The sequence below is a fragment of the Rana temporaria genome, chromosome 2 (assembly GCF_905171775.1).
Source record: "Rana temporaria chromosome 2, aRanTem1.1, whole genome shotgun sequence".
Taxonomy (NCBI): domain Eukaryota; kingdom Metazoa; phylum Chordata; class Amphibia; order Anura; family Ranidae; genus Rana; species Rana temporaria.
In genome coordinates this window covers 131352628-131496806 of record NC_053490.1, presented here as the reverse complement: position 1 = coordinate 131496806, position 144179 = coordinate 131352628, and the positions used below count along the sequence as shown (strand labels likewise).

The following is a 144179-nucleotide window of genomic DNA, read 5'->3' as shown; positions in this document are numbered from 1 at the left end:
GGGGGCCACACCTCATCCAAAAGAACCAACGGGTAGGGGGTACCGAGGATCCCTACGGTTCAGAGGCGATGTACTGGCCTAGGCAAGGGGAGGGAAGGGGGAGTTGGGGGGGTGGGTTTGGAGGGGGAGAGAACACTCCCCCCTCCAAAAGAGGGAGGGAAAAGGGAATTTGGCTCCCAAGGGATCTCTTAGAAAGTCCAGCATGTATAAGGAAACGATCAAGCAATAGGAAATGACAGAAGTTAAATTTTTATCCTATAACGTAAAGGGTTTAAATTCAGCGGTCAAAAGACTAAAAGTTCTGGTCGAGATTGAACAACTTAGATTGAATGTGGTATTTATTCAAGAATCCCATTTGACCATAGACGCAAATATCAAGCTATATTCCCCGGCGTACCCCACTTGGTATTACGGCGACTCTATCTCAAAACGAGCAAGAGGTGTGGCTATCGGGTTTACAAGAGGTCTAGGATTTACGCTTGAGGCGAGGTTAACAGACCCAGAGGGGAGATTCCTATTTCTCAAAATAAAGCTAGATAACATTACATACACGCTAGCAAATATATACGCTCCAAACATACACCCAATCCAATACTTAGGCAAAATTTTGGGAAAACTGAATAATTTCGCCGAAGGACATATAATCCTGATGGGGGATCTAAACTTTGTTCTCAATCCCACAGAAGACAGTACGTTGTGGGAAGGTGACAAAAATAGAGCAACTACAGAGAATCAAACATAAGTTACATGATCGTCAACTAGTAGACGTTTGGCGGATTTTCCATCCAAACGAACACGATTATACATTTTTCTCCCCCCCCCCCACGGAACGTACTCTAGAATAGACTACATCTTAGTGGATCATGGGTTGCTTGACTCTATCACAGACACAGAAATTGGAATCATGACGGTGTCAGACCACGCTCCAATAACAATGAAAATCATATTATCCACACAAAAGAAACAGCGGCCGTTGTGGCGACTAGACGATAGCCTGATCCGAGATGAAGAAGGGGCAAGAAGGGTGGAGGCCGAACTGGAAAAATTCTTTCTCATTAATGATACAGTAGGGATTTCCAGTGCAATCTTGTGGGAGACGCATAAAGCATACATAAGGGGAATACTAATCGCGGAGGGGGCGAAAAAAAAAGCAGAAAGGAAAAGTAAAACCATTGCCCTTGGGAAAGAGATAGAGACCCTCGAACGCAAACACAAAGAGCAAAGACTAAAGGAGACCTACCAGAATTTAACCCTGAAAAGAGATGCACTTAAGGAAATTATGGAACAGGAAGTGAGGTATAAACTAAACTGCATCTCCAAGGAGAGGTACATATGGGGAAATAAACCAAGTAAGCTTCTAGCCAAAATGGCCCAAAAAAAGAAAACTAGGAACTACATTGAAAAAATTAAAGGGAAAAACGGGAATTTGGTGTACGCAACCGGTGAAATTGCGGATAGCTTTAAAAAATATTATGAGGACCTATACACAATAAAACAGTCTGGCTGGCAGAAAGGGGAAAGGGAGGAAGAGACCAGAGACTTTCTTGTTAAGGCGGGTATCCCCAGATTGGACGAGACGGAAAGTCTGAACATGGATCGCCCCATAACGGAGGCAGAAATTAAAACAGCCCTAAACTCTATCTCGGGTGGTAAGAGCCCGGGCCCGGACGGGTTCTCTACCATGTATTATAAGAAATTTAGTAATATATTGATTCCAAGGCTGTGCAAATACTTTAACGGGTTAGGATCGGAATTCGAAACCAGCAGAGAAGCTACAGCGGCCGTGATTACGATAATTTTAAAAGAGGGGAAAGACAGCTCTCTCTGTTCAGGGTACAGACCCATTTCTCTGTTAAATACAGACATCAAGCTGTTTGCCAAAATTTTGGCGGGACGCCTGAAGGGGGCTATGCACTCTCTGGTGCACCCTGACCAAGTGGGTTTTGTCCCCAACAGAGAGGGCAAAGATAATAGCCTTAGGGCAATCCTTTTGCTACAGACCATTAGGCAAAATGAGACCCCCGGTCTGCTCCTGTCAGTTGACGCTGAAAAAGCCTTTGACAGGGTAGATTGGGGGCTCATGACGGAGACCCTCACTGCCATGGGGATAGGAGGCAGGATGTCCCGGTGGATTAAAACACTTTACATCCACCCCACCGCAAAAATTTAAATAAACGGTACACTCTCGGAATCATTCGAGATGAAAAATGGGACTAGGCAGGGGTGTCCCCTGTCCCCTCTTCTTTTCATTTTATCATTGGAGCCATTATTGGCTACTATCCGTAAGGATTCTGATATCAACGGAGTAAGAGTAGACGGGGAGGAACATAAATTATCGGCCTTTGCCGATGATATATTATTTTATGTAACCAATCCGGTCAAATCCATCCCAAAGCTCTCAAAAGTATTGAAACATTACGGTGCCATCTCTAACTTTAAAATCAACGTTACCAAATCAGAAATTTTGAACATCAATCTAAATAAAAGAGAGATAGGATCAGTAAAGGAAGTCTGCGCATATCCTTGGACTAAAGAACTAAAGTACTTAGGTATTAAACTTGCAAATACAGCACAGAAGATGTATAAAATAAACTACGTCCCCTTACTAAACGAGATCAAGAACGAATTAAAAAAAACAGTAAATAAACCAATTTCATGGATAGGTCGCATCAATATGTTGAAGATGGTGGTAGTCCCTAAAATTCTTTATAAATTTCTATTGGTTCCAATCGCCCTCCCACAGCAGTTTCTGAGCATTCTTAACACCCTGCTACTAAACTATGTATGGAAAAACAGGAAGCATAGAATATCCCTTTCCATATTAAAACAGGGAAAGATGCAGGGCGGGCTGGCGGCTCCGGATATCAAAAGCTATTATAAAGCGGCGGTTCTGTCCCGGGCGGTTGAATGGGCCCGGAACAGACCAGATAAAAGATGGGTACAAATTGAGAAAGCGTCAACCAGCAAATACTTGAACAATATCATATGGATCCCTGCACAATATAGAGCATTAGAGCACAAAACACAGGACATTACACGACTCACTTTAAGAATGTGGGATAGAACCCAGGCACAATTAGAGGGGAAATTCAAATTCCCCCTAATGAATTTAAAAGAAAATCCGTTTTTTGCACCGGGGAAAACAAAATTGGAGGGAATTGGATTAGGGAAGACACTGTGCACTTAGGAGATATTATTAAAAATGGTGACATAATGACCTACGGAGATTTGAAAGCCAAAACGGACTATTGGAATCTTGATAGGTGGCATTATTCCCAATTACACCACTTTGTGCAGCACCTCCCCCGCCCATTACGGACGGAGGCGGAGCTGACCCCACTGGAGAGGATTTGTAAATCGAAGAATTCAAAGGGCACAATCACTAAACTTTATGGGATATTGGTTAAGATAGGGTCTCGGGGAGAAGCACCTTTTATAGAGAAATGGGAAAGACAGTTAGGAAGCACTAGAGGGACAAATACTTTTCAGAGGATCATTCAACTAACCCACTTTTCCGCAATAGATGTTCGCACGGCCGAAGTAAATTATAAGTGCCTATCAGGGTGGTACATAACCCCAGACAAAGCCAATAAATTTAAAGTAAACCAGTCCGCTGAGTGCTGGAGGGGCTGTTCAGAAATGGGCACGATGGCCCATTTATGGTGGCTATGCCCAAAAATTCAAAACTATTGGGATACAATACTGAGCCAAATCAAGGTTATAACGGGGGAGGAGATAAAGAAAGACCCCTGGGCCGTGCTCTTTCACGGCAGTCCGGAAGGGGTAAAAAAATATAAGCAGTCGTTACTTCCCCATCTTTTAAACGCAGCCAAGAAACTTATTCCTAAAAAGTGGCAGGAGAAGGAATGCCCACACGTCTGGAACTGGATAGACGAAGTGGAGGAAACGTACAGGTTAGAAGAACTAAAGGACAGCTACCTGGAAAGGAACAGTGAATATAGGGAGAAATGGGCAAAATGGAAGGAATACAAAAAAACATGGAGTTACGCGGAGAGAGTCAGGGTTCGTTAGGAACTAGAAACGTAAAAGTGGGCGTCAATCCACTAGCACCTCCTCGTTTGCACCTTTCCGAGGTTTTATTCGGATCTCTTTTAGAGCGTTGCGAAAATATAGCTTCCTTTGCTGAACCGGCTAGGAGACATTTTAAAGGGGAACAGGATGAGATCCCTGGGAGCCATTAGGGGAGGGGGGGGGGTAAAAACAATTTCAAGAAGCTTGGTTAATTTGTATTGGGTTCGACCAGCCTTAACGGGGGTTGTTGGGGAGGTAATTACGGTCAAGGCAAGTAGTGCATACAGCTGTAATACAAAACACACCCAGCATATAAACATTAGCTACCAACCACCATGTATATCCTATGTGTAACAATATTATTTGTGAACTATTTGTTTCCTTTTAAATAGAAATTCAGGGTTTAAATTCAGTTAGTTAATAAACACACCACAGTACTACTCACCTTGGATACGCTCCCCTCTCTCCTCATCTCCAAAACATTGGGGAGGTATTCTGTATTTCAAAGAGAGAGCTAGGGCAACAGTAACTGAAACCCCTCCTAGGGTGAGAGCACTCATCGTACTGTATTTATCAGCTTTTTTTTAGCCTAGGGTAGGGCTACAGAACACGTCCTCCTCTCATCTATATAACAATGGTGGTGGGGTTCTATAGTCCGCAGAGAGAACTGGGAACAACGGTAACCTGTAACAGTCAACAGAGACAGAGAGCACAGGGAGTTACCAACTTAGGATTTCTGGCAGGATTGAACAGGTATTTTTTTTGCACTCATAGAAAAGCTATAACAAAGTGTTTATAATAATATATTTAACAGACCAAAAGGCAACAGATTATAAAAGTTCATAGTTAGGTTTAAGGTTTAAGTGACAATTACGGTTGCCATTGACTTTTTGACCATGCCATGTGATGTTACCAGTGACCTCCCACTCTTAGAGCCGGTTCACACAGGGGCAACACGACTTTGTGCGCAACTTTGCAAGGCGACCTCAGTGTGACTTGAACGTGAACCACGGCGCGACTTGGAGCGACTTGAAGTCGCCTCCAGGACAGGGGACTTTGCCAGTGGCCAATCAAATGCCGCGTACAGACGGTCGTTTTATGCGATGTAAAAAAACGACGTTTTCTGTGAAGTAAAAAACTACGTTTTTGAAACTTCAATTTTCAAAAACGATGTTGCCTACACACCATCGTTTTTTCACAGTGCTCTAGCAAAGCGAGGTTACGTTCACCACGTTTTTCCATTGAAGCTCGCTTCATAACTAGCTTCTGGGCATTCGCGGGTGTACAAACGTTGTTTGAAACGTCTTTTTTTGCTAGACACTGTCATTTTCGGTGAAGTAAAAAACGACGTTTTGAAAAACGACACATAAAATTGAAGCATGCTTCAATTTTTTTTGGTCGTTTTTCAGAAGACATAAAACAACGTTTTCCCACACACACGGTCAATTAAATTGACGTTTTTAAAAACGTTGTTTTTTAACATCGCATAAAACGACCGTCTGTACGTGGCAAAAGAGTAATCAGCTCTGTGGGAGGGAGGGGTTTACCGAGAAAACTATTTTTACTTCCTGGAAAGTTTCTTCAGTTAAGACAGGGGATCCGACTTGGAGGCGACTTCAATAGGAGTCGCCTAGAATTGGATTGAAGTAGTACAGGAACCTTTTCTGAAGTTGGAGCGACTTTAGTAGTGTACATTAAGACGGCTCTCATTCACATCAATGTAATTTGACATGTCGCGCGACTTGGGGCGACTTCAAGTCGGATCCCAAGTCGCCTCTGTGTGAACCGGCTCTGACTCATATGTATATAAACAGCACAATGCATTGAGTGAGTTATCACTGCACCTGTTCTCTTTAATAAGGATGCTGTAATCAACTTTAAAATAAGTGAAAATCCATGCAAAGCTGGCAATGTTTAGATATAACAATGATGGACACCCACCAGTGTCCATCAGTGCCACCTATCAGTGCTTATCCGTGCCCATCTGTGCCCATCTATCAGTTCCCGTCCATGCCACCTATCAGTGCCACCCATAAGTACCCATCAGTGCCAGCTATGAGTGCCCATCAGTGCCAGCTATGAGTGCCCATCAGTGCCGCCTATGAATGCCTATAAGTGACAACTATGAGTGCCTATCAGTGCCGCATACCAGTGCCACCTATCAGTGCCCATAAGTGCCGCCTATCCATGCCCATCATCAGTGCCGCCTTATCGTTGCTCGTCAGTGCCACCTTATCAGTGCCCGTCAGTGCCGCCTTATCAGTGCCCGTCAGTGCAGCCATATCAATGCCCATCATTGAAGAAGAAAAGGTACTTATTTACAAAATAAATTAACAGAAACAAAGAAAAACTCATTTTTTTTCAAAATTGTCGCTCTTTTTTTATTCGTTGTGCAAAAAATAAAAATCGCAGAGGTGATCAAATACCACCCAAAGAAAGCTCTATTTGTGGGAACAAAATGATAAAAAATTGGTTTGGGTACAGGGTAGCATGACTGCGCAATTGTCATTCAAATTGTGACAGCGCTGAAGGCTGAAAATTGGCTTGTGCAGGAAGGTGTATAAGTGCCTGGTATGGAAATGGTTAAAGAGAATGCTAACCTCTCTTAATCATATTATAGAGCATTATGTTCTTTGCAATTTGCATCTTTTGTATTTCTCCTTTATCCTTTTATTAGTCAGCAGCAATATTACTTGTGACATATTATAAATGCACAGTGAACATTTGGTGTTTGTGTCTGTGCTTAGAGCAGATAAATCTACCCCAGACTGTTTACTAATATGAATCATTCATCAGAATAATCTTTCATTGGGAACACAAATGAAGGAAAACAAAGTGCTGTCCTATTTTACTAAATTAAGAATATAGGGCCTAATCCACAAAAACCCGGCGCAACCTAACTTTTGCCATTTAAGTTACACCGCCGCAAAATCTCTACCTAAGTGCCCGATCCACAAAGCACTTACCTAGACATTTTGAGCGGTGTAACTTAAATCCGTCCGGCGCAAGGCGTTCCTAATCTAATGGGGCGAGTCCCATTTAAATTAGGCGCGCTCCCGCGCCAGACGTACTGCGCATGCTCCCGACGCGATTTTCCCGACGTGCTTTGCGCGGTTTTACGTTACGTCGAGTTTTGTGAATCGCGCCGGGTAAAAAAAGTTGCGTCGGGAAAAAAAAAAGATGCGGCGGGAAAAAAAAAAATGTAAAAAGAAATTTGACAGCGTCGCGGGAAAGAAGGGTCTACTTTTACATGGTGTACTAACTTTACACTTTGTAAAAGCAGCCCTAATTTTGCGACGGCAAACTAATACTTACGGAGAAAAAAACGAAGCGTAAAAGCTTTGTGGGTCTCTGTAAGTGCTAATTTGCATACGCCGGCGTATCCCTTTTGTGGATTAGGCCCATACTGTGTATGTGTATATATGCAGAGGTGATCAAATACCACCAAAAGAAAGATCTATTTGTGGGAAAAAAGGACACCAATTTTATTTGGGTACAGCGTTGCACAACTGCGCAATTGTCAGGTAACGCAACGCAGTGGCGTATCACAAAAAATGGCCTGGTCAGGAAGGGGGTAAAACCTCGGAGCTAAAGTGGGTTTAGTTCCACTTTATGATTTTCTGCTGTTCATGGGCTCTGGGCTTCAGCAAAATGGCAGCTTCCAGCAAAAAGAAACAGGTGCCATGCTGGAGGCAATTAACAGCACACACTCATTTTGGTGGCATAATTATTAAAGAGGAAGTAAACCCTGATGGATTTTACTTCCTCTTTATTACCCTGCAAAGGGAAAGCATAATGGGCTACTATGCATCGCACAATAGCCCATTATGTGTCACTTACCTTAAAAACAAAGCCTGCAAAGTCACCACTGTCGGAAGCATCCATCTTCAGCCCTCTTCCGTCTGGGGGCCGCAAACTCTGGCATGCGTGCGAGAGCCACCAGTCATAGCATCACCCCTTTAGAAAGGATACATTGGTGCATGGGCATATTGGAAATATCTCCTAAACCGTGCAGGTTTAGGAGATATTTCCAGCACCTACAGGTAAGCCTTAAAGCGGGGTTCCAACCACACAGACAAGTATGTGTTTTTATGATGCGTTATAGTGTTATAACTATCTTCACTTATTATTTGTAAATCCTGCGCTGCTCCGCAGAGTTTTTGTCAAAAAATACTTTTTAAAAATCCTTTTCGAAGGTTCTCACTTTGCTTGTGGGCATTGTGAAGCCCACAAGCACTTACTTCCTATTGATAATGGACCGCCCGTTCCGCCCCATTCTCGCGCATGCGCATTGTAATAGCAGCGCCGTGCCATCAAGCACTCGGGTTGCCATCACAACGGGCGTTGGAAGTGCACACCGTTGTGATGGCAACGAAGAAGCTAGTAAGGGCTCTTTCACACGGGGCGGATTTTTAAGGGTAAAAGTTTGACGCCATGCCACGAGCGGGCGCAATTTTTAAGCGTGACATGTTGGGTATCATTTTACTCTGCGTAACATTATCTTTCACAATATATAAAAAAATTGGGCCAAATTTATTGTTGTCTTATTTTTTAATTCAAAAAAGTGATTTTTTCCAAAAAAAAGTGCGCTTGTAAGACCGCTGCGCAAATACGGTGTGACAAAAAGTATTGGAATGACCACTATTTTATTCTCTAGGGTGTTAGAAAAAAATATATATAATGTTTGGGGGTTTTAAGTAATTTTCTAGCAGAAAAAACTGTTTTAGTCTTGCAAACACCAAATCTGAAAAACACCTAAGGTCTGGAAGTGGTTAAAAGTCACTGAGACTTTAAGTCGCACGTATTTGAATAGTTGTCATTGAAAAACATGGGTGCGGCTTGTAATGTGACTTTAGTGACCAAAGTCGCATGACAAGTTGCACAAGTGTATATGGAGCCTAATTATTTTTCCAATGTATTAGCAAATCTGTGAATGTAACAAATTCTGTATCAATCACTATTTTCTGCAATAATGCAAAACAACAACAGTGGGTTTCTTTTTTGTATTTTTTGTTTTAGGGCTCTTTCACACGGAGCGGATCCGTATTGATCCGCTCCGTTAGCCCGTTTGGCTCAGCGGGGATTCCTCCGTTAATCCCCGCTGAGCTGTCGGCGGACAGGGCGGTCCCCGCACACTGTGCAGAGACCGTCCTGTCTCTCCTCCGCTCTCCCCTATGGGCAATCGGATGAATACGGACCGTGTGTCCGTATTCATCCGATCCGTTCCGCTAACGTCTGCAATCCCATAGGGATACATTACAAGTCCGTAAACGGAATTGTAATAAACGGACCGTTTGTCCATACGTGTGAAAGGGCCCTTAAAGCGGTGGTTCACCCTGCAGAACAACATTTTAGCATACAATTCGGCATAGTAGCGCAAGCTACAGTATGCCGGTCTTAATTTTTTTATCGCCGTACTCACAGTGTAATCGTACATAGTAGATTCTGACTGCCCGCGGGGAATGGGCGTTCCTTTCAAGAGGGAGGGTGATTGACGGCCGGCTCTGGCACGTCACGCTCCCCGAAGACAGCCGGAGTAGGTCTCGGCTCTTCACGGCGCCTGCGCACAGACTATGCGCAGGCGCCGTGAAGAGCCAAGCCTATTTCGGCTATTTCCGGAGAAGCGTGACGCGCCAGAGCCGGCCGTCAATCACCTTCCGTCTGGATTGGAACGCCCATTCCCCGTGGGCAGTCGGAATCTACTATGTACGATTACACTGTGAGTACGGCGATAAAAAAATTAAGACCGGCATACTGTAGCTCGCGCTACAATGCCGAATTTTAGGCTAGAAGAAAAATTTTTTTTTTTATTTTATAGGGTGAACCCCCGCTTTAAGGTTGCAACACTTGAAGATGGTAAAAACTAAAAAAAAAAAAAAAACACGTCCTTCAAAACTCAATCTGACAGGTTACAAAGCACAGACCATACAGGTGTAAGTTTTTTTCCACCAAGGTAAGTTCTAAATATTAATGGAGCTCAGCACAAGGTGTGGGAAATCTCCACCCCATGCATAATTAAAGTGCAATAAACAATACTTTCCGGAGCCCAACTGCCATCAGGGAATATCTTGTTTATTTATTCATCAGGTAATAATGGACCACAACCCGTTTGTTATGTTTGAGTATGTTGTACTCAATCTGTATAAAATAATTGGAATAGTCCCTGAAGGGTAAGGAGGTCTGGAAAGCACTAAGGCACCCTATTGTCACCGCACAGTGACATGATGGAAGAAATATTAGAATGAATGAGGGAATTATGTATGCTGCTATTGCTGACCTACTTCTAATGCCGCGTACACACGATCGGACCGTTTTCATCAGACGAACCGATCGTGTGTGGGCCCCATCAGTTTTTTTCCCATCGGTGAAAAAACTTAGAACCTGTTTTAAAATGATCTGATGGTTAAAAAAAACGATAGAAAAAAAACGATCGTCTGTGGGGAAATACATCCCTTTAAAATCTGTGACAGCTCACTCCTGTGATGGTGCGGCTGAGCAGTGATGACTAGGCCTCACTTAGCAACATCCTGGGAGTATTCCAATCAGGCTTCATAAGGTATGTAAATGGCCTACGCCTATATCATGGGCATGTTTCATCTTTAGTCACAGCTGCACAGTTTGTTTTGATCCACAGATGCCCCTTATCTGCACCCCTTTAACCACTTCCTGCCCGGCCTATAGCACAATGATGGCCGCAAAGTCTTTTCAGTTATCCTGACTGGGCGTCATATGACGTCCAGCAGGATAAGCTGCGATCGCGCGCCCGAGTGGGGGCGTGCAGCGTGGTGGTCGGTGGTGTGTCAGTCTGACACACCGCATCTCTGATCTAGGTAAAAAGCCTCTGACGGAGGCTCTTTACACGTGATCAGCTGTGTCCAATGAAGCTGATCACAGTGTAAACAGGAAAAGCCATGTATTAGCCATGTATCGGACAGACGCGAGTAGAGGAGTCAGACGCGAGTAGAGGAGAGCCGATTGGCTGCTCTCCTGACAGGGAGGGTCTGCACTGATTAATTATCAGTGCAGCTGCCGCGAAGATGCCCACCCAGGACCACCAGGGATGCCCATCCATGGCCACCAGGGATGTCCACCCATGACCTCCAGGTGAGCCCAACAGGGATGGCAATCATTGCACATTAGGGATGGCACTCTGTGCCCATCAGTGATGCCTGCCAGTGCCTCTGATCAGTGCCCTCTATATGTGCCCCCATGCCATTTATCAGTGCCACCAGGGCCGCCATCAGGAATTATGGGGCCCCTTACACAGCTTCAGGCATGGGCCCCCTGGAGCAGAGAACCAGAGTACTGGGGGGGGGGGGGCACTAAAGAAAAATATATATAAGAAAAGGGGTGTAGCCATCCGCCTTTAATAAAAAGAAAAAAAGAAATAAAAAATATATATATATATTTTTTTTTTTAAAAGGGGGTTGCCATCTGGGGCCCTGGGGACCTCTGGGCCCTTTAATATTTATTTTTTTATAAAAAGAAATTACAAAAAAGGGGGGTTGTCATCCGGGACCTCTGGGCCCTTTAATAAAAAAAAAGAAACCTCTGGGCCCTTTAATAAAAAAAAAGAAACCTCTGGGCCCTTTAATAAAAAATGAAATAAATCTTTTTTTTTTTTTAAATAAACATTTATAAAAAAAAAGGGGGGGGTTGCCATCCAGGGCCCTGGGGACATCTGGGCCCTTTAATAAAATAAATACATAAAAAAAATATATAAACAAAAATAAAAAAATAAACATTTATAAAAAAATAAAAAAGGGTGTTTGCCACATGGGGCCTTAAAATATATATATATATATATATATATATATATATATATATATATATATATATATATATAGAAATAAAAAGAAAAAAAAAGAAATACAATAATATAAAAAAAAAATTTATAAAAAAAAGGGGGGTTGCCATCCGGGGCCCTGGGACCTCTGGGTCCTTTAATAATAATAATAATAATAATAATAATAATAATAATAACATTTATATTATATTATATTATATATATATATATAAAAAATAAAAGAAAGGGGGGTTGTCATCCGGGGCCCTGGGGACCTCCAGACCTCTAAAAAAAAAAAAAAAAAAATGGCTCTTTAATAAAAGATAAAATAAAAATATATTAAAAAGAAATATATTTTTTTAATTTAAAAAATAAATAAAAAAAAGGGGGGTTGCCATCTGGGGCCCTGGGGGCCTCCGGGACCCTGGGGACATCCGGGCCCCTTACAGGTGTACTGCCTGTACCCCCCTGATGGCAGCCCTGAGTGCCACCTATGAGTGCCCATCAGTTCCATCTATCAGTTCCCATCAGTGTCACCTATCAGTGGCTATCAGTGCTGCATATAAATGCCACCTCATCAGTGCCAAACAGTACTGCTTCATCAGTGCCCGTGAGTGCAGCCTCATCAGTGCCCATCAGTGAAGGAGAAAACTTATTTACAACGTACAGAAACAAAATAACAGGTTTTTTTTTCAACATTTTCGGCATGCACAGCCCCACTGCACTAAAAGACTTTGCCGGAGCTCTTCTTTAAGCCAGTGCATTTGCCTTGCTGCAAGAAAATATAGCTCATCTGAAGGAGTATACTCATCTCAAAGGCTGTCCATTGCCGTAGGTAAGTATCTCCTGTACTGCCAAAGAGTTTCAGATGACATAAGTGAATGCTGTCACAACAGATTAGACAGAAGACAGGTATACGTCAATTAAAGTCTCTGTGTGATTGGTGGCTATGGGATTTAGCTTATATTTATGCTATAGTATTCTTTGCTTTGTAGCCCGAAATACGTCCATTAATATGTATATGAGTTGACATTTAAATGGTTGCCAGGCAGTCTAGTGCTTTCTGTGGTATTAATGGGTTTTAGATTCAGGAGCACAAGTAAGCAGTAAGCTAATCTACAGGCATTTCTAACAGAATTATTAAAGGGAAGCCTGAGAACAATATGTAGCCATCAATGTTACAGTAAAACTAAAGGCAAAACCTTTTTATTAATTTCCACATTCTATTTCAGTTATTTCTTACCTACTCCTATTAAAGTGGTAGTATACTCTGTACTACCACTTTTACCTACAGATAAGCCTATAATAAGGCTTACCTGTAGGTAAAAAGACTGCAGTGGCACATGCACAGGGGTGTTCCTCGGCTAAAGGCCCGGCAGCCGCCGGACCTTGCCAGAAAGAAGTCTCCCGCATGCGCGAGAGTGACTACATCGCCGCTCCAGCCACTCACAGAGCTGGAACGACGATATCCGGAAGACACACCGAGGCAAGATGACATCTCCCTCGGTGTGGACCAGGTAATTTCCCCACGCCTCGTTCCAAGGTAAGTATTTTATAATGAGCTAGTATGCGGTGCATACTAGGTCATTATGCCTTTTGCATCTCAGGTATGTAAGAAAAAAAAAAAGGCTGCTGTGGGTTTACTACCGCTTTAAGCACTCTGGAAGATTTTTACCCCCTTCATGACCAGGCCATTTTTTTCTATTCAGCACTGTGCTACTTTAACCACTTAAGGACCAGATGATTTTCCCCCTTAATGACCAGGCTATTTTTTGAGATACGGCACTGCATCTCTTTAACTGACATTTGCGCAGTCGTGCGATGCTGTACCCAAACAAAATTGACATCTTTTTTTTCCCACAAATAGAGCTTTCTTTTGGTGGTATTTGATCACCTCTGCGGTTTTTATTTAAAAAAAAAAAAAACAATTTTGAAAAAAAGAAAACAATATCTTTAACTTTTTGCTATAATACATATCCCCCCCCCCCCCAAAAAAAAAATCTTCATCAGTTTAGGCCAATATATATTCTTCTACATATTTTTGGTAAAAAAAATAAAAAAAAAATCGCAATAAGCATATATTGATTGGTTTGCACAAAAGTTATAGCGTCTACAAAATAGGGGCTAGGTTTATGGATTTTTATTTTATTTTTTTACTAGTAATAGCGGTGATCAGCGATTTTTAGTGGGACTGTGACATTGCGGTGGACAGATCAGTTACTTTTGACACTTTTTTTGGGACCACTGACATTTATACAGCGATCAGCGCTCTAAAAAGGTGCTGATTACTGTATAAATGACACTGGCAGGGAAGGGGTTAACACTAGTGGTGATCAAGGGGTTAAATGTGTTCCCTGGGAGGCATTTCTAACTGTGGGGGGAGTGTACTGACTGGAGGAGGAGAGAGATCGCTGTTCCTGATCACTAGGTACAGACGATCACGCTCTATTCCCCTGTCATAACAGGGATCTGTTTGTTTACAGATCGTGGAGCGATCGTGCGTGGCCGGCGGAAATGTCGGCCGCCGGCCACGTGCATCGATTCCCCTGCTATGCAGCGCGTCTGCTATAGCTCTTAAAAGACCCCACCTACAGCTACGGCGATTTACGGGAACGAGCCGACCTGCCGCTGTATAATCACGGCAGCTGGTCGGCAAGTGGTTAATTGGCAATTGCGCGGTCATACAAAACTGTACCCAAATTAAACTTATATAATTTCTTCCCCCACAAATAGAGCTTTCTTTTGGTGCTATTTAAAAATATATATAACCTGCGCTATCTCAGCAAATAAAAAAAATTATACTTTTACATGTGACTTATGGTTGGATTCTGTGATATGGTCACAATATATTTAGATCATATTAACCAAACAATATTAGTGCAACTAAAAAACAATTATATAGTTGTGCTCAAAAGTTTGCATACCCTGGGCGAAATTGTGACATTTTGGCATTAATATTGAAAATATGACTTATCATGCCAAAAAACTCTTTTATTCAAGGATAACAATCACATGAAGCCATTTATTATCACATCGTTTTTTGGATCCTTTTTAACCACTTAAGGACCGCCTCCTGCACATATACGTCGGCAGAATGGCACGGCTGGGCACAAGCACGTACAGGTACGTCCTCTTTAAGTGCCCAGCCGTGGGTCGTGGCGCGCGCCGAAACTCCGTGACCGCGGGACCCGCGGCCCCGTTTGCCGCTGGAGTCCCGCGATCGGTCCCCGGAGCTGGAGAACGGGGAGAGCTGTGTGTGAACACAGCTTCCCCGTTCTTCACTGTGGCGCCGTCATCGATCGTGTGATCCCTTTTATAGGGATACACAATCGATGACGTCACACCTACAGCCACACCCCCCTACAGTTAGAAACACAGATTAGGTCATACATAACCCCTTTGGTTAACTCCCAAACTGCAATTGTCATTTTCACAGTAAACAATGCATTTTAAATGCATTGTTTGCTGTGAAAATGACAATGGTCCCAAAAATGTGTCAAAATTGTCCGAAGTGTCCGCCATAATGTCGCAGTCACGAAAAAAATCGCTGATCGCCGCCATTGGTAGTAAAAAAAAAAAAAATAATAAAAATGCAATAAAACTATCCCCTATTTTGTAAATGCTATAAATTTTGCGCAAACCAACCGATAAATGCTTATTGCGTTTTTTTTTACCAAAAAAAGGTAGAACAATACGTACCGGCCTAAACTGAGGAAAAAAAAATTATATTTCCTGACTGGCTCCATGGCAGCATACGTGTGGGTTAGCCCCGCCTCCATAACTACCCAATAGGACCCCTCCCCTATAAATCTTAGCTGTGGGCTCTCAGCCTTGTTCCTTTTTTGTCCTCCTCCGTAGGACCATGTGTTTGGTTCTTCTACCCAAAAAAAAAAAAAAAAAAAAATATATATATACACAACTCATCCCTTGATCAAGCTCGGCCAAGAATTCTCCAATAAGCCTTGTCTGTTAAGCAGGGTATGGAATGCATGGAATAGCGCTGAAGTTATGGAGTCTATTGCGCAAGATTGGTATGCCTAGCGGTGCAGGTAGCCTTCTTTTATCTAAAGACCGGTGTGTGTCCCTGGCCGAACGGATCATGGTGGTGATGGTGAGCAGTATCGTTTCTTTTTTTCATGGCAGCAGTGTTTATGTTTGTGGTTTGTTTTTTCCTTGTTTGTTAAGTCTTACTTGCCCTGTGAGCGTCTGGTTCCCTTGCGTTCCAGCCGCCGCTCCCTCTGACTTCCGGGTTCTGTCTGCGTTCTACACAGACAGACCAGGACTGAAAGCGAGGCCTGGCTCACACGCGAGCGAGGCCTGGCTAGCGCATGCGCGAGACTCGACTCGCGCATGCGCACTGGGTACGGCTGACGCGGCCATGGCGTCATACGCCCAGCCTTTAAAACAGAGCGAGAGACATGTGTACACCGGGGGCGTGCGTTCGTACGGCGGTTCCCGGTGTACTGTCCTGTCCACATCTAGGTAAGTGTTCTGGTGCGGTTTGGGCTAAAAACCTTCCTCATGTTTCTACTTGACAGCTTGTCACTTTCCTGTTACAGTGTCTATCCAAGGCTACATGGACATCTCTTTGCCTCTCAGTGGCCAGCCCTCCCTCAACAGGTATGGCTAAGGGGAAAACTATGTTTTCTGCACCTGCTGGGGGGGAAGAGAGTGGAGTATAGGGACATAGTGTGACTATTTGTGTTTCTTCTTCTCTTTATCTCAGCCCTTCTAGGTCTGACCAGCAGCATAATGAGTCCCACGGTCACAGCAGGTCTTCTAGGTCACATCACCGGCACTCATCCTCCAGACACCATAGTTCATCCAGAACTGGTCATGCTAGTAGAAGTACTCCTCATCTCTCCCCCCATGATGAAAGATTGGAAAATTCTTGCTGGGGGTGCAAGGCTTCGTTATCTATTAACAAATCCCTTTGTGATCATTGTTTCTCTAAAGTAGCCAATGAAAGGGGAGGTGTAGATAAACACCTGGAAGCCCTTGTCAAAAGGGTCGTGGATAAATCCCTGCAGGAGAGAGATACTATAATACAGCAGGACTCTCCTATAGACCCAATGATTCCCTTATTGGATCAGGGACATTTACATGAGGTCTTCGCAGCCACTCAGGCTGCTTCTCCTTCAGAAAGTGGTTCAGAATTGGAGGATACAGTAATAGGCTTTGATTATGCCTTAGTCCCTGCCTTAGTGAAAGCTATTAAGGAAACCCTGAATTTGGAGGATCCAGCTACTTCCCCCCCTAAACAGAGAAAACTCTTTAAACAGCTCAACAAGGAGCGACATTATTTCCCGTTTATTACGGAGATAGGCGCCATTATTTCCAACGAGTGGAGTAAACCTGATAAAAAAGGCTCTATGCAGTCGAAGATAACAAAATTATATCCCTTCAAACAAGAAGACGTGACCCATCTTGAAGCTGCCCCGTCAGTGGACGCAGCGTTGATGCGTTTGGTGAAGTATGTGACCCTTCCCTTGGAAGATACAGTTTCTTTTAAAGATCCTTTGGAAAGACGGATCGATTCGGACCTAAAGAGAATCTACTTGACAGCAGGGTCCGCTTGTAAACCCATTCTGGCTATAGCAGCTGCCTCAAAAGCCTTAGAAGCCTGGTCTGACAGTGTTAATGATTCCTTGAGAAGCATTTCTGAGGACACAGCTAAGAATTCTCCTATCCAGGAAATTAGGCTAGCGTCCGCTTTCTTGGGGGAGGCCTCTATTGATATTACTCGCCTAGTGGCCAGGGTGATGTTGTCGGCAGTCACTGCCCGCCGTGCTTTGTGGCTCCGTCCATGGTCTGCGGATGCAGCCTCAAAGCAGGCTTGGTGCCGTATTCCCTTTGAGGGCGGGTCCCTCTTTGGCAATAAACTCGATAGTGCCATCTCTCGGGCCACGGGAGGTAAGTCAGGGTTTCTCCCTCAAGACAGGCGTTTACAGAATCAAAAACGCACCTTCTTCAGACCACAGAATACAGATCGCTGGAGGGATGCACGCAACTATAGACCCGGTCGTGAATTCTCTAGACCATGGAGGTCCAGACAACCTCCCTTTAAGAAGCAAACTAAAGGCACTACTTCTAACAGCCAGGAATCTACGAAGTCTTTTTGAGGTTGGGCCCGCCCAAGCATTTCAGGTGGGGGCTCGCCTTTCCCACTTTCGGCATGTTTGGGCGGCCTCTATTCAGGACTTCTGGACCATCAAGACGGTCTCGTCGGGCCACACTTGGATCTTCAACAGCGTCCCCAGGCTCAGGTTTGTTCCCACGAACCTTCCGGGCACAGAAGAGAAAAAACAAATCCTTTTGGCCTACGTGAACTCTTTATTAATTCAAGGCGCAGCTGTCTGTGTACCAAGAACAGAACGAGGCGAAGGCATGTATTCCCCCTTATTTCTAGTGCAGAAAAAGAACGGTACTTGGAGACCAGTAATAGACCTAACTCATCTCAACCGGTTTATTCGGAAAGAAAAATTCAAGATGGAATCTCTGTTAACCATCCAACAGTCGGTCCATCCAGGGGATTGGTTAGTGTCAATAGATTTGAAAGACGCTTATTTTCATGTTCCGGTGGCAATAGATTTTCAAAAATACCTCCGCTTCTCGGTAGGCGACCAGCACCTACAGTTCACCTGCCTACCCTTTGGCCTCACGACCTCACCCCGGGTGTTCTCCAAGGTCTTGCTAGCTGTCGTAGCCCTTCTGCGGGTGAAAGGAGTTCGTCTTCATCATTATTTAGACGATCTATTGCTACTAGCCCAAGACAGAAATCAACTGATAGAACAGAGAGATCTAGTAATTACCACTCTGCAAGAGTTCGGATGGCTAATAAATGTGGAGAAAAGTCATCTAGTCCCATCACAGACCCTAGTGTTTTTGGGTGCCCTCTTCAACACATCAATAGGCACCATCTCATTACCGGAGGAGAAAGTTACCACGATCAGAGGCAGGATCCGCAAAGCATTCGCTGCTCCTCAGCTATCTGCCCTTCATTGTCTGAAGTTAATCGGTACCATGTCAGCCACAATTCCAATGGTGAAATGGGCCCAGTGGCATACTCGTCCATTCCAGAAAGGATTTCTCCAACAATGGGTCTCCTCCAGGAAGAGTCAGCGCATCACGATCACTCAATCTATGAGAGGATCTCTTCTATGGTGGCTTCAGGGGAAGAATCTCCGCAACTGCCATTCAATTCGTCCCATCACTTGGGTTTCAATAACATCAGATGCCAGCAATCTGGGCTGGGGCGCCCATTGCCTTTCAGAGATAGCTCAAGGCAGATGGAGCACACCCTCTCACGGAATTGTTTCCAACATATTGGAACTACGAGCCGCCTTTCAAGCACTCCTGTCCTTCAGCCATATATTAACAAAATGTTCAGTGATGCTCAGGCTGGACAATACGACTGCAGTGGCCTACATAAGGAAACAGGGTGGAACACGCAGTTGGACACTACTTCGAGAAGTAGAACCAATTATGAACTGGGCCCAGAAGAATCTGGCCAACATCTCGGCAGTATACATTCCGGGGATTCAGAATGTTCAAACGGACTTCTTATCTCGAGTCCAGTTGGACAACAACGAATGGTCCCTACACACAGATGTGTTCAATTGGCTTCTAACCTTGGGAATATCCCCAGAAGTGGATCTATTTGCGTCCCCGCGCAACCACAAGTTGATGAAGTATTATGCGAGGGGCAGGGATCCCCAAGCCTATGGGATAGACGCTCTCACGGATCAATGGAGATTTCAAAAAGCTTACGCCTTTCCACCAGTCCCTGTGATCTTTCGGTTCCTTCACCGGCTCAAATCAGAGAATGCGGAAATCCTCGCAGTGATCCCCTTTTGGCCAAACAGGCCCTGGTTCTCTCTCCTATCGCTCCTCAGCTATCGGGACCCAATTCCTCTCCCCCCCAAACCAGATCTTCTCTCCCAAGGCTCAATATGGCACCCATGTCCAGCTCGTCTGCACCTCAGGGCGTGGTTCTTGAGAGGGGAAGGCTTAAAGCACTAGGTTGTCCAGAAGAAGTCATGTCAACCCTGCTTAACGCCAGAAGAAACAGTACTAACAGAGTGTATGAACGTATTTGGTCAAAATTTTCAGACCACATGTCGTCAAGGTCCAATCCTCCTAGCTCTCCAGAGGTTCAAGATATCCTTAGCTTCCTACAAACGGGCTTGGTCTTACCTTTAGCAGTCAGTTCTCTCCGAGTGCAAGTCTCAGCCATCTCTGCGTTTACAGGGATCTCTTGGGCTAACCATTCCCTGGTTCGCCAGTTTTTCAAAGGTGCCATTCGGCTCAGGCCCCAAAGAAAACCGAGGTTCCCCAAATGGGATCTACCTCTTGTTCTGGACTATCTTACCTCGATCAGCTCTAATCCGGATAAACCTCTTTCAGCTAGAGACCTTACTCTCAAAACCATCTTTTTAGTTGCAGTCACTTCAGCTAAGAGGATCTCCGACATAAGAAATCTGGGTTCAAAAGAACCATTCCTGACCTTCTTTCCTGACAGAGCAGTATTAATTCCTATGCTGGGCTCAAATCCTAAAGTGACATCCATTTTTCATGAAAATCAGGAAATTGTCCTGCCCACCTTTGGGTTGTCTGAAGATCAAAGTGTTCATCCCCTTGATGTAGGACGCACATTAAATCTATATCTAGAAATGACAAGTTCTTTCAGGCAAACAGACTTTCTTTTTGTCCTTCTCCATGGGAAGAATAGAGGGAAGCGGGCATCAATCAGATCCATCTCAACTTGGATAGTTCAGACCATCCAGAGGGCATATAAGGAGAAGGGCCTGGCTCCTCCAGAGGCAGTAACTGCACATTCAACTAGGAGCATCTCGACTTCTTGGGCAGCCTCACGACATGTCGCACCTGAAGTTATATGCAGAGCGGCTTCGTGGTCTTCAATTAATACCTTTGTCTCTCACTACTGTATTGAACCGGCTGCTTTGTCTTCCTTAAATTTTGGTTTACAAGTGCTGTCGGTGGACAGTGTTAAATAAATTTATGTTCTCAGCATTTTTGCCCACCCGGGTTTCTTTTTGTGAGTTATTTCCCACACGTATGCTGCCATGGAGCCAGTCAGGAAAAAGGAAAATTTATTACCAAATACTTACCGTAATTTTCCTTTCCTGATAGGCTCCATGGCAGCAGGAGTCCCTCCCAAAATGCATGGAGTAGGATAGTTACGGAACAAGGCTGAGAGCCCACAGCTAAGATTTATAGGGGAGGGGTCCTATTGGGTAGTTATGGAGGCGGGGCTAACCCACACGTATGCTGCCATGGAGCCTATCAGGAAAGGAAAATTACGGTAAGTATTTGGTAATAAATTTTCCTTTATTTTTGGGGGATATTTATTATAGCAAAAAGTAAAAAATATTGCATTTTTTTCAAAATTGACGCTCTATTTTTGTTTATAGCGCAAAAAAATGAAAACTGCAGAGGTGATCAAATACCACCAAAAGAAAGCTCTATTTGTGGGGAAAAAAGGACGCCAATTTTGTTTGGGAGCCACATCGCACGACCGCGCAATTGTCAGTTAAAGCGACGCAGTGCCGAATCGCAAACACTGGCCGGGTCCTTTACCTGCCTAAAGGTCCGGGTCTTAAGTGGTTAAATCATAATGATGACAGAAATCACCCAAATGGCCCTGATAAAAAGTTTACATACCCTGGAATGTTTGGCCTTGGTACAGACACACTTAAGGACACGACAGACCCTCTTTCTGAGATTTGGTGTTTTTTTTTTGCAATACTTTTGTCACACTGCATTTGCGCAGTGGTCTTACAAGCGCACTTTTTTGTCAAAAAATTAACTTTTTTGAATTAAAAAAAAAGACAACAGTAAAGTTAGCCCAATTTTTTTTTTTTTATATTGTGAAAGATATTGTTACACTGAGTAAATTGATACCCAAAATTGTGCCCGCTCGTGGAATGGTGACAATGGTGACAAACTTTTACCCTTGAGGGATGAGGAGGCACTGTAGAGGCTTCACTGATAGGCAACACTGATGGGCACTGTGGTGACACTGATAGGGAAAAATAAATAAGGGTCTGGTGTCACCAGAGACACACCTCCATCCCTACGTTTTGCGTCAAAAAAGAAGATTAACCACTTGCCTACTGGGCACATACACCCCCTTCCTGCCCAGACGAGATTTTAGCTTCCGACACTGCGTCGCTTTAACTGACAATTGCGCGGTCGTGCGACGTGGCTCCCAAACAAAATTGAAGTCCTTTTTTTCCCACAAATAGAGCTTTCTTTTGGTGGTATTTGTTTGGCCTGTGCGGTTTTTATTTTTTGGGATATAAACAAAAAAAGAGCGTGAATTTTGAAAAAAAACACAATATTTTTTACTTTTTGCTATAATAAATATCCCATTTTTTAAAAAAAATATATATTTTTTTTCCCAGTTTAGGCCGATACGTATTCTTCTACATATTTTTGGTAAAAAAAAAAAAATCGCAATAACCTGATTTGAGCAAAAGTTATATTGCCTACAAAATAGGGGACATAATGATTTTTTATTTATTTATTTTTTTACTAGTAATGGCGGCGATCTGCGTTTTTTTTTCGGGACTGCGACATTATAGCGGACACATCGGACACTTTTGACACATTTTTGGGATCATTTACAGTGAACAGTGCTATAAATATGCATTGATTACTGTATAAATGTGACTGGCAGGGAAGGGGTTAACCACTAGGGGGCGGGGAAGGGGTTAAATGTGTAGCCTGGGTGTCTTCTAACTGTAGGGGGAGGGGGGGTGACTGGGGGAGGTGACCGATGCTGTGTCCCTATGTACAAGAGACACAGATCGGTCTCCTCTCTCCCTGACAGGACATGGAGCTCCGTGTTTACACACAGAGCTCCATGTCCAGGGGCGGACTGACCATTGAGTCACTCGGGCACTGCCCGAGGGCCCCATGCCACTAGGGGGCCCCAACAGGGTTGCCAGGCTCAGTAAAACCAGGGACATTATGTAAAAATCTGTGTTTTTTTTAGATCTGTCCCTGATATGTCCGAAACTGACATGCTTTTAATGTGAATATCCCAAGATTTTAGCTGCCCTGCCTCTGCACTGCCTCCTGGCGTGGTGGCCATCTGTAAGCCAGAGGGACCCCATACTCTTCTATTGCCCGGGGGCCCCATGAGTTGTCAGTCCGCCCCTGTCCATGTCCCTGCTCAGTTACTGGGCAATCGCGGGGGCCCGGCGGCCATCGCGGCCGCCGGGGACGCGCACTGTGTTCCCAGTGGCGCGACAGGTGCGCGCTGCCGGCGGTGCGCGCGCGCCCTAGAGGCTTTAAATGACAGGACGTCATATGACGTCCTGTCAGAACAATAGAGCATTCCGCCCGCCGTCATTTGACGGCGGGCGGGTGTCAAGTGGTTAAACATATACCGTAATTATTCCTGTTATTTTTATTGGCTCCATAGTGCTCACCTCACTCAAAGTCCCAAGGGCGAACTTTTCTTTTTTGGTGTCAATGATAGGCAACACTGATGGGCACTGATAGGCAACATTGATGGGCACTGATAGGCAACACTGATGGGCACTGATAGGCAACACTGATGGGCACTGAGGTGACACTGGTAGGTGACACTGATGAGGAGACACTGGTGGGCAGAGTTTGGAAGCGCTGATGGCAGGGCTCAAGTCCTGCGGTAACACGTGGGAACGGAGTTCCTGCACTTTTTTTCACAGCAGGAACTCAGTTCCCTTTGCAGGGCTAGAGCAGCCGAGAGCAGCCGAGCCAATCCTTCACTAAGCGGCGATGCCCAGCTCGGGTCACTGTCAGGGGCAGGCGAACCTTAGTAATCCTTTGTTACTGGCTGCTTCCTGTATATGGATTCATCAGGTAGTGTGCGGGTATTTCGTCACTTCCTCGATGCCGCAATGTCTCCTGGGAGCTTTTGTCATTGTTCCCAGGAGACATTGCAGAGGTCTGCCGCGAGTTATCGCAGGATTTAGAAATAACTTGCTTACAGTGGTACAGTAGATCGAAAAAAAAAAACATGTGGTTTAGTAATTATGCATATGAGCGTATCATTTTTTTTTTTGGTGGGGTAGTGAATCTTGAGTGGGAGTTCCCACACTTTTTTCCCCAGGACTTGACCCCTGGCTGATGGGCACTGTTGGGACTGTCTAATAATCAGTGCCCTCATTCAGCGTACGTGTGTGTCCCTTTTACACAAGCCATTTATCGGCTCTCCTCTCCTCCAATTGGACACAGCTGATCCCGTGGTAAAGAGCTGCTGATTGGCTCTTTACCTCGATCTGTGATCAGCATTGTCCTCCGGACACTACGATCACAGAGTGCGCGGCCCACGCCACAGCCTGCTTACCATTATCACCACCAAGATTGAAAGAAAATCCCTAATTTTGGGCTGTCTCCAGAACAGGAATAGAAGGGAAATCTTTCAATGGGGACACAACTTCTGGTAACAATGAAGAATTTGCTTGCCTTGGAGGGATTTCCTCTCGCTTCCTGCTTTGGCTAAGGGACAGGAAGTAAAGGGAAATCTCCACAAGGGAGACCATACCTCCAAATTTTTTGAGATGGGAATGAGGAAAAGTAGGAGGAACGAGCAAAAGTATCTTGGCATAGGACACACCCCCTGCCACGCCCCCTTAAAGGAGAATTGTACAAAAAAAAAAAGATTTGATAAATGCTTTTTTTTTTACCACTACTATTCCTTTATATTGACCTCTGACATTTACAAATGCAGTGATGTACAATTTGGATGAAAGGTTTAACACCGGGAGACACTTAAAAAAAAAATGTGCATTTTATATACAACTATATAGATCAGGCGAAAATGAGGAGGGGAGAGGGACAGGGGGACTTTGTTCCTAATCAGGGGTAGTTGGGATGTGTGGTGGAGGAGGGGAGAGGGACAGGGGGACTTTGTTCCTAATCAGGGCCAGTTGGGATGTGTGGTGGAGGAGGGGAGAGGGACAGGGGGACTTTGTTCCTAATCAGGGCCAGTTGGGATGTGTGGTGGAGGAGGGGAGAGGGACAGGGGGACTTTGTTCCTAATCAGGGGCAGTTGGGATGTGTGGTGGAGGAGGGGAGAGGGACAGGGGGACTTTGTTCCTAATCAGGGGCAGTTGGGATGTGTGGTGGAGGAGGGGAGAGGGACAGGGGGACTTTGTTCCTAATCAGGGGCAGTTGGGATGTGTGGTGGAGGGGGGAGAGGGACAGGGGGACTTTGTTCCTAATCAGGGGCAGTTGGGATGTGTGGTGGAGGGGGGAGAGGGACAGGGGGACTTTGTTCCTAATCAGGGGCAGTTGGGATGTGTGGTGGAGGGGGGAGAGGGACAGGGGGACTTTGTTCCTAATCAGGGGCAGTTGGGATGTGTGGTGGAGGGGGGAGAGGGACAGGGGGACTTTGTTCCCAATCAGGGGTAGTTGGGATGTGTGGTGGAGGAGGGAGAGGGACAGGGGGACTTTATTCCAAATCAGGGGCAGTTGGGATGTGTGGTGGAGGGGGGAGAGGGACAGGGGGACTTTGTTCCCAATCAGGGGTAGTTGGGATGTGTGGTGGAGGGGGGAGAGGGACAGGGGGACTTTGTTCCTAATCAGGGGCAGTTGGGATGTGTGGTGGAGGGGGGGGGGAGGGACAGGGGGACTTTGTTCCAAATCAGGGGCAGTTGGGATGTGTGGTGGGGGGGGGGGGGGGGACAGGGGGACTTTGTTCCAAATCAGGGGCAGTTGGGATGTGTGGTGGAGGGGGGAGAGGGACAGGGGGACTTTGTTCCCAATCAGGGGCAGTTGGGATGTGTGGTGGAGGGGGGAGAGGGACAGGGGGACTTTGTTCCAAATCAGGGGCAGTTGGGATGTGTAGTGGAGGGGGGAGAGGGACAGGGGGACTTTGTTCCCAATCAGGGGCAGTTGGGATGTGTGGTGGAGGAGGGGAGAGGGACAGGGGGACTTTGTTCCCAATCAGGGCCAGTTGGGATGTGTGGTGGAGGGGGGGAGACAGATGACTGGCAGGGGTTATAACCCTCCCTACTCTGTCCACAAGGAAACAGAAAGGTTTTGGCTTGGGATACACTATATGAATGTTTCCTCTGATGATGATGATGATTTCTATGATCAGAGATAACACTGTCCTGGGATAAGACACCCCATTTCTCCCACTGACTACAATCATCCCTCTCCAGACAATTCCATTCTTCTTCGGGGGGGTCGTTCAGCTCATTATTTCTTGCTCATATTACCCCACCCACACCAAAGCCTGCCTTTGTCTCTGAACACAAAGAGATTTATTTCTCAGAACTCCCCGTGCAATCCTCATTGTCTTCAGCACCAAGTCTTTTCAATGGCTGCTAGCCCTAACCCCCCCTGTGTGTGGCAGACATGGTGTCGTCCGGAGTGGGTGACGTCACCTTCAGCTGTTCAGAAGAGAAGGGGCTCGGGGTGAGTTTGAATGTGATCAGTGATAGGAGAGGGATGCGGCGGGGACACGGCGTATGGAGGTGACATCTGGATGAGATAGGAGGGGGCTTGTCATTACCGAGGACTCTGATCATCCTATGGAGGGACATTGAGAACTTCCAGCAACCAACGGCTCCCCCCCAACCATCCCCCTTCACTATACATCCCAGCCAGAGGAAGTGACAACGTGCTGCAGATCTTCTTCTATCATCCCAGCTGGCCTGGTGAGATCCCTCAACTACTTACTGATCTGTGTACTTACCGCTCCATATACTCATCCATGTCCTCCTACTGACCTGACTACTTACTGATCTGTGTACTTATCGGTCCATATACTCATCCATATCCTACTGACCTGTCTACCCACTGGTCCATATACTCACTCACCTACCTACTGATCTGTGTACTTACCGGTCCATATACTCATCCATGTCCTCCTACTTACTGATCTGTGTACTTACCGGTCCATATACTCATCCATGTCCTCCTACTGACCTGTCTACCCACTGGTCCATATACTCACCCACTTAACTACTGATCTGTGTACTTACCGGTCCATATACTCATCTATGTCCTCCTACTGACCTGTCTACTTACTGGTCCATATACTCATCCACCTACCTACTGATCTGTGTACTTACCGGTCCATATACTCATTCATGTCCTCCTACTGACATGTATACATACTGACCTGTCTACTTACTGGTCCATATACTCATCCACCTACCTACCTACTGATCTGTGTACCGGTCCATATACTCATCCATGTCCTCCTACTGACCTGACTTCTACTTACTGATCTGTGTACTTACTGGTCCATAAACTCATCTATGTCCTCCTACTGACCTGTGTTCTTAATGATCTGTGTACTTACCTGTCCATATACTCATCCATGTCCTTCTACTTACTGGTCCATATACTCATCCACCTACCTACTGATCTGTCTACTTACTGGTCTATATACTCATCCATCTACCTACTGATCTGTATACTTACTGGTCCATGTCCTCATACTGACCTGTGTACTTGCAGATGTGTCTACCTACTGGCCTGTGTACTTGCTGGCCCATATGCTCATCCATATTCTCATACTGACCTGTCTACCTACTTATCCTCACCCCTCTACCTACTGATCTGTGTACTTGCTGATCCATATACTGGTCCGTGTACTTGCTGATCCATATACCAACCCTCAATGTCCTCATACTGACCCATCTACCTAATGATCCACATACTGGTCTGTGTACTTGCTGATCCTCACTCATGTCCTGGTCCTGACCCAAGTACTTGCCAATCCTGACCCATATACCTACTGTTAAATATACTAATTGATTCATGTACCTACGGATCCATGTAACTACTGATCCTGACCCATGTACTAACCATATCCTCATCTATACTTATTGATCCTGGACCATGTTCTGAGCCATTTTCTGATCTATGTACTTGCTGATCTTGAGCCATATTCTGATCTATGCACTCTCCTATCCTGACCCTAGTACTGATCCACTCTGCATATACCTTCCCATCTGTAACACTGTTCACTCCTATCTGACCTGACACCCCTCCCCTCCTTCCATGGTGGAGCTGTGCGCTTGTTTTTATTGCGTTAGCACAATGTTCTGTAGTGCAGGGGCTTTTCTACTAAACCCTATTAGAATAATGAGATTATGCTATTCCCTCCGGTGCAGACTGGTTTATTATTGACTCCCTGCTGGAAATGTGTTTGTAAGCCTAAAGAACTTAGTCTATCTGTACTAGACCTGGAGATGACCTGTCTATAGAATAGATTACACTGGACATGTACATGACCTGGGATGCAGAATAGACTACACTAGACATGTACATGACCACGGTATAGAATAGACTATACTAGACATGTACATGACCTGGGTATAGAATAGACTAGACATGTATATGACCGGTGTATAGAATAGACTATACTAGACATGTACATGGCCTGGGATGTAGAATAGACTACACTAGACATGTGTATGACCCGGGGATGATCGGGGTATAGAATAGATTACACTGGACATGTACATGACCTGGGATGTAGAATAGACTACACTAGACATGTACATGACCACGGTATAGAATAGACTACACTAGACATGTACTGTACATGACCCGGGGATGACCGGGTATAGAATAGACTACTCTACACATGACAATGACCGGGGTATAGAATAGACTACACTAGACATGTATTGTGTATGACTGGGGTATAGACTACTCTACACTACAATGGGGATGACCGGGGTATAGAATAGACTCCACTAGACATGTACATGACCTGGGACGTAGAATAGACTACAGCGGACATGTACATGACCGGGGACGTAGAATAGACTACAGTGGACATGTACATGACCGGGGACATAGAATAGACTACAGCGGACATGTACATGACCTGGGACGTAGAATAGACTACAGCGGACATGTACATGACCTGGGACGTAGAATAGACTACAGCGGACATGTACATGACCTGGGACGTAGAATAGACTACAGCGGACATGTACATGACCTGGGACGTAGAATAGACTACACTAGACATGTACATGACCGGGGTATAGAATAGAGGTTGACCGATATGGGTTTTTCTCTGGCCGATGCGGATATTTAGAAATTGCGGCGGCCGATTTTGGACCCCTTTCACACTGGGGTGGTGTTTAGACGCTTTTAGAATAAAAATAGCACCTGTAAAGTGCCTGCAAAGCGGCTCTCCTGCAGTCTCAGTGTGAACGCCTGAATGCTTTCACACTGAGGCGGTGCGCGACAGGACGTAAAAAAAAAGTCCTGCAAGCAGCATCTTTGGAGCGGTGTATACCGCTCCTCCGCCACTCCTGCCCATTGAAATGAATGGGCACTGCTGCCGAAGCGCCTGCAAAACGCTTCTGCAGCGGTGCTACACGGAAGCATTTAACCTCTTCATCGGCCGCTAGCTGAGTTATAAGCACCCTGCTAGCAGCCGAATAGCGCAGCTAAAATGATGGTAAAGCGCCACTAAAACTAGCGGCGTTTTACCGTCAACGACTGTCCGCTCCAGTGTGAAAGCAGCGGAGTTCCCCTGAAAAACTGTGTTTTGTTTTTTTAAAGGTCAGCCGTTACAAATACTGCAGCTGCTGACTTTTAATATATGGACACTTACCTGTCCTGGGCGCCCGCGATGTCGGCACCCGAAGCTGATCTCTCCCTCGGCTTTCGGGTGCTGCCCCCGCCATCTTCGGTAAGGGAATCCGGAAGCGGCACAAACAGGTAATCAAAACTCTTGGACGAAGAAATAAAATGAATAAAAACAAGCTAACTTTAGCTTTTTTTTTTTTTTTTGCATTTGAAAGACCGCTGCGCAAATACCATGTGACATAAAATATTGCAACAACTGCTATTTTATTTCCTAGGGTCTCTGCTAGAAAAAAAAAAGTGTGTGTGTGATTTTCTAGCAGAAAATACAGGATTTTTAATTGTAAGCAACAAGTGTCAGAAAAGATTTAGGGCCAGATTCACATAGGAGAGCGTATATTTCTGCGGGCGTAGCGTATCCTATTCACGCCACGCCTCCGCAACTTAGACAGGCAAGTGCTGTTTTCACAAAGCACTTGCTCCGTAAGTTGCGGCGTAGCGTAAATTGGCCGGCGTAAGCCAGCATAATTCAAATGTGGAAGAGGTGGGCGTGTTTTATTAAAATGATCCGTGACCCCATGCAAATGAAGCGCCGATCGTACGGCGCATGCTCAGTATTACGTCGAATTTACTCCCCTAAGATACGCTGGCTCAGTGCCTGTGATGTGAAGGTAACCTACGCACATCCCCATTCACGTACGACTTGCGTAAAAAGATACGCTTGTTCCGACGTCCATACTTTGCATTGGCTGCGCCTCCATATAGCAGGGGTAACTTTACGCCAGGCGTAAGCCTAACGTAAACGGCGTAGCGGGTGCAAGTACATTCGTGAATCGGCGTATCTAGCTAATTTACATATTTGATGCGTAAATCTATGGAAGCGCCCCTAGCGGCCAGCGTAAATATGCACCTCAAGATACGACGGCGTAGGAGACTTACGCCGCTCGTATCTTGGCAACCGTGACGCGTATCTGATTCTATGAATCGGGCGCACAGATTCGGACTTACGACGGCGTACGTGGAGATACGCCGTCCTAAGTCCTTTGAGAATCTGGCCCTTAGTCTTTAAATGGTTAAACTGAGAACTTCCACACACAAAGTTCAGTTCATTGATAAGTAGAAACATTGTATCCTTTCACACACTTGGCAGGCTGCCCAGAGACAAGTTGCTACTTATACGATACAGAAGTTATTTGCAAGTGGTGCTGAAGTAAATGTTTTGTTTAAAAAAAAAAAAAAAAAAAAAATCGGCTGATGCCAATTAAAGAGTCACTAAAGGAATTTTTTTTTTTAGCTAAATAGCTTCCTTTACCTTACTGCAGTCCTGGTTTCATTTCCTCATTGTTCGTTTTTGCTTTCATGTTGCTGTAAATCCTCTCTGTTCTGGACACTTGCTGGTTGCCTGTTTCCTGATAACCACAGTGCTGGGAGATTTCTCACGGTGGTCACTAATGTGATTATTGTGTGTAAAACGAAACTGGATTGGTGCTGAGGAGTTTTAGACAAAGTATCACTGCTCTCTATTGGCTGACTGCCCTCTAGTGGCTCTCTGTACATCAGAGAACCAGAAAACAACAGCAAAAACGAAACTACACTGCAGGCACATTATATGATTGTTTTTTTATCTATTTTTAATCATTTTTAAAAGGAATCAGTTAACTATTATGTCTTTATGCCCTGTAAACAGTCATTTCAGCTAAAAAAAGTTTTTCCTTTAGTGACCCTTTAATTAAAAGGTGCCAAAAATCGGCCGATATATGGGTCGACCTCTAGTATAGAATAGACTACACTAGACATGACTGGGGTATAGAATAGACTACACTATACATGTACATGACCGGGGTATAAAATAGACCATACATGTACATGACCTGAGACGTAGAATGGACTACAATGGGCATGTAATTTCCAGACCTCAGGTCATGTACACGTCTAGTGTATTCTACATACACTAGACGTGTACATGACCTGAGGTCTGGAAATTTTAGGAAAACTGGAACTGCTGACCGTTTTTCTTGTCTCCTTTCTCCTGGAATAGAACATTTACTTGGTTCACAATCCTCCTTCAACTTGAAAATGAAGAGGTCAATTAGGGCCCTTTCACACGGAGCGGATCCGTATTGATACGCCCCGTGTGTGTCCGTCTGCTCAGCAGGGATCATCCGTAAATCCCCGCTGAGCTGTCGGCGGACAGGGCGGTCCCTGCACACTGTGCAGAGACCGCCCTGTCTTTCCTCCGCTCTCCCCTATGGGGAATCGGATGAATACAAACCGTGTGTCCGTATTCATCCGATCCGTTCCGCCAGACGGAAGAAAAATAGGGTTTTCTTCCGTCTGAAAAAGTGGATCTTTGCGGAGGCAGATCTTTACGGCAAGTTAAGTTATGCAGCAAGTTAGTCAATATTGCTGAAATTTCGTTGCAACAACTCAAAATGGTCCTCAGTAGTTTGTATGGCCCCCCAAGTGCTTGTATGCATGCCTGACAACATCAGGACATGCTCCTAATGAGACGACGGATGGTGTCCTGAGGTATTTCCTCCCAGATCTGGACCTGAACAGACTGAGGTGCAACCTGGCGGCACCGGATGGACCGAAACATAATTTCCCAGAGGTGTTCTTTTGGATTTAGGTCAGGTGAGCGTGGGGGCCATTCAATAGTTTCAATTTCTTCATCTTCCAGGAACTGTCTGCCTGCTTTCGACATGAGGCCGGGCATTGTCGTGCACCAGGAGGAACCCAGGACCCACTGCACCAACGTAGTGTCTGACAGTGGGTCCTAGGATTTCATCCCGATACCTAATGGCAGTCAGGGTGCCATTGTGTAGCCTGTAAAGGTCTGTGCGTCCCTCCATGGATATGCCTCCCCAGACCATCACTGACCCACCACCAAACGGTTAATGCTGAACGATGTTACAGGCAGCATAAAGTTCTCCGGCTTCTCCAGACCCTTTCACGTCTGTCACATATGCTCAGGGTGAACCTGCTCTCAACTGTGAAAAGCATGGGGCACCAGTGGCGGACCTGCCAATTCTGGTGTTCAATGGAAAATGCCAATCGAGCTCCACAGTGTCTGGGAAGTTGGCACAGAGCACAGTAGAGGACGTCAGGCCACCCCCATGAAGTCTGTTTGATTGTTTGGTCAGATATTCACACCAGTGGCCTGCTGGAGGTCATTTTGTAGGGCTCTAGCAGTACTCATCCTGTTCCTCCTTGCACAAAGGAGCAGATACCAGTCCTACTGATGGGTTAAGGACCTTCTACAGCTCCGTTCAGCTCTCCTAGAGTAACTGCCTGTCTCCTGGAATCTCCTCCATACTCCTGGCAATGACATGTGCCATCCTGGAGGAGTTGGACTGCCTGTGCAACCTTTATATCGCCTTGTGTTACCAGTAGTGACACTGACCCTAGCCAAATGCAAAACTAGTGAAAAACACTCAGAAAAGATGAGTAGGGGGGAAAAATGTCAGACCCCTCTACCTGAAAAACCATTCCTGTTTTGGAGGTCGTCTTATTGTTGCCCATCTAGTGCACCTGTTGTTAATTTCAATTAACGGCAAAGCAGCTGAAACTGATTAACAACCCCCTCTGTATACACCCCTCCCCCTCTGCTACTTAACTGACCAGATCAATATCCCAGGAGTTCTGATTCAAAAGTGTTCCTTTAATTTTTTTGAGCGGTGTATTTTGGATAAACTGTACTGATCAAATGAAAATCCTATGATCTGTTATCGTAAGAGAAATTTTCGTGCTTGTCCCATCGGAGAATGTCACATCAATTATGATTGGCTCTTGAAAGCATTGTCTTAACGATCAGATAATCGTACGATCACTTTGAGCCCTGGTTCCCACTGGGCTGCGGGAGTGAAGCTGTGCGAGTTCAGCTGAACTCGCACGATTTCACTCCCGCCGGCAGTCCCGATTTCGGCCGCGATTTAAGAGACATCTGTGCAGGTTTCTGCACAGATGTCTATGTAAATGGAGGCCTGAAATCGCAAAAAGTAGTACAAGAATTACTTTTTGAAATCGGTGCAGCGCCGCAGATGCGGCGTCGCACCGATTAGGACAGTGTCATTGCCAACAATTGGCGGCAAATGCTGCCGATTTGAGATGCGATTTCACATGTGAAATCGCATCTCAAATCGAAGGAAATCGTACCCAGTGTGAACCTGGGCTGAAAGTGTTTTTTTTTTTTTGTACAATTTTCTAATTGTGTGTGTGTGTGTGTGTGTGTGTGTGTGTGTGTGGGCCTTTAGGCGGCATCCACACAGGCGACATTACCTCAGGTAATCAACAGCTGGGCAGATGGCCACAGATAGCTGTGGCCACTGGAGACCTTTGAAGTGTGCAGGGCTTGACCTCCTCCGCTCACAGGTGGCAGATTCCTATCACTGTATCTTTATATTCTGACAGCAGGGAGACTTCCCAGCTGTTAGAATAACACTAATTTATCACTGCAGGCTATAGTCTGCAGCTCTGATCGAGAAGAGAAAATCTGACAGGAGGGTAAGACGCAGATCAATCAGTAGATCGACTTTTGTTCAACCAGTGCCCACACATGGATCGAAATTGGGCTGCTGAATTGGCTTTTTTTTTTTTTTATCGTACTTAAAACATCTGAAGAGTAATATCGGCCTGTTTTTGTTTAAAGCACTACGCATTTGTTTCATTGGTTTGCTGTTTGCATGTATTTGTTTTACAAATGATCCCGGATGTTGAGGTTTGGTCCTGTACATACACTTTGCATTGTGTGGAATGTTGAGGATGAAGTGACAGGTAGAATAGAAAGGAGCCACGTGTGTTTGTTTTGTGATGCCGGCCATTCTTCTTCTGATTGATAATTTCTACTCAACTCTATCATGGCTGCCTGACTTTCTCTGTAACCAAACACCCTGGAGCTTCAGCGGTACAATGATCGTTCTAAATGAAGGCACCAGTCAAAATATTTTACAGACCTCAGAGATGCAGCTGTGACCAAGCAATGTGCCTCATGTTGTGTAGTTTGCTTTCTTTTGGTGCTGATTCTTTTTTAACCTTGGGGCCCTTTCACACAGGCAGACCGATCGGACCCTCTATTCTCCTCCTATGGAGCTGCGGATGTCAAAGGACATGTGTTATGCTGCGTACACACGGTCAGAATTTCTGATAAGCTCCCGTCTGACTTTTTCCAATCATCAGACATTTCGACCGTGTGTATGCCCCATTGAACTTTTTCCATTGGAATTTCTGAGCAGGTTCTCAATTTTTCAGAGGGGAAAAAATTCCTATGGGAAAATCTGTTCGTCTGTATGGAATTTCGACAGGGGGGAAAAAAAACATGCATGCTCGGAAGCATTGAACTTCTTTTACTCGCCTCGTCATAGTATTGTACATCACCACGTTCTTAACGCTCCAAAGTTCAGAGAACTTTTATGTGACCGTGTGTAGGCAAGCCAAGCTTGAGCGGAACTCCGTCGGAAAAACCATCCAACTTTTTTTCCCGCGGAAATTCCGCTTGTGTGTACAGGGCATTAGACATCCGTCTTGTCCAATAAAAACAGACAACTACCGATCCGTTTCCCCCTCATTCTGGCGGAATGGATGGCAGTCAGGTGTAAACACAGGACCAGCCATCCGCCTAGTGCGCGAAATGATTCCCCGCTGAGCAGGCCGATTTCAACGGAGCCCGGCCCGTGTGTAAGGGCCTTAAAGTGATATTAAAGAGGAAGGGTTTTTACTTCCTCTTTGTTCCCCTGCAAAGTAAAAGCATAATGGGCAAGTATGCATCGCATGCTAGCCCATTATGTGCCTCTTACCTGCAAACGAAGCCCTGCTTCCCTGCTGGTGGCTTTATCCATCTTCAGCCCCCTTCCTTCCGGGGCCGCGGACTCTGGCTCTGTGACTGGCGGGAGCCCTCAGTCATGGCACATACGAGTGAAGAAACGGCACAGAGGTTTTTTCGCAGTGTACAATAAATATCTCCTAAATGGCACACGTTTAGGAGATATTTTCACTACCTATAGGTAAGCCGCCTTATGGGCTTGCCTATAGGTAAAACGTACAAATGTGCGTTAAGAACCACTTTGAGAAGAAAGTCCTACTTTCCTGCTCTTGGCAGTGGTTTTTCACAGAGCCTTCTTTTTCTCAGGTCCCCTACCAGCACTCCTGGCTCTTCCCTCCCGCCCCCATAGCAAGCAGCTTTCTATAGGGGCAACTAAACAGACACTCTACCTAGCTGCTGCTTTGTCCATGTGCACGCTGAGCATGGCTCAGCCCAGCCCCCACTGGTTGTGATTGTCAGTAGCAGGAGCGAATGGCTCTTGCTGGTGTCTCAGCCAATGAGGAGAGAGACACCAGGGAGAGCCACTGCTCTCGTATACATTGCTGGATCGAGATGGAGCTCAGGTGAGTATTAGAGGGGGCTGCTGCACACAGGGGTGTGGTGTGTGGTGTTTTTTTTTTTTTTTTTTTTTACCTTCATGCATGAAGTAAAAAACCTTGAGCCTCTACAACTACTTCAATCCTCATTCAGACGGGTGCTGAGGCTCGTTCCCCCTTTGCCAGGCATGTGGGTGAGTGGCCCCACAAAGACAGTCTGTGTTTGGGGCTGTCAAATTGGGATGAACAACTTTATCTGTGGAGCTTCTTTGCCCCCCAAATTGCTTACATGGGCTGCCTACATGCAGTTCCTAGTGACTCATGCTGCATAAATACACGGCCCTATTACATAGTTGGTCAAGTTGAAAAAAGACCTCCTAGTTTAACCAATACAATATATATTCATGATATACAGACATCAGTGGCTATGTGAATGAGGCCTAAAAGGTAACATTAAAGGGGTTGAAAAGGTTCATGGTTTTTTTTTTTTTTCTACCTTCATGCATTAAAGTGGGGAAAAAAAACATGACAATTTCAGCCATTGGCTTGTGCTGCTGTCACTTAAATCCAATGACCCGGGCGCCAGGGCCGAGTCCTGCACTTGGTGGCTATGGACGCAGAATGCAAGACTCGCGCGCTTCCCAGAGAGGGGTTATCTGAGGCGGGGAGAGAGCCACAGAGGGACCCCAGAAAACGCAGTTCGGAGCTGCACATTGGAGGTAAGTATGACATGTCATTTTATTGAAATAACAAATGCGAACCTTTACAATCACTTTAACTTCATATTCCAGCTTTTTGTGACAACGTTTGATTTCATTCACCAGATTCTTCTGCTCAGCATGGCTGTGATAGTTGGCTTTCCCCACAGTGCTCTGTGTTTCCACTATCTACCACAAGGATAACAAGCAGCCATTCTGCCACAGCTAGATTCCCGGATATATACTAACACATCAGATGTTGGTGCAGCTATCACCTCATTGAACTATTGTTACCCCCGTCAGAATACAATGATCAGCACTTGCAGCCATTGGCTGTTTTTTCAGCATGCTTGTTCGACAGAAGCTGGTCGAGGGGCGGTGCACACGGCCAAAAGTTGTCTAACTGCCAAGCTGGCTGCTTTTTGCCTATTTGTACATAAATCTGCACTCCTGTGAAATTGGATTATACGTACCCATCATACTCCCATCCCTGAGGATTTTGCCCAGACATGTTTTCGGATATCCCAAAACACAGCAAGTGCAGATGAGTTTATTGTTAAACAACAGTTTAGTGTTGATCTGTGTGGGTTGGTGAAAGGAGCCTTAACTAAAGTAAGCGTAATCTCCTGTTCGTGTGTATGTGTATGTGTATATGTATGTATGTATGTATGTATGTATGTATGTGTGTATATATATATATATATATATATATATATATATATATATATATATATTATATTTTTTTGTCTGCTGCATAATTTACAATTTGCAGTCGGTACTATTAATACACTGCAGAGAATGTAGCACCGAAGTGTATCTTGACATGCTTGGTTAAAGTGGACCTATCATTTTTTAATATTTATGTCACTTCAGAAATGTTATTTTGATTGAGAAATGTTCTGTTCGCATCCCACAAATTAAAATGCTGGTCATATGCAGATCAGGTAAATGATGACATGGATTATGGGTGCTTCATGTCATTGGCGATTGTATAGAAATTGTTCTAAATCATACAAACCATATCAGGAAGACTAAAGATTAAGCCTGTCGGAGAGATAAGGGGATCAGCAAAGCAGTGGAGCCTGCATGCTTAATGGACAAATAAGTCTATGTCCACAAATCATTACTGTCTATACACAAACACAATCTATAAAACATTTACATTCACTAACAACGTTATTTGGATTGGGCTCATCCCTTTCATGTGTATAGTAAAAACATAATCGGGCCTATTCACACAGCCCAGTCCTCTGCATTTTTTTTTTTTTTTTTTTTTATTATTATTCATTCAAAGTGGATGTGGGAATCCTTCCCACTGTGGTATTTCATTCTGTGAGCATACAATGGTCAGGGTTTCTGGCTATAGTTGGCGGTACGGTTGATCAATAAATTGACTTGCGTACGATTAGCCTGCCCTTACATGAAGTCCCTGCTGAACCAACCAATCTTCAATCCATTTATGGCTGGTTTTATGCACCACAAAGAGACAAAAATTCATGCCTTTTATGGAGCACTGCAGCTAATGCTGCATGTATTGTGGTGCCATTCATTTTGAATGTCACCTTGCAGGGGTGCCCAACCTTTTGAAGCGCAAGGGCCACTTAAGCGACTTGGTAACCAGTCGTGGACCACAATAAATGGAGCGGGCAGATGGCAGGTCCATGTCTGCTCTGCATATGCAGAGCGGACACAGCCTACTATACTCTTTATTTTTAGCTGATCAGATTGGAGGTAGGACACAAGTCGGTTTACATCTTTCACTCATTAGAGGTGAATGGAGGGTCCATCGGGGAAACGAAGGCTGCCATTGCTCACCTGAAAAGTGCTGCTGAATTCATTGGTTTATTTACTAAAGGCAAATCCACTTTGCACTATTATTATTATTATAATAATAATACAGGATTTATATACAAGTGCAAGGGGGGGGGGGGGGACAGCATTTTGGCTTGCACATGATTGGATGATAAAATCAGCAGAGCTTCCTCCTCATTTCAGATTTTTCCCTCAGATCTACAGCGACTGCTCTTCCAAGTACACTTGCAATGCACTTGTAGTGCAAAGTGGATTTGCCTTTAGTAAATCAACCCCAATGTTTTCAAGGGACACGTGTGAGAATCATGAAGGCTGCCATTGGAAGCAGAGAATCACTGGAGTAGTTGTCGTTGCTCTATGCTGTCTTCTGGATCCTGGGCTTAAAGTGGTTCTAAAGCCTTCAGTGCTGTGTGTGTGTGTGTGTGTGTGGGGGGTTTATTACCTATTTAAAGTAGTTGTAAACCCCTCTGTGCAACTTGTACCCAATAATAGGTAAGCTTATAATGAGGCTTACTTGTAGGCAATGGCGTAGCGTGGGGGGTGCGAGGGGGGCCACCGCCCTGGGTGCAAAATTTAGAGGGGCGCTGTCACGAGTGTGAAGAGGAGGGAGCGCCAACAACAGGTGGGACATAGGAACATATGCATGATGTCACCACTCCATGCTTTACCAGTCATTATCAAGCACGCTCTCCTCTTCCCTACAGCCACCGCTGTCTCACATGGTGGATCATGTGACCAGACTGGAGATAGCTAAAAAAAGGTCAGGGGGGCGCAAATTACTTGTCTCGCCCCAGGCGCTGACAACCCACGCTACGCCACTGCTTGTAGGTACTGTAAATTTCTCCTAAACGTGTGCCGTTTTAGGAGATATATTTACCTTGTAGTGTGCCGATGATGTCATTGGCGCTGTGAAGAAACTGCCCTCCGTGCCATTTCTTCATGAGCAAGTGCTGTGACTGATGGTTCCCACGCAACTCTGGCCAGTCACAGAGCCCGAGTCCGCAGCCCCAGAAGGAAGAAGGGGCGAATATTGATGCTTCCACCAGCGGGGACACCGCAGACTTCGCTTGCAGGCAAGTGGCACATAATGGGCCAGTATGCGATGCATACTAGCTCATTATGCTTTTACTTTGCAGGGGGGAAAAAGAGGAAGTAAAACCCATCAGGGTTTACTTCCTCTTTAATGCATAATCACTTTAACAGTTTGTAGTGGCGAATACTACAGTGATTCTCTGCTTCTACGGTGATCGGCCAGTTACGGAGTATGTATGCTTACACTGGTAAAAGCTGGACCAATGTACCAATGCAAAAAAAAAAAAACATGCATGGAACTCGACTTTAATGTTTCCAAAAATGTTGTCATCTATTGGCCGGGAATTCCGACCGTATGTATGTTCCATCGCAGTTTTTTCCGACGGCAAAACTGTCAGGAAAAAAAAGAGCAGGATTTTTTTTTCTCTCAGGAAAAAGTCCTAGCGGGAAAACCTGTATGCTTTTCCAATGGGGGGGGGGGGGGGGGGAAATGCGCATGCTCGGAAGCATAGAATGATTCCAAGTTCATCTCGGTGACAAGGACACTGGATTTCTGGCAATATCAACCGATCTTTCTTTCTGAAAGTGTTCTTGGCCTGGAAAAAACAAATGCAGTCACCATATCTAGGGGCTGGTAAGCTGCAATACTTACAATTTTGTTCATGGGTTTAGGTATGTTAAATCAGACAGTCGGGCCCCCAGCAATCATATTTCCTTTTAAGGCTATGTTCACATACACTGTATGCGAGTCCAGTTTTGGTGCAGAGTCCGGTTCAGTTTCCATTCATGTGCAAATTCGACACCGAAATCGCACCTGAAACGCACCGGACCCTTTTAAAATTTGGACTGCGTATGTGAACCAGCTCTATTGAAAGCCGGTGTTCTGTCAAGATAGCCAATTCATCAAGATCTCCACTTGCGTCACTTCTGGTTACTGTACACCGTAAGTAATTGGAGATTTTAATGTGTTTTGAGACAACACCGGTAACCGTATACATTCCGTTAATGCGAGCAGATATTGTTAGTCCGATATTAACCAATAAAATGGCCGCCTCGGCAACAACTTTTTTCCTCGTTACCCGCTGTTGTCAAAACGGCAAGGTCTTTGTGTACATGATTGCCGGTGTTGTGTCAAAACGGCAAGTCATCAATCTCCAATTAACGAAGGTTTACAGTAACCAGAGGTGATGTAATTGGTAATCTTAATGAATTGGCTATTTTGACGGAACACTGGTTTGGTTCACATGGTATGCAAATCCTATATATGAGCCAAGCCTGACAGTGTCCCTTTAGTTCACTGACATGGGGGGGGAGGGAGCATGCAGCAAATGAAGTCCGAACTCTATGACCCTTCTTTCCCGCATCGCTGTCAAATTAAAAAAAGAAAAAAAAAATTCCCGCCGCAACTCTTTTTTTTTTTTGTTTTTTTTTTTACACCCGTCGCATTTCTCATAACTCGGCGCAACGTAACTTCGCGCAAAGCACGTCCGGAAAATCACGTCGGGAGCATGCGCAGTACGTCCGACGCGGGAGCGCGCCTAATTTAAATGGGACTCGCCCCATTAGATTGGGCACGCCTTGCGCCGGACAGATTTAAGTTACACAGCTGCAAATTTCTAGGTAAGTGCTTTGTGGATCGGGCACTAACTTGGACAATTTGCGGCAGTGTAACTTAAATGGGAAAAGTTAAGTTACGCCCGCTATTTGTGGATCTGGCCCTATATCTGCATAATTGCTCCAGGTGACGCCCTAAAGCCAGTGTCAGTGTAACCGTCTTGGCATGAGGGCATTTTAGAAGATCTGCAGTAGAGGCCCCCTTTTATCTTTTTCATAATGGGTTTTATGATAACTTGATTAAAAAAAAAATATATACATACATACATACATACATACATATACAGAGCTTTTTTTCTCAGAAAATGGGTGCAGGAACTCAACCACGACCCCTTTCAGATTTCACAAACAGTAGAAGGGTCTTAAAGGGGCATTAAATACCAGGATTGCATTACATATAGAGTGCAGAATTCAGGGGGGGGGTACACACAGAGTGCAGAGCTGTCACATGTAAACACAGAAACCAGACTTCTGTGTTTTACAAGTGATTGTGGTGAGCAGGCACCAAAGGATCTGAGCCAGAGGTGGTGGAACGGAGTTCCCCCTGAAAAAAAGCTGTGTGTGTGTGTGTGTGTGTGTGTGTGTATGTGTGTGTGTGTGTGTGTGTGTATATGTGTATATATATATATATATATATATATATATATATATATATATATATATATATATATATATATATATATATATATATATATATATATATATATATATATATATATATACACATATACACATTTTTTCCTCTAATCATACTTGGGAGCATTGTGCAAAATAACCGATCGGTGGTTGGCTATTTCTCTCATTGTTTAGTGTTGGTTATTGGTTGTGGATTTCTCTAGTTCTTTTTGGAGTAGTTATGTTGGGTGATCCATTTCATATTAATGTAAAGAGACCCCAGCTCTGGGTGTTAAGTTGGATTCATTTACGTCAACACTACAAAGAAGGGGCTGTTGAAAGTCCCATTAAAGGGAAAGCCGGGGTTACTGACCTTCATGACTCTCTGACCTTTTGACGTGAGTGATTTCTGACCATTTATACTTGGGAGGCTTGAAAACGGCAGCAGAACACTGACATAGACTGGGAATGCTGAGGTTAGTACATGTCATCTGAAGCTGGGCTTTCCTTGGTTGGAATATTGCGGTTCTTCTGTTTTTAGTTTGGTGGTGTGATGGCGTCAGACACGGGACTTTGTCCCACCTGGCACAGAAGTGCTCTTCCCATATCACACTGGTAATTGTCTGGCCGTGGAATGAAGATTTGATGCCAGACTTGGGTTTTGGCTTCCTCTAAACCCCATGTTCGCGTGGGAATGGCAGCAGCTGGTGAAGAGGTTTGGCATGCGGTAGTTGGCGTTGACATTACTCTTTCCTATACATGTCCATTCCTCCCTGGATAGCGGACAGTTGTGGCTCTGCCCCAGCATTGCTTACATACTTTCCAGTTATGACCCTTACACCCCTGACAGTTTTCACTTACAATGTCATCCTTTTGCTCCATCGTGTGTGTTGTAGTATTCATTCATCACCCTTTCCTGTTAAAGTATTTTGCTATCCCCGCTTGCAAATATTATTGGGCTCCTACTGTTCCTGCTCTGAAATCCTGGATTTTTTTCATCTTTGACCCTACAATTTTATATTGTGCAGAATAGTCCTACTAAAGTCTCTATTTCTTTTTTTTTTTTTTTTTTTTCTTTAAGTGTATTTTTTGTGCGTGTACTCGAGAGAGGAGCCGGACTGCAGGAGTTGGGAGTAGGCAGGCCTCCCCCAGAGGCAATCTGCCACCTTTCTCCATGCCCGGGTGGCAATGGCGGGTGTGTGAGGGGGTCCTCCCACATAGCCTGCCCTACCTGCTCCACTTTGAAGCCTAACGGGGCAGAGGGACTCCCTATAAGGGAGTAAGAGGATCTAGCCTGCTCAACCAGCCCCGTTAGTCCTTCGCCTCTCTTTTTAGAGACCGCGTGGTCAAAGTGCGTGCATGTTAACCCAATTTCGAGTGTGTGTAAGTGTGGTGGTTTTTTGTGGGAGGGGGGTGGGCGTACTAGGCACAGGCTTACCTCGCATAGCACACCCACCGGGAGCCAGGCTGAGACCACCAAACTCAAGTTTCTATTTCTTAAATGGAATTTGTACAGTTTCCTTGTCCACAAGTTGGACATGGTTCACCTGCCTAAAGCCGGCCATACACAGTTCAATTTGGAAAGAATTTTCTTTCGAAAATCGTATCATAGAAGTTTCGTACGAATCTCGCACCGTTGGGCTGCAGCAAAAGCCGATTTTCGTGCGGCAATCAAATTTGAGGAATCGAACATGTTTGTTTTTTGAAAAACAAACGATTTTCTAATCGATGATGGGAGAATCTAGCGAGAAATATGGGGGGGTGGGAAATGTGCAAGAAAATAAAATTCCCGGAGAGAAAAGGATATTCCCGGCCACAAAAATTATTTTCTGTAGTAACATGAAGGTTTGGTCGGCCGAATTTCGAAAATCAATGGTGGGATCACCAAAAAAACGTTCTGATTTTGATGTTAATTGACAGCACCACTTAAAGGGTGAAAAAAAAAATGTAAATATATTGTAGCTTGCCAGTCCTTGGATGTGGTGGCTGAATTTGTTTTATTTTTCTCAAACTGTATTGTTATCTGGTAATTTTGTCAGTAACGCACTTCAAGTGATATTAAAGTTTTTTTAATTTTTTTGCGTTAAAAATAACATTACCTGCTCTGTGCAGTTTTGCACAGAGCAGCTCCTCAGATCCTCCTGTTAGGTGCAACTTGTTGTGGGGCCACCAAAGCAGGCGCGCTCTTGAGCCGAGACTGTGTCTATTCGCACACTGAGCCGTGGCTTGGCCCCGCCCCTCGGTCTCTTGATTGACTTTGGCTCCCGCTGCTGCCAAATTAGGAGTGCGAGTTCCTGGAGAGCCAAAGCCTTCCTGGACATTGCTGAATCGAGATTCTCTGGTAAGTATTTGGGGGGGGGGGGGGGGCTGCTGTACACCAGTAGATTTTTTTAATGAACGTTCATACAAACCTTTCGTATGATAAATTCTCAGTACATTCCATGACTTGACAAATGTTTGCTTTTAATTTGATTTTGGAACAAGTTAATGTACTTTCCCAAATGAAAACCACATATGCTGTTAGAAATTAATTTGAGGAAAATTTCCATCCTCCTCTTTCGCATATTCTTGCCTCTTGCCGATTTTACCCCACTAATGATTAAAAAATTGAACATGCCTTCTTGGGCTTCATGTACACGGGACGTTTTTACAACCTCTCCTGAAAGATTTAACTTGATAGATGGTAACCCACGTTAAAAGCAGATGTGCGCTGGGAAAAAAAAAAATTAAATACCCAGCAGCTACAAATACTGCAGCTGCTGATTTTTAATATTGGGACACTTATCTGTCCTGGAGTCCAGCGCACTTACCTGTCTTGCATGTCCTGGAATCTGCAGCAGAGGACGAGCGATCGCTCGTCACTCTGCTGCCCCCCCCCCCGCCATCCTCGGTGAGGGAACCAGGAAGTGAATCGCTCCGGCTTCATTGCCAGGTTCCCTACGGCGCATGCGCGAGTCGCGCTACGCCTGCCGATTTGGCTCCCGCTGTGTACTGGGAGCCGAGTGTTCCCAGAACACAACGGGGGGGGGGGGGGTGGGAGGTGACGTCATGCCCGCAGTCTGCCTGAGACTGTGTGGCCGGAAGTGGGTACAAATACCTGTCTTTAGACAGGTATCTGCACCACCCCCCCCCCCCCCCCCCCGAAAGGTGTCAAATGTGACACCGGAGGTGGGGAGGGTTCCGACCAGCGGGAGTTCCACTTTAGGGTGGAGTTCCACTTTAAAATGTCAATTTTTGCCGCAATTACGCTTGGAAGCATTTAAAGAGGGCCAAAAACTCCTATAATTGAAACGCAGGTTACCGCGTTTTGGAAGCATTTGGTGCTTGAAATGTCTCTGAACTCAGCGTCTGAACTTCTTTTTTTGCTTTCCCAAAAAAGCCTCTAAACGCAACTGCCTAGAAACGACTATAAACTAACCTATACACATAATAATACTGAATGAGCTCAGGATCAGTTGAAAAAAGCCTCCAACTGCCTCTGAACGTCAGTTTAGCAGCAGCAGTGTACATGGGGCCTTCAAAACTTTTTTTTTTTTTTTAATTCTAGCTTATGGTTGGCTTACAGTGATTGTAAAGTCGTGTGTGTGTGTTTTTATTTTTTCATTTTTATTATTAATAGGAGTGCAGTGGGCAATCTGATGCTGGGTGAACTGACTAATACTATACACTGTTTCTGTATCAATGGCTAGGAAGGGGTTAACATCTAGGGCGATCATGGGGTTAAATGAGTGCCTAATGGCAGGAATACACAATAAGAAAATTTCCGTTCTTCGGGTGATTTTATTTTTTTTCTACTCGTTGATGCCCAGCAAGTGATATCGATATTGTGAATGGGAAAATTGTGTCATAACATTTTGTGAATGAACGATATTCTATTTGTTGGTGTGAAGGTCGTCCATAGAACATATCTTGAAAGTTATCACGCATGAGCGGAACTAGTAGACAAACCTATTCGCGTCTTGTGTCAGCCGTGTTTGTGCGGGCACAGCAGCCCATTCGCTGTGCCTGCTTTCTCGAAAGGGGGAAAAAAAGGTGCCTTTTCAAAAACGCAGCTGCAGGGAATTTGCATGGTAAACCCCCCCCCCCCCTGAGTTTCCAGCACCCACAAGCATGCTGAGATGCGTGGGGGTGCCATTCAGAATGAATGCACATCTATTAAGAGCAGAATTATTTGCGGATGGTTGTGGGTGCAGAAACGGATGTGATTCCCGCAGCCACACAGAGGTGTGAACCTAGCTTTAGACTCTAAGGCCTTGTACACACGACCGACCATGTCCGCTGAAACTGTCCGACAGTGTGTAGGGCCTACCGGACAGTTTTCCGGCCTAGCGGACAGGTTTCCAGAGGACAAAAGTTTCTTAGCATGCTACGAAACTTGTCCACTGGAAGCCTGTCCGTCGCACATGTCCGATGGTCAGTACGACTCATCGGACATGTCCGCTGGCCCGAAATCCCACGCATGCGTTGAAGTGATTCGACGCATGAGTGGAAGCATTGAACTTCCTGGTGCGCGCGCGTCATCGCCGCCATGTCACCGCGTGTTCTGGCCGCGGGGGATTTGGTCTGATGGTGTGTGTGTGTGTGTGTGTGTGTACACACATCAGACCAAATGATCCCAGCAGACATGTCCGATGAAAACGGTCCGGATCGTTTTCATCGGACATGTCTGGTCGTGTGTGTACGAGGCCTAAAGCTAGTCATACATAGATCGAACTTCAGCAGGTTCAGTGGAAACTGGCTGAATTTCGATCCATGTATGGGCAAGAAGGTTGTACAGACGTCAATCTATCAATCAACTTCTTCTGTACAACCCGTCCTGTTGGATTTTTCCCTGCTCAACCAGCACTGCAGGCCATGGCCAGCAGCCTAATCGGTGTGTTCTGGCAGCAGGGGAGGTCTCCCCGCTGCCGCTGTCAAGATTACAGTAGCTCAATGGGGAGGATTTCTATGTGGATGGAGGACTCGAAAAATCCTCTCCCAGCTTGCTGTAATTTTGGTCATTGAAATTGCTGTATGTGATGGTTAAAGCTTCTTGGCCATTGCTCTATTCTCTCCCCAATGTATATGGAATCACTTGAATATTGACAGTTATAGTAAAATAAGTTTTATGGGCCCTGCTTTTCAATGGCTGCCTTGTCTTGGCACTTCATGTTGACTTTCTTTGAAGTTTCCAGCTCTTGTAAAGACTGATTAACATGTCGGTGTCAAGTGACTTGGAGCGTAGCAGCACGCTGTCCAGGAAAGCAAACAGGGCCGTGTAACATGTACGAAACCACAGATTGTGCGTCTAACACGTTGAGGGAAACGGATGCTTCCAGTGGCCGGTTAAAGTTTGAAAGATGCAGGTTTTCAAATCCAGCCACCTCACACTGTACTGCTGAGATAATCTGTGCCTTAACCCTTATTAGTCCATTAAGTCAGTCTCCGTGCATGACTGTGCCCCAGAGTGCGCTTATGGATGTGAGATAGTTAACCGCCATCCCTACCAAGAGTCTTTCCGTTGAATAGCTAATTGATCTGCTGCCTTTGTCTGCACTCTTCTGATATTCAGCTGGGGCCAGCAGGTCAGGGCTGAACACTTGTAGGCGGGCTGGAGTAAAGGGTTTGGGTTCTGCATGGTCTTCGTAGAAAGGAATTAATGATGGCCAAGACGCACAATTGCCACTCTTTGTGGAATGCCAGGGGTGAGCATGATGAATAAACATCCCAATCTTCTCTCACGCTTTCACATGCCAGTCCTGGGCACAGTTTCTTGTTTATGATATTCTCCCCAGTAACGGCAATGAACCAAGTGGCGTGTCTTGCCTGCTATTAATGCAGATTAGTTGGGTTCCCTCCCCTCTCCTGAGTCTGATAAGTTGGGGTATTATATGGCTGTGAGCAGAGACTGTCTGTAGGCTTTGCAGCAGGGAGTGCCGTCAGTCAGTCTCTCTAGCAGTAGAAATATGTTTTACGCCTCTGCTGATGATTCCAAGCTCCAGTGTCTGGGGTTTGAGGTCGTTAATTGTTTGTTAGTATAGTAATGCTGCCTAATCACACTTGTGTTTTGATGCAGCTACACCAGTGGTGGTCAACCCTTGTTTTTAATGGGGGGTCCACAAGGGTTGCCCTTGACAAAATCATCAAAGGGCCACATATAATATTCTGTAAATGTAACACTACAGAAAACTGGCAAACTGATGACGTGCAACAGGAGATGGTCCCGAGCCTGGAGGTGCGTTATGTGAGACTGCTAGAGTTCACTAATATTACAGCTGCTTTACAAATCTAGCCTTCTAAATCTTTATGCTCCCTACAGCCCTAATTATGAAAAAAGAAGAAAACCCTATTGTCTGAAAGGGCTCAGAGTGCTGTACAATATGTGCCAAATGGCCACAGGTTGGGCACCACAGAGATATATCGTCCAATATTTGGCCATTTTTGATAAATCGGCATTGGCCGATTATTGACCATATCAGGACGATATCTTAACACCGTGCCCACAAGTGTTCCTCTCTTCTCCACACTCGGTTGGCAGAGCCGCTGAGTGTGTGAAACTGACACCTAACTGAATGCAGAGAGCGAGAGAGGAGCTGTCAGAATTAAGCATTGATGTCGGGGGTGGGCGGGACTGCAGCTTATCAATCAACAGCCAATAGGATGAGATCTGGGCAGGCCTCTACATGTATGTGGCCCCCGCCTGCATTCGTAAGCAGCCCATTCCATTGTCTAGTGTTAGGGCTCTTTCACACGGAGCGGACCGTTTCCGGGTCCGCTCCGTGTGCTTTCGTAAGCAGCCCATTCCATTGTCTAGTGTTGGGGCTCTTTCACACGGAGCGGACCGTTTCCGGGTCCGCTCCGTGTGTCTCCATCGGCTCAGCGGGGGTCCCCGCTCAGCTGTCGGCGGATAGGGCGGTCCCCGCACACAGTGCAGGGACCGCCCTGTCTCTGCTCCGCTCTGCCCTATGGGGAACCTGATGCAGACGGACCGTCTGTCCGTCTGCATCAGTTCCGCTCCGCCGAACGGAAGAAAAATAGGGTTTCTTCCGTTCGGAAGAGCGGATCCCGACTGACGCGGACGCTAGCGGATGCTCCATCCGCTAACGGACGCGTTCCCATAGGGATTCATTACAAGTCCATTAACGGACTTGTAATGAGCGGACGAACGGTCCGCTAGTGTGAAAGGACCCTTAGCTGCTGGGTCCTGCCCACTCCTCACATTACCACTGAATTTGACATTACACTATGGGCTGTCAGTGCTTGCCAAACACTGCCACCTGCCAGTGCCACCTGTACTGAGGACATCAAGTGTGTGGTAGAGTGACAGGAGCAAGCAGGGGGGAGTGGAGTAGGCGAGTATAAAAATAAAAAAAAATCATCGGCCGCAAAAAAAACGATCAAATATCTGTCATCTCAAAGTATTCGATGCATTAAAGTGGATGTAAACCCAATTTTTTTTTTTTTTTTTTTGCTGTCACAATATAGAGTAAAACATTTCCTATCATCTGTGCCCAGTCTTGCCAAAAAGTTAATCCAGCTCTGAGCACTTCTTTCTTCTTCTTCCCTTGGTCCGTTCCGCCCCCTTGCTGTGAGTGACAGGTTATTTACATATCTCGTGCACTAGTCTGGAGACAGGCATTATTTTTTAATTCCCACCCCCAATCCTTTTCTGAAGTCATGTGGTTACTTTTCTGGATTTTGACTGGATGTTGGTGATCATGGCAGAATTCAGTGTAAGCAATACACAGGAGAAAATGCATGTTGACAAGGGGAGTGTAGAGGTGGGTGGGGAGTCTACTGACATCACGACTCCACCCACCGAGCTCCAGACAACAGATCCACCCACAGAATCTTCAGTTTTTCAGTTCTTATAACAGACAGAGGGGACACATTTGACAGGTAAGGATACATGCAGGAGGCATGTATATCCTTATAGATCAGCATGATGGCAGTAGTTTAGAAATGATGAGAGTGGGTTAACATCCACTTTAAGATAAAAAGCCTTCTGTGTGCAGCAGCCCCCCTAATATTTATCTGAGCCCCATCTCTGTCCAGCGATGTTGTAGGATTGTCTCGGCTGCCCGAGACTCCCCTCCTCATTGTCTAAAAAAACAGCAGTGCCATTGGCTCCTGCTGCTGTCGGTCACCCAATGTGGAGAGAAGGGGGGGCAGGGCATGGTCGCAGCTCCGTGTCTGAATGGATACTCAGAGCTGCAGCTCGGGTGCCCCTATCGCAAGCTGCTTGCTGTGGGGGCACTCGGCAGTAGGGAGGGGCCAGGAGCAGCATAGAGGGACCCAAGAAGAGGAGGGTCTGTGCAAAACCACTATACAGAGCAGGTAAGTATGACTTGTTTTTTTAGCAAAAACAAAAAAGACTTTACAATCCCTTTTAGGAGATCTCTGGTCGTAGTCCTTGCTTTCATTTTATAACAGCGTTGTAATACAATAGGTTGTTTTGACAATCCAATATAGGATTGCTTGAAAAATCTTTTATGTTTTTGTGTTTGTCTGCTGCTGTCCATCTCGTTCCATACCTTCTTGGATTCCCTGCATGCTTTTGCAGTGTCTCCCCCTTCTTTTCATCAGGTGCCACCACAGGAAAGCCACTTTCCATGGGGGCACCTGTGTGGCCCCACCACCCGCTCCCATTTCACAGCTTTTGATAGACGGCAGCGGGAGCCAAAGGATCCTACTGCTATCAATCGGGCAATGAAGAGAGCGACAGAGGCTTGAGCTGCTGCGCTTGTGCACATCGCTGGATCAGCTTGGTTAAGAAAATGGGGGTCTGGGGGCAGTTTAAGCACAGAAGGTTTTTTACCTTCATGCATACACTGCATCAAAGTGAAAAACCTTAATACCCTGTACACACAACCGGTTTTCCTGACATGCCAAAACCCGATGGTTTTTCCAGACGAAATGCCCCTCAAGCCTGCCTTGCATACACACGTTCAGTCAAAAAAACGCTCGACCAAAGCGCGGTGACGTCCAAAACGTACGACGGCACTATAAAAGGGACGTTCCATTCAAATGGTGCCACCCTTTGCTGATCCTCGTGTTGGTAAAAGTTTGAGCGCGCTTTTCAGTCTTCATGCTTTTAAGTCCGTTACTGCGTGATGAATGTGATGTCTCCATTATGAACGCTAGTTTTACCAGAACGAGCGCTCCCGTCTCGTACTTGATTCTGAGCATGCATGTTTTTTTTTTCTCGGAAAAGCATACTCGTGAACGGTTTTCATGTCGAGAAAAAGACTGACGAGGAAAAAATAGTGCAGGCTCAAATTTTTTGAGGGCAGTTTTCTCATAGGGAAAACTGCTATGGAGCATACACACGACCGGTTTTCCCGACCAATCTAAAAAATGCCAGTTTTTCTCGTCTGGAAAACCGGTCGTGTGTACGAGGCATAAGGGTTTACAGCCACTTTTAAGCTTTTCTGTTGGCAGAAGAATGTTGGAGGTATATAATATACCTGGAGTGCAATGGTCAGGATTATGAAATTTGCAACATACTGGCCCGGATTCAGAAAGGAGATACGTAACTCTGAGTTGCGTTGTTGTATCTATGCGACTGATTCATAGAATCAGTTACGCATAAATTTCCCTAAGATCCGACCGGCGTAAGTGTCTTACACCGTCGTATCTTAGGCTGCATATTTACGCTGGCCGCTAGGTGGCGCTTCCGTATATTTGCGCAAGGAATATGCAAATTAGGTAGTTACGCCGATTCAGAAACGTATGTCCGCCCGGCGCATTTTTTTTTACGTCGTTTACGTTAAGCTTTTTCCGGCTTAAAGTTTTCCCTGCTATATGAGGGGTATCCTATGTTAAGTATGGACGTCGTTCCCACGTCGAATTTTGAAAATTTTGCGTAAGTCGTTTGCGAATAGGGCTGTACGTAAGTTATGTTCACGTCTAAAGCATTGACGATTTGCGGCGTAATTTTGAGCATGCGCACTGGGATTTTTTCACGAATGGTGCATGCGCCGCTCGTAAAATACGTTGAATACGTGTATTCCTTGAGCTATGAAATGTGGGGGCCCATCGATAAGCGACCTTTTATAGAACCCGCTCCCCTCTACATGAACTGTATAGAGTGAAATTCTCTCAAGTCGTATTGAAAAGAAATCTCTAGAAATGTGGTGGAAACGGCCCCCAGGATGTGTTCAGGTCAGGTTATGGAGTCCTTGCTACAAAGAAGTGTATGAGGGAAGTACACAGCTGTTTCCACATTCTGTTCATTTGCAGCCTTTGTTTGCACATCCAGCAGCAGCAGAGGTTTTGGATGAGAAAGGGATAGTTTCCATACAGCGCCTAATAGACTTGTCACTTTTTCCACCCTCCGTATAATCAGATTTTCTCGTTTCCCTTGCTAACCATTTAACTGCCACAAATGCTTTGCTACATCATTTTTTTTTTATTTTTTTTTTTAATCTGGCTAGATCTGTTCTTTGGAAATCCGTTACACCAAATGCTGCCAGGCATTAAGTGATTTCAATAATGGCGAATGTACAGTGGCTTAGACAATATGCTAAACAAAAGTATACTGTGTGTATCTATATCTACAGTGGGGATCGAAAGTTTTGGGCACCGCAGGTAAAAATTTGTATTAATGTGCATAACGAAGCCAAGGAAAGATGGGAAAAATCTCCAAAAGGCATCAAATTACAGATTAGACATTCTTATATGTCAACAAAAGTTAGATTTTATTTACTTTCCAACTTACAGAAAACAAAAAAATGGCGTCTGCAAAAGTTTGGGCACCCTGCCGAGTTAATATCTTGTACTGCCCCCTTTGGCAAGTATCACAGCTTGTAAATGCTTTTTGTAGCCAGCCAAGAGTCTTTCAATTCTTGTTTGAGGTATCTTTGCCCATTCTTCCTTACAAAAAAAGTCTTCCAGTTCTTTGAGATTTCTGGGCTGTCTGTCACGCACTGCTCTTTTAAGGTCTATCCATAGATTTTCAATTATGTTGAGGTCAGGAGATTGTGAAGGCCATGGCAAAACATTCAGTTTACGCCTCTTGATGTAATCCCCCGTGGATTTTGAGGTGTGTTTAGGATCATTATCCATTTGTAGAAGCCATCCTCTCTTTAACTTCAGCTTTTTCACAGATGGCATCAAGTTACCATTCAAAATTTGCTGAAATTTTATTGAATCCATTTTTCCTTCTACTCGTAAAATGTTCCCTATGCCACTGGCTGCAATACAACCCCAAAGCATGATTGATCCACCCCCATGCTTAACAGTTGGACAGAGGTTCTTTTCATACAATTATGTGCCCTTTCTTCTCCAAATGTACCTTTTGCTCATTCCGGCCAAAAAGTTCTATTTTAACCTCATCGGTACACAGTTTCCAAAATGCATCAGGCTTGTCTATATGTTCATTGCAAAGTTCCAACGCTGATTTTTGTGGTGAGGACGTAGAAGAGGTTTTCTTCTGATGACTCTTCCATGAAGACCATATTTGTACAAGTATCTCTTTATAGTGGAATGGTGTACCACAACTCCAGTGTCTGCCAGATCTTTCTGGAGGGATCGTGCAGTCAAACGTGGGTTTTGAATTTCTTTTCTCACAAACCTGCGAGCTGTTCTGTCTGATATTTTTCTTGGTCTTCCATATCTTGCTTTAACTTCCACTGTTCCTGATGACTGCCATTTCTTAATTACATTCCGAACAGAGGATATTGACCTCTGAAAATACTTTGCTATCTCCAGCTTTGTGAGCGTCAACTATTTTCAGTTTTCTAGACAACTGCTTAGAAGAACCCATGGTGCTGATTGTTGGGGCAAGGTCAGATGAGTCTGGGCATTTAAAACCTTTGAGATTGACATCACCTGGTCTTCCCAGACGATGATTGAGAACAATTCATGACACTGGCAGGTCTCAGCTTTGCAAAGGGGGCAGTGCATGCTATAAATTCTGCAGGGTGCCCAAACTTTTGCAGACGCCATTTTTTTTGTTTTCTGTAATTTTGAAAAGTGTAAATGATGGAAATAAAAGCTAACTTTTTTTGACATATAAGAATGTCTAATCTGTAATTTGATGCCTTTTGGAGATTTTTTCCATCTTTCTTTGGCTTCGTTATGCACATTAATACAAATTTTTACCTTGAGTGCCCAAACTTTCGATCCCCACTGTATATCCTATTGCTTGTCTGAACAATCCCTCACTAACCTCTGTAGCTATTGACATTGTTGAAAACTTTTATCTTCAAGGCTCACAACAAAAGCACTGCATCGCAGCTTCTTTTCCCTGGCAGGGAGTTGGCAGTCTGCCAGCTTTCTAATGTAAAAACAAACAGTGTAAGCTGGTAGCTATTGACTGAAATCAACTTCAAGCGGAGGTTCACCTGAAAAATTATTTTTAAAAGCCAGCAGCTACAAATACTGCAGCTGCTGACTTTTAAAAAATGGACACTTGCCTGTCCAGGTCGCCCGCAACGTCGGCTTCTCCTGCCGCCATCCTCGGTGAGGGAATCGGGAAGTGAAGCGCTTTGGCTTCACTCCCTGGTTCCCTACTGCGCATGCGCGAGTTGCACTGCTCCGTATTTGCTGGTCCCCGCTGTGTTCTGGGAGCCGTGTGTTTCCCAGAACACAACGAGGGGTTGACGCGGAGGGCGGGAGTCTATGCCAGGAAGTGGTGCAAATACCTGTTTTATACAGGTATCTGCACCCCCTGAAAGGTGCCAAATGTGACACCGGAGGGGGGGAGGGTTCTGAAAGTGGATGTTCACTTTTGGGTGAACCTCCGCTTTAAGTCTGTTTTAGAGTATTTTTCTTGTTGGTATTGAGCAGTAAGTACTAGATCTTCCACTTTACGGAACGCAGAAAAGTTTTATCACTATTGTGGGGTCACCAGTACGGTATTTAAAATCATATCCCCTCTCAAGTGTCTCTTCTCCCGAGAGAATAAGTTCAGTGCTCCATTACCTTTCTTCATAACTAATGTCCTCCAGACCCTTTATTAGCTTTGTTGCCCTTCTCTGTACTCGCTCCATTTCCAGTACATCCTTCCTGAGGACTGGTGCCCAGAACTGGACAGCATACTCCAGGTGTGGCCGGACCAGAGTCTTGTAGAGTGGGAGAATTATCACTTTTATCTCTTAAGTTAATCCCTTTTTTTTATTGCATGACGATATTCTGTTTGCTTTGTTTACAGAAGCTTGGCATTGCTGAGCCTATCATCTATTAGGACCCCCGGGTCCTTTTCCATCATTGGTTCCCTCAAAAGTTCTAGCCCCCAATCCCCCCCAGTGAGTAGATTGCATTCATATTTTTGCCACTCAAATGCATTATTTTACATTTTTCTACATTAAACCTCATTTGCCATGTAGTTGCCCACCCCATTAATTTGTTCAGATGTACTTGCAAGGTTTCCACATCCCGCGGAGAAGTTATTGCCCTGCTTAGCTTAGTATTGTGTGCAAATGCAGAGATTGAACCCCATCCTCCAGGTTATGTATGAACAAATTAAATAGGATTGGTCCCAACACAGAACCCTGGGGAACCCCACTTTCCACCCCTGACCATTCCGAGTACTCCACATTTATCAATAACAAACAAGTGATCTTGCGCACTAATTATCACAAACTATATAAATGTGCAAAACGCATGTACTAAATCAAGTCCAAAAACGTCAAATCCACATGGGTTTTTCATGCTAGTGGCATCTCTAATAAATATATAATTTTGTGCCTTGACACAAATGCTATGTGTGCTCAGCACTCTCGCCTTTAAAACGGTGACTATCCAGCCTCAAATCTTTAAGGAATGTCCAGACTTCAAATGTATCCTCTCAGGTTCTTCTAACTGGTATATACATATACATGAATTCTTAAGACTCGTAAAGTAGACCAGCATCCAGACTTTAAACTGCTACTAAATACCAGTCATTAGATGTGGTTGCTACATTAGTTTTCCCTTTTCCCTCTGTTTTTTCTCCTGGTGACCTGGCCAGTAAGACACCTTCTGTATTAGTGAGACAACTCTTCGAGCAGTCCTGGTTCGCAGGGCAGAATGGCAGACCATGAGGGTGCTTCGTGTGACGTGTCATGAGGATAAACCCTGCAGTTTTGGTTACTAAAGCCCCTTGATACACTAGTGAAGGCTGAGAGGAATAAATTCAATACCTTTTGCCATCTCACCATCCTTTGTAACCAGATTCCCTTCCTCATTTTTTATGTGGCCAATATGGTCTGTCCTCCCTCTTTTTTTACTGTTTTATATACTTTAAGAATTTCTTGGGATTCTTTTTGCTCTCCTCCGCTATGTGTCTTTCGTGTTCTATCTTAGCCGCCCTAATTGCACCCTTACGTTTCTTGTTGTATTCTTTGTGAAGTTTGAATGCTGATGATGATCCCTCAGCCTCGTATTTTTTTTGAAGGCTGGCTCCTTTGCTTTTATATGCATTTTTACATTGGAGTTAAACCACCCAGGACTTTTATTCGCTCTTTTAAATTTATTTCCCAATAGGATGCACTGGCTAATGCCCTTATTTAATGAGAGAGAGAGATATTAAAGGGGTGGTTCACCCTAAAAACTTTTTCTTATTACACTTGCCCCCCACATTACAATACGATTAAGCCTATTCTCTTTTTTTGATGCTGTACATACCTTCGTACAGCTATTCACCCGTGGCTTCCGGGTTGTGAGTCCCGCGGGAGTGGGCGTTCCTAACATGTCTGTGATTGACGTTTTGACCAAAAACGAGCTCCCCCGTCGCGCAAGTCGCGTCACGGTTGGCGAAAGGAGCCGAACGGCGAGTCGTCGCTATAATGCGCATGTGCATCGCCGTTCGGCTCCTTTCGCCAACCGTGACGCGGCTTACGCGACGGGGGGGAGCTCGTTTTTGGTCAAAACGTCAATCACAGATATGTTAGGAACGCCCACTCCCGCGGGACTCGCAACCCGGAAGCCACGGGTGAATAGCTGTACGAAGGTATGTACAGCATCAAAAAAAAGATAATAGGCTTAATCGTATTGTAATGTGGGGGGCAAGTGTAATAAGAAAAAGTAGTTTTTAGGGTGAACCACCCCTTTAAGTAACCATAAATTTGTGTAGCCAAGATGCGTTCTTGTTTTGTTACCCCAGGATAGGTTTATGAAATAAAGCTTCCCACGGGTCCTTGCATATATTATAATGAAATGGTGTATAATGGTAACTTTCTATATGTAACGCCATAGCAAAAAATGATAGAGTAAAAGTCACATAACGTTGTTAAACACTGCAAGACTATCAATGCTAAAAATACAGTATACCAATATCTGACTTATTAGAATTCTAGCTTATAAAACTAAAAATCTTTTTTTTATTTTTTTTCCTGTTGGACATCTTTAGCTGTCTTCTTCTGATGGCAGAAATTCACATATGCTTGCTTTGGATCTCTGGAGTTCCGCTGTCTCCAGGGCATGGATTGTGTTTCAGGGCTGTTGCTGGATCTCGTGTTTCATGCTGGGGGGAAGCCCACTGGTCCTCTGTGTTGTACACCAGATGTTGTGCTGGGAAGGGCTCGGTACACGCATACAAACTCTCACACGCTGCAATGGTTGGGATTCCCAGCTGTTACCTTGTTCTCCTGTTTCATGTCTGGAACTCATATGGACCTCTTGAGTGCCGCCAGGGTGTGTATTCTGCTAATGGAGACTGCTGATGTGTCCTTTACGTTTTCAATGTCCTATTAAAGCACTGAGTGCACTAATTTCTGGTGCTCTTCAATGTAAAGAATGTAAGATATGTCTATCATCCCTGTCTTAACTGTCACATTTCTTTCTTACTATTTCCTGAAGAACTGCAGAAATCAAGAGCCATTTGGATCTTGTATGTATGACTTGGAGGGATATATATATATATAATTTCTATTTAAAGGAGTTGTAAAGGAGAGTGTTTTTTTTTTTTCCCACCTTCATGCATATAGAAGTCATTAAAGCGGAGGTTCACCCATAGCTTACACATTTTTCCCTTAGATTCCTGCTCGTTTTGTCTAGGGGAATCGGCTATTTGTTTTAAAATATGATCCGTACTTACCCGTTTACGAGATGCATCTTCTCCGCCGCTTCCGGGTATGGGCTGCGGGACTGGGCGTTCCTTCTTGATTGACAGTCTTCCGAGAGGCTTCCGACGGTCGCATCCATCGCGTCACGATTTTCTGAAAGAAGCCGAACGTCGGTGCGCAGGCGCAATATAGAGCCGCACCGACGTTCGGCTTCTTTCGGCTACTAGTGACGCGATGGATGCGACCGTCGGAAGCCTCTCGGAAGACTGTCAATCAAGAAGGAACGCCCGCTCCCGAAGACCCATACCCGGAAGCGACGGAAGAAGATGCATCTCGAAAACGGGTAAGTACGGATCATATTTTAAAACAAATAGCCGATTCCCCTAGACACAACGAGCAGGAATCTAAGGGGAAAAATAGGGGAAAAAAAAGCAATTGGGTGAACTCCCACTTTAAGGTGAGAAAACTTCAGAGTATACCGCCGCCCCCCCCCCCCCCGTTATACTTGCCTGCCCCCTCGAAAGTCCCGAGATCCTCTTCGCCGCTCAGCCTGGCCGCTGATTGGCTAGAGCGGATGGATTGAGAGAAGCGCAGCCATTGGCTGGCGCTGCTCTCAATCCCATCCTGTGACGTGGCGCGCCGAGGGACGGGGCCGAGTGATACAGTGAGTGGCTATGGCCGATCGCTGTAGCACGGCAGTGCGCCCACACGGACTACACACAATGCAAGCTCTCTCGCATGAACGTGTGTAGTTTGTGCGGGGAGGACCAGAGACAGCCACTGAGGGACCCCAGAAGATGTGGATCGGGGCCACTCTGTGCAAAACTAACTGCACAGTGGAGGGAAGTATAACATGTTTGTTATTTTAAACAAAAAAAAATGTATTTCCTTTTTTAGTGACCCTTTTAATATCACGAATATACATTTTATTATCGGCACCTTAACACAAGGAAAAATGCATCCCTTTTTTAAATTGTATGTATGTATGTATGTATATCTTCACACTGGCCCGTTTGCCTTCTGTTGTGTTAAAATCTTGCTTGCTCGATTTTTGGTCAGTTAAACGCACCATAAGCACAGTCAAATTGTGTGCATTTCCACACCATTTTAGGCCAATATTTTTCGGCCACCAAAATTTCGGTGCATCTCTAGTATGACTGTTCACTCATATCTGCAGCCAGCTTTATTTAAACTGTAAATCATATGTTGTATATCTTAGTAAATGGATGGGCAGTTTCAGTGACTGCAGAATCTGCTTATTCACAGAAGGACTACTTTAGCTGCAATTGTGATCAGGAAATGCTCTTGCTGTCATACGGAGAGCAAGGAGGGTCAGATTTATTTGGATTAGGTGAGAATGTCTCTTGGTATGGCCACCCATACACGGTTAGGGTTGCCACCTCATCCCTTTAAACCCGAACACATAGTAATTACACAGGTTCTGGGGGTAATTTAAAGCGGTGGTTCACCCTGCTGAACAACATTTCAGCATAAAATTCGGCATCGTAGCGCGAGCTACAGTATGCCGGTCTTACATTTTTTAACCCCGTACTCACTGTTTAATCGTACATAGACGATTCCGTCTGCCGCGGGGAATGGGCGTTCCTAGCAAGAGGGAGGGTGATTGACGGCCGACTCTGGCACGTCACGCTCCCCGAAGACAGCCGGAGTAGGTCTCGGCTCTTCACGGCGCCTGCGCACAGGCTATGCGCAGGCGCCGTGAAGAGCCAAGCCTATTTCGGCTATTTCCGGAGAAGCGTGACGCGCCAGAGCCGGCCGTCAATCACTTTCCGTCTGGATTGGAACGCCCATTCCCCGTGGGCAGACGGAATCGTCTAGGTCGGATTAAACAGTGAGTACGGGGATAAAAAATGTAAGACCGGCATACTGTAGCTCGCGCTACGATGCCGAATTTTATGATAGAATAAAAAAAAAAAAAAAAAATTTTATTCTAGGGTGAACCCCCGCTTTTTTTTTCTTTTTTTTTTTTTTTTTTTTTTTTTTTTTTTCCACGTCAGACTCTGCTCACATTTTAGCAGTGAGACTAGCTCACGGTTCGACCGCCCATAGCGTCTCTCTTGTGGCTTTGCATCATTCGTGAGATTTGTTTATTTGTTTAAGTTCCTTTTCTTCTGTACAGTTGTAAACTTGGGCTTTTTAAACCATTAATTATCCTTTTACCGATTAACTAGTCTGGCTGCATTGCTTACTATTATAACATGACTAGCCCCCTTTCCCCCCCCCCCCCCTTCCCCCCTCTTATCCTCCCCCCTTTCCCCCCTCTCCCTAGATCTGTGTGCCATATTGTCTTCTCTTCGGTTTCTCACCTATCTACTTCTGCCATTCCCTGGGCAAACTTTCCTGTAGATTTAAACTCTTTCCATTTTTCCCAGACCACCCTGTATTTGTCTTCGCCGCCTGTCTCTCTACAGGCAAGATACTCCATCTCTTCTATATATTCCACCCTTTCTATCCACTCTTTGATTAATGGCCTCTTTGGGTGTAGCCAGTTCTTTGGGATCAGGGCCTTTGCTGCATTTAGCAGCACTGGGACCAACGTTGTTCCATACTGTTTTTTTGTTTTTTCAGTTCCGTGAAACATACAGGTCAGCGGGCTGCAAAGAATCCTCTCCCCCGTTATTTCTGCAATATATTCCAAAATTTCTTTCCAGTATTCCTGGACTCTCGGGCAGTCCCACCATATATGCATAGTTGTTCCTTTTTGCTTACAATTTCTCCAACATAGCTCTGAGTTATTTGGGTGGATCTTACTCATTCTCGATGGGGTCAAGTGCCATCGGACCATACATTTGTAATTTGCTTCGATGGTGGTGTTGTCCGAAGCATGATTGTATACTGCACCTATCATTTGTTGTTTATCAATCCTTTTACCCAAATCGTTTTCCCATTTTTCTAAAAAGGGGAGAGTTTCCCGGGACTCGAGCTCCGTTAATATCCCGTATGCCTTTGAAATACCGTGTGTCAGGGGCTTATCCATATTACAAATTTTCTCTATTGGGTGTAGTGTCTTGTCTTCCCTAATTGGTTGTGGTAATGTGCTCACAAAGTGTTTTAACTGCATGTACTCCCATTCACTCATCATGTGTTCCCCTTCTCCTATCTTTATATCTTGTCTTAATTTAATTTTCCCCCGTGTGACAATGTCTTTTAATTTTTTCTCCCCCAGTAGCTTTCCAAAACGTGTTCCATTACCTGGTGGAAAAAAATTTGTGCCTACTAAAGGGATCAATGGAGAGTTATACTCCCATTTTTCCCGTCTAAATATTGTGTCCCATATTCTAAAAACGTTCCTTGTAATACTATGTGTATTTGTGCCCAGTTCCCTCATTTTGGGTGGTATCCATACATTTCTATTTAATTGTGTGTTACTTAATATTTCTTCCATTCGTACCCATTTTTTTTTTGTGTATGTATTTGACCATTCTACCAACCTAGCTATATTAACCGCCAAGTAATATCTTTTTATATCAGGGAGCCCCAACCCCCCTCCTTTTTTTTTCATGCTCAACAGTGAGTAACTTAGTCTAGCCTTTTTACCTGTCCATATGTATTTCAAGATTACTGTTTTGATTACTTTAAAAAAACTTTGCGGTATTTTTATTGGGAGCATTTGAAGTTTATATGTAATCTTCGGTAATATCATCATTTTAAACGCATTGATCTTACCTATCCAAGAAATATGTTTTTTTGCAAGATTTTTCAGGTCTTGGTTAATTTCATTAATTAGGGGGACAAAATTAACCGAGTATAGTTTTTCGAATCTTGATGTAATTTTTATTCCTAAATACGTTATCGCTTCTTTTTCCCATGTGAATGGGAACTCTTTCTGTAGTTCTTCAGCTTCTTTTTTATCTATCCCCAAATTCAAAATAACTGTTTTTATCGGGTTTATTTTGAAATTTGAAAGTTCACCGTATCTTTTTATTTCCTTTATGATATTTGGGAGGGACACCCTAGGTTTGGTCAGGTATAGGAGTATGTCGTCTGCGTATGCCGCCACCTTGTGTTCTTCATCTCCCACTCTCGCCCCCCCTATATCCGGGTTTTCCCGAATTTTTGCCAACAATGGTTCCAGAGCTATTACATATAGGAGAGGCGAGAGCGGGCACCCCTGTCTGGTTCCGTTTTTCATTTCGAACACAGACGACATACCCCCGTTGACCTTCACCCTTGCCGTCGGGTGGGTATATAGATTCTTTACCCATTTCATGAACCTTGGTCCCAGGCCTATACTTTGTAGGGTTTCCATCATAAACCCCCAGTCGACTCTGTCAAATGCTTTTTCGCCATCTAGAGACATGAGTACGACTGGGGGCTTCTTTTTTGGATCATGTTGCAACAACAGCAGGGTCCTTATGCTATTATCTCTCCCCTCTCTGCCTGTTACGAAACCTGCCTGATCTGTGTTTATTAATTGCGGCATTAAACTTTTTATCCTAGTTGCTAATATTTTCGCATATACCTTCAAATCTGCATTTAGCAGTGCGATTGGTCGGTAGTTGGAGCACAGAGTTCCATCTTTTCCTGTTTTAGGGATAATAGTAATATTTGCCAATAGGGATTCTTTTCTTATTTCCTCTTCCTCCCCTATTTTATTAAAATACTTACACATCTCTGGGACCAAGAGTTCTTTAAATTTTTTGTAATATATAATCGGCAAGCCATCAGGACCTGGGCTCTTACCACACGGTGTTTCCTGGAAAGCTCTATATATCTCGTCTTGAGTTACTGGAGCCTCCAGGGATTCCATGTCGTTTTGAGAGATTTTAGGTAATTTCACTTCTTCTAGGTATTCCCTAATTTTCTTTTTTCTAATATTTTCCTGCTCTTGAGTTTCATTTATTCTTATTGCGTATAATGAACTATAGAAAGTCCGAAAGGATTCAGCAATTTCAGACGTTCTATATTTCATCTGGCCGTCTTGGTTTTTTATTTTTTCTATGTAATTCTTCTTTTTTTTTTCCCTGGATATTCTTGCTAAATATTTCCCTGGTTTGTTCCCCCATTTATACCTCTCTTTTCTAACGTTTTTGAATATGTCCCTTGTTTCAACCTTCATTAAATCTCTGAGCTGGACCCTCTTTGCAACAATTTCTTGATATATTTCATTTTCTCCTCGCTCTTTATGCGTTTGCTCCAATTCAAATAACTCAGTTGTTAGTTTTTCCATGTTTAATTTTCTTATTTTTTTTTTTCCTGCGCCTATTGAAATTAGTTTCCCTCTAATATATGCCTTGTGGGCCTCCCATACAGTGGCTACCCTTACTTCTGGTGTATTATTGAGGGTGAAATATTGCTCCAAATCAGTTCTCACTATGTTATTTACCTCGCTATCCTCTAAAAGTTCTTCGTTTAAGTTCCATGATCCTTTTCTTTGCTCTATCTCTTTGAATCTAATTTTTACTATTACCGGAGCATGATCTGAGATTGTAGTTACCCCTATTGAAGTTTTAACTACCTCTTCCAGTAACTCGTGGTCTACCATTATATAATCCAGTCTTGAATATGTTCCATGCACGGAAGAGTAATAGGTGTAGTCCCTTTTATTTGGATATGTTATTCTCCAAGGATCTATTAAACAGTGACTGTGGATTTTTTTCCCTAATATTCTTAGCTGTTTAATATTTCGCCTCTGTGCCCCGGACGTACTATCTAGTTGATAGTCCATTGAAAGGTTGAGGTCTCCTGCGAGTATTACATGTCCAAATTTAAAATCCATTAAAGCATTCAAGATCCCCCTCAGGTATTTATGTGGTTGGCTGTTTGGGCAATATATGTTTGCTAACGTGTATTTTTTCCCTTGGAGTATTCCTTTTAAAAACAAATAGCGGCCTTCCGGGTCCACTTTCCTGTCTTCTACTGTGAAGGAGATGTTCTTCCCTATTCCTATGGCGACCCCCTTGGCTCTCTTCTTTGGAGAATCCCCATAGTACCAGGTGGGAACTGCCCGAGAGTACAATCTAACACTAGAATCCAATGTTATGTGAGTCTCTTGCAAAAAAACTATTTCCGCTGAGTACCTTTCAATCTCTCTTAGTACCATATGCCTTTTTTCCGGGCAGTTGAGACCTCTTACATTATATGTTAAGAAATTTATATTTGTCATATTTTTCTCTTTTTTTTTTTTTTTTTTTTTTCCCCTGTACTTTTCTCAGGTACATTTGTTTTTCCTTGTTGCATGACACACAGATCTGGGCCCCTTTTCCTAATCTTCCCCTCTCCTCCCCCACCCGCCCCCCTTTTCCCACCCTCCCCTCCTCCCCCCTCCACCCCCCCACCCCCCCCCTGCTCATACCTAGCCCCTTTGATCTTTATATGGGGCTTTCTCATACCCTCCCGCCTCCCCCCTTCCCTTTGGTTTGACCCTTTGGTCATGTTGGAGCTTTTCTTATTTGGCGCTCCAAGCGCTCTTTTGCTCCTCCGGCTGAGGTGGAATTCTATGTTAGCCCGGTCTACTATCTCCCATGCATGGGGGACTGGGGAAGGAGTACTCTCCAGGTCCTCCCTCTCCTCAACCCCGCTCCCGTTGTTTACTATATTTGTGCCCCCCTTTCCCCCCCTCCCCCCCCCCTCCGCCGTCACTTCAACATTGTTAATCTTTTTTGGGTGGTATTGGGATATCCAGTCGCTGACAAAACTCTGGAACTTCCTCTAAGAACCTTAATCTTGCAGAGATACCGTTTTTCCTGCCTATTAGGCAGGCTGGGAATCCCCAATTATATTGTATACCATGTTCCTGTAAGATTCCTAGCAGGGGTTTTAAGCTTCTTCTTCTTTTTAACGTCTCTTGTGACAGGTCTTGGTATATTTGAATAATATGTTGGTTGTATTCTAATGGCGACTTCCCTCTCAGTTTTCTCCATAGTTGGTTTTTCTCTTCCCAACTTTCAAACCGGACAATAATGTCCCTTGGATAATCTTGTACTCTCTCTCTCGAACTCCTTATCCTGTGCGCACGTTCTAATTTAAGTGGCGAGGTTATTTCTCTCTCTAATATTGGATTACAAATTTTTCTTATTATTTCTGGGAGATCCTCAGCTTGTGTCGTTTCTGGGATTCCGCGTATTCTTATGTTCTTCCTTCTCTCTCTATTTTCTTGATCTTCTAATTTATACGCCTGTTCTCGTTGGTTTTTTTTTAATGCTTTTATTTCATCCTCTAATTTTTTAACTGAGGTTGCATTGTAATCGACTTTTTTCTCCACTTCTTCCACTCTTTCCAGTATATACCCCATATTTCTCTCCATTTTTTCCATTTGCGATTTAAGTGATCTTTCTAAAGCAGCAAACATTCCTTCCATTTCCCTTTTTGTTGGCAAAAGTGATATATCCTGCGTTTCATCCTTATTTCTTTGTTCGAGATCTATTACTTTATCTTTGTCTGTTTCTCTATCTTGGTCTATTCTAATCTCTAATAGTGACTCTGAAAGTATTTCTGCGTCCGCCAAGGCACTACCGATCCCTCTTTTTTTATCTTCTTTTTTTTTCTTTTCCTTTTCTGCTTGAGCTCCTCTGGTGGTTGTTGGTTTCTCTGTATGCTGGTTGTCACCATTTACCCCATGGGTCACAAATTTACACATCGGGCCTGGGCTTTGACTTAAGCGGGGGACCTTTGGGATTGCCCCGCCTTTCACTCCTTTTCCCCTTGTGGCCATCCTTCACCCCTATCGGTCCTGCGCTAACCCTGGGTGTATACCCGTGCTTCTTACCGCGCCTAAGTTGTACCTGCACACTTTACCGATGTTTTATAAGATGTCCGTTTTACGGTGTTGGGGGGTGTATACTACCTGTAACAATACTTTTTTTTGTAGTTTCTTATATCAAGGTTTAATGTTACTATGGTTTTTCTACCCTTTGACTTTAACTGTAGATTAAAATATCAGTCTCTAGTGCCCGTCAATCTTAAGATCCTCCTTTTACCGGTTTCAGGACTCAAATAGTGTAATAAATTGCACTATACGGTGTCCTTTTTCCGTTGTATCCGCCAATTTTTAGTCCCGTTCTCGGTCGACTCGTCTGTATATTGTATATTATAGTTTCTAAAATGTCTTATAAGCAGAGTTCAATAAATATTCTATTGAGAAGAGTTCTCCCTGTATTTTAATTGATCCCAATAGGGGGAAGGTGAATGTCCAGTGGATGCCGCCAAGAGGACAGTCTAGCAGCTTTCTGATAGAGAGAGGGAAAGTGTTTGCTGCTTTGAGTTATGCTATATACTGTTTTCTTACGAGAAATAATTGTCCATTTTTAGTCCTGTTCTATACCAGATCCTATATATACTGTGTCCAGTAAGATATGATGCGAGCTGTATAACATTGCTAACTTCCCGTGGAGTTCCATGTATGCTCCGCATAAGATAAAAAAAAAAAAAGTCTTGCTGTACCTTAGTGATTTGTCACAATATGAGAGGGAGAGGTACCAAAAAAAAAGAAAAAGGGGCCGCCACAACAATAAGATTACAAGTGCAGAGAATACCATTGATAAGCATATATCACTTATATTAACAAGAATCTATCACTTATGTCACTTGATGCCTGTCTTTGTGTCAGTCCCGGCTGTTGGCCCTCCACTGCCAGTGTCCCATTAAAGTCCCTTTTCCTCCTTTAGTTCTTAGTTCTTAGTCCGTATTAATGCATTGTACTCACCACTTTGATGAATATAGCATACTCACCATTCTGGTATTTTTCAAAAGAAAGAAAATAAAGTGCCGCGTGTATACCGCTGTAATATGTTTCCGCTCTTACCCTCTTGTTGCAGGAGTTTATAGGACCAGATACGGACTTAGTCTTTTCTTTGCTTTTAATGGGGTGAGTTACTTCAGCTGTAAGCTGCAGGGCTATGAGGTGCTGCTTGATGCTAGGTGTCCCTTTCGTCTACCTCCGCTCTGCTTGCCTGTTAATATACGCAGCTTACTGCTGCCCTCCACACATCTGCCTAGTACACGGCCCCAGCGTGGGCACCCGCAAAACTTGCAGAGCGAGGGGGACACACAAAAAAAAAAAAAAAAACTTTCTGGTGCCTTGGTGTGGCGCCGGTCCCCATTCACCTCGCTGTGTCTCCCCCTGCTCTGCACGTAGTTGCGAAAGGGCGAGAAGGCGTCTCCGAGTACCGCTCTCGCGATACCACGCGCCACCGCCAATGCCGCCGTCCAGGGAGAGAAGCCGCAGCACTCCCGATCGCACCCGATCGCCCACCGCGGGCGTCCGGAACTCTCAGGGCGACCCGACCAGGCAGACGGAGGTAAGGATCCGGCACGCAGACGACATCTCCAGGCAGGGGGGAGGAAGGTAGGGTGAACTAGCAGGGAGGGGGAGAGGTCCGGCTCCTATGCATCTCCGATTTAGGAGCGAGGTTGAAGAGCGAGGGCTCCCGTCTAGCTACTCCTCCAGACTGACCGCGCCATTCCAAGACTCCTCCCTCCGGAACCCCCGCTTTAATGTCGATAAGGCACCAAGTGAGTTTAATCAGCCAGAGAACCTGTGTAATTAATATGTGTTCGGTTTTAAAGGGATGAGGTGGCAACCCTATACACGGTACATACTAGTGATGGGTCATATTTGAGCACCGTGATAATTGGAGTGTGTGCAAGAGGGATAATATTTACTTTGCCTTACACATAGGGGTTGATTTACTAAAACCTGGAGAGTGTGAAATTTGGTGCAGCGCTCCATAGAAACCAATCGGCTTCTAACTTCAGCTTGTTCAATTAAGCTCTGACAAACCTGGAACCTGGTTTCTACACAGAGTTGCACCAGATTTTGCGCATTCCCATTTTAGTAAACCAAACCCTCAATGTCAGTGCTGCCGTTTGCCAGCTACTTCCTCTCTACATGTATTCACCCCAGCATCAACTGCAAATCGCTACTCTGGACTAGCACCCACCGCAATACAAAAATATTTTTATATCGAATATACTTTATTTTTTTGTGTGTTTTACATTCTTACTATGGCTTCCATAATCTCCTGGGATATCTCTGTCACAGATCCCAGGAGGCTACAGGAGCAGAGACATGGCCGCTAGGGGGTGGGCGCATGTCACTGAGGGCTGGCTGCAACAACCTAGGATATGACCAGGCTTCTGATGACATCAGAGGAAAAGATGGTGGCATGGTACTCTGGCTCCAGCACCTAAGCAGTAGATTCACTGGACAAAAGACAAATAACGGGGGGAATTGGGCCTAGTGCTTGTTAAAGGGGTGGTTCACCCTAAAAACTACTTTTTTATTTTTTTTTATTAGACTGGCCCCCCACATTACAATACGATTAAGGCTATTATTATTTTTTTTGACGCTGTACATACCTTTGTACAGCATATTCACCCGTTGCTTCAGGGTTGCGAGTCCCGCGGGAGTGGGCGTTCCTAACATGTCTGATTGACATTTTGACCAAAAACGAGCCCCCCCCCCCCCCGTCACGTAAGCCGCGTCACGATTGGCTTAAGGAGCCGAACGGCCATGCACAGTATAGCGCCGACTCGCCGTTCGGCTCCTTTCGCCAATCGTGACGTGGCTTACGCGACGGGGGGAGCTCGTTTTTGGTCAAAATGTCAATCACAGACATGTTAGGAACGCCCACTCCCGCGGGACTCGCAACCCCGAAGCAACGGGTGAATATGCTGTACAAAGGTATGTACAGCATCAAAAAAAAAATAATAGCCTTAATCGTATTGTAATGTGGGGGGCCAGTCTAATAAAAAAAAAAGTAGTTTTTAGGGTGAACCACCCCTTTAAGAATATGCAGCTAACACGCACAAGCCAAGTCAAGCTTTATTGTCATTCGTTTACACGTGAGGACATGCGGTTGAACGAAATGTCATATCTCTCACAAGACCACAGTGCTACATGCTAATTAAACATAATTATAAATGTACAAAGAATAAAACGCATGCTTTAGATGTGACATTCCATTGGGACCTCCTTCTTCCACCCTTCCCCCCCCCCCCTCTTCTTTTTTTTTTTAAACGTATTTGCTTTGTTCTAGCCATTTTTACTACAAATAACCATTTTTAATGTATTTTCTTTATTTTTAATTTTTAGGCTTATTAATGGATGCTTTCACCTAAACTCGTGGCCTACATAGAACTATGGCGTTGGATTCGTCATCTTTTGTAATACCTAGTGGTTTTCAGCTCTTCAACAATCAAAATGTAGACACTGGGCAAGAAGACCCTTTTGAAGATTTATGTAGCCTGGAAAATAATCGGCATTATGATGTGGTTCCCACAGTGGTATGCTCCTTATGCTGCCTCTTTGGCCTTGTATATACCTTTTTTGGTAAGTAGCAAAAAACATGTTTTGTTTGCTAAACCCACTTTCTAAAAACAAATGGCGTATTACATGCTGCTCATACTCGGGCACCATGAGATACATTTTCTGTATTCTGCAAAAGACCTGAATGATCCTGCTACTTTTATTTCCCCTTTATGTCTAAGTTCCCAATTCAGCTAGGGATTTTGCAGAGCAGTGTTGGCAGCTCTGCACATGCTCCGTTTTCAATGTATTTCTATGCCGAGTCATGCATGCTAAAAGATGGGGGCAGATATTGTATGTAGATTGCTGAAGGCTTCACCTCCCTCTTATTATAAGACTCACCGGCTAGAGGCGCGTGACTGGCAGAAATCCGGCCACGCTATGTTATTGCCAAAAACGAATAAAGTTTTGACTTCAGTTTTCAAGTGCCATACAAAAATAGATATTTGATTAATATTTTCACTCTGTATTCCAAAGGCTGTTTTGGGGGTGTTTATTTTAGTAAAATAATCTGTGCCATCATCCATATAAAGAAGGGACAATGTAAATTGTGTGTGTGTGTGTGGCTTGCAGGTCATTGACATAAGTATCTTATCTAGATGTTCACAGATCTGTTGCCATTGCTGCAGCATACGCTGCCCTACTCCTGGGGGGAAAAAAACTATCCTAATGCCGCGTACACGCGATTGAAAAGTCTGAGATTTTGGTCGGAATTTATGACTAGAGGTAGATATGGGGTTTTCTCTGGCCGATGCCGATATTTAGAAATTTGGGTGGCTGATGGCTGATATATGATGCTGATTAAAAAAAAAAAAAAACAACTTGCCTACTCCACTCCTTCCTGCTTACTCCTGTCACTCTAGCACACACTTGATGTCCTCAGTACAGATGGCACTGGTTTGGAACTGACAGATGGCACTGAGTGGCAGTGGCACTGACAGATGACACTGATTTGCACTGGCAGGTTTCACACTAAGCCGAGTGTAACTAACTGTGTGAAACTAACAGAGGGGGGAGAGAGAGGAGCTGTCAGCTTCGACGTGGGCGGGACCCAGCAGCTAAATTACACCAGCCAATGATTGGACTGCTTTAGAAAGGGGGTGGGCCACACACGTAGCGGCCCGCTCAGTTACCATCTCATTGGCTGGCGTAATATAGCTGCTGCGTCCCGCCCACCCCCGACATCTCTCTCTTCTCTCTCCTCTCTGTTACTTGTCAGTTTCACACTCCAGCGCGGCGCTTGATGCTGCCAGAGCCGCTGAGTGTGGAGAAGGGAGGAGAAACATCGGTCAGTGTAAAATATCGGCCTAATTTTGATAATAATCGGCCGATGCATCAAAAATTGTCAAATATCGGCCGATATATCGGTCTACCTCTATTTACGACCGTGTGTATGCTCCATCGGACCTTTGCTGTCGGAATTTCCGCCAACAAAAGATTGAGAGCAGGAAAATCCGCTCGTCTGTATGCAATTCCAACGTGCAAAAAAACACGCATGCTCAGAATCAAGCAGAAGAGCCGTAACTGCCTATTGAACTTCATTGATCTTGGCTTGTTGTACGTCACTACGTTCTTGACGGTAGGAATTTCTGACAAGATTTGTGTGACCGTGTGTATGCAACACATGTTTGAGCCAATTGTTTTCTTTTTGGAATGTCCAATCATGTGAAACTTGGCATAAGACTTTGCTGGAAGGCTGAATTATAGTATGTATGGTTATTAGCCGACGATGAGTTTTCTTTAACCTTCACTTTTTTTTTTTTCTCTCTCACAGGTTATCGGTGCTTCAAAGCCATTATGTTTTTATCGGGACTGTTGGCTGGATCAGCAGTCATCTTTTTGCTTTGTTATAAAGAGAGAATCATGGACACACAGCTGAGCCTGGAGCTAAGTGCGGGCATTGCCCTGGGCATCGGCCTTCTTTGTGGACTAGTCACCATGCTTGTGCACAGTGTTGGACTGTTTATGACTGGCCTGCTTTTTGGGCTTTTGCTGGCCGTAGCCTGTCTGGTGGGCCTGGAGCAGTTCTATCATCCTCCCACAGCCTGGGTTCCAGTAGGAATAATGATGGGTTCTGCCATGCTGTTTGCTGTATTGACTCTGCAGTGGCAGAAGCTCTTCACTGTGATTTCCACTGCAACATTTGGAGCAGCTATCCTGGCTGTATGTACAGACTATTTCATTGAGATGATGCTGCTGGTGCAGTATGTGTATGACAGACTCCGCTTAGAAGTCTCCTTTCCCCTCTGCTGGTTCAGCTGGGTAGTGCTGGGCATGTGGCCATTGTTAAGTGTACTGGGAATTGTAGTTCAGTGGAAGCTGACGGCTGAGGGCTTTTCTCATACTGATGGTAAGTACAGCTTTTTTATTAAATTCCTGTTAATGTTCTATGTACAACGACATCTTCTCATATTCTATTGACTTTTGATAGAGCCATGACTATATTAATGCAGCTGTAGTAGTGGTGTTTTTTTTTTTTTTTTTTAAGGGAACAAATTTTACATGTACCACTTACCCTGGCTATCAAGGATGCCAGGAATAGATAGTTATTCGAAGCGACAACAAAATGGTATTTTAAAGGTGTCAGAACACATACATTTTATTATAAACCGATATTGAGATGTAAATACATATTGAGATCAAACCATGAAATCCATTACAGATTTTACTTGGGTTGTGCAAAGTGCTCTTCGCTCGACGTGTTTTGCCAATGTGCTTCTTCAGGAGCGAAAAAAAAACCTTGTGTGTATTGTCACAACCTCGATATTCCGAAGAGTGATTGAACAGTCTTTTAAAATTTGAACCGCCAACGTTTAAAAATGCAAGGAGCCAAACCCCATCAGTAATAAGCCATATGGGGAACAAAATGAAGACCAGAGAAATCCCACCAAGCATTTGAGGATCCCAAGAGATATTTACAATGCATCCAGAAAGTATTCACAGCGCTTCACTACTTCCACATTTTGTTATGTTGCAGCCTTATTCCAAAATGGATTAAATTCATTTATTTACCTCCAGAATTTTACAAACCATACCACATAATGACAATGTGAATATATATGTGTGTGTGTGTGTGTGTATGTGTGTGTGTGTGTATATATATATATATATATATATTTTTTTTTTTTATTATGACAAATTACAACATATAATAAGAGAAATCACAAAGAGGGGGGAACCAAACAATGGTAAAATATACCAGACCATTCATACACATAATATACCCCCCCCCCCCTCCTCGAGAGCACCCTCAATTTGTTCCCTTTCTCGACCCTCCATCTTCAGGAGAGAGAGAAAGGGGGAAAAAAATCACCCTTTGAAGAATGGGGCTTGATGGCTCCCTATTTCGTGACACAATGTGAAAGAAGTTTGTTTGAAATCTTTTCAAATTTATTAAAATAAAAAATCGCAAGTATTCACAGCCTTTGCACTGACACTCAAAATTGAGCATCCTGTCTCCACTGATCATCCTTGATGTTTCTATAGCTTGGAGTCCAAAAGTGCTTCAAGTATTGAGCACAGGCTGGTGAATACTTTATTTTTTTATATATATATATATATATATATATATATATATATATATATATATATATATATATAATCTCATTATGGGGTATTGTTTGTAGAAATAAATATTATAATTTTTTTTTTTTTTTTTTTTTTTTTTTGGAATAAACTGTAACAAAATGTGGAAAAATTGAAGCATTGTGAATACTTTTCGGATGCACTGTATATTCAAAGACTTGATATAAGTATTTAAGAACTAGGAAAACTAGGTAGGTTCACAGGATTGGGGGGCCTATCCCCAGCACAACAAATAACCCTTCCTGCATAGGTAGTAATCCTCCCATAATCCAGGTGTGTCCCTCTCCCCTTGAGTACTTCCATCAAATCATTGAATATAAATAGCTCTTGTGCTTGGTGGGACCCTTCTGGTCTATTTTTTTTCTTTTATCTTTTCTTTTTTTTTTTTTGTTTGCTGCTGTCTCCTAGATGATGGCACTCTCTTCTTTCTACAGAGAAAATCTTCTTTTATCTTGTATGGAGACCAAAGAACGTTTTCTATACAACGGGATATTTTTTTTTGGTGGCCAAAAAATGTAATCCATGTACAAATACTGTTTTATAAAAAAAAAAAAAAAAAACTTTTTTTTTTTTTTATTATAAAACAATGAAAACTTTTATGGTAAATTATGCATAATCTGGCAACATACAATACAAGAAAACAGTATGCGGAAGAACTGACTGTGATAGAAAAACATCCATACAAGAAACTGATGTCATTCACATAATTTTTACTGCATCTTTAATGCACCCGCCTCTATTTAATGTAACCTTCCTTTCTTCCAGTGTGCGCTGCTTATAGATTTAATATAGCGGGGACGCACATTTTTGAGTTGGCTGCTACTCATTTATTTGATTTGTGCATCAGGCTGCTCATATTCAGTTATAATAGGTGACTTTTGACTCCATGGGATCTGAATCGGGTTCTCTTTGCATTATGAGCCATTGTCTGGGCCTTTGCCGACCATGTGATGCTCATGGGTGTGCATTGAGGTTAACAAGGGTTAGAGGCTAATAACTGAGGTTGAGGATATGGTGACTTCCTGCTCTTGGGTTACTTTGGGCTAAAGACTGCACAAGCTCTAGGCCTGTCTTGCTTTAAATGATCTATGAAAAAGCAGAGTGTGCTTTAACAGAGTTGTCTGCTCGGTGACAGAGAAACTTTGACCCTGCTTGTTGAAGATGTATATGTTTTAGCAATTTTTTTTTTTCGTTGTAATTGTCTCTTATTGTTTAAATATGATGTGATGTAATTATGCGCTAAAATCAACCCTATATGCTGTACAGTGATAAAGTGAATAATATGAACCTAAATAGGTATTACATAAACTGTGGCAAACCAGAAAATTACATAAAGTGCCAATGTGATAAAAGGCAACAATATGAAAATTATAGTCCATTCATCTGAACTGGGTAGGAAGTGATGGTAATCTCCTGTGATACTGAATTCCTTCCACCCTGCTTCACCCGATCACTTGCATACGACACTTCCTTAACCAAAACGACGGCTCATGTGGAAGAAATAAACGACAAAACAAGACTTCATTGCGCAATTTGAAGCGCCAAATAGAGAAAAAAACGCGACAGTGATACGATCGCACTCATTAATCCTCTGAACAAAACAGACGTGCAGCCTCGCTCAGTGTAGCGATCTCCTCATGCGGTGTACGATACCTTCGATCGCGGCACTCGATTCCTCTCCCTACGTGTTACGTCACGTGACTTAATCATGGGTAGCAATGTGATACAAGTGACTGAGTTTATTTCGCCAGCATGCTAGTTTTTGAGAAAAAAAATGAAGGGGTCATTGGACTTCATAGCTTGGCAAAAACATTTAAAAAACAGTCTGTCCATAACATCAAGGACAAAAGCGACATACAAAATGTTTAATATAACAAAATAAACAATAAGGTAAAATGATATATGGCTGCCTAGCAACATGGGGAGAACCTGCTCCCTCTAGTGGCCAACAACGATATTAAAAAGTAATGTAAAATGAATACTATACATAACTCGCATTGAATACCAGCAAGTGAGAGCATTAATAAATTAAGTATTAAACATTACATGAACCATCTATAAAAATAGTATGAGATAATAAAAAACAATTATCCGATTTACATAAAACAATTTTTAAAGCGGGGTTCACCCAAAAATACATTTTTTAACATTACATTCAGCCGAGTTGTCCTAATGACAATTGGCTTTTTTTTTTTTTTTTTACCCGTACATACCGTATTTCACCGCCGCTTCCGGGTATGTCTTCTGCGGGATTGGGCGTTCCTATCTGATTGACGGGCTTCTTTCGGCAACTCGTGACGCATAGTATGCGACGGTCGGAAAACTTGTCAATCCGATAGGAACGCCCAGTCCCACAGAAGACATACCCGGAAGCGGCGGTGAAAATAAGGTATGTGTAACGGCTACCCATGTAGTGTGAGGGTCTCAGCCGTTGGAGACGTCCTTTTCCCTGGCAAGCTGCGATATGCAGGTACCGCCGGTATATCCCATCGAACGCCCTTTCAAGAAATGAGACGGGCTACGTTTGCAGAGTCAAGCAGACTGAACTTTAATGCCACATTTTTCCTCCTTATATCTGGTTACAAACTGTACAGAAACAAATGACACTCCCTTGAGCCAATCAGCCGCTAGCCGTCTTGGCTCCTAAACTTAACTTGATCAGACAATAGAATTCAATTAACCTTTAAAACAATTATCACTCACACATAATCCCCATCAGCATACACCTCACAGGGGGCTGTTGCCTACACAAGAGAGAGTTCATTAGCTATGCGAAGGGTACATTAGCATTCAGCAGTGAAAGAGACTTGTCCAATTAACCCTTTGAGCTCAGAATACACTGTGGTACATCCAATTGTGACAAGCCATGCAGTTCCTTGTAGTCCTCCCTGCATTATCGATGTCCCGGCAGCATGCATAGATCCGTTACAGTATGTACGGAAAAAAAAAAAAAACAGCCGTTTGTCATTAGGACAACTCGGCTGAATGTAATGTTAAAAATTTATTTTTTGGGTGAACCTCCACTTTAAGTTCAAAATCTATGTTCAGGCCATTAGGCGCAAGGGAACCCCTTTCATGTATCCACCTGGATTCACTCTTGCTGATTTCCCTAACTTTGACTCCCCCTCCAGTGGGGTTTATACTTGTCTATGGCCCAGAACTTTAGATCTTTTGGATTTTTTCCATGACATAGTGCAAACATTATGCTTAGGGAAGCCCTTATCAATATTTTGCACATGTTTTCATAGAGGTCTTTTTGTACGTCCTATGTATTGTAGCGAGCAAAAAACTGCAACACATAGACCACCCCCTCAGCTCTAGACATTATGAGGTCCTTTATTTTGTATTCTTTCTGAGTCACATTAGATATACATTTTGAACATTTCTGGCCATTAAAGTTGATTTTCTTACACACTTAGCACTGCCTACACGGATAGAACCCTTTACCCCGATATAAAGTAAGTGTGTTTCTAATGGGGGGTTCTGGAACATTTTTGGCCACTAAGTCCCTTTAAAGTGGGAGCTCTCCTGTATATGACCCTAGGACAACTGGGTAATGCACTTTGTAGCTGCCTATCTGCTCTAAGTATGGGCCAATGTTTTTTAAAGATGGCTTCTAACTGCCTGTTTAATTTATCACTGTTTGAATAGCTGTGGCTTTTTAGAACCAGATGTAGAATAGTTTCATGTACACCTGTGTATCTTCCAATAGACACAAGATGTAAGCTTATATGGTCACCAGGTCAACTTGTTTGCAGTAGAAAAGATCGGAGTGGTGAAACAAAATGTATTCTTTCTTTTTGTCTAAATGGTTCTCCATCCTTCCCTTTTTTTGAGGGTTTGATAAGAAAACTGATTTATTTCTGCAAGTTTCTTCTCTGATTCCTCTGTTATTTATCTGTGAGCTTCTCTTGCATGTAGTCTTTGAGAAAAATTGGATTCATGTTTGGTGTTTCTATTAGTCCTCACTGGTTTGTTACTTGATTTGACAGTGATCATAAGCAGACGCCAGAAACGCCTCCAGCTCTTACGAATTCGTCAGAAAGAGGCCAAGAAGAAACAGAATGTTGCTTCTCAAGATGGGACTTACAGGCGGAAGGCCAATCCTATTAAAAGATACACTGGGGACATCCTTGCACCAGTAAGAATATCATTTTATTTCTAAATATATATAAAACCTTATTGCCAACATCTATGTGGGTTTTTTTTTTTTTTTTTTTAAGGTTACACTCAACCTTCTCGAACACTTTTTTTGGGATGAATTAGCAAGCCAGGTCTTATCCTACATCGATCCTGTATTCCCCACTAATGCTCTTGGAGACATAGGCACACATTGTAAATCTTACGTAAAGCCTTACCTATTTTTGCAAAGGGAAGGGCCAACTCTAATGCCCCATACACACGATCGGAAATTCTGAGAGCAAAAGTCCGATGTGAGCTTCTGAACGGAAATTCCATTCCGACCGTGTGTATGCTCCATCGGACTATTGCTGTTGGAATTTTCACCAACAAAAGATTAAGAGCTGGTTCTCAAATTTTCCGACAAAAATGTTTCTATCGGAAACCATTTCAATGCATGTTCTGAAGCATTAAACTTAATTTTCTCGGCCCGTCGTAGTGTTGTATGTCAACGTGTTTTTGACGGTCCAAAGTTCAGAGAACTTTTGTGTGACAGTGTGTATGCAAGCCAAGCTTAAGCCGAATTCCGTCAGAAAAACAATCCAAGGTTTTTCCAGCTGAAAATCCGATCGTGTGTATGCAGCATTAGAATGGCCATGGCTTTGGAGAGGAATGTCCTACAAGCTCATATAGGTGTGACTGTCAGTTAACCACAAGCTCCTAAAGGCTTGAAGCACTATAATATAGGTGTGATGCTCGGGTAACCACAAACCTTTGACTCTATAGTGTACAGTATATAAAGCTTTATAGAAATATGGCGTATTCAGTGAAATACAGACATGTAGTTTTTGTGTAAAGGGTTTAATATGCGTGCAGCATTGAAAAAATAAATCTAAAATACATGCGGCACAAGGGAGCATCTGCTCACTGTGGAATAATTGCAGCAGTAGTCAAAAGGGGGCTATGGGAGGGTTACCAAAGCTTTAGGACAACCCTGATGCACATCTGTTCTTGCCTCCCAATTCTCTTTTATTGGTAACTTATTGTGTGGGGTGACCTTATTGGCCAATAAAAAGGCCCATAACGTTGAAAAACCCAGAGCAAGCTTAAATTGTAACCATAAACTCCAATCTCATCTGTTTCCCAAAAGAAAGTTCAATGACAAAATTAAAGATAACAAAGAACAACTTTGTGTTGCCACATATATTTAGGCCCCTTTCACACGAGGCGTTTTTGCGCCTTAAACGCCTGAAAAAATCCTGCCCTGCAGCGTGAAAGCACAAAGGCTTTCACACTCAAGCAGTGCACTAGCAGGACCGCTCCAAGTCCTGCTAGCCGCATCTTTGGAGCGGTGTGTTTACCGCTGCTGCCCATTGAAATCAATGGGACAGCGAAGCTATACTGCCTGCAAATCGCTGCGGTTTGCGGGTGGTTTTAACCCTTTCTCGGCCGCTAGCAGGGGTTTAAACCCCGCTGCAAAAACGATGGTAGAGCGGCGCTATACCGCCAGCGCACCTCCCGTGTCCAGTGTGAAAAAGGGGCCTTGGTGATTTCACTGATTTTGTTAGGGGAGTCACCCATAGTGCTACCAATCTGCTGCTGAGTCGAGTCGCGCTGAGTACTTATCGGCTATTTAGAAGAAGATTTATGTTTTATCAATGATGATACAATGCTTCTAATTGACTGAAGTGGAGATTGTAGCATCATGCACCCTCCTCGCCACCTCAGTCAATCAGAGGAAACCTTGTATCGATTTATACTACTAAGGGCTCATAGAGATGCGCGTTTTTAACCACAGATAAAAAATACCTAAACCTTTTTTACCTTCATGCATTACTTATGTTAACCACTAGCCGACCAGCTGCCGTAATTATACGGCGGCAGGTCGGCTCGGCTGCGTGAAATCACGCAGTGTGACCATAGGCAGGTTAAATCCCCTGGTTGTATCCAAGATGCTGTATATATTTCTCCTAGGTTCAGGCTTTATGCCAGTTTGTACCTCTAGAGGGAGTCCTGCTGGGAGGACTTGATGAGCCCAGCTGTATCAGGTGGGCTCGTTGGGTCCTCTACAAAAACTCCCAGCATGCTAAGAGATGTGCTCCAACCTGGAACCAGACCTGTTTGAATAGTCTGGGGAGTGATCTTTGTGGGGTGAGACAGCCTGTGTGGCTACTATTACCAAAACTCTAACCAGCAGGGAGTTAAGGACTGGGGCAGCACTAGGCTGTACCCAGGTGTTGGGGGCACCGATGTGTTTGGTAAGCGGTCAAGTGACCAGGGTTTATTTTTGTATTTCTTTTGTTTCTGTCACATTTTGTTTTGTATATAGTTCAAATAAAATCCGCACCTTTTTGTTTTCCTCCTACCGCCGTCTGCTGTCCCTAATTGTTTTTGTGTGCTGAATCCTTCCAGGGGGTCACACACACCCGCTGACGGGCTAACCCCCTCACAGTAGCTATACAGCATTTCGCATTCCAGCCATTAGGGGCACGTGGCCGGCGCCCGCAATCACCGCCGGGCACCCGCGATCGCTCGTTACAGAGTGTTTGTGTTTACACACAGCTCCCGGTCCTGTCAGGGGGAGAAATTACTGTTCGTCTGTTCATACAATGTATGAACAGAGATCTGTCATTTCCCCCTAGTCAGTCCCACCCCCCCCCCCTTCAGTTAGAACACACCTAGGGAATCTGATCGCTATAAAAATGCCAATGGTCAGAAGTGTCCGCCATAAGGTCGCAGTACCGATCAAAAATCAGTATATAATTTTTGCGCAAACCAATCAATAAACGCTTATTGCGATATTTTTCGTAAAAAAAAAAAAAATGTAGAATGCGTATCAGCCTAAACTGAGAACTTCTTTTTTTTTATTTTATATTTATATATATATATATATATATATATATATATATATATATATATATATATATATATATATATATATATATATATATATATATATATATATATATATAGCTCTATTTGTGGGAAAAAGACACCAATTTTGTTTGGGAGCCACGTCGCATGACCACGCAATTGTCGGTTAAAGCGACGCAGTGCCGAATCGCAAAAAGTGGCCCGATCATTGACCAGCAATATGGTCCGGGGCTGAAGTGCTTGAAGAGGTTGTAAAGGGAAAACATTTTTTCCCTAAATAGCTTCCTTTACCTTAGTGTAGTCCTCCTTCACTTACCTCATCCTTCGATTTTGCATTTAAATGTCCTTATTTCTTCTGAGAAATCCTCACTTCCTGTTCTTCTGTCTGTAACTACACACCGTAATGCGAGGCTTTCTCCCTGGTGTGGAGAAAGCCTCTTGAGGGGGCGAGCAGGAGTGTCGGGACACTCTCTACTTTGCAGATAGAGAAAGGAGCTGTGTGTTACTGGGCGTCCTGACACTCCTGCCCTCCCCCCTTCAAGAGGCTTTCTCCACACCAGGGAGAAAGCCTTGCATTACTGTGTGGAGTTACAGACAGAAGAACAGGAAGTAAGGATTTTTCAGAAGAAATAAGGACATTTTAAAAGCAAAATTGAAGGATGAGGTAAGTGAAGGAGAACGGCACTAAGGTAAAGGAAGCTATTCAAGGAATTTTTGCTGGAGCCATTGGCTGCTGTCAAACGCTTATCTGCAAGCGGTTTGGCACAGGGAATGGGCTTAATCGCCTGCCTTAATGTGCCCCTAAAGTGACGGGAGATCTGGACTTGTTGAACAACCATGATTGTTTTGTGTATCGGTCTTTCAGAGGCCATGAGGCCTGTCATTTGCTGTTCAGTGATGTAAAATTGTTACTTTTTTTTTTGTTACAGAGTTACCTGCAAACCCTGAGAGAACGTCAGTCTGGTAGCGGCACATCCATGAGCAGCCTCAGCACAAATATGCAAACCGTTGTGGACATGGACTATGATTGTGGCTCCACTGTACCTCTTACAGCCACTACGCCTGTCATCCAAGCCTGAGGTGTTCCTGGTCTCTAGCCGCACTTTCTATGTGATCAGACATGGCCGCTTCCCTGTGCCTTACATGTTGCTTTTCATCACATCTTACCATTTCATTTGCCAGTGCCACGTATCCAGAGTATGCAAATTTGTGGAAACAATTCCTAGACGATTTGTAATGAATGGACCAGTATAATTGTTTTGTTGTATACTGCTGGTTCCAGACAGGCTCGTCTAGAAAGATGCTTTTTATAATGAACATGTATGCAATACTGCACATTTGATCAGGGTTTTATGTAACTAAAAGGGAAAACGCGCCTAAAATAAAACTGTGCTTTATAATATGTATTGTAACATGTACTGTATGTATGCACATATTGCTTCAATGTTGTCTTTTGAACCAATCTCAAGTTGTCTCCACCAAATTGTTCGGTGATGCAATTAACACTGCACCTCTCTGTTTTCTGATTGGATGCTGCAGTTGCTTCCCAAATGAGAGATCCATTAAAAGGAGATCTGGGTGTCATAATGGAATCGGATAACAAGCAAAACATGCATGTGTTTCAAAGGACAAATGTGCTATAAACAAAAGCTCTGGGTGGGGACATAAGTAGACATTAAGGCTGGAGTCTCGCATTTTTGCTTGATGTCTTTTTCTCCTAAATCGATGGAAATGAATGCCAATGCGTTACTAAATGTGTTGCGGTGTGTTTATGATGCATTGTCTTAAAGTGGGATGTAAACCCAATTCGTGAAATGTGAGCTGGGCACATATAGCTGCAGTATTTTATCTCTCTGCAAAGAGCTAAGTCCCATAGCTCTCTCCTGACCCGTTCCTCTGTTATCGGCCTGATAACTCCTGACACATCAGATAAAAGTAGCCTGAAATTTCTGTCAGGGCAGGTTGCTAAAATAGATTAGCAGGGAGCTGGCCCATTTACAAAGCACCTCCCGAGAGTCTCTGCCTATGATCAGAGGGGGGTGTGTGCGCCTTTCCTCCAATCGGCAATTTTAGCTATCTTGGCTGTATGCCCAGACATTACACTTTGTGTTATTTAGGAAGAGAAAATGTCCTAACACGATCTCAACTTTCTAAACGGTATATACATGTGAAGACGGCAGATATACATGTAAAACCTAGGTAGGGAGATTTGGCTCATCTCTTGTGTATCTGAGGCTGTTCACTTCACTGGGTGTATGGAGGGTTTACATCCACTTTAATGTGCAACTAATTTAACGTGTTCTATTAATTTTAAATGGAAAATGTATCAAGGGGGGGAAAAACATTTTTAGGTGTGGCTCTGCCTTAACACTTCGGCAGGTTTTTTTGTTTGCATATAAAGAACCCAAATCCTGTTCAAGCACAGCTTCATTTTGTAACCTCTGAAATGTCACCTACTAGTAAGCTTTAAAGGGCCATGCATTTTGTTTTTTTAACTTCTCAACAGAAAAAGTTTGCATAATGAATAACAAGTGGCCGGTGCTAATATTGTACTTTTTTTGGAGTCTTTATTTGTATTTTTTGCAACCTTTAAAGTAATAGAAGAAATTGGTAGACGCTTGTATTTTTTTTCTTAGACTAGCTGAAAGTTATCTTGGATTTTATGAAGGACTATTTACCCTAGAGGGGAAAAAAAAATTCTATAAAGATGTATGTATATTTTGGTTAGAGGGGAAAAATGGTTACAACCCTAAATTGTTATACAGCACACTGATCTATAAAATACTGTAATTTTTGGATGCATAAAAATGAAACTTATTGCACTTTAATAAATACCAATGTTCATTTATCTATGAGGGTAACAGCAAATGGGGCTAACACCTGGTCCTGCTTGGTCACCCACAAAAGTCTAACTCTGCAGCACAAAACCTTCATGTTCTTCCTAGCTGTCTTTCTATAACGAATGGATAGGGTTTTATCTAGAAAAGCATTCTAGGACTCTCACAAAGGTGTACCCCAAAACCACTATTTCAGTTGCCTACAGCCTAGTTAAATATTTTTTTTTGGAATAGATGTATTCTAGGGCCATCTTTATCCTTGGGTTAGTGAGTCTTTGACACCTGATATGCATGTGCAAAAAAGAAAACCATGACCAACACTTGGCATGCACCTTAAAAAAAAATTAAACCGATTTGATTTGAGTAGGTTTAATTATTTTTTTTTTTTTATAATATATATCTGCATGCCTGATCACTCTTTTTATAACCTGTGGGGACTCTGTTAAAATTCAAGCACAAGAACTTCCACCCCTGACATTGCGTAAGTTTGCTTTTTTTCTTTTAGACAATAAAAAAAACGTAACCGATGTCCTCAAACTGATAATCTGAGTAGTAACTTGGGTTTCGTTGGCACCTAGAGCATTGGCAGTATCCTCCATTTGCGGTCTATGGATATTCATTTTAAACGCGCAGGTTGTTTTGATAAAATGGCTGTAATTTGAGAGCCAAATATAAATCTAATGAGGCCTATTTGATTCTACACCTCCCCCTGAGAATTATTGCAACGCTTCTCTTCTGTGCCCAACCACTTCAGTTTCCTGTTCTCTCTAAAGCAGCCTTTCTCAACCTTTTTTTCTTTTTAGTGGGACCTTTTAAAATTTCAAGGCCGTGGGGGAAAAAATGTCCCTCACATTGAAGAATATTCCCTTTACAGTGGTGGTCCTAAAGCCCCCCACAGACAAGGGGTCTTCTAAACTGTGCAGGCACCATTAAAGGGAAGTCAATTGGCCACTGCTTAAGGCAACCCCTATCAACTTCTAGAGGAACCCTGGTTAAAAATGACTGGTTTAGATCAGATAATGGCCTTTTAAGGAAAGAAAAACCTTCTGTGGCGCTTAAAGGGCATCTGGCATGCTGAAAAAAATAAGCACTGTAAATTGGTAAACACTTGTAGTTCCCTGAGGTGGTGAGCAGTCGGTGCACTGGCTTGTAGTGTCTTCCTAACAGCCGAGCAAGCCTATAGGTAAGAGCCAGCAGCTCAATTTTCCACAATGAATGCATTTATTAAGCCAGGTGTAGTACAGATGAATACAGGGATAAAAATAAGAGCTGTCACTGAGTTTTGTAAAGTGTAAAATCTGGGATTGTCATTCTAATTCATGAACCACTGGCTTGGCGCAATCATGTAACCCAGTAGATTGTTGGACCACTCATATGCACATACTTGGTCTGAGCCAAGGGGAGACATTTATCAATCCTGTCACAAGGCAAAGCAATTCTAAACTGGAGCAGCAGGACAGATTTTTTACAAGTCAAATGCCTCCTTTTGGCTGCTCTAATGTCTACATGTGTGACTGCGTTAAACCTGACCCTGGCCACTACTTAATAGCAGCATGTGTCTGTATAGGGGAGAAATCTTTCCTGTCTCCAGTAATCTGATTTTTGCATTGTGCAAACTCACACTTGGCTGCCCAGGAATATACTGATACATGGGTCTATAAACCTGTAGTGGAGACGCAGCCTAATTTGTAACCCATTTGCTTAATGTCCCCCGATGTGCAAGAAGGGTTAGGACAGGGCTCAAAATTTCAAGTCCTGAGCTACTAGCCAGGCCTCAAGGCATACTTGCCGCCAGTTGCCCCGTCCAACCCCTACCATGTCCCGCCCCTAGACATGCCCTCATAAATCTCATGAAATTACACTTAAATGTTTTATGTAGAATTAAGTAATACATATTAACAACAACTTAATCCGTGCCAAAAATGCAGCCTGCCCATGTCTACCAATGCAGCAAAATGTCCCCACATTGCAGCCAGAGTCCCCTCACCCACATTGCAGCCAGAGTTCACTCCCCCCCCCACACACACACACATATTAGCCAGAGTTCTTCCTCCCCCACACATATTAGCCAGAGTTCCCCCCCACACACACATATTGGCCAGAGTTCTTCCAGACCCCCCCCCCCCCCCACACACACACACATATTAGCCAGAGTTCTTCCTCCCCCACACATATTAGCCAGAGTTCCCCCCCACACACACATATTGGCCAGAGTTCTTCCAGACCCCCCCCCCCCCACACACACACACATATTAGCCAGAGTTCTTCCTTCCCCCGCATCCTACCTGTGCTGGGTAGGAGAGAAGGAGCCGCCGCCGAATGGTTCAAACCGCTGGGAACATTACAGCTTTCAATTCAATAGCTGTGTGTTCCCCGCAGCGCGCATCTTATACAGCCCCTCCCCTCTTGTCCGGGAAACTTTGATAGACAGATCACCCATCCAATCCTGGGATGGGTGATCTGCCTATCAGTTTCCCGGAGGGGAGGGGCTGTATAAGACGCACGCTGCGGGGAACACACAGCTATTGAATTGAAAGCTGTAATGTTCCCCGTGGTTTGAACGCGGCGGCTCCTTCTCTCCTTGCTCGCCCCCCCCCCCCTGCTCCCAAGCAGCCAGCCAGACACTCGCCAGCCCTCAAAATTTACTCGCAAACTGCGAGAGGCGAGTAAATTTTGAGGGCTGGGTTAGGATGACAGCCATAGCAGCTATATTTTAATTCTGACAGACTCCTTTCATTTACATGTACATGGTGATGCACTGAGAGAAAGCACAGTGCTGCTGGCCCTTTTTATTGAATGGGTGTGTGTATTTAATGTTATGCAGAATTAAATTAATAGTGCAAAATGTTTCTTACACCATTTTTAATACTCCTTGTATGGGTGGCTCTGATCAACAACATTGTGTGCTGCTGCCCATAATTGTCGCACATGCTGCCACCTAGTGTTCAAGTATGGAAAGAGCCAATTGGAGAGAGAGAGAGAGAGAGTGTGTGTGTGTGTGTGTGTGTGTGTGTGTGTGTGTATATGTATGTATGTGTGTGTGTGTGTGTGTGTGTGTGTATATATATATATATATAATTTCTCATTTCTTTGGGGGTTAATTGAAAGAGGCCAAGCCAAATTCTGGAGCCACATTGTTGGCCATCTGAGTATTGACAACTATTACATTAACGCTGAAATTCAGGTAAAATAAAAAATAGCCTTTTGCTGTGGGGCTACCCCCCCCCCCCTCCATTGCAAGAGTTGGATGCTTCTTTAGGTTGGGGGAATATATTTTACGTACCCAGTTCCCCCTGCTTTCCCCAGGCCCTAGGATCAGTCACTGCAGCCTCTTCTGCCCTACACTCAGCAGTCGCAGATCCTGTGTCGTCAAGTCTAATACAGAGCCCATAGCCTAGAATAGGACGTGAGGATGGAATGGCGCAGTAGGGGAGAGCACTGGCTGCTTGAGACCTAAATAAGCTCTTAATGTTTGTAGTGCAAGGGCAGCCTTACTGCAAGAGGATTTTTCTGTTTCTTGGGGATGGGCTTTACGTTATCCCATTGGCATGCTACAGTCATAATATCCTGTTTTTCCCTGGTATCTGCATGTGACCCTTTACATGACTGGTAATAGGAAGGCCTTGTTCTGTACAGAGTTTATATTAGTAGGGTATCCCTTTTTTTTAAAGGGATCGTGCACATGGAAAGTTTTTACAGCTGCTGTTGGGGGGCATCTGACTTTTTTTGCCTTTAAATGCCCCTCCATGTTGGCCTATGTGTCCATGCACTCATAAACTTTCAGAGGCGTTTGGAAGCATAAGTGAGGGGCAGTCCAGGAGCAGAGGCTGTTGAGCTGTAAAAACGAAAAATACCAAAAAAATGCTGTAACAAGCTTTTGGCCACATTTTGGTGTTTTGTTTTTTTTTGTAGGCATTTTTACATTTATATATAAGGAGTGTAAAAAAAAACAGCTAAACGCTATTCAAAAATGTGTCTAAAAGTGCGTTTCTAACGCAGATTTTACTTTACAGCATCCTGTGTGAATGAGGCCTTAATACAGTCTTTTTGCAGAAACTTATTTCTGTTAAAACAAATGTTTTTTGTTAAAATGTATACTGGGCAATTACTAAATCGGCTTTGCTTTGTTTAACAACCTTTTATATTAACAGAGTCCTGGATCCTCATCCTTTTTTGTATGTTTTCCCCACAGGCACATCCTTGTAAGGACCACTTTTACTACAAATATTTATGTCATTGGAACTGTTAGCAATGTTTTTTTCTAAAAAATAAATAAAAATAAAATGGGGCCTTATTGCTCTCTAGCCTGAATAATATTAGAAATGCCTCATGAAAGCTATTGTGAAATAAAATGTACAGAAGGTTTATTTGTGATTCTGGTCATTTTGCAGTTTCCTAGTGTGAGTTAACTACTTTCAGCCAAAGCCAATTCTGGCATTCCTCTCCTACATGTAAAAATCATATATTTTTTTTTTTGCTAGAAAGTTGCTCAGAACCCTCAACACACACACATAAGTATATATGTATCTTTTAGCCCAGGGAATAAAATGGAGGTTGTTGCAATTTATGTCGCACGTTATTTGGGCAGCAATTTTTCAAACGCAATTGTTTTTTTTTTTTTTTGAGGGGGGGGGACACACTTTTTCATGAATTTAAAACCAAAACACTAACGTTGGCCCAATTTTGATGATGATGTTGCGCCAAGTAAATGGATACCTAACATTCATGGAATGGTGCCAAATTTCGGCACTTAAAAATCTCCATAGACAATGCTTTAATTTTTTTTTTTTAACAGGTTACCAGTTTAGAGGTAGATTAAGTTCACACCTATGCGACTTGGATGAAGATTTCTCTGCACCCAATTCGCATAGCAGGAGAATGTGACTGGCTCTCTATGGAGCCAGTTCGCATAGCTCTGCAGCAAGTCCGATGCATTTTGCAGGAAAAACATGTGCTTTTTTGGTCCGTTTCAGGTCCGAATTCAACCCAAAATTCGGGCTGAAATCGAACCTGAAATTGTTAACCAGGTTGCGGCGGACCCCTGCTGTGCAACGGATCCGTTTGGGTGTGAACCCAGCCTTAGAGGAGATCTTGCGCTAGAATTATTGCTCTCGCTCTAATGTTCACAGCGATTTCTCACATATGTGGTTTGAACGCTGTTTACATATGCAGGAGCGATGTACAGGGCCTTTAAAAAAAAAAAAAAAAAAAGTGTGTGTAATACACACACATATATTATTGCACACATACACACTAAATATGTGTGTGCATACACACCCACACACACCAGAAGTGACATCAGGACGTCGCTCCCGGCCTCGGAAGTTCATAGAGATGGCCGGGAACCATCTGGTCCTCGGACAGCTCTGTGGTAAACGGCTGCCTCTGGCCGATTTCATTCTCTGGCTTGCCAATCGCACCCAGCAGAAGCACCGGAGGGCAGCTATGACTGTGTGTGTTTGTTTTTTTTTTTTTTTTTTTTTTAACAATGAAGGGGAATGCCAGCATTAAAAAAAAAAAAAACAATATCTGAAGGATGCCTGCAGCCTAAATCATTTGGATTTAAAGCCCATTATGTCATATGACATCAATTAAGTAGTTAAAATGAGCAGGAAATCAACTTGCTGGGAAAATACAGTGATGTCTCTGAAAATACAAGGCCTCATATGATAACACAAAACTTGTTTTAAAAAAAAAATCCATTTAAATATGTATTCACTCCAAAAATATGATCTGTTGCGCTCAAATTTCCAATTCTTATCCATCCCTTTTTTTTTTTTTTTTTTTTTTTAAGCTGCTTTGTTTTCCAGGGTTCCACTGTGTGTAGGAACATACCCACCCTTCTTGCTCACTGCCAAGATGGACTATAGACTTTGGGATGTGTAGTGTGCCTACAGCAGTGCACTGCTTCTTCCAAACATAATTATGGCGAGAAATAAGAGGTTTGGGAGCTCACAGAGGGTGTTGCAAGGAGGCAGAAAATACACAAGAGTGTATTTCATGAAAAATTGGGTTACAGGGCCATTAAGTAGTAGATGAGTATGGATTATTTTTGGAGAAAAAAAAGGATATCACTAAAGTGTCAGTAATAAAGAATAGCAGCTAATCAAATTCATCCTTGCTTTTCCCTACTAGGCTGGATGCACGCATAGTAGACTTGAGTTCCTCTTATGCCGCGTACACACGATCGGAATTTCCCCAAAGAAAAGTTCGATGTGAGCTTTTGGTCGGAAATTTCGAATCATTGAACTTATTGTTTCTCGGCTCGTTTTAGTGTCGTACATCACTGCATTCTTGACGGTCGTAATTTTGTGTGACCGTGTGCATGCAACACAAGTTTGAAACAAAATTCCATTGAAAAAAAAATACACTGTTTGCTTGTCGGAATATCCGATCGTGTATACGTGGCATTAGACATTATCTGTGATTTCCATACTTCCAACCACATCTGTCAAGCTTGGTCCAAACAAACAATTTTACAATGCCAGAAAGCTGGAGGTTAGCTTCAAAGGAGATCTACGATCACGGCATACACTTTCATTTTATAACATCAGCAAAGTAATACAATACAGTGGAACCTCGGTTTACGAGTAACTTGGTTTGAGAACGTTTTGATTTGCGAGCAACTTTTTTTTTTATTATTATTATTATTCTGACTGTTTGCGAGTGTTGACTCGCAAGACAAGCAGAATTCAAGCTAAATAGGCCTGCAGTACCTAATTTGACCTGAATTATGGGGGGCGCAAAAACCGAAAATAGGCCTGCAGTACCTCATTTGCCCTGAGGTACGGGGGCGCAGGAGCTGAAAAAAGCCAATACATTGGCCTGCGGTACCTCATTTGGCCTGAAGTACGGGGGCGCAGGAAACAAGCCAAAGTGTCCTCGGGCCTGTTCAAATGTTTTCAGCGCTCTCTGGTCGCACTCGCTATTGCATCCAATTGAAGTCAATGCGGAACAAATTATTTCCGTTTCCATTGACTTCAATGGGAAAACTCGCTTTGATATGCAGGTACTTTGAATTACGAGCATACTCCTGGAACGGATTATGCTTATAATCCGATGTTCAACGGTACGAACAATGGTTATTTTTGACAATCCAATATAATCTTACTTGAAAAGTCTCATGTTGTGAGTTCTAAACAAAACAATAGGCGTGCTGTCCCTTTTTAAATGGAACAAGTATAAATGACTGCCCAAACAAACCTTAAAATAAGTGAATAAACTGTATCCTACTGTATACTTCAAATTGATATTGATTTCTTTTTTGTAAAATCGAAACCATCTGGTACGGAACGTTGGAGCATGGGTGAACACTGTGTAGTACACAACAGTTTGCTTGGTTGTTGTGGGCGCGTTGGTTGGTTCACAAGATTGGATGCTTTGATTATCACAAGATTTATATCACATAAGCGGGACGTGCACCCCTGTTTGCATTTTGTGCCTAGATTTATTTATTAAATGTACTTGTATAGTGCTGTCAGTTTACACACACACACACACACACACACACACACACACATATATATACAGTTTTGTTCAAAATTATTCAACCCCCCAATGCTGTAAAGGGTTTTAGGGAATTTGGTGTACATTTGTAATTGTATTCATAATGAAATCCTACAAGGACTTCTTAAAGAACCATATGCAACTAAAATTACATCAATTGGTTTTGTAATACAGTAGTACTGTAATACAGTAGTAAATGTTTATTTTGTGAATTCTTCATTTACACAATTATTCAATCCCTTACTACCACTCTGAAGAACAGAGGTTCATTGAAGTGTTTTCAATCAGGTATTGAAAACACCTGTGGATGTCAGGGAGCAGCAATAAAGCCTAATAAGCACCAATTAGGCAGCTTTAAAATTACTGTGATACTCAGCTCCTTCTAGACATTTACTGGTGTGGTTACAAACATGGTGAAGTCAAGAGAATGGTCCAGGAAGACAAGAGAAGAGGTGATTACTCTTCACAGGAAGGGCAATGGCTATAAGAAGATTGCAAAGATGTTAAACATACCAAGAGACACCATAGGAAGCATCATTCGCAAATTCAAGGCAAAGGGCACTGTTGAAACGCTACCTGGTTGTGGCAGAAAGAAGATGCTGACTTTGACTGCTGTGCGCTACCTGAAGCGTAGAATGGAGAAAAGTCCCTGTGTGACTGCTGAGGAACTGAGAAAAGATTTGTCAGATGTGGGTACTGAAGTTTCTGCTCAGACAATACTGTGCACACTGCGTAATGAAGGCCTCCGTGCCAGAACTCCCAGGCGCACCCCCTTGCTGTCTCCAAAGAATAAGAAGAGTCGACTGCAGTATGCCAAAAGTCATGTGGACAAACCACAGAAGTTTTGGGATTGTGTTCTGTGGACTGATGAAGCAAAATTAGAACTATTTGGGCCCATGGATCAACGCTATGTTTGGAGGAGGAAGAACAAGGCCTATGATGAAAATAACACCTTGCCTACTGTGAAGCATGGCGGGGGGTCAATCATGCTTTGGGGCTGTTTTGCTTCTGCAGGTACAGGGAAGCTTCAGCGTGTGCGAGGTACCATGAATTCTCTTCAGTACCAGGAGATATTGGATGACAATGTGATGCAGTCCGTCACAAACCTGAGGCTTGGGAGACGTTGGACCTTTCAACAGGACAATGGTCCCAAGCATACCTCCAAGTCCACTAGAGCATGGTTGCAGATTAAAGGCTGGAACATTTTGGAGTGGCCATCGCAGTCACCAGACTTAAATCCGATTGAGAACCTCTGGTGGGACTTAAAGAAAGCAGTGGCTGTGCGCAAGCCTAAGAATGTGACTGAACTGGAGGCTTTTGCCCATGACGAATGGGCGAAGATACCCGTAGATCGCTGCAAGACACTTGTGTCAAGCTATGCTTCACGTTTAAAAGCTGTTATAAAACTGTAAAAGGATGTTGTACTAAGTACTAAGATTGAATGTCACTCGGGGGTTGAATAAAACTGAGAATGATGTGAGCACAGAAAAGACATTTGTGGTTATTTCATTATAAATGTTATGTTATATTTGTCTGACCTACACGTGCCTCTTTGATTTAATTGTAAGCAGGATGACCGAATGATCAAAATCAATGTCAAACTGGCCAAAACAATCAATTTCAGTGGGGGTTGAATCATTTTGAATACAACTGTGTGTGTGTGTGTGTGTGTGTGTGTGTATATATATATATATATATATATATATATATATATATATATATATATATATGTATTATATACATTCACATCAGTCCCTGCCCTCAAGGAGCTTTACAAACCAATGTACCTAACTCCCATTCATACATTCACATATTAGAGCCAATTAACCTACCAGCATGTCTTTGGTGGGAAACCTGGAGGAAACCCACGCAGGTACAAGGAGAACATGCAAATACAGTCCAAGTAGTGCTGTGGCTACTGTGCTACTTCATAATAGATGTACTGTATGTGGAAGAAAGGGAATCCCCTCTGTTTCCAGATGTGCTGCCGACCTTTATCAAACCCACTCTTCCACTTCCGCAAAGGTTCTGGCTCTTATTACCCACAGGTTTCGGGCAATATCCTGTTTGGGGAGGGCAATTTCTCATAACTGTGCCCCACCCAAAGAGTACTACAAGCCCTGCTGGGATCAAAGTGGGATTAACAGTAGTATGGAGGAGCAATATATTCCAGAGCAGCGTGTTCAACATGCTCCCAGGCGTAACCTGCCTCTAGATGCAATGGTAGACTTACCCTGTACTTTCCTTTCGGGTTATGCCATTTCCTATAACCTCTCCAAAAGAGGACAACACCAGTATAGAAGGATTTCAACAAAGAAACATACAGACCTTTCCAGCAATGGGGTATGTTTTTATTTACTTTGGCAATCCAGTGACCCAGGATTGATGGGAGTAGTAGGAAAACGTCTGTCTCTGCAAGAAACCGTGCCTTGGAAAAAGTATTCATACTCCTTGAAATTCTCCAAATTTTTTCATGTTGCAACCAAAAACGTAAATGTATTTTACTGGGATTTTATGTGTTGGACCAACACAAAGTGGCATATAATTGTGAAGTGGAAGGAAATGAGCTGTGGATCTCTGCAGCTCCTCAAGTTACCATGGGCCTCTTGGCTGCTTCTCTGATTACTGTTCTCCTTGCCTGGCCTGTCTGTTTAGGTGGACGGCCATGTCTTGGTAGGTTTGCAGTGGTGCCATACACTTTTTCCATTTCAGATGGTGGATTGAACAGTGCTCTGTGAGATGTTTAAAGTAGGGTTGTCCCGATACCACTTTTTTAGGACTGAGTACAAGTACCGATACTTTTTTTCAAGTACTCGCCGATACCGAATACCGATACTTTTTTAAAATGTGTCCCCAAATGCAGCCATGTCCCCCCCATATATGCAGCCATGTCCCCCCCATATCCAGCCATGTCCCCCCCCATATCCAGCCATGCCCCCCCCATATGCAGCCATGTCCCCCCTATATGCAGTCATGTCCCCCCCCATATGCAGCCATGTCCCCCCCCATATGCAGCCATGTCTCCCCCATATCCAGCCATGTCTCCCCCATATCCAGCCATGTCCCCCCCCATATGCAGCCATGTCCCCCCCATATGCAGCCATGTCCTCCCCATATGCAGCCATGTCCTCCCCATATCCAGCCATGTCCCCCCATATGCAGCCATGTCCCCCCCCCATATGCAGCCATGTCCCCCCCCATATGCAGCCATGTCCCCCCCCCATATGCAGCCATGTCCCCCCCCATATCCAGCCATGTCCCCCCCATATCCAGCCATGTCCCCCCCATATATGCAGCCATGTCCCCCTTACCGTACATGCTGCCGCATCCCCGCTGCCGCGCCGCATCCCCGCTTGGTTAATACAGGCGGGGAACATTACAGCTTTCATTTGAATAGCTGTAGTCTTTCGCGCGGCGCTTCGTATAGACACTCCCCCTTGCTCGGGATTGGACAGTGCAAGGGGGATAGTCTATACGCGACACGGCGGGAAAGACTACAGCTATTCAAATGAATGCTGTAACGTTCCCCGCCCGAATTAACCAAGCGGGGATGCGGCGGCGGCGGGGGGGGAAGTATTCTATTTTGGTATCGGGGGTATTTGCGGGAGTACGAGCACTAACACATTTTTTATTTAGTTTTATAGCCTAACCCTGCTTTAAACTTCACAACTTTATCCCTGACTTGTCTGGTGTGTTCCTTGGCCTTCATGATGCTGTTTGTTCACTAAGGTTCTCTTACAAACCTCTGAGGGCTTCACATAACAGCTGTATTTATACTGAGATTAAAGGAACACTAAAGGAAAAACATTTTTTTTGTAAAATAACAAACACGTTATACTTGCCTCCACTGTGCAGCTCGTTTTGCACGGTCCCCGAACCCGGTCTTCTGGGGTCCCTCGGTGGCTGTCTCGACTCCTCCTCGCAAGAGCTTTCCACTTTCATGCCAGTGAGCTCGCATGGTGGAAAGCTTTTGCGGGCACGCTCCCGTGATACAGCGGCGGGCACAGCCGCCGACGGTATCACTCGGCCCCGCCCCCGGTGCACCGCGTCATGGGATGTGATTGATAGCAGCGCCAGCCAATGGCTGCGCTGCTATCAATTCATCCAACCTAGCCAATCAACGGCCAGGCTGGGAACCAAAGAGGATGACGGGGACGAGCGCGGGACTTTTGAGGGGTGAGGTAAGTAAAGTGGGGGTTTTGGGGGGCGGTACCGTTGCATGTTTTTTCACCTTATTGCATGGGATGCATTAAGGTGAAAAAACATTTACCTTTACAACCCCTTTAAATTACACACAGGTGGATTCTTTTTACTAATTAGGTGACTTCTGAAGGCAAATGGTTCCATTAGATTTTAGTTAGGGGTATCAGGCTGGGTTCACACTTATGCGAATCAGATGTGGGTTTGCTGTGTCCAATTCACATGACAGGAGAGAGTGTGACTGGCTCTCAATGGAGCTGGTTCACACATTTCTGTAGCGGCCTTGGAGCGCATGTTTCAGGTCCGAATTCAGGCAAAAATTGTTGTTGTGATTGTGCCCTATGCATAGTGTGAACCCAGCCTCAGAGTAAAGGGGGCTGTATACAAATACACCCCCACACTTTTCTGATATTTGTACAAATTTTTAAAATAATTTTTCTTTTTCACAATTACATACCACTTTGTGTTGATCTATCACATAAAATCCCAATAAAGTACATTTACGTTTTTGGTTGTAACATGACAAAATGTGGAAAATGTCAAGGGGTACGAATACTTTTTTCAAGGCATTGTATCTGTTACTCATATGACCACAACCCAGAATGGATATGTTTGCTACAGGAACAAAACACAAACAATAGTGTACCCTGATTGCACACCTTACAGTAAACACATCCTTGCATGTGCTTAAAGCGGTTCTCCACCCTAAAGTGAAGTCGCACTGATCGGCACCCCCCCCCTCCGGTGTCACATTTGACACCTTTCAGGGGGGAGGGGGGTGCAGGTATTTGCACCCACTTCTGGCCCGGCATTCACCAGGCAAAAGATGGGCATTGCGTCACATCCCGTCGCCCCCCCCCCCCCGTTGTGTGCTGGGAACACTCGGCTCCCAGCACACAGCAGGAGCCAATCGGCGGGCGCAGAGCGACTCGCGAATGCGCCGTAGGGAACCGGGTAGTGAAGCCGAAGCGCTTCACTTCCTGGTTCCCTCAGCGTGGATGGAGAGGGGAGCAGCAGGATGATGAGCGATCGCTCGTCCTCTGCTGCGGACACCGCTGGACTCCAGGACAGGTAAGTGTCCTAATATTAAAAGTCAGCAGCTGCAGTATTTGTAGCTGCTGGCTTTTAATTTTTTTTTTTGGCGGAACATCCGCTTTAAGTGACTTGACATGATGGTGCTGTCATTGAGGCAGAGAAATAGCATGCATTAAGCTGAAAACCTTCATCATTTCTTAATGGAAACTACATTGGTTTTGGATCACTTTAAAGAAATCGCTTTTAATTAAAAAAAGATACATGATAAAGGATTCCCGGAGTATTATGGGTAAGCTAAACCACAGAGACTTATTTGCCTGTTTTGAGGTTGTCTCTCTCTGAATTAAACCTTTTACTGAGTCGTCCAATAAGAGGCGAGTCATTCCACTGACTGATTCCCTTGTGTAAAAATGTTCCCTGAACATCCCCTGAAAAACATTTCAGCTTCAGCTATTGAGATCTGTAAGAAACTGGCTATTTTTAAGAACTGATGCTAAGGAAAATTCCCCTGCCATGAACATAAAAAATAAAACAGTTGAGCTTCGAGGGTTGTATCTTGGCGACCTGGGGTCACAGAGACCGCAAATTTGGGGGGTATGTAGCCTAAGCCAGATTTTGCACTCTCCGGTTTTAGTAAATCAACCCCAGTACCAATGTCAGTAAAGGCACATGATGCACTGTGCTTTAGCCCCACCCACAGATTGTTCTTTGAAGTGCAGAGAACAAGGAGAGATCATGTGACCAGACTAAACTAGATGTAAGAATTATATTTCAAATAATTGGATTGCTGCAATATATGGATGAATTGTTTAGTGTGATTTTCCACAACCCATATGAGTAAAGGGGAAGAGATGGGTTTATATACAATTCAGTATTTTTTCTTATTTAATGTTTTTATTACTTCATGGACACTGAACTAAATGATACTTATAGAAAACAAAATTTTCTTGCAAAAATGAATTAGGGAAAAATTAAATGATATACTCAAATGTTTCTGAAACATAGGATGATGTGTTTACCCAGGTTTTCTTGATACAGAAATACATTTTTATTTAAAACAACAATTTCTACAAAATGTTTTATTGCTTGGAGTTAAAATTCATCACCTGCCAGCAGGTGGCACTGCAGAGTCTTAAATTTCATAGCAGGTTCATGAATCAGCCTTTTAAATCCAGATACATAGTTTATACATTATCTACTGCTATTATTCCACATACATGCTGCATGCCTGCATCATATATCACAACAGAATGTAGTCCAAAAATATTGGATGTAAAGTTCATATTTATCTTGATGTATGACTAATCTAGGTTACCTTATTATACCAACTAGTATAAAAGTACTCTTAGCTTTATTAGGACTTTCTAAGTGCTAAAGTATATAAAGATCATTTTTTTGGTGCCTGTTTTGGATTTTTTTTTTGTCTATCAAAGCCTATATAAGAAATTGATTTTACTGTGTTATTTGTTACCTTAATAACAATATAGTGAACACGAGTACAGCATTACCCTAGACTAGCTTTATAAACATGCAGAACTGTTGGAATTAATATTTAATATGCAAAAAGAGCAGAAGGTTAATTTAACTCTTCTATAAAAATGCCCCTGTGTTTGGTTCATTAAAAAAGAGGAATAATGTTTTTTTGGAAGGATTGCAAAGTGCAGTACATAGATTCAGCTGTAGGTGGTGCTGTTTTCGTAGAAATATCTGTAGGTTTGTCAGCCAGGATTGTGAGAATGCTATTATATAAAAATGTCCAGGCTATCAAGGCATGGCTGTTGAACTTTCTATACAGTAATTTTTTTTTTTTTTTGGCATGAAGTTCACATGTTAAGACAGCGGTTGCACAGAGCAATACTGAAATATGTGAATCTGTCACTGCCTTCCTTTTCAGGTTTTGTGCATCCATCCAAAGATATCAGCAATAAATTATGGCAGAGTAGTGCTGCTGAATGTTGTTCCTGGCAGGTGAGCACATCTCAGAATGCAGCAGTGGTCAGTCTACAGAGGAAGTTTGTACCGAGTGATCTTCAGTCCATTATAGGTATAGATACCATTGCTCTGGTAGGGTAAATGTATAACAGTGTCATCAGTCTAGATGGATGCACTGCATCCAGCGTTCTGCCTTGCTAAGCGGGTATCCGCGATCCACACGTAACTGCTTGTTCACCCGCCAATACTTGTCTCCTTTAAAGAAATAGATCTTGCCGTTCTTCCAGGTAAGAGCTGCATCCAGTTTTCCAGGAACTCCAGTAAACAGACTGGATATTTTCTTTGGCTGTAATATACTCCAGGCCAGCTCATCCCATTGCCAGTATTCGTCACCCTGAAAAATAACATCACCATAAGGTCAGATCATTCATTCCAACAAAAATCTTCTCATAAAATGATATGTGAATTTAACATATTTTATGTGTGTTATATACCTGTAACAGCTTGCGTTGTGTATACATCTAAAAGCCCTGAGGCTGCTGCTGGGGACCGCCATCTTGGATGTGATGTCAGCAGCTCCCGCAGACTCAGAACTAAACTACTATACCAATACTCTATAGCGGGGTCCCCAAACTTTCTAAATAAAGGGCCACTTTACTGTCGTTCAGACCTTAGAGAGGCCAGACTGTGGCCAGTGGGAGTAGAAAATGTCCCGGGGCCAGTGGGAGGAAAAGTGCCCCATGTTTGGTTTGAGGGGAGAAGTAGTGTCCCATCATTGGGAGAGATAGTGCCCCATGTTTAGTATTAAGAGAGGAATAGTGTCCCATCAGTGGTATTAGTGGGAGGAATAGTGCCCCATTATTGGTATCAGTGGGAGGAATAGTGTTCCATCGTTGGTGATAAAGGGAGAAATAGTGTGCCATCATTGGTGTCAGTGGGAGGAATATTGCCCGAGGGCTGGATAAAGGGAAGCAAAGGACCACATCCGGGCCTCGGGGCTGCAGCTTGGAGACCACTACTCTATAGTATTCCCCCTCGTCCCAAAAGAGGAGAGGACTCTGATGTACACCTAGGGAGAGGACTGTGCCAGGGAATTGACTCTTGTTGAGGTAGTCAAAAATTTAAATAAGCATTTTTTTAGTTTAATTTTACTGTACTATCGTGGTTCTCCCGTGCGCGTATCGTCCCAGTGGGCGAAGTCCCGCCCACTAGGACGATAAGCATAAGGGAGAACCACGCTACGTCAGCTGCAGCCACCTTTAATCTACTGTTGGTCATGAGATACCCAGTATAGGAAGGCTTGTTTGACCTATCTGTTAAATCATGGGTCCATTGAATGAGGTGAGTGGCCTGTGTTATCTATGGTGGAGGCACACTTATGGACACACATAGATGAGAAGCATATAAGCACAGGAATCATGCTTTGGGGATCTATATCTATTTGCTCTTCTGGCCATCTTCTCTTCAATATGGACTGTCATATTCACTTTTAATAAGGACTACACCCAGGGCCAGATTAAGAACATCATGGGCCTGGTGCTGAGGATTTTGGTGGGGCCTTTTAGGCTGCATTCACACCTCCGCGACAAGTAACGCCGCGTACGCAGCGTATTTTGCCGCGAATAGTGTAACTTTTTTTTTACAAATCCTTCCTATTGCTTTGTATGGCCGAACGCCAATGCCGCCTGAAAAAAAGGGTCCGGGACTTTTTTTCATGCCGCAGGTGTACGGCGTCTATGAGATGTGAACCATCTCATAGACAGCAATGGGAATTCTCCCCTCCAGCGGCACGAGCGGCCGGCGTCGGGCGTTTTGTCGCGGAGGTGTGAATGGGGTGTAATAAATAATAAATAAATGCGTGGGAATGACATGAACGCAGCCCAGCCAAGGCAAGTGACCAAAGGCACAGAACCCAGAAGGAAGACCGGGTGAAGATGGAAGCGCCCAGGCCCCGCCCAGGCCCCGCCGCATTCAGCGCAGCACTGGAGGGCTCAGTCTGAAAATTTAAGTGTACACTAATGTGCTAATATTCTGTGCATACTTGTACGTTGTGGCATAACCTACCCCAGGGCCTCTAAAAAGTAGTAATGTCAGGAAAGTTTACTACCGCTTTATTATCACAGGATCCCAGGAGCCTCTCATGGGGCCCCCTACTGACCCGGTGGACGGTGGCCCTTGGGCAGTGCCTAAGTGCCTAAGTGCACAGTTGCCAACATTTAAAAAATATTTTCAGGGCCACTTTTTTATATAAGTGCTATATTTAGAGTAGCTGAGATCCCCGATGTTCCTCTATACATCATAGTAGTAATCACAAAATTAAATGAGTACTAATAATGGGGCAGAACAAATATGAGAACTGATATTTCCTTTAGTTGAACTAACAAAAGTGTGTCCATTCTAGAGCTGGTAACATTGAGGATATTCAGTATAATTTTAAAGAACTGTTTTTGTGGGTAAGCGACATAGGGGAGGAGTATGGACGGTATATAAGTGGGAAGTATGTGCAGGTGAGGGAGAGGAATGTGGAGGGTCTAACAGTGGGCACTATGTACAGGAGAGGAGTACAAAGGGTACGGAAAAAAGCACTATGTACAGGAGAGGAGTGTGAAGGGTATGACAATGGGCAGTATGTACAGGAAGAGTGAGGGGGTATGACAGAGGGTAGTACGTACCAGAGAGAAGTGTGGAGGGTATGATGGGGCAGTATGTACAGGAGAGGAGTGTGGAGGGTATGACAGTGGGCAGTATGTACAGGAGAGGAATGTAGACGGTATGATAGTGGGCTCTATGTATAGGAGAGGAGTGTGGAGGGTATGACAGTGAACACTATGTATAGGAGAGGAGTGTGGAGGGTATGACAGTGGGCACTATGTATAGGAGAGGAGTGTGGAGGGTATGACAGTGAGCAGTATGTACAGGAGAGGAGTGTGGAGGGTGCGACAGTGGGCACTAAGTACAGGAGAGAAGTGTATGACAGCAGGCACTATGTACAGGAGAGGAGTGTGAAGGGTATGACAGTGGGCTCTATGTATAGGAGAGGAGTGTGGAGGGTATGACAGTGGGCACTATGTACAGGAGAGGAGTGTGTAGGGTATGACAGTGGGTACTATGTATAGGAGAGAAGTGTGGAGAGTATGACAGTGAGCACTATGTACAGGAGTGGAAGGATATTTAGGGACTGAGTAGTGGTTAAGCGGGTCATACATGAATTGAAATTACGCCAATTATGCAGAGACCAGCCATAGTCAATCTATGTATGGGCTAGCTGGTTTTACACAAGTCAATCTATTAATCAACTTGAGTACAACCAGCCTGTTTTTTTTTCTTAAAACAATCAGTGCTGCCAGCTAAAGTTAGCAACACTGATCATTGTACGCACTGGCAGAACACAATAACACTGCAGGAGTGATTCCCCCATCCACAGGTCAGCAGGTGAGAGGGTGTGTGGGGACAGGCTGGGGAGAGATACTAGTCAGTGGCTGGGTAGGCACTGGTAGTATCAGAGCCAGATACACACAGGTTACATACGCCACGATCGTTAGAGCGAGAACAATAATTCTAGTACTAGACCTCCTCTGTAACTCTAAACATGTAACCTAAAAAAATGTAAAGCATCGCTTAGGATACCAAAAAAAAAATTGTGCTAACTTAACTAACTAACTGTTTTTTTTAATGAATGAAACATTTTTTTCCAAAAAAACATGTTTGAAAAATTGCTGCGCAAATACCGTGCTAGAGCTGCACAATTTATCGTTAAAAAAAATTGTGATCTCGATTCAACCCCCCTGACATCTTCAATGCAGAGTTTGCTGATTCTTTCATATAACAAGTGGAGAGACTTTCAGCTGTCAAAAGAAAATATCTGGGCAGTCTGCCAAGTTTTTAACAGGAAACATTGTAACTAACGCTTCCTTCTTAGATCAAAGGGATACACTTCTGTGTGTAAAGAACAAATCTGGGCAGTCTGCGAAGTTTGTAAACAAAATGAAACATTGTAACTAATATTGTAACTAAATTTAACCACTTAAAGTCCAATACTTGTTTCTTAAGTTATAAAGCAATATTATTTGCTAGAAAATTACTTGGAACTGCCAAACATTATATATATTTTAGCAGAGACACTAGGGAATACAATGGCTATTGCTGCAATATTTTATGTCACACTGCATTTTCCCACTTCAATGAATAATAAAAACCATAAAAACAAAACAGTAAAGTTAGCCCATTTTTATTTATTTTTTTGTTTTAATGTGAAAGATGATGTTACGCCGCAACAATCGTGAGAGAATCGCGATCTATCTTCTAAGCAAAAAAATTGCAATTCTCATTTTAGCCAGAATCGTGCAGCTCTACACCGTGCAACATAAAAAGTGCAAAGACCACCATAGAGTAATTTTCTAGCAAAAAACAAATGATGATTTTTACATGTAGTAGAGAAGTGTCAGAATTGGCCTGGGTGGCGAGGGGTTAATTACCATGAGTAATATACAAATAATTATTATAAGCACTGTGATCCTATCAGTCTGCTGTAGTGTGTCAGCTTGTATTTATATTGGCCGCTCTGAATGTAGCTTCTGACAGGCTGTGCAAGCAGGCCCGTATCTCCGGAACCATAAATGATAGCCGTCCCATATTTTAACCAGTTGTGGGGTAGCTCTTCCCATGCCTACCCCCAAATGTGGGGTTTCTGTGACCTCTGGTCATCGAGCTACAACCCCCCAAATTCGATCTTAAAAAAAAAAATTCTTAAAAAAAAAAAATAAAAAAAAATTTTTTTTTTTTTTTTTTGGGCAAATGGGCCTATCTTGAGAAAGGGGCCTGGAGCTGCAGCTCCATCAGCCCCATTGTTAATCCGGCCCTGACTACACCAGTACAGTGTGCTCTGTACAGAATTTACAACAGTTGCATTTTGCAATTTTGGTTGGTTTTATAGCGCTGCACTGTTTTTTTATGAAGTTACATATCTAGGATTTGATATATTGGCCTTGAGTGCATAGCTGTTTACATGTGAGATATTTTGTTTTTGTTGACCCCCATCTATTTGAGTTCTCTCATTTACTGTTGTAGTTGCAGGAAGAGAAAAAAAAATCGGTTGATTCGCCCATCAACACAGCCAGTGTTAATGGAGGAATCCCTCTCGTGGAGCTATTGTGTTCTCCTGGTGGGATACCGTGGGTAGCCGTCCCTGCTGGGAGAACACAGTGATTACTGCTAGCGGTTATAGCCACTGGTAATAATCCCATACTAAAAATCCAACCGGCTGGTTGTACCTAAGTCTATGGATGGATTGACTTGGATACAATCAGCCTTCCAATAGATGGATTGAGTCTCAGCCAGAGGCGTCCCTAGGGGGGGCCAGAGGGGGCCCTGACCCCCCCAACATCATGCTGTGCCCCACCATGTGCCCCCCCCCCCCCCCCAAAAAAAAAATTTTTTTTTTTTTTTGTTGCAATTTTTGTATTTTGCTCCCCGAGAGGGAGAGCATCCCCAGTCAGCTCTGCGGGGGATTCCTCCCCCTCCCTGTGCTCGCCGACACTGCATAATGCGAGCGCTCACACAACCAGATATTCTAGCCTGGGCCGTGTTTAAGTGTGTGCACTGCAGACTGCAGTACACTGTAATCACTGAACTACATTATCTCCATCCCTTCTCTCTCCCCCCATCTGTCTCCCTCCCCCTCTCTTGTTCTTTCAAAACATTCACAATTTACTTTCACTTTCAGTTAGGCAGATAATATACGGTGCAAATTTCTTTCCTGCATCCACAGATTGCAGGAAAGAAACTTGCATGATTCCCCCATCAACACAGACAGTGCTGACGGGAATATCCCTCCTGCCCAGCAATTGTATTCTCCCGACAAACAGTGATTAACACTAGTGACTATACAGCAACCACTAGTGATAATTATAAGAGAATCTGCTCATTAATGGTTCAAATCTCAGCCAGTTTCTGCTGAACCAGCTGAGATTTAAACTGTCTATGGCTGGTCTTAGCTCTTAGGCAGCCCATACATTGATTAGCACTGTGGAGTGTCGGCTTCCTGGCGTGATCGGGCATGTGGGATTTCAATCACACCCGAGCCCATCTCTATTGGTTGTAGACAGTTGAGCTCCCTGCAGGTTGCTTAGCAGCAGTGGACCCTTCTCTGACATGCTGATCGGGATGCAATCCAGGTGATTCTCTTAGTCAAATCCTAGTCATAAATATCAGAGATTTTATTGATCAAAGCCCACACTTTACAGGCATAGAGCCCACATGGTTGCTGATCATTCGGTTGATTATATTTATGTGGTTGTACTCTTGATGCTAATAAATACTGTGTTTATTAGATCTGACTGGGAGCATCACCTGGATCACATCCCGATCAGCATGTCAACAGAGAAGGTTATACAGCATTACTGCTGCTAGGTGACCAGCTGGGGGCTCGGCTCTCTATAACCAACAGTGCCAGCCTTCCCCTGCATGCACCCATAATGTCACCAGCACTAGGTCCTAATAGACTGCCGCCGCTGCCAAGGAGACAGATGCCAGACCAGTGCTGTAAATAGCAGGGACAGGACAGCTGGGGATCCCCACTGTGGGAGAACACCAGGGCCCGGTGGCAAGACAACCTTTGCAGCCCTGATAGTTCTCCCACTGCTTTGGACCCTTATATTTTCTTGGTGTGCTGGTGACATATATCGCTTGTTTTCTGCCACCCTGGGGGGCCCCAGTATAGTAGGAAGGGAGCTCACTGCAGAACATGTGAAAGGGCCCATAGTGGGATCGTAGTAAAGGGCCCCAGGATGGATATATATATATATATATATATATATATATATATATAATTGCATTTTATAGTTGGCCCCCCTACTTTTGTCCCTGTCCCCCCATGTGCCCCCCCTAAATATGAAAGCTGGAGACGCCACTGGTCTCAGCTGGTCCCTGCTGAAATAGCCAAGATTCGAACCATCTATGGCCGGCTTAAAAAAAAAAAGAAAAAGATTTGCATTGATGACAAACTATGTTGCTATTACACTAAGGTGACCAGATGTTTAAAATTAAATCTGGGGACATTTTTTTTTAATGGCGGCAATCAGCGACTCTCTGCCCGTCGCCGCCTGCCTCACAGCCTGCCAAGTCTTACTCTCTGGCCCCCAGGCTACTACTGGGTGGGGAACAGAGGAAGATCACTCCACAGGGAAGGCAAGGAGATAGGCAGGCTGCTGGCTGGGACTTGAGCCAAGGCAGAAGAACATTCGAGCGGAGCTGAATGGGCAGGCACCCGAAACTGAAGAAATATTCCCTCCGCTCCGACCAGCTCCGATCATCAGAAAAGAGCACAGATAATGGAAAAAATACACACCCCTAAGCTAATAGGAGCGGCATGGAGGGGTTGTGTAATTTAGATTTTCTTTTAATTCTGCACTGACTGTCTTTGAAATTGCCCCAGCCTCTGTTCAAATCCATACCGAGGACAAAACCAGGGACAGATTTGGTCCGGGGACATTGACCACAATCCGGGGACTGTCCCTGGAAAACGGGGATGTCTGGTCACCCTATATTACGCAACGACTTCTTTTTTAATTTACCTCACAGAAATGTCCCCGTAGCAGTTCTTCCCGAACATGTCCAGTCTCTATCTAAAGCTCTCACTTTAGGACTATAGGGCCAGATCCACAAAAACCTGGCGTAACTTAAAAAATCCCATTTAAGTTACACTGCCTTAAAATTTCTACCTAAGTGCCCGATCCACAAAGCACTTACCTAGAAATTTCAGGCCGTGTAACTAAAATTCCGCCGGCGCAAGGCGTTCCTATTCAAATGGGGCGAGTCCCATTTAAATGAGGCGCGCTCCCGCGCCGGCCGTACTGCGCATGCGCGAAGTTACATTACGCCGAGTTTTGTGGATCGCGCCGGCTTAAAAAAGTTGCATCGGGAAAAAAAAAAAAAATTGACAGCGTCGCTCGGCATGCATTCCTGAGGGAGAACTCCATGCCAATTTCCAAAGAAAAAAACGGCATGGGTTCACCCCCCAGGAGCATACCAGGCCCTTAGGTCTGGTATGGGTTGTAAGGAGACCCCCCTACGCCGAAAAATCGACGTAGGGGGTCCCCCTACAATCCATACCAGACCCGTATCCAAAGCACGCTACCCGGCCGGTCAGGAAAGGGAGTGGGGACGAGCGAGCGCCCCCCCCCTCCTGAGCCGTGCCAGGCCGCATGCCCTCAACATGGGGGGGTTGGGTGCTCTGGGGCAGGGGGGCGCACTGCGGGCCCCCCCACCCCAGAGCACCCTGTCCCCATGTTGATGAGGACAGGACCTCTTCCCGACAACCCTTGCCGTTGGTTGTCGGGGTCTGCGGGCGGGGGCTTATCGGAATCTGGGAGTCCCCTCAAATAAGGGGGCCCCCAGATACCGGCCCCCCACCCTAAGTGAATGGATATGGGGTACATCGTACCCCTACCCATTCACCTGGAGGCAAAGTGATAGTTATTAAACACACAACACAAGGGTTTTTAAAATCATTTATTAGTCTGCTCCGGAGGCCCCCCCTGTCTTCTTTAGCTCTAATACCAGGGGGGCTTCTTCTTCCGCTCTCCGGGGTCTTCTTCCACTCTCTGGGGGGGTTTCTTCTTCTGCTCTCCGGGGGGGGGCTTCTCCGCTCTCCGGGGGTCTTCTTCTCTCTTCGCCGCTCTCCGCTGTTGACTCGGCGAACCCCGGTTCTTCTGCAGATGTCCGGTGCCTTCTTCTTCAGCGCTGGCTGCCTGCTATCTTCGTGTGTTAGCTCAATTACTAGCAGGCAGCCATCGCGGTCTTCTGTGACGTCAGGTTCTTCTTTGCCCTTCTTCCGATGTTGACTCGTCGCCTCTTGTCACTGTAATGATGGAAGCGCGCCTTGCATCCCATTTATATAGGCATCACCGTCCCATCATGCTCCGGTAGGTACCCACGTGGCGGATGCGGTACTGCATCCTAAGATTCGGCAGTGTAATTCAATTACACATGCCGGATCTTCTGCCTAACTTTGGAAAACTGCTTCTGTGGATCAGTTCCAAAGTTAGGACAAGGGATACGATGGAGTAACAGCAGTTACTCCGTCGTATCTCTTTTGTGGATCTGGCCCATATTTCCCATAAACGGAACATGTGTCACGTCTTTCTTCTGCAGCGCATAGTACTGAACAATATGTCTTATTACCAGATATGTGACTAATTATCTTTAAACAGCAGCCCTTTGCTTCAGAACACCACCATAAAACTTAAAGCAGGTTTGGCTGAACTATTCTGAAGTTACACTGAATTATCTTCCTCGCTGAGCCATGTGCCAATGGTTCTCATAGGTAATGAGCCACGTGTTGGAAATATGGTGTTTGTTATTCTGACATGTCCCAGAAAAGAGACTATAGTGGTTGGAGTAATCCAGCTCATTCATATACAGGGGGCAATGAGCCACACTCATTCTGAGAATATAGCACTATCCCATCTTTGTTATTACTAATGATAAACATTTAAAAGAAACTATTTAAATAGACAAGCTCTGCTTAGTGTCATGGTTCTGGGAATGCAGCAAGTTCTGAGACCAGGCAGCTGCTTACAGCAAAATGAGAGGTTGATGAGAACCTCTTGGAGCTTCAAAGGCATAGGTTGGGTTTTCTTGAATGGTGTATTAACCACTTGCCCACTGGGCACTTTCACCCCTTTCCTGCCCAGGCCAATTTTCAGCTTTCAGCGCTATCACACTTTGAATGACAATTGCGCAGCCATGCTACACTGTACCCAAACTAACTTCTTTTGGTGGTATTTAATCACCACTGTTTTGTTTTTAAATATATTTTTAAATGATATTTCTTTTTAAATATTTTTTTTTCTTAGTTTCTGTTATAAAATTCTCAAAATAAGTAATTTTTCTCCTTCACATCCGTACGCTGATGATGCTGTACTGATAGGCTGCACGGATGGGCACTGATGGGAACTGATAGGCCGCACTGATACAGAAGGTGCCACTAATAGACATCACTAATGGCCACTGATTGACAGCACTGATGGGCACAGATTCACATCACTTGTGGGCACTGTTGGTGCTGCACTGATAATCAAGACACAAATGATAAGTGTCCTGATTATCAGTGTAAATGTCCCCTGTGTGGATTTGCTGGTTATAGGCTCTCCTCTCCTCACATGCTGTCAGCATGAGCAAAGGATTGCCAATAACTGGCAAATACTCACTGTGATCAGCTGTGATTAGACACAGATGGTAACATGGTAAAGAGCTTCTGTGATTGGTTCTTTAACCCGATCTGTGATCAGCTTCATCCCAAAGACACAGCGATCACAGATCCATGCCGATGCGAGCTGCAGAGGGCGTGCGGGAAGGGGGGGAGTGGTTAAAGGCTAAGGTCACCTCTATGAAAAACATTTTTGTACATGCACATATTTTTGCAGGAAAAAATTGGCATTTGTTTTTTTCCACAATAGCCTGTACAGCATTGCACCAGTGATGAGTGGATTGTGTGTGCAATGTCTATCTCCTGCAATGTCTTCCACCAGCTCTTTGCCCATAGCTCTCTATGGGCTTTCAGCTGCAGGAACTGTACTATGAGTGTTCTGATTGCCTCTTTTGTAGTTCATTGAGAACTGCTAGTCCATCTGCCGCTTTGGAAGAGGGGGAGGAGCTACGACGACGTCACCCACGTTTGCCTCACTGAGACCATCACACGCTGTTTACACTGAACCGGGCCTCCGAGCTGCGGTACAAGCCGTTATTCTTGCACTCGGTTCAGAGTGCACTACAATGTGAGTGGTTTTTTACTATTTGTGTTTCGATTATTAAACCTTTTAAGCAGTGAACACTTAGAGTGTGTCCTTTTACTTTCTCGGTCCATTGATTGATCTATGGGAGTATTTGTATATTGCTTGCTGGTTCCATCTGGTGGACGTTTTTGGAGTTGAGCCCTGAAAGCTGCTTGCCATTTTGGAGGATATGATTATTGCTTTTTGACCTAGCCACAGGTCGAATCGCTGAGGTGAGAGGCCATCCATTAGCCTTGGTGGAGGATTATCCTGTCCTATGGGTCACAGATCTGATGAAGATTTCTGCACTTTATATCACCATTGTATTTTTGGAGCACCTTTATCACTTTGCACTTTATGGATTTTATGTCTTTTGATTATTTATACATTTTAGATTTATTTGCGCTGCACTATTTATTTATTTATTCGCTTTGGAAGATGAGACTTGCAGTTTATTCATTCACAAATCTCTATGAATGATGACGTGGCTGTGTGGGCAGAGCCCTGCACAGTTGTACCGAATTCAAAAGTGACAGCAGCGGGGAGAAGAAGCTCCACACGCTGTCACAGGGGATAGGAGGGGTCAGACGAGTGCTTAGTAATATGTTACACCCTATATATACTGTATATTCACCTTATATAAAGGTGAACTTAGAGGGAGATTTACTAAAGCTGGATTGTGCAAAATCTGGGGAAGCTCTGCACAGAAACCAATCAGTTTCCAGGTTTTATTGTCAAAGCTTGTTTAAACAAGCTGAAGTTAAAAGCTGATTGGCTACCATGCACAGCTGCACCAGATTCTGAGCGTTCCAGTCTTTTAAATCTCCCTGTTACCCTTTAACCCCCTTCTGTCTTCACAATATACTGTGAGCGGGCGGGTGGTACACTCACGATCATATATTTGTACATGACTGGCCTTCGTCCGGGTTTGGAGCGAGTATGCTCGTAGGGTTGCCTCTTTTTCTTCAAGCCGAACCTGAACACTTTAGTGGCACATGACAATTTTTTAATATAGACTATAGGATTGTAACAGACCTGGGACACCTTTTGGCACTCAAAAGAGAATAGGAATGCAGCACACATAGTGCCCCCTCACCCTCCTGTCAGGCCCTGTTCCAAGTCACATTGCAGTCTGAATAATGTTTGCCTGAGTTTCAGGTGGACTAAAACCCAGGCACATGATTCAAAACCGGGACTGTTCGAGTGGCAACCCTATATGCACGCCCCCTCCTACCGATCCGTGCTGTGATTGGCAGCAGATTTCAGCCAATGATATCAGCTATGTCCAATCACACACAGAGTTCTGTGCATAGGAACAGGGATCTGGCTGTTTCTGCTCCCTGAAAAGCAGGGAGGAAAATATGCCAGATCAGAAACTAAAAGCAGCACATATTACACATGTTATTAACCCCTTCCCAGCCAGTGTCATTAGTACAGTGTGTATATATATATATATATATATATATATATTATACACACACCATAGTTTGTAGACGCTATAACTTTTGTACAAACCAATTAATATACACTTAGGCCCAGATTCACAAAGGAGATACAACGGCATATCTCCAGATACACCGTCGTATCTCTGAGTTGTGCCGTCATATCTATGCGCCTGATTCTTAGAATCAGTTACGCATAGATTTCTATTAGATCCGACAGGCGTAAGTCTCTTACGCCGTCGGATCATAACTGCATATTTACACTGGCCGCTAGGGGCGTGTACGCTGATTTACGCCTAGAAATATGTAAATCAGCTAGATACGTGAATTCACGAACGTACGCCCGGCCGACGCAGTACAGTTATGCCATTTATGTTAGGCTTTTCCCGGCGTAAAGTTACCCCTGCTATATGAGGCGTATATGCGGCGTACCAATGTTAAGTATGGCCGTCGTTCCTGCAGCGAAATTTGAAAATTTTACGTTGTTTGCGTAAGTCGTCCGTGAATGGGGCTGGACGTAATTTACGTTCACGTCGAAACCAATACGTCCTTGCAGCATATTTGGAGCAATGCACACTGGGATATGTCCACGGACGGCGCATGCGCCGTTCGTGAAAAATGTCAATCACGTCGGGTCACATAACATTAACATAAAACACGCCCCCCTGTCCCACATTTGAATTAGGCGGGCTTACGCCGGCCTATTTACGCTACGTCGCCGCAACTTACGGAGCAAGTGCTTTGAGAATACAGCACTTGCCCGTCTAAGTTGCGGAGGCGTAACGTAAATAGTATACGTTACGCCCGCACAAAGATACGCGGCTGTATGTGAATCCGGCCCTTAGTATACTTACATTATATACACTTTTTTTTTTACCAAAGACACGTAACAGAATACATTTTGGTTTAAATGTATGAAGAAATTCGATTTTTTTTTATTGGATATGTTTTACAATAGAAAGTAGAAAATATAGTTTTTTTCCCCAAATTCTCAGTCTTTTATTGCTTATTTAATAAAAAAATAAAAAAAGGGTGGTGATCAAATACTACCAAAAGAAAGCTCTATTTGTTTAAAAAAAATGATATAAATTTAATTTGTATACAGTGTTGGATGACTGCGCAATTGCCAGTTAAAGTAGCACCTTGCTGAATAGCAAAAAAATGCCCTGGTCATGAAAGAGGAAATAACCTTCTGGAGGTCAAGTGATTAAAGGGGTGTTCCAGCCTTTTTTTAAGTTTATTAAAAGTCAGCAGCTACAAAAAGTGTAGCTGATGGCTTTTAATAAACAGACACTTACCTGCTCCACGGTTCCAGCGACGCGCCGGCCGGGGCTCCGCTCCTAGTCCCCCCCTTCATTCCTAGTATGGGCACCCGGCAGTGACAGCTTTCGGCTTCACGTCCGGGCACCCACTGTGCATGCGCGAGCGGCGCGGCGCTGTCCGATTGGACAGGCGCTCGCCTACAGGGAGGGGCTGCAATAAGGCGATTAAGCTAATCGCCTTACCAGCCCCTCTGCGGAAGGAGGAAGTGGGACAGGAAGTCCCACTCCTCCTGACCCCCCCACTACCCCCCCAAAAAAATTACATGCCAAATGTGGCATGTAAGGGGGAAAGGAGTGGATTAAGCGGAAGTTCCATTTTTAGGTGGAACTCCGCTTTAAATACCCCTCTATAATGTCAAATGCTTTTGTAGAAAAATCATTACAATCTGAGTTTCAGTGAATAGCTTGGATTAATTGTTTACCTTAAGCAGGAATATCTTCTGGTTTCCTTCCCAGAATAAGGCAGCACTAATATTCGGGGGTACCCGAGTTAACACTTTAGGGTATCCGTAGTTCAGTTTAAAATCTGTGTATCTCCAAAATTTGTCACCTGAAAAAGATCATATACAACCAAGTGTTAAGTCCTGATATGAACTAGTAATAAAGGTGAATCATTTCTAAACCATCACTAAAGAAAAGCTTATAGCATACCATTTAGATTTTTACTGCGGTAATACCACTCAGGTGGTATGGCCTGTGGATTCCTTAGGACAGCCTTTTTTAACCAGGCTGCCCAAGCACTATGGGGTGCTGCCTTGAGGTTTCTTTAGGGGTGCCTTGGCAAAATGCCTAAAAATTGCCCCAGCATTGTAAACAAGCTGGTGTGTGGATGAAACCTGCCTTTAGTTACACAAAGCCACAAGTTTTTATTGTACACCATTATAACCTTCTAGCGGCCAAACTCCTAACGATCAATGACACCATCAGTTGATAAGGAGGATGTCAGTTGCCTGTAAATCATCCTTGTTTGACCCTCCCTTGCCTCTCTCCATCATCTTTGGGGTCTCATTAGCTAAGTGATGGAGAAAAGCTGAGGGAGAAGAGAAACATGGGAATTCAGTACCAGTCTGCAAAAGTGTATTTGCTTTGGAAGAATAAATCACCTTTAACGTTGAGTGTCCTACTTGTATTGATTTTGCTGCATTATGTAAAACTATTAGAATAGTTTATACATTTTAGAATGAGGCGCCTCAAGACTGTCCATCATTTTGGAGAGTGTCTTGAGATTGTCCATCATTTTAAAGGGTACCTTGACTGGAAAAAGGTTGAAAAACAGTGCCTTAGGACACGGTAGGTTCAACACTGCGGCCTGCATTTTATATAATGATTGCCCATAAAATGCCCGTTACAAGGTGGACCAACACTGCTATATGTAGCATAGAGTAGATCGCATTATCTGTTCTCTGTTATTAAGTTTACTCTACTTACTAACCATGCTGTTTGATAAGTGACTGTATATATATTACAAACTAGAAGCTATGGCCCAGATTCACGTAGGGAGCACGTATTTGTGAGCGGGCGTAACGTATCCTATTTACGCCGTCGTATCTCCTACCTGAATCTGGGCCCATGTCTCAACAGTGCTGCAAGGGAATAAACCTTCTATCATTAAATGTATCTGTATTCATCTGAAATTAAAAATGTTCTCTAGGAACAGAGAGCAGAAGGTTAAAAAAATGTCCAGCTTGTTGGTTAGGCTTTGACTATTCTATATAGGAGGTCTCATTAGCAAACTGTACACATTAGCAAACTGACAGCAGAAAGGGAAAATATTTTTCTACACAGGGAGGTAATATAAGGTACCTTATAGTGTCTGGTTTTAAGCTCACCATAGGTTATTTTTTTCATTCAGCCAGCGGGATGAACAAAAAAATAAACAGATTCCTCCATCCGCACAACAAGGTAAATGGAGGAATCCTCCCCGCTGGGACAATGTATTTAGTGGCTGCAGCCGCTGATTGGCAAAAATTGTAGCACATTCCTGTTCAACAGAGGTCAATGTAAAAATCTATTTCTGTTAAACTGGGATGGCCATACATGGATTGAAATTTGGTTGCTCTCTGCTGAACCATCTTGATTGCAATGTACAAAAGCTAGAGTTTTGAGCTCATTTCCTGTTTTACTGCCTCCGCTGTAGTTATTACCATGAACTCCTGTTCATCAATCTCTGCTGTGTTGAATGAACTTGGGGGCGCTCAACTCTGAGCACTTACAAATTCGTAGGTCCACGGCACTAGAAGCATTGGCCAGGTGAAAGGTGGATAACACTCTCAGTCTCTAATCTGCATTGACTGAAAGAAGGCAACAAGGGTCTTTTTAGACCCCCACTCTCTCTCTCTATGAAGAGCACATTACTGCCAGTGTCATTGTCATATAGAGGCATATCAGCTCCATTATAAAGTTCACTTAATACAGGAATAAATATATCAAAATTAACAAAATAATAATACAAATATAAAACTTTTTTTTGGAAAAAAAATGAAAATTTCCTCTCAAATACTTACAGTAATTTTCCTTACCTGATAGACTCCATGGCAGCATACGTATGGGTTAACCCCACCTCCACTCCTCCCCTATAGGACCTCACTCCCATAAATCTTTGCTCTGCGCCAGAGGCGGCGTTCCGTAATTAGCCTACTCCGGACACCGGTGGGGGGGGGAGACTCCTTCTGCCATGGAGTCTATCAGGAAAGTAAAATTACGGTAAGTATGTGATGGACAGACTTCATGGCAGAATATGTATGGGAACTAACTAGTCACATACCCAATGGGTGGGCAATGCTAACCCAAAGGCTTTCATTTGCTCTGTCAAAAGACAGGACCTGCAAGCCAAAATAAAGAAAGGATAAGGGGTCACTGTTATTACCGTGCCAAGCAGACAGCGAGGCGTGGTCGTGCCTCAAGTGGCTCTGGGTGGTATTGAACCTGGGACCTCTCTGTTGCTGCTTTGGTTCTTTACCTCTGAGCCACTCCTCAGTTGGGTATTCTGCTTGCTTTCCAGCTAAGGTGGTTCTGAATGTTGTGCTGATCTCCTTGCAATCTGCACCTGTCTCTACTGGTCCAGCTGAGGCAGGTTACCCAATCAACTAGGGTATAAAACACTGCCTCACTCTGAGGGAGTTGTCAGTTCATTGTGATTGTCCTGTCATTGCCAAAGGTTCCTGTGTACCTGTATTCCTGTGCTTTGTTTCAGCTACAAGACTGACTCCGGCTTCTGACCCTGGCTATGTTTATCGTGTCTTCTGAATTCTGGAATCCCTGACAACGGCTTACCTTTGAACATCCTTTGGCAAATCCCTGTCAAGCCCCCGTGCACAGACTCACAGCCCAGGTAGCTTCTTACTTTGTTACCGTGGGCTGTGTGTATTTGTAAGGGTGAGCATACAATTCTGCAATATGGACTCCAGCCAAGGTAAGCCCTTACATAATGAACTGACCCACAACATGGAGTCCGCAGAGTTGTACAAAATGCTCACCTCCCTGGCTCTGCAAGTCTCCAGCCTGGGCCATACCATTTTGGAACTACAGCAAGAAGTTCCATTACTTAAAGGGACAGTACGCCCAGAACCAGCATATCCTGAGCCATTTGTCATGATGCCAGAGAGGTTTGACGGTAGCCGTGCATCCCTCTTGTGTTTTAAGATGGATTGTGAGCTGCTGTTTGCTCTTAAACCTAGGACCTATGCCACGGACTATGTTAAGGTTCGCGCTTCCATCAACCTGCTAACAGGGCAAATCAAATCATGGGCTCATCAGCTGTTGCAGGAAAGGAGTCCAGTCTTGGACAGCTGGGAAACCTTCATGTTTTCTCTGGACTCTCACATTCCTGTTTTCAAGGAAACCAGTGCTCCCAAATCTGCTCTTGGTTCACGTGGTCTACGGGTATCCAGGGACAGAAATATTCTGTACAGACATAACACCAAGCCAGCCCAGTATGTGCCAAGCTATGAAGCTCTGTATGTGCCCAGCCATGAAGCTCCAACACCACAAAGCCTTGACACTCCTGTGGATGCACACATGCCTACCTTGGAAGATGTGGAACCCATGCAGATCGGGGCCATTCACTCCAGGCTATCTAAGGTAGAAAGAGAGCGGAGGAGAGGCTATGGACTTTGTTTTTACTGTGGTGTAAGCGGGCACTTTATATCTCTCTGCCCAACTCGCCCGCCTCGGCGAAAGGTTCTTCAGGTGGGTACTATTGGGAGCCTTTCTGCTACCCCAGAATCTTTGCTTGCTATGCAGCTTGAAGTTCCTTTGCCCCAGTCTGACATTCCAGTGACTACTGTCCAGTCCGATGCGCCTGTTCTTCAGCTTGCTGTACCTACCTTCCAAGTGGAAGCTCCGGCTCCAGTGTCCCCAGTTCCTCCAGTTCAGTTCAGGGTTCAGTTCATTGTGATTGTCCTGTCATTGCCAAAGGTTCCTGTGTACCTGTATTCCTGTGCTTTGCTTCAGCTACAAGACTGACTCCGGCTTCTGACCCTGGCTATGTTTATCGTGTCTTCTGAATTCTGGAATCCCTGACAACGGCTTACCTTTGACCATCCTTTGGCAAATCCCTGTCAAGCCCCCGTGCACAGACTCACAGCCCAGGTAGCTTCTTACTTTGTTACCGTGGGCTGTGTGTATTTGTAAGGGTGAGCATACAATTCTGCAATATGGACTCCAGCCAAGGTAAGCCCTTACATAAGGAAGCAGACTCTACACAATAATGAGCCACAAGTGTATTGATTGAAGATCACAAGGCCGGCTTAGATTACATTGAGAACCACATGCTGCAAAGCTGCCCCAGATGTAGAGCCATCCTGGTCAAATGAGCAGTCACTACCTCCAAAGGAGCCACACCACAATCGTCCTAGACGAGGCATGTTTTCTCTGTCCTTTCTGGCCAAAAAATTAGCAGGCATTCTGAAGCCTGAAGGAAGCTGTAGCTTGTAGATATGACTTCACAATATCTGAAGGATTCCTAACACTGAAGGAAGGCCCTTCTGGGAGTCAATTCAGAATTCCCTGTTTACTAGACATGTGCTTTATCCAAACTAAGCCAGAGCGCACCCTCTCCCATGTCTAATGGATGCAAGTTAGAACTCCAAAGGTTGGCAGAACAATTTCTTGGCTCCTATGAAAGACTGATGAGTCAAACATAGGTAATAGCACCGCTCGACTAGAAGGAACGTAAGAAAAATTCTCCATGACCAGTGAATCAATCTCTGAGGCTTTTTATACCGTGATATATGTGATAGCCAGGAAAAAGGTGAATTTGACAGAGGGGCTTTTATTGGAGACAGCCCTAGAACACTCCGCTCCAATTTCCGAGAGGGAACAAGAGGGAGACTCCATTTGGAAAACCTCCACTTACTCTGAGGTCTGAGCCTAGCTGCTCCCTTGAAGAATTGTTACACAGGAAAGGATGCCTAGACTGGAATATACCTGTGAAGGCCGAAAAGCTGACACTTGAACTCCAAGGTACCTGACCGATAGAGTCAGACCTAAATCCAACTGGAGGAAGCCTAGAATATTTAGAACTTCTAGATCAGTGCATGATCTGTCTGCAGTAGATATGTATTGAACAAACTTTGACCAGATTCTCCTGTAAACTTTATTTACATTCATACTTCTAGTATTCAAGAGAATGGAAATGATTCTGGATGAGCAGCCGAGGACCTCAAATCCCATGAATCAGACCTACAGGCGCAACCGTGCTGGACATGGATGTAGAATTGCACTCAGTGACAGCTGCCCTCTGTTTTGGGACAGTAGAAGAAGGACATCTAACTATGCAGGCGCATTCTCCTTGTTTTGATAAAGACCATACCAAACAATAAGACCCTGAAAATATACAGAGTGATGTTGAAAGCCCGAATAGCTGTAGCTTGAGCTGTAGATGATCTTGTCCTACAGCGAACCGAAAGAACTTGCAGAATTATTCTCCTTTGCTGATAATTGTCTAAAGGTCTAAAATCGGCCACCGCAAGCTGTTCCTCTTTATGACCATAAAGATGGGCGAGTACCGGCCCTGAAATCTCCCGCATTCAGAGACTGTCACGGCAGCACATTGCGACACCAGTGAATTTACGTAAAGCATGAGTAATAAATCCGAGATGAGATGGATTTCTGATGGACCATTTATGTCCCGAAAGACCCTTTTGACGTCCCAATAATCTGATCCCCAAACTCAGTAGCTCCTTGGATACCCTAGTTCAAGCCTTTTAGCATACTTCCGATGGGATATCTGGTCTCCTCACCAGCTTTTCCTAAAGACCCTCGCACGCTCCGAACTTTGTTGTCTAGATGTCTTCCTGCCTATCAGGCGCCATTCCATAGGCATTAAGGTGAAAAAACATCCGACGGTACCGCCCCCCCCCCGATCCCCTGTTTTACTTACCTGACCCCTCGAAAGTCCCGCGCGCGTCCATGTGATCCTCTTCGGTTCCCAGCCTGGCCGTTGATTGGCTAGGCTGGACGGATTGATAGCAGCGCAGCCATTGGCTGACGCTGCTGTCAATTACAGGGGATGACGCGGCGCACCGGGGGGCGGGGCCTAGTGATACAGTCGGTGGCTATGCCCGCCGCTGTATCACGAAGAGCCGGGACAGCCGCCGAGGGACCCCAGAAGACAGGTTTAGGGTACACTCTGTGCAAAACGAGCTGCACAGTGGAGGTAAGTATAACATGTTTGTTATTTAAAAAAAAAAAAAGGTTTGCCTTTAGTGTTGCTTTAAGTAAAACACATTTTAAAATTGGTCCAACAGAAAATGGGTTAATGAATCGTTCTCAAGGAACATTGGGAAGAAACAGAAAATGCTTTATTTAGGAGCCACTAAGGACTAGGATGTACAGTATGTTTAAAAAGAGGGCAATCTAGAATGAAGCTATATATTTAAGATTTCAAGAGAAATACAATAACAAGAAAACTTTAGCTGAAGGCTTTACTTCTTACCTTTAAAGAAATATGTCCGTTTAGTACGTTTGGAGTGCACAGCGGCATCCAGATTTCCTGGAAGTCCTTTCCACATGGACTGAATCCTGGAAAGAGGACCAATGCCATAGTCTGTGATAGTCCACACGTAATCTCCTTTAAAAGCATACGTTTTCCCATAGGGTCCTGTAGGGATAAAAGGATCAGAGGATGGGCCTTATGGGATAAAGTTTTTGAATTGTTGAATAACCATTTTATGTTTCAAAGTGATTGATCTCCATTTAGAAGTTGTATGGTCTAGGTAGCCATTGTGTTGTGCTGGACCTGCCTGTAAGCCAGGAATCCCTTCCCTTGGTATAGAACCTTACCTCTCAACAAAAGGGTATGTGTGATGTTATTTACTTGTATTCTCTTCCAGACTAAGGCAGATAACTGTCACTCTGTCTGGGTAGCTATTAAGGGTAAACAACGTCATAGCCAGGGGCGGACTGACAACTCATGGGGCCCCCGGGCAATAGAAGATTATGGGGCCCCTCTGGCTTACAGATGGCCACCACGCCAGGAGGTAGTGCAGAGGCGGGCAGCTAAAATCTTGGGATATTCACATTAAAAGCATGTCATTTTCGGACATATCAGGGACAGATCTAAAAAAAACACAGATTTTTACATACTGTCCCTGGTTTTACTGAGCCTGGCAACCCGGATGGGGCCCCCTAGTGGCATGGGGCCCTCGGGCAGTGCCCGAGTGACTCAATGGTCAGTCCGCCCCTGGTCATAGCAAGTTATATTGAGTGACAGTTTACCAGCACTTAGTTCAGACAGGAGAAAAAATTACCTTAAAACCTGATACTCCACCTGACTGCTGACAGGTTCTCTCTAAGCAGTAGCAGGCCACTATTTCATCTATCAGAAATCTTTCAAGCAATCTTTAACACTGGTATTGGTAAACATGTTAAATGCTGAGTAACGAGAAAATAGAATCCCTCAAAGAATTCTTGCAATATAAGCTCACTCAGGCCTCCTTGGTAAGCCTGGGTGTCCCACTATGGAGATATCTAAAGTTCTATGGTTATGTTAATTTTAAGATACCCACAATTCAACCACCTCTGCATCTACAGTAGGTACAAGAAATGTGCTGGTGTATTGTGCAAGATTATTATTTTAAGATGGACAAAGTTTATGTGCAAAAAAGATATTTAGTCTAAAGAGACATAAAATGCCTGACTTCACAGATTTTCTGGTGAGGATTGCCTAACAAAAATCTTGCATATGATTATCCTACTTTTCTAGAGAAATAAAGCATTTGGGGGGCAAAAATATGAATGCAATCTACTCACTGGGGGTATCTAGGATGGAAAAGGACCTGGGGGTTCTAGTAAATGATAGGCTCAGCAATGGCATGCAATCTGCTGCTAACAAAGCAAACAGAATATTGGCATGCATTAAAAAGAGGATTAACTCCAGAGATAAAATGATAATTTTTCCCCCCTACAAGACTCTGGTCCGGTCGTACCTAGAGTATGCTGTCCAGTTCTGGGCTCCAGTCTTTAGGAAGGATATACTGGAAATGGAGCAAGTACAAAGAAGAGCAACACAGCTAATAAAGGGTCTGGAGGATATTAGTTATGAGGAAAGGTTTCGAGCACTGAACTTATTCTCTCTGGAGAAGAGACGCTTGAGAGGGAATATGATTTCAATTTACAAATACCGTACTGGTGACCACACAATAGGGATAAAACTTTTTTGCCGAAGAGAGCTCAACAAGACACATGGCCACTCATTAAAATTAGAAGAAAATAGATTTAACCTTAACCACTTGCTTACTGGGCACATAAACCCCCTTCGTTCCCAGGCGAAATCTCAGCGTCCGGCACTGCGTCGCTTTAACTGACAATTGCGCGGTCGTGCGATGTGGCTCCCAAACAAAATTGGCGTCCTTTTTTCCCCACAAATAGAGCTTTTATTTGGTGGTATTTGATCACCTCTGCGGTTTTTATTTTTTGCGCTATAAACAAAAAAAGAGCAACAATTTAAAAAAAATATATATTTTTTTTACTTGTTGCTATAATAAATATCCCAATTTTTTTTTTAAAAAACTATTTTTTTTCTCAGTTAAGGCCGATACGTATTTTTCGACGTATTTTTGTAAAAAAAAAAATCACAATAAGCGACTGGTTTGCGCAAAAGTTATAGCGCCTACAAAATGGGGAACAGAATTATGATTTTTTTTATTATTTTTTTTTTTACTAGTAATGGCGGCGATCTGCGATTTTTATTGGGACTGGGATATTGCGGCGGACGTATCGGACACTTTTGACACAAATTTGGCGCCATTCACATTTATACAGCGATCAGTGCTATAAAAATGCGCGAATTACTGTATAAATGTGACTGGCAGTGAAGGGGTTAACACTAGGGGGTGAGGAAGGGGTTAACTGTGTAGCCTGGGTGTGTTATAACTGTGAGGGAAGGGGGGTGACTGGGGGAGGGGACCGATGCTGTGTCTCTATGTACAAGAGACACAGATCGGTCTCCTCTCTCCCTGACAGGACGTGGAGCTCTGTGTTTACACACAGAGCTCCACGTCCCTGCTGTCACCTGCCGTGTCACCGACGATCGCGTATACCCGGCGGACATCGCGGCTGCCAGGTACACGCATCGGGTCTTCGGCGATGCGCCGGGACAGTTTTTACCCGCCGCGCGCCACCCAGTGGCGCGCGCGGGTAATGCACATAAGAGGCCGTGTTTAAACGGCCACTTGGCACTTGAGAGCCGCGCTGCGGACGTATTTCGTCTATAGCGCGGATCTCAAGTGGTTAAACTGCGTAGAGGATTCTTTAGTATAAGAGCGGCAAGGATGTGGAATTCCTTTCCACAGGTGGTGGTCTCAGCGGGGAGCATCGATAGTTTCGAAAAACTATTAGATAAGCACCTGAATGACCACAACATACAGGGATATACAATGTAATACTGACATATAATCACACACATAGGTTGGACTTCATGGACTTGTGTCTTTTTTCAACCTCACCTACTATGTAACTATATGTATACTGTGTGTGGTCTCATGCACAAAATTGCCATTCCCTTAAATGCAAAGAACAATTAGGCAATTGATGCTCAAGGGACTTTTGCAAAGAAACGTAACAATTACTTTTGGATAGAAGAATTTTCTCAATATTAGTCTTTGGACAAACAAGTGCACAGTGACTATCACCGAAACAGACTTCATGCCATGTGAGGTCTGGTCTAATGCACAAAATTGCCGTTTGTTAGCAAAAGTCCCTTGGGCAGCAATTGTCTGGTTGTGACTCAAAGTCTTCAGACCACTGTCTAATGTCTGTGGATATTCTTTTTAAGATCCTCTTGGAGGCACATCAACGGGAGGGTCTTATGGTTGAAAATAAAGTCTCACACTGTGTAGTGTTGGCTACTTACCTAATATTATGGCATCAAGGTTATCGTGGCATGGATCAGGCACTGGGCTTGTAGGGGTTGGAACAGCTGGTGCTAATGTTGTGACAGGCTTTTTCTCTTCTTCATATTTTTCATTTTTACCTTTAAAAAAAATAATAACCAGCTTTGAGTCTTCTATCACTGTTAGTGTAAAAGATACAATCATCGAAAATAAATACCGGTAGTTAAACTTTGTGCACCTGGGACACCAGGAGTGAAGACATCTCCTTGCCAGGATATGCTGTGAGGTATAGAGAGGAGTGTGGAAGGCTTGCTGAATCGGGTGCTACTGAGAACAACTTGATCAACTGAACAGCACAAGTCAGTTGCTACGTGGCAGAATCAGGATGACTACCACAGTACAATAATTACACTTAAAAAAAGCCATAAATAGTGAGCACTTTACTTTGCTACTTTACACACACACACACAAGACTTTATTTTGTAATGCATGGTTTGGACACAGAGGCCCTTTGACAGGAACACAATAAAAACACATTGGGGGTTATTTACGAAAGGCAAATCCACTTTGCACTACAAGTGCAAACTACAAGTGCAAAGTGCACTTTAAAAATTGCACTGAAAGTACACTTGGAAGTGCAGTCGCTGTAAATCTGAGGGGTAGATCTGAAATGAGGGGAAGCTCTGATGATTTTATTATCCAATCATGTGCAAGCTAAAATGCTGTTTTTTATTTTCCTTGCATGTCCCCCTCGGATCTACAGCGACTGCACTTCCAAGTGCACTTTTAGTGCAATTTCAAGTGCACTTTGCACTTGTAGTGAAAGTGGATTTGCCTTTTGTAAATAACCCCCATTGATTCTAACCCACCAGGCTCTATCCACATCTCCCTAAGAGGCTTAATACTAAAGGTTTTTTTTAATTACCGTATTTATCGGCGTATAACACGCACCCTAACTTTAAGAGGGAAGTTTCAGGAAAAAACTTTCCACAGCCCCTGCGTATAACACGCAGGCACAGTTTACCCTCTAATTTCAGGGTAAAAAAGTGAGTGTTATACGCCAATAAATACAGTAGTTTCGGGTTGAAACCTCATTTTCTGTACCCAGGATTTCTATACTGATATAATTTTTCACAGCAACCTTTAAGTGTTTTCTCACTTTTGCAGCCAAATTGGGATAAAACCTAAAATAAAAATGCTGGTTACCCTTTTAAGTTACCCTTTTAAGTGCTTTTTACTTGCTTAAAATCCCTGCATGCTCTCCCTGCTTTGTAATTTTTAGGGGGGCTGTGGAGTAATGTTTAACATAATTTCTTTACTGTGTTAGCAATTCTTCATTATCAGTTGTAAACTAGACTTGAACACTATCTCTCCTAAAAAAGGGTTAAAAATTTAGGCTGGGTTCACACTATTGCGAATTGGATGCCGGTTCCCCACTTCCAAATCGCAATAGCAGGAGATTTTGACCGACTCTCTATGGAGCCGGTTCACATATCTCCGCTGGGGCTCCGGTGCAAATTTGCACAGTAGCCCTGTGCGTCTTTTGGTCCATTTTTTTAGGTCAGAATTCAGCCAAAAATTCTGTCTTAAATCGGACCTGAAATGGGGAAAATGAATGAACCGTACCCCTGCTGTTAGCCGCATGCAAAGATAGTGTGAACCCAGCCTCAGAAACCACCATCCTGCATTGAATGATAATGAGGTCTGTGTGAGGAAAACGGCCCTATGAAAGTCTCCAGAAATTCTTAGAATCAGCCATGGTTCCTTCTCCTTAGGGCCCTTTCACACTGGGGCATTTTTCAAGCGCTTTAGCGTTAAAAAAAGCGCCTGTAAAACGCCTGAAAGAAGCTGCATCTGCAATCCCAATGTGAAAGCTCAAGTGCTTTCACACTAAAGCGCCTGAAAAACACCCCAGTGTGAAAATGGTCTTAGCGTTAAAAAAAAGCGCCTGAAAGAAGCTGCATCTGCAATCCCAATGTGAAAGCCTGAGTGCTTTCACACTGAGGCGCTGAGCTGGCAGGGCGTCAAAAAAAGTCCTGCATGCAGCTTCTTTGCAGCGCTTTAGGAGCGGTTAATACACTGCTCCTAAAGCCCCCTTCCCATTGAGGAAGCTTTTTTTAACGCCAAAGCGCCTGAAAAGCGCCTCAGTGTGAAAGGGGTCTTAGCAGCGCTTTACCAGCGTTTTTCGGGCGCTGGCAGTGTGAAAAGCCTCTGAAAGCACTTGGGCTTTCACATTGGGATTGCAGATGAGGCTTCTTTCAGGCGCTTTACAGGCTTTTTTTAAACGCCAAAGCGCCTAAAAAACGCCCGAAAAACGCCCCAGTGTGAAAGGGGTCTTAGAAATATCTAAAATATAAGATATGTTTGAAAATTGTATTAGGTATGCTTTGTGAATGGGAATGCATAAACATATAGGCCCAGATTCACGTAGGGAGCCTCAGCAACTTTGACAGGCAAGTGCAGTATTCACAAAGCAAAGTTGCGGCAGCGTAGCGTAAATAGGCCGGCGTAAGCCCGCCTAATTCAAATGTGGAACATGTGGGCGAGTTTTATGTTAATTTATTGTGACCCCACGTAAATTATGCTTTTTACGAACGGCGCATGCGCCGTCCGTGAAAGTATCCCAGTGCGCATGCTCCAAATTAACCCGCAAAAAGCCAATGCTTTCGATGTGAACGTAAATGACGCACAGCCCTATTCGCGAACGACTTGCGCAAATGACGTAATCGACGGAAAAATCGACGCTGGCCCGACGTCCATACTTAACATTGGCTGCGTCTCATATAGCAGGGGTAACTTTACGCCGGAAAAAGCCTAACGTAAACGGCGTATCTGTACTGCGACGGCCGGGCGTACGTTCGTGAATAGGTGTATCTAGCTGATTTACATATTCTAGGTGTAAATCAGCGTACACGCCCCTAGCGGCCAGCGTAAATATGCAGTTAAGATACGATGGCATAGGAGACTTACGCTGGTCGTATCTTAGACAAATTCTGGCATATCTGATTCTTTGAATCAGGCGCGTATCTCCTACCTGAATCTGGGCCATAGTGGGTGTATTCATTCTGAGGGGCATCCCTAACCAATGAACCTGCGTTGCAGTGCACTGACACACATGGCAATACAACTCCTATGCAGTGATCTGCATTTTTCTGCATAAGAACAATGCAGATCGCACCTAGGGTACAGAGAAAACCAATGTCATCTTTACATTACAACAAAGAACAGAAGTGTAGAACATTGAGGTGTGGAAAAATGCACCTATCTGCATTTTTTTTTTTGCAGCATTCCAGAGCTCACCTTAAAATAACAATTCTTACCATACAAAGCTTGCATCCCTTTCACATCATCATTATGGAGACGGAAGTTGGGTCTATATCCAGCATAGACAGGAGCCATCAGGGCATTGCTATAGTAAGAGTGACCCAGACCCAGTGCATGCCCCAGCTCATGTGCTGCAATGATTCGCAGGTTGACACCAAAGAACGATCCCTCAGTCCACTCTTCATCCTCATCAAAATGCACCGTGCCCAACTCAGGAATATCAGCGTGTGCCAGAACTTTCCCTGCAATTGAAACAATGAAGTCAAGTGAAACCTTGAGAATTTGGTAACATGTGACAACCGTTCTTATCAAACACACTGACACAATGCTGAGTTGCATCTTTTGGTTTTTAGTTATGAAAATTTTGTGTAAAAAAAAAAAAAGGCCCAATCATCAGTATTCAAATACCACAAACACACGCACACACACACACACACACACTAGGAAATGATCTTATACTGTACATAGACATACTGATCTGCACTAAGAATAACAGATGAGTTCCAATTAAACTACCTCCTAGTTTTCATGGTGATCCACCCATTAGATCTTGATCTACTGTACTTTGCCCTGGAAACCATTATTTAGAGTAGCTTACAGTATAATCACCCTAGAAATCTCCTGCAGTAAAGACGTTAAGGGTCAAATTCATGTTGCCTAAAGCCTAGTACACACGGGCCAGATGTCAGGCAGCATCGGCCTGTTCAATAGAAACTAGCTGGCATTTGGCCCATGTACAACAGCAGCTCCGGCAGAAGCCAGCCATTTGGCCAGCTTCTCTCGATGGAGCATGAACGAAAAAGGTCTGCCGATCAGCTCACGATCCGCTCTCTTAGACAATGGCTGAGAGCGCTAACCGGAGTGCTTTGGGGGGGGGGGGGGGCACACTACTGTCAGAACACAAAAGCACAGAAGGGGAGATCTTTGTACTAATGTTGGATAGTTAGTACATCAGCTCCTCCTGAGCTGTCAGTTTTTTTTCATTCAGCCCTGTTGGGTTGAACGGAAAAAAAATACTAGTGTGTACTAGGCTTAAAACAGTGAGGCAGTTGGGTCTAGAGGTCTAGAGAGGGGAAATTGAGTTTCTTTGCATTGGATTATACACCAATCAGCCATCATTTTTTTTTCCACAACTGACAGGTTAAGTGAATAGCATTCATTATCTTACAATGGCCTCTGAAAGTTGTTGGTATATATTAGGCAGTAAGTAAACATGTTCTCCGTGAAGTTGATGTGTTAAAAGCAGAACAAAATGGGCATTGCAGTTTGTTGTGTATGGGGCTGTGTAGCTGTATGTGGGGCAGTGCAGTGTGGTGCGGCAGCAGTAAACATTCAGAGTCCAGTTGCAGGAAACAGAACTTGTATTTAAGTTCTGCAATTCACAAGAAGCCCAGTGGGAAGGCACCCAACCAGCAACACTCAAAGGCTGTAACAGCGATGTGTAGTAGAGAAGGTCTTGGATGTGCCAACAGCATCTGTCTTGAGGAGTGGAATGCTGCCTGGCTGGTCTGTACCCAAATCGGGAGGTCTCCAGGAAGGACAGAGTGTCCCTATCCTTTCCCTACTCATCTGGGAACTCTCTCTACCACTAATCACTGTCCCTGACAGATAGATACCTGTCCCTACACTACCCGCATGCAAAATGTGTGCCAAGCCCGGCCTTTAATAGACTCTGCCTGACCCAAGATGGCTGCATTCGAACAGCTTCCCCAGGAAACCATAGCGGAACCATGTTCCACTTGACTTCCTCTCCCTTTGCAATGCTGCTGCTGTTGAGCACCACCTGCAGTGAAGAAAGTAGGCTGCACCTGCCTACAAGCAGTTCATTATGTTAACCCATGTCCACAGCCAAAGTTATGCAGCGCTTTACATATACTGTGTATTTACATCAGTCTCTACCCTCAAGGAGCTTATCATCTAAGGTCCCTAACTCACATACACTAGGGCCAGTTTAGACAGGTGCTAATTAACCTATCGGCATGTCTTTGGACTGTGGGAAGAAACTGGAGTACTCAGTAGAAACCCAGGCAGGCACAGGGAGAACACACAAACTCCAGGCAGGAAGTGTGATGGTTGAGATTCGAACCAACAACCCTACTGCTGCTAGGCAGAAGTGCTAACCGCTTTGCCACTGTACAGCTTGTCTGAACTTTCAGAAAGCGGGTGGGGGAGGCTAAATTTACACTCAGTGAGGAGAGCAGAGAGCTGATTGGAGGGAAAGGATACACCCCCCCTTACACAGCACACAGGGACAGAGATAAGGCTGACAATCACAGACTATGTGCTGGAGCTCCCTATCTTGTCACTTTTTTCTCTTGGTATCAAGAAAGCTTGGCAGAAGTGACTCATGCAGATGGCACAGAAATGGGGCAGCAGAGAGAAATTACATGTTGTGCTCTTTAAATGAGACAGGTATACACTATAGACGGATATGCCTTCTTCATATTTGAGGTCAGAGGTTTACAACCACTGTAAGAGCTAATTCACATAAGCTGCTGGCTGTGTTACAATGCAGCAGCTTGTGTGCATTGTGGTCTGGCGAGAGCGCCACAGTGTCGATCTTGGCACATTACACGGTTCACTTTTTTTTAATGAACTTTATTGAAACGTCAGAGAAATTTCATTCAGTCTAATTGTCAGCTGCTGGTGGTGGATTTCCTCGCACAGTGCTGTGGCAGAGAAGGGTATACTGCATGCAGTGGTGTGAAACGGGCAAACAGGTGACCACAAATCTTGCCTTGTCATGCGGTGGGACTGTGTTGGAATAGCTGCCCAACACAGTCCCACCGTATCTCGTGAGAATGATAAGGTAAATGATACCTACCAGGCCCATCAAATGGTCGTGAACAGCCGACACCACGCTGATGGAAAGATATCCGTATGTCAGCTCTTCCATAGTCAATCTCCCTGAATTTCAGTGGGGTAATGTCACTCCAGTATTTAAAAGCTGCTTTAATGGCCTCCCTCACTTTTTCTTTTGTCATGTCTGGTGTGTAATTGTATATACGATAGGTCAGACTCTTCTTCCTCCATCGACCTGTTCAGCAAAAAGGCAAGGAAACATCCTGAAAACCATCATTACACTTTAGGTTACAGAAATACTGTTGGCATTGTTATCAATTATCTACTGTATCTATCTATCTATCTATCTATCTATCTATCTATCTATCTATCTATCTATCTATCTATCTATCTATCTATCTACCGTATTTATCGGCGTATAACATGCAAAGGAGTATAACACCAACCCTAACTTTTAGGCCTCGTACACACGACCAGACATGTCCCATTAAAACGGTCCGCGGACCGTTTTCATCGGACATGTCTGCTGGGATCATTTGGTCTGATGTGTGTACACACCATCAGACCAAATTCCCCGCGGACAGAATACGCGGTGACGACGCGGTGACGCCAGTCAAAAGTTGAACCTCTGATGCGTGTAAAGTAAAACTGGGAAGGGGTCAGAACCTCTGTCAGGTTTTTCTTGTCTCTGTTTGGGAGATTTCACTTTAATTCCTGTCACAGTGCTAACATTGTCAATGGGATGCAATAACTCTTGGAAAGAAAAATAAATTGTGCTGACCCCCTAACCTTGTGATATAAATAATACATTTGAAAGATAAATCACCCAAAAAAATTATATATATGCCCAAGACCAGGTTAGTGATAAACAATGATTAAATTGTGTCAATTAACATAAATAAACAATTCCCTTAATTCAAAAGGTGATGAACGTGAAAATAGAATTAATATATTAGGAATGACCAATAAATATGATTCAAAAAGATTCCTAAAAATTGATATGTATAGTCTATAAATGATTGATAATAATGATCACCAAATTGTGTGATGTTGTGGGCGGAGTGAGTCATTGTCCAAATTTGGTTTCTAACTGTATATAACCAGCTGAGTTTACCATTTAAGTGTTTATTCGTTTGAACCAGAGACAGAGCTGTGTGTCTCGTCCTTCTGGGGAATTGGAATGGGTCGTGTCTTCTGGATTGTGGAGTGTCGAATAAGCTGTCTTGGGTTGGTGGAATGCAATATCATAAACGGTGTTAACCCCTGACCGTTACAGTAACTGCCTAAGAATCAAATTTGTTTTGGCTGTTTTCTGGAGTGAGAATTTTGATTACATGCACATAGTGATCCTCCGTTATAGGGGATCATAGCAAGCTGGTAAGAAATGATAGATGCACCACATATGGAGCTCGAGGTGACGTCAGTACGCCACTCTGCCCTACGTCCGTTTCGTAATAACTTACTTCATCCAGGGGCACTTGGACGAAGTATGTTATTACAAAACAGATATAGAGCAGAGCAGCGTACTGACGTCACCTCGAGCTCCATATGATTCCCCAGTAGGACGGGTGTCCGAGTTTGTGTACCGGCCGGCACACCAGACTATAGGCCTATTTTGATCTGCAACACTGTAATTGCATTACCAACTTTTTAATACATCTTTCTATACATTTAACACACTATGTGGTGCATCTATAATTTTTCATATATGGGTTACATCTGCTGATGATTCCTGTTCGTTATTGGAAGAGAGTTACTGCCTAAGAATCGGATTTGTTTTGGCTGTTTTCTGGAGTGAGAATCTTGATTACATGCACATAGTGATCCTCCGTTATAGGGGATCATAGCAAGCTGGTAAGAAGTAATTTCTGCTGATTGGTGGAGGATTCATCAAGTTTTTGGACACGATAGTTTATCAACTTATAGACTTTTTTGCACTAAGCACTGGTGTTCATTATTTGGTGTTCATTATTATCAATCATTTATGGACTATACATATCATTTTTTAGGAATCTTTTTGAATCATATTTATTGGTCATTACTAATATAATAATTCTATTTTCACGTTCATCACCTTTTGATTTAAGGGAATTGTTTATTTATGTTAATTGACACAAGTTAATCATTGTTTATCACTAACCTGGTTTTGGGTACATATATCATTATTTTGGGTGATTTATTTTTCCAATTTATTATTTATATCACAAGGTTAGGGGGTCAGCGCGATTTATTTTTCTTTCCATGCTTTTTCTTGTATTTGATATCTGAATAGCTGCGACTTGGTTTTGCAGCTATTTTTTTCCAATCACTTCTAGCGCAGTTTTTACAATTTTTCATGCAATAACTCTTACCCACTCTACTAACCAATAAACATATTTGTAACATTTACACTTTAAATGTGTGCATATAAAGATTAGTCCATGTTCTTGAGAGCCTAATCATGTTTTAATGAACATTTCTAAGATACAATGAAATATTAATCATCAATGTTGAGTTCAGTGGGGGTCTCACTAAACAATGGCTAGCTGACTATTCCTTGACTTTCCTGGCAGGACAGTCTGAACTTATGGCTTTATTTAATAAAGTCTGGATTATTTCCAGGGACAGCATGAAAAAACAGAGAAGCAAAACTTCTGCAGGTTTTATGTAATACTGGAGCGTTCCAGTTTTTTTTTGGAATGTCTGAATATTAAAGCTTGTTCTACACTCTCTGCCTGCAAAGACCAATAAACATATTTATCCACTTATGTCCAGGTCTGCATTTAGGGGACTGCAGCCTAGAGGGGCTGAGGTTTAGAAGAAGGCGCATGCTGCACTTCTGTCTTAAAGTGAACCTGTCAGCCAGATTAAAGTGACTATGCCATGACAGAAGTATGGGGTATGATATAAATGAGTGCCAGAAAAGTGTTAGAACTGCTCATCTCTATACTTGTTTCAAGTCAGTGACTCAGACAGCATTGAAGCTAAAGCATCCAAATAACAGTGTCCCTTTAAATACCTTTAAACAATATTGAAAATTAACAAAAACTCTTCTGGGTATGCAAACAGAAAAAGTGAATACATCTTCAATCACGCCGCCCACTGCACCGCTGAACTGAAAAAATAAATAAAAGAAAAACCTCCGGCCCGAAGGCTCCCGCCCACTGCCAGCTTTGCTCTTAAATACCTAAGGCGCGGAGCCACCCGGTGACATTGCCAGGTGGCACCGCCCCTTTGTGAGATCACCAATATTTTCTTCTGGGGGAAGTATTACTGTAATAAAGAAGTGGTATGGTAAAACGTCTGTTGCCGCAGGGACACACCTGAAACAATTATTTTCTATGTGTCCCATTCACACTGAAACACATCAGGTATGCTGCATTTTATTGCGTGCACTGTGCTGAATCTCATGGCAATGTACCGCTATGCAGCTCATAGCGCTGCTGTACATTGCCATGAATGAAGTGTACATTTTGTACATGTCAAATAAAGTTCATACAAAACAAAACAAAAAGTAAAAAAAGGGAGCCATGTGATGCGCTGGATCGTGCACCACACTGCCCCCTACTGCAGCCGGCAACAGAGACTTGCTGGAGCGGTAAAGGGTTGCAGTAGGTCTCCGTTGCTGTGTGAATTGTCAGGGCTAGGCTCAGCCCTTCCTTCTCTGTGCTGGCAGCTCAGCTGTCAGCTAGTTGCCAGCTCCCATCTCTCCACAGTGATCCACCTGTTGATGATCCTGCTCGTCAGCTCTGCCTACTTAAAGCCTTCCAGTTCATTTGCTCTTTGCCTTTGCCTGTGTTAACATCACAAGAGACTTTCTTCTGCGTTCCTGTTGAAGACCTGCTTGACTGACGTTCCCTCTGGCTACAGATTCTGCTTGCTGTACTACTACCTTTATCGCTGGCTTTTGGACATTGGCTTGGCCGACTACCCGATCCGGTTACTGAACTCTGGCTATGTTTTGACTATGCTTACTCTGTTTACCTTTTTATTTTTATTATTAAACAAGTGTGATTTAACTGTACTTCTGTCTCGGTTTGATTCATGGTTTCTGACATGAATACAGCCTTAATAGGAGGTGCCTCTGACCTTTTGCTTCATGTAGGGATTGTTTATACCTGCATCAGTCTGTGAAAGGGATCTGCGTTAGATTGCTTTTCACAGAGTATTCAGAGGCAGCTGATAGGCATTCAGGAGGCAATACTGCCCATGTTTTTTCAATTTGAATACAGTAAAACCTTGGATTGCGAGCATAATTTGTTCCAGAAACATGCTTATAATCCAAAGCACTTGTACATCAAAGCGAATTTCCACATAAGAAATAATGGAAACTCAAATGATTCGTTCCACAACCATTTATTCAAAGGACCATCCGTTTATAGTCCATATATAAATGATATAGCAATGTGACCAGGTTGTGTAACCATAAAATGTCCATCCACAAATGGAAGCCTCCACAAGGGGATTAGAGGCAAAATCCAACAGGATCTACAGAGTATAAAAGAGAAGAGAGGTGCCTTTAAGTGTAGCAATATATTGCTAAATTTTGTACCTTCATTAAATGTAACCATATTGCTACACTTAGTGTTGCCGCTCTTCTCTTTTATACTCAGTAGTAGGGATGAGCCAAACACCCCCTGTTCGGTTCGCACCAGAACCTGCGAACAGACCAAAAGTTTGTGTGAACTTTAGAACCCTGTTAAAGTCTATGGGACTCGAACATTTGAAATCTAAAGTGCTAATTTTAAAGGCCAATATGCAAGTTATCGTCCTAAAAAGTGTTTGGGGACATGGGTCCTGCCCCAGGGGACATGTATTATCGCAAAAAAAGTTTTAAAAACGTCTCTTTTTTTAGGGAGCAGTGATTTTAATAATGCTGAAAGTGAAACAATAAAAGTGAAATATTCCTTTAAATTTCGTACCTAGGGGGTGTATAGTATGCCTGTGTAGTAGCGCGTGTTTCCCATGCTTAGAACTGTCCCTGCACAAAGTGTAATTTCTGAAGGAAAAAAAGTCATTTAAAATTACTCGCAGCTATAATGAATTGTCGGCTCCCGGCAATTCAGAGAAAAGTCATTCATAAAAAAAAAAGTGTGGGGGTCCCCCCCAAATTCAATTACCAGGCCCTTCAGGTCTGGTATGGATATTAAGGGGAACCCCACGTCAAATTTAAAAAAAAATGACGTGGGGTGTTCCCCAAATATCCATTCCAGACCCTTCAGGTCTGGTGTGGATTTTAAGGAGAACTCCACCCAAAATAAAAAAAAAATGGCGTGGAGTTCCCCCAAAAATCCACACCAGACCCCTTATCCGAGCATACAACCTGGCAGGCCGCAGGAAAAGAGGGGGGGATGAGAGAGCGCCCCCTCTCCTGAACCGTACCAGGCCACATGCCCTCAACATTGGGAGGATGCTTTGGGGGTCTATGACCCCTCAAAGCACTATGTCCCCATGTTGATAGGGACAAGGGCCTCATCCCCACAACCCTTGCCCGGAAAGTTGTTGTGGGGGTCTGCGGGCGGGGGGCTTATCAGAATCTGGAAGACCCCTTTAATAAAGGGGACCCCCAGATCTCGGCCCCCCCCATGTGAATTGGTAATGGGGTACATTGTACCTCTACCATTTCATAAAGGAAGTGTAAAGACCATAATACCCATACCAGACTTGAAGGGCCTGGTAATTGAATATATATTTCACTTTTATTGTTTCACTTTAAGCATTATTAAAATCACTGCTCCCAGAAAAACGTCAGTTTTAAAAACTTTTTTTTTGCATTGATACATGTCCCCTGGGACAGGACCCAGGTCCCCAAACACTTTTTAGGACAATAACTTGCATATTAGCCTTTAAAATTAGCACTTTAGATTTCTCCCATAGACTTTAACAGGGTGTTCCGCAGCTTTTCGATTTGCTGCGAACACCTCAAATTGTTCGCTGTTCGACGAAAAGGCAAAGTTTGAGTCAAACATGAGTTCGACTCGAACTCAAAGCTCATCCCTACTCAGTTGTAACATGACACTACTTATCAAGTCAAATACTACTTATACTTATACTTAAATACACTACTTATTGTATATCAAGTCAAAATGTATTTAAAGATTTGGCTTGTCGTGCAAAACGCTCTCAAACCAATTTACTCATAAACCAAGGTTTTACTGTACTGTGCTGCAACTGTGAGGCCTCGTACACACGGCCGAGGAACTCGACGTGCCAAACACATCGAGTTCCTCGGCCAGTTCAGCACTGAAGCCGCCGAGGAGCTCGGCGGGGCGAGAGCTCCCATAGAACAACGAGGAAATAGAGAACATGTTCTCTATTTCCTCGCCGAGCTCCTCGTCGGCTTCCTCGGCCGAAAGTGTACACACGGCCGGGTTTCTCGGCAGAATTCAGCCAGAAACTCGGTCGGAAGCTGAATTCTGCCGAGGAAACTGGTCGTGTGTACGGGGCCTGAGCCTAACTTCAATAGGTTGCATTTGGCGGCAAAATGTTTTAGGATGGAGGTTGGTACAAAAAACAACCACCTACTTTAACTGCCCACCCAACTGCAAGCTTAAAACTAAGCCTTATCCTGTGGTGGTTTGTTTTAAAATCCAAAAACTAACAGAGCACATGAAGAATTGTTTGACTCCGACAAACTAAACAAGCCAATAGTGTGAATCCATGCCTATAGATCTGTCTTACCTAATAGGAGATACCGGAGGGTAACTTGATTAAATGGGTCTTCTAACCCACATCGTGGCTGCCTCATCCTCTCCAGAGTGGCATTGTCCAGTACCCCTGTTTCAGGCATCTGAGAAGCAAGCTGGAAAGCTCTATATGGAAAAAAAAAAATATGCAACATGCTTAAAGCCAGGCTTAAGGCATAGATATTTTTATTTTCTATATATTAATCTTAATTTTTCACGTTATCACTTTTACCTGGGTACAGCTTTTTCATTATTCTGAAAACTGATATGTACAGCAAGAGCTGCATATTCGGCTTCCAACTATATCGGAATGGGGTCTATAAGCGACATCAGTTCTGCAGTTTTGCTACAGCCCCCTTGCTTTGGAATTACTTCAGTAGCACTCTAGGCTCCACTGAGAGCTGCTAATACGTACAGAAGGAGCCACACTTCTGCATTGTACGAGGTTGTGGCACAGCCCCATTTAGTAGCCTGCCAAGAACCACAGTGGGGATAAATGAAAGTACCATTGACCCTTCACATTACACTGGATCATCACTCTAGAGCGGCAACACTACATGTCTTCTAAACGACAACTTACTGTATAGCTTTTTGCACCTCTTCCGAGCTGAAGTCTTCACTGTCACTTTCAAGTGGTTTTTGTAAATATCCAAACTGCTTGAGATATGCCTATTAATAAAAAAATCACATTGAAATTAGAGGTAGACATTTTTATGTTGACTAAAAATACCTAAAAAGTCAACTAGATATGATCATAGCTGCCTCTGATTATATACAGAATTTAAAGGTTTAGTTTACTCTTACCAAAAAACTGCCCATGCAGGTAAGGGGTGCCTGTAGATAAAAACAAAAACAAACTGTGCAGCTTTGAATAAAGTTAAATAACATCCCTGCCTAAAGGTGTAGGCCAATTATGTACCTCCCAATGCCTGGCTGAAAAATTCGATGGCATCATCCCATTCTGCCTTGTTGCTAGGGTGTTGTCGGGACTTACCATTAACAGTAGATTGAGGAGATGGTGGAACAAAATGTATGGGGGTGCTCCTGTAATGGTGGGGCTGAACAATAATGGCTGGGAGTGTCTTAGCAACGTTCTAGCAACAAGGCAGGACAGAATGATGCAGTCTCAAGGAGATTTTAGGCCAGACCTCAGGAGGTTTGTAAATGGCCTACATCTATTGTAAAAGCATTATACAACCTTGTTGAAAGCTGCACATTTTGTTTTTTATATACACAGTTTTTTTGGTAAAGGTGAACTAACCCTTCAAAAATAATACTTTTTTAAACTTTCTGTTTTCAAAGGAATCACAGAAACTTGTGATTTACAAGAAAAATTCCTAGGCAATTTTAATTACTGGTTCGTAAGAGGAAATTATCAGTAATGGCAGGCTTATTTTATTACACCCTGAGGCACAACATTTCTTCCACAGATTAGGCAGTGAGATATTTATTGCTGCTTTACCAGCATCCATGGGAAGTTTGTTGGTTTGTACGAGGACTGTCTGTAGTGGTGTTCTACAAAGGTCATATTCCTACAAACATTCCAAAATATGTCAGCGTTAATAGTGACCACAAATAGTAGATGGTGGGAATGATATAATCTAATGACCATCAATTATCAGTCACATGACACAATGCAGTAATGGCTGCCATCAATTATCAGTCACATATGCTTTTCTATAAATAAAATGTACTGGTAAACAGCTTTTGCAATGGAAAAAGTGTATAAATACCTACATCAGATTATGTGCATTTTCTGGAAAGAAAAAAATCAAGAAAATCCCTAAGGCTCGGTTCACACTGTCACCACTTGGGATCAAACTTGAGAGACTCCAAGTCATGTGACATGTGAAATCCAATTTTAGTCAATGAGAGCGGTCTGAATTAGCACTACTGAAGTTGCTCCAACTTTAGAAAAGGTTCCTGTACTACTTTAAGGCAACTTCTATCCGACTTGTACCCATAGACTTTAATGGAAGTTGCCTCCAAGTCAAATCCTTATCTTAATTGATGTGATTTGGATCCAACATTACAGGAAGATTACACAGGCATTCCCTGAAGTTGCTTCGTAGTTGCGCCAAGTTGCCTGGCAAAGTCGCACTGTAAGTCGCACGACTTTCAGGTCACGGCAGTGTGATCTGATTGCATTTTACAGCAAAGCTTTCATCTCAAGAATAGTGCAAACTACAGCAACACAAAGTCCAGAGTAGAAATCCAACATATTCTTTTATGCAAGTGCTAACTTTAATACTAGGTATCAATCAGAATTTTTAATTCTTCTATAAACCTATTTTGATGTCATTCAAAAGGGCTCCTTTGTAAGAAATAAAAAAAAAAGAGGAATCTATCAAAACTAAGAAGCTGATTATGGGTATTGAACAATTTGATAAATATTTGCATTATGGACTCTTGGTACTGAAGGCCAGTTTTAGGGTTAGTGTGGGTGGGCTTTTGTTTATGTGAGAACTGCTTTTCGCTCCATGCACGTCAATTGGATTGCAAAAGCAGTTTGAAGCAGGTTGATGCAGGTTAGTAGAAAAGTCTGCTGCAGGTCACCTGTCAGTGAAGTCGGCATGATCTCAGAAGCATCTTAAACTGATCTCATATGAAAGCAGAATACATGGAAACCCTAAAACCCAGCACAGGTCCTTATTCTGTCCAGTATATACCCTGTCCGTTGATGAAAGATGGTGGCAAGAAATGGAAATGTCATTATAATGGGGGATTTTATTTATCCAGACATAGACTGGGCAGAAGGGACCGCACATTTGTCTAAGGCTTGCCATTTCCTAAATGTCTTGCAGGACAACTTAATGGGTCAGATGGTGAATGCACAAACAAGAAACAATGCATTACTAGACCTACTGATTTCAAACAATACAAACCTGATCACGGATATAGAAATATGGGGCAACTTAGGAAACAGTGACCACAGGTCAATTTGTTTCAGTATAAATCACAGAAGTAGGAAACACAAGAGTAATGCAAGGACACTGAATTTCAAAAGAGCCAACTTCCCTAAACGGCGCTCTTTATTAGATGACATTAAATGAGGTATAAAATCCTTAGAATAAAAACACAGAGGAAACATGGGAGTGCTTTTGGAGCATACTAAATAAAGGTATTGACCAGTACATTCCAACGGCTAATGAGATTAAAAGAGCTAAACAAATCCTGGAAAAAAATACAAGGCTGAGGGATCATTGTCAGCATTCCAACTTTACAAAGAATGCAATACGAAACGTAAGGGTGAAATCAGGGTGGCCAAGATAGAACACGTAAAGCCCTGTACACACGATCGGTTTGTCTGATGAAAACGGAATGATGGACCGTTTTCATCGGACAAACCGATCGTGTGTGGGCCCCATCGGTTTGTTTTCCATCGGTGAAAAAATATAGAACATGTATTAAAATTTTCCTATGGATAAAAAACCGATAGAAAAAAATGATCGTCTGTGTGGAACTCCATTGTAGAAAAATCCATGCATGCTCAGAATCAAGTCGACGCATGCTCGGAAGCATTGAACTTCATTTTTCTCAGCAAATCGTAGTGTTTTACGTCACTGCGTTGGACACGGTCGAATTTTTGACTGATGGTGTGTAGGCAAGACTGAAAAAATCCATCGGATTAGATTCCATCAGATATCCGATTGTGTGTACAGGGCATAAGAGTGACTACCTGACTAAAGTGGGCCATACTTTTTTTTTTCACCTACAGGCTGAATCTAGCTAATAAGCGTTGATGGAGGAATTTCTTCTGCTGGCTTATGTATTCTGATAGCCAACTCCAGCGGTTGTCAGAATACCTGAACAGTGCCTGCATCTGATTTGGTGCAGGCCCTATTCAGTTGACAATTTTCCACCTGGCTCATTCAACAAAAGTAAATTGTTGAAAAAGTCAATTGTTCAATTGACTTTTGCTGAGCTGTGTTGTGTCGTCAGGGGCGCCCGCGGCTTGAATTTCAGAATGAATTGACAAAAATTGGAGTCATGTATTGCAGCCTTAAAGCACTGAAGTGTATGTAAACCCTAAATCAGTTTTCAGTATGTTTGGCATCATGTCCCACCATATAGAGTTTTCATAAGCAATTTTTTTTTCTGGATCTGTCGTTCAGTGTCTTACCTAAAGATCCTACCAGTAAATGCACTTCCCGCTTCAGACTGACAACACTAAGCAATTGACTTGTAAGTCCCAGTAGCTCCCTAAGTTGGCCATTGGGCTACCTGTCTAAAAGATCAAATATGGCAGCCCAACATCTAATGGAAGGTGCATACACATCAGGTTGACATCACTGCTCACCTCCAGGACTTTTCCAGAGCCTCTCCAATCCTATGAAACTCTTTACCCCAATCTGTTTGCTTATCTCCTACTCTATTAGCTTTTAGACAATCCCTGAAAACCCTTTCTCTTTAGAGAAGCCTATCCTACCCACACATAACAATTGTATTTTCATATTCTCCATCTGATCATCCCCCACAGTTATTACCTTTTGTTCCACTTGACCCTCCCGTCTAGATTGTAAGCTCTAACGAGCAGGGCCCTCTGATTCCTCCTGGATTTATTTCTATTATAACTGTACTGTCTGCCCCCATGTCCTAAAGCGCTGCGCAAACTGTTGGTGCTATATAAATCCTGTATAATAATAATAATAATAATAATAATTGCAAGGCAGTAGCTTAGCACTGTCAGCCTGCAACAGGAATTGCAACTATTAGCAGGGTCTTCAGGTCAGAAATTTTGCAACATATAAAAGTGCTTAGAAAACTGTATACAGTGCGCAAATATGAGAATTCAACTTTGAGTTGAAATACACTTTAGTCTTCTCAGAATTATTGAATGGAAATCGTTGGTCTAAAGGTTGCGTTAAAAAAATTTGGCCATTACATCATAGTAAATGAGATGCAGCAGATACTGAAAATATATTAACAGCAAGTGTGCTAAAAAAAAGCGCAAACCTACCAGCATTTTTTTATGATTTTCATCAATCTGGGCTACCTTTAATGAGACTGATCACTATTAAATATGCTCACATTCCTGCCGTTTTCTAAAGTTTCTGCTATCCACCATATAAGCTCATTTGGTAAGAAGCAGCGAGACTCACCATGGCCTCCTCTTCAGTGTCGGGGTCCATTAGGGTTTTTGCATACACAGAAAGGGCCAGAGCCCCCAGGAGAGGAAGAAGCAGCATCCTAAAGTTCAGCTCTTGTCAGATGTGTCACTAGCGTTGTTTCTTGGCTCTGTGTTGTGGGTTCCCCTTGTAAGACTTTAAGAAGACTGCCAGTATGACTCAAACTCTCCCCTCTCCTTCCTCCTCCCACTTGAGAAATGACCATGGAATGCTGTTAACCCATGCCTGCAGACTCAGCAGGGTTTTTTCTTTATATATATAAAAATTTCAGCTTGTATCCATTGAAGATGTCCATCTATTCTCTAGTTACTAATTGTTGACAGCTTGTATACGAGTATGAAAGAACACTAAGCTAGAACACTAAGCTGGCATGAGTCACTGTACCAGACACGCATCTGGAGGGCATCTGATAAACTGACATCTCTACAGTCATAGCATTGAAATCTCAAGTGACTTTAGGATTTGGGTTTCTCCGTAAAATGTCAAATTTAAATATATTTTATTTAAAAGTAGGTGAGTATTACATATCAAGGCAGGTCAGGGAGAGACATGTGTGATTAAGGCACAAAATATATAACAGAAAAACAAAAGGAAGAAAAAACGATTAAAGTCCAGATTAAACATTTTAGACTTTATTCACAGAGTCGTAAAAAATGTACTGGTGTTATTACACATGTTTTCTAGGAGATAAGGGCCAGATTCAGGTACAAATGCGGCGGCGTAACGTATCGTCTTTACGTTACACCGCCGCAAGTTTTCAGCGCAAATGCCTGATTCCCCAAGCACTTGCGTGTAAACTTTCGGCGGCGTAGCGTAAAGCCGTCCGCCTAATTCAAATGGGGCGTGTACCATTTAAATTAGGCGCGTTCGCGCGCCGAACGTTCTGCGCATGCTCCGTTTGGAAATTTCCCGCCGTGCTTTGCGCGAAATTACGGCGCCCCGACGTGTTTGTGAATTCGACGTGGGAACGACAGCCAAACTTTAACATGGCTGGTGTAAAGTTAAGTCATGAAAAAGCAGGCTTAACTTTGCGACGGGAAAAAACGACTTACGACAACGTAACGCACGCGAGTACCTTCGTGGATCGCCGTAAAAGCAAATTTGCATACCCGACACTGGAAAACGGCCCAAACTCCACCCAGAAGCAGCCGAAGTATTGCAGCCTAAGATCCGAAGGCGTACGAAGCCGTAAGCCTGTCGGATCTTAGCCAAATGTCGTTGTATCTTGTTTGTGAATCACAAATTAAGATACGACGCGGCAAATTTGAAAATACGCCGGAGTATCAGTAGATACTCCGCCGTATTTCTTCTGTGAATCTGGCCCTCAGTTCCTATGTAGTAATCACTAAAATAGTTGCCTATACATACGTTTAAATGCGTAAAGACGCCTATGTCTACATAATGATACCTATTTCCTTCTTTAGACTTAATATACACGCTTGCAAACACGTATTTATGCGTTTATATGTGTAAGTGTATAAAGAGCATGGGCCAGATCCTCAAAAGAGATACGCAGGCGGATCTGCTGTTCCGCCTGCGTATCCCTGTTTCTATCTTTGGAACTGATCCACAGAATCAGTTTCCAAGAGATAGACAGAAGATCCGGCAGGTGTAATAGTTTTACACTGCCGGATCTTAAGATGCAGTACCGCGACCGCCACTGGGGGCATTCATCGTCGAAATTACGCGTCGGGTATGCTAATGAGGAGTTATGTCGATCCTCAAAGCTTTTTCGCATTCGCTACGTTGCCGCTACGTTAGTTTCCCGTCGCTTAGTTACACTTTTGTAAAGCAGCCCTACTTTTACACAGCAGGCGTACTGCTGTGTAAAGTATGGCCGTCCTTCCCGCGTCGAGTTTTTAAATTTTACGTCGATTGCGTAAGCCGTACGGGAATATACGTAAATACGCTACGCGCTGATCAAAAAATGACGTCACGTCGCGCAAAGCACGTCGGGAAATTTGCGTCACAAGCATGCGCAGTACGTCCGGCGCAGGAGCGCGCCTAATTTAAATGGGACTCGCCCCATTAGATTAGGAACGCCTTGCGCCGGACAGATTTGAGTTACACCGCCGCAAATTTCCAGGTAAGTGTGTTGTGGATCGATACCTAACTTAGGAAATTTGCGGCAGTGTAACTTAAATCTGTTAAGTTACGTTGCGCTGCGGGGCTGTGGATCTGGCCCTATGTTCTTAAGGCCCCATACACACGATAGAATCCATCCGCAGATAAATCCCAGCAAATGGGTTTCTGCGGATAGATCCTATGGTGTGTACACGCCAGCGGATCTGTTTCCGCGGAGAAATCTCCTCTGGGATGGATTCCAGCAGATCGGATATTTGCTGACATGCACAACAAATCCATCTGCTGGAATCCATCCCAACAGATGGATCCGCTCGTCTGTACAGACTCACCGGATCCATCCGTCCAAAGGGATTCCCCGCACGCGTCGTAATGATTTGACGCATGCGTGGAATTCCTTATATGACAGCGTCGCACCCGTCGCCGCGTCATAATCGCGGCGACGGCGCGACACGTCATCGCCAGAGGATTTCCGCGCGGATTTCAATGCGATGGTGTGTACACTCCATCGCATAGAAATCTGCGGAAATCTTTGAGAGGATTTATCCGTGGAAACGGTCCGCTGGACCGTATCCGCGGATAAATTCTCTCGTGTGTATGGGGCCTTAGAGTTTTGGATTCTGTGTTACGGATCTGAACGCACCCGTGTGAATGGCTCTATTGAAAATAATGCAGATGTCTCTGCTGTCTCTGCTTACTGTGTAGGAGACGTGATAGCGTCGGGACGCAGGCCACACCTACGCGTTTGAAAATTCAAATCTGATTCATGTTCCCGCCCTCTATTTCCTGTAGGAAATAGAGGGCGGGAACATGAAGTGAATAGGAGGATACGAGCAGAGCACACGTTTTCACCTTGACGGCAGCCAATCAGATTTGAATTTTCAAACGCGTAGGTGTGGCCTGCGTCCCGACGCTATCACGTCTCCTACACAGTAAGCAGAGACAGCGGGAGGACACGAGAAGACGCCGAGATTACTCGCACATACAGGCGGATGTCCATTTCAATGCGCACAATGCCGATATTTCTGTAAGTGCATTACTTTTAATAAATTACCTTGTTTTAGCAATTTTACACTATGGGGATCTTTTATTTTCTCTCCCTTCTGAGACATATGTGAAAGCCATATCCAGGACTTAGGAACCGGATCCCCCCAAGTCTTGCTGGGAGACTTTAAATAAACCCTGTGTCCATACTGACCGCTGTTGTGGTCATTTGTTCTGGTAAGAAGACTACAACACTATGTCACTCGGGTGTTCTATCTGGTGGATTGATTACATGGATTTCTTTTGATGTCACATTCTGAGTTTACCATTAGTGATTCACCGATTTACACTGGAGAATTTATCTTTTGGACTTATATAATATATTCACTGTTCCCTCACTTGATATGTTTGGACTTTGTTATCACTAACATTTATTCACATTTCATTACGGGTTTTTGATTGCCTGTACACTCAGGCCACTTTTTTATGTACTTTGTGTATTCATTTATTTATTTTATACCTTGTGTCTACATCTCAGGGTCTCACATTTGTTTACAGGTTTTTGCGCCGTACCTCTTCTTTTTAACTCCCCTATATATAGTTATTAATAGAGATATTTCCAGAATAATGTTGCAACAAAGTCCACTTGCATCCCGAGGTCAATTGTGATGCTCCATTCATCTCGGTGTCAGTGACTTGAAGAGAAGACCTATGGTGATAGGGAGACCCAATAATTGTTGTCCAACAAGCCTGGAAGGTAGCTCATCAAATGCAAAAAATCACAGTGTACCACTGGAACTCAGAGTCTGCCTATCTACTCTGCACTTTAGTCCCTAATCTCACATGGAAATGGACCTCTAATTACCAGAAGTGGCAGTGGAATGTCTAAACAGACTTTAGCCTATGCTGTTTTTTTGAGTCCTGAGCTAAAACTTTCTATAGAATCCCTGACCAGAAGAGACAGGGTTAACTAAAATAACAGGCACTGCATATAAACTCTATTGCAATAAACAGGTTCACATTCTATTAAACTGGAAGGGGACCACTGCACACATACAGTAGCACAGACCTAGCTATCTGGCACTGTGCATGTGAGAAAATAACAATAGGACAGAGATAAGTATGTCACAAAGATTTAGACACACAACTATTGACATATTAAAACATATGAATACTTGCCTAATAGTCTATGCTTCTGGTCTGGGTCAAAATACAGCAGTAGTAGAAGCCTCCGTGTATATAAGGCCATGTGGCTCAGTTCTCTGTCTCCACTTCCTCCTTCTGGGGTTTCTGATCCAGACCCCAAACACAGGAAGTGATGTACATAAATAATCTTTGTGAACATTAGGCAGCAGAGCCACTTACATACAGTAGAAGGTAGCAGATCCCAACAAGTAAAATAATAATCCCATCAGCCACCACAGAATGGACAAAAAGGCAGACATACAGTATTAGTAGTTCCAAATGGGTGACAACCAAGGCTCCCTCCATAGATACAGGGGATTGAGCATAACCATTCAGAGCAGGAGGTGTATTATCTGCAGGATTACTAGGTGCAAATAAAAGAAAACAAAACCTGCTGGAAATGAAAAAAAAATGCAACCACCTCATCAAAGGACTGGAAAGCTGCAATATTACATTTACACAGCAGCCAAAATCTGAAAAAGATGGATAGTACCCCTCTGTATCCATCAGTATAGAGTAGAAATAATTACAGTGACATTAATTTTTTAAAAACATATCCTATAGCTATGATTAAGCATTGACACTCAATGCGAAACGCGTCAGCTGTTTATCCCACTGTGTGCTGATACCTGTAGTGCATTTTTTCCTGTACCCAATAAAGGGCACGTCTTTTTTCAAGTTACTGGAGTGCGGCTGTCCATATCCTTATTGTTTTTGCACATCCTGTGCATTGCCAGCACCCATCTGCTTCTGAGTAGACATCAATTACCCTAGTGAGCTCATCTGGAGCGGCAGCTCTCTTACCTGTTTGACATTAAGTTTTTACATGAATTCATTACCTGGGCTGCTTTGTTTTAATATCGGAACAAATGAAAAATTAATCCTTAAAACACAACCAGGTTTTACATTTCATGTTCAACTTTTGCATTACAGTAGTAAAGTAACAAGGGATTCACAGCAGCACTGGAAGTTATTTCTATAAACACATCATGCACATTTCAGACCATGATTAAAGTCTGTTAGGCAGATGGAGCAATAAATAAATATATTTAATCACATTAACAGCATTACATGCTGTAGGCCAGGGGCAGGATGCACTATATATGAAGAGCAACAGTTTGATTAAAGTTTATTTAGCCAGCATATACTTCAAGTGGAAGTTCAGCCAAAACCAACATTAAACCTACTCTCAGCCACATTCTAAATCTATGTTATCTAACCCTGTAAAGAAAAAAATCGCTATACTTACCTTTTCTAAAGCTGATCTGGTCAGGTCTCCAGAAGTGC

The 144179-nt window shown here is 43.7% G+C and overlaps 2 protein-coding genes across 2 annotated transcripts; one reads left to right on the top strand and one right to left on the bottom strand.

Annotated features, from left to right (window-relative positions):
- Positions 1-26179: 26179 nt before the first annotated feature.
- Positions 26180-81090, top strand: LOC120929515 (transmembrane protein 198). The gene is made up of 5 exons (XM_040341058.1): positions 26180-26499; positions 68551-68787; positions 70538-71113; positions 76341-76489; positions 80271-81090. The coding sequence occupies exons 2-5, from the start codon at positions 68598-68600 to the stop codon at positions 80418-80420; spliced, it is 1065 nt and encodes a 354-aa protein (XP_040196992.1). The 5' UTR covers positions 26180-26499; positions 68551-68597; the 3' UTR covers positions 80421-81090.
- A 14853-nt stretch (positions 81091-95943) lies between these two features.
- Positions 95944-138830, bottom strand: MMP19 (matrix metallopeptidase 19). The gene is made up of 9 exons (XM_040341057.1): positions 138615-138830; positions 134093-134181; positions 133508-133638; positions 126870-127082; positions 124042-124287; positions 120742-120861; positions 117325-117489; positions 110810-110937; positions 95944-97245 (listed from the first exon to the last, which is right to left on the bottom strand). The coding sequence occupies exons 1-9, from the start codon at positions 138699-138701 to the stop codon at positions 97009-97011; spliced, it is 1416 nt and encodes a 471-aa protein (XP_040196991.1). The 5' UTR covers positions 138702-138830; the 3' UTR covers positions 95944-97008.
- Positions 138831-144179: the final 5349 nt, after the last annotated feature.

Excerpts from the sequence above, each read along its gene's own strand:
- LOC120929515 (XM_040341058.1), top strand. The coding sequence starts at position 68,598 with ATGGCGTTGGATTCGTCATCTTTTGTAATACCTAGTGGTTTTCAGCTC. Across the intron at positions 71,114-76,340 it reads GGGCTTTTCTCATACTGATG|TGATCATAAGCAGACGCCAG; the intron begins GTAAGTACAGCT and ends TTGATTTGACAG. Across the intron at positions 76,490-80,270 it reads CTGGGGACATCCTTGCACCA|AGTTACCTGCAAACCCTGAG; the intron begins GTAAGAATATCA and ends TTTTTGTTACAG.
- MMP19 (XM_040341057.1), bottom strand. The coding sequence starts at position 138,701 with ATGCTGCTTCTTCCTCTCCTGGGGGCTCTGGCCCTTTCTGTGTATGCA. Across the intron at positions 134,182-138,614 it reads ACACTGAAGAGGAGGCCATG|GCATATCTCAAGCAGTTTGG; the intron begins GTGAGTCTCGCT and ends TTTTATTAATAG. Across the intron at positions 117,490-120,741 it reads CCTTGATGCCATAATATTAG|GACCCTATGGGAAAACGTAT; the intron begins GTAAGTAGCCAA and ends TTATCCCTACAG.